The sequence below is a fragment of the Rhinoraja longicauda genome, chromosome 13, assembly GCF_053455715.1.
Source record: "Rhinoraja longicauda isolate Sanriku21f chromosome 13, sRhiLon1.1, whole genome shotgun sequence".
NCBI lineage: Eukaryota > Metazoa > Chordata > Chondrichthyes > Rajiformes > Arhynchobatidae > Rhinoraja > Rhinoraja longicauda.
The window spans coordinates 22,856,962-23,001,140 of record NC_135965.1 but is presented as its reverse complement, the minus strand read 5'-3'; the positions used below and the strand labels follow the sequence as shown (position 1 = coordinate 23,001,140).

The 144,179-nt window shown below is 49.7% G+C and overlaps 1 protein-coding gene across 4 annotated transcripts; it reads right to left on the bottom strand.

Annotated features, from left to right (window-relative positions):
* Positions 1–45,241: 45,241 nt before the first annotated feature.
* Positions 45,242–122,857, bottom strand: LOC144599543 (phospholipase D1-like). Of its 4 annotated transcripts, XM_078410557.1 has the most exons (28): positions 122,773–122,857; positions 121,834–122,034; positions 101,465–101,656; positions 100,593–100,726; positions 99,277–99,422; positions 94,162–94,270; positions 92,334–92,399; positions 91,532–91,590; positions 89,787–89,879; positions 89,268–89,420; positions 85,766–85,915; positions 84,867–84,950; positions 83,728–83,809; positions 82,218–82,328; positions 79,785–80,003; positions 78,427–78,610; positions 77,295–77,396; positions 66,335–66,463; positions 64,649–64,767; positions 63,403–63,516; positions 62,525–62,635; positions 61,111–61,199; positions 57,663–57,776; positions 56,479–56,528; positions 54,253–54,387; positions 51,910–52,063; positions 51,264–51,381; positions 45,242–49,875 (listed from the first exon to the last, which is right to left on the bottom strand). In XM_078410557.1, exons 3-28 carry the CDS (start codon positions 101,619–101,621, stop codon positions 49,651–49,653), a joined length of 3,207 nt encoding a protein of 1,068 aa, XP_078266683.1. In that variant the 5' UTR covers positions 101,622–101,656; positions 121,834–122,034; positions 122,773–122,857; the 3' UTR covers positions 45,242–49,650. The 4 variants fall into 4 exon arrangements, with proteins under 4 accessions (XP_078266683.1, XP_078266682.1, XP_078266684.1 ...); XM_078410556.1 differs by lacking the exons at positions 121,834–122,034; positions 122,773–122,857 and adding an exon at positions 118,966–119,144; XM_078410558.1 differs by lacking the exons at positions 121,834–122,034; positions 122,773–122,857 and adding an exon at positions 106,097–106,160.
* Positions 122,858–144,179: the final 21,322 nt, after the last annotated feature.

The following is a 144,179-nucleotide window of genomic DNA, read 5'->3' as shown; positions in this document are numbered from 1 at the left end:
TTAGAAACAGTCAACATGGATTTGTGCCTGGAAGGTCATGTTTGACTAATCTTCTTGAATTTTTTGAAGAGGTTACCAGGGAAATTGATAAGGGCAAGGCTGTGGATGTTGTCTATATGGACTTCAGTAAGGCATTTGACAAGGTTCCACATGGAAGGTTGATTAAGAAGGTTAAATCGTTGGGTATTAATAGTGAGGTTGCAAGATGGATTCAACAATGGCTGAATGGGAGATACCAGAGGGTAATGGTTGACAATTGTATGTCAGGTTGGAGGCCAGTGTCTAGTGGAGTACCCCAAGGATCTGTGTTGGGTCCACTGTTGTTTGTCATTTACATTAATGATCTGGATGATGGTGTGGCAAATTGGATTAGTAAATATGCAGATGATACTAAGATAAGTGGTGTAGTTAATAATGAAGTAGAGTTTCAAAGTCTACAGAGAGACTTGGGCCTTTTGGAAGGGTGGGCTGAAAGATGGCAGATCGAGTTTAATGCTGATAAGTGTGAGGTGCTGCATTTTGGTAGGACAAATCAAAATAGGACGTACAGGGTAAATGGTAGGGAATTGAGGAATGCAGTGGAACAGAGGGATCTGGGAATAACTGTGCATTGTTCCCTGAAGGTGGAATCTCATGTGGATAGAGTGGTGAAGAAGGCGTTTGGTATGCTTGCCTTTATAAATCAGAGCATCGAATATAGAAGTTGGGATGTAATGTTAAAATTGTACAGGGCATTGGTGAGGCCGAATCTGGAGTATGGTGTGCAGTTCTGGTCGCCAAATTATAGGAAGGATGTCGACAAAATGGAGAGGGTACAGAGGAGATTTACTAGAATGTTGCCTGGGTTTCAGCACTTAAGCTACAGAGAGAGGTTGAACAGGTTGGGTCTTTATTCTTTGGAGCGTAGAAGGTTGAGGGGGGACTTGATAGAGGTTTTTAAAATTTTAAGAGGGACGGACAGAGTTGACGTGGGTAGGCTTTTCCCTTTGAGAGTGGGGAAGATTCCAACAAGGGGACATAGCTTCAGAATTGAGGGACAAAAGTTTAGGGGTAACATGAGGGGTAACTTCTTTACTCAGAGGGTGGTGGCTGTATGGAATGGGCTTCCGGTGGAAGTGGTGGAGGCAGGCTCGATTTTATTATTTAAGAGTAAATTGGATAGGTATATGGATAAGAGGGGATTAGAGGGTTATGGTCTGAGAGCAGGTAGATGAGACTAGGTCAGAGAGAGTGGGTCGGCGTGGACTGGTAGGGCCCGAACGGGCCTGTTTCCGTGCTGTAGTTGTTATATGGTTCACATACGCACACACACACACATACACACAGACACATGCGCACAGTCACACACACAGTCACACGCGCACACTCTGAAACAGATGCATGCACATGAGCACAGATACAGATGCACACAGACATACCCACACACACACATGCATGCATACATGCGCACACACACCGACACACTCGTGCAACACAAACACACACAGACTCTCATCAGTTGCGGGGGAGCGAGCTGTTTAACTTTTCTTTTGTCTGTTTGAAGATCAAAACAAACAATTAGCGAGTTCGTTTTCCATGGAAGTAAGACTGCGATAAGCTGTTCCCAGCAACAAGCAGCCAACACCCGGGACAACAATGGTGTGCGCTGATTCAGAGACAGGGTTGGGTGGGAGATGCAGGTATTTTACATCAATAATCTGAAAGTCCAAGATCATTGCTTTCCCACCGCTCCCTCCCCTCACTTGCTTTTTAAAATCTTTTCCCTGTCTCCAACTATCTAAGTGAAAGGTCCCAACCCAAAACATCACCTAACCGTGTGTTCTCCAAAGATGCTGCCTGACCCGCTGAGTTACTCCAGCACTCTGTTTTTTTTTGTGGAAAACCAGCATCTGCAGTTCCACGTATCTACCTTCTCCACCTTTCACCCATCTGCCTCTGTCTCCCAGTTCCTCCACACCCCCACCTGGCTCCATCTGCCCATTATTTTTCACTCCTCCCTCTGTCCACTTCACACCCGCTGCCTGCTGTCTCTCCCCCCCCCCTCCCCCATTCCCTCTTTATACCAGTTGTCTTCCCTCTCCACTCTCAGCCAACATAATCAACGACTGCTCCCATTCTCTCCCCAGTCATTCCCTCTTCTCCCCCTCTCCCATCGGGCAGAAAGTAAGGAAGCTTGAACGCGTGCACCACCAGATTCAGGAATGGCTTCTTCCCCACTGTTATCAGACTACTGAAACGGTCCTCCCATAAGCTAGGGCGTAGTTCTGATCTTCCAACCTGATCATTGCAGACCTTGCGCTTTTTCTTTGTAACTGTGACACTATTACGCTGTAACTCTATACTCTGCACACTGGTATTTTTCTCTTCGCATTACTTGTTGCACTTTTGTATGGCTTCATTGTACTTATGATTTGGCAGTGTAGTACAGGGAGACAGAGAGAGACAGAGACAGAGACAGAGAGAGGGCAGAGACAGAGAGAGGCAGCGAGACACAGAGAGAGACACAGAGACAGAGAGAGACAGAGACAGAGACAGAGACGACAGAGAGAGAGAGAGAGAGAGAGAGAGAGAGAGAGAGAGAGGAGAGAGAGAGAGAGAGAGAGAGAGAGGAGAGAGAGAGAGAGAGAGAGAGAGAGAGAGAGAGATGAGAGAGAGAGAGAGAGAGAGAGCGAGAGACAGAGACAGAGGCAGAGGCAGAGGCAGAGACAGAGACAGAGACGAGACAGAGACAGAAACAGAGACAGAGAGAGACACAGAGAGAGACACAGAGAGAGACAGAGAGAGAGACAGAGAGAGAGACAGAGAGAGAGACAGAGAGAGAGACAGAGAGAGAGACAGAGAGAGAGACAGAGAGAGAGACAGGAGAGAGAGAGACAGAGAGAGAGACAGAGAGAGAGACAGAGAGAGAGACAGAGAGAGAGACAGAGAGAGAGACAGAGAGAGAGACAGAGAGAGAGACAGAGAGAGAGACAGAGAGAGAGACAGAGAGAGAGACAGAGAGAGAGACAGAGAGAGAGACAGAGGGAGAGACAGAGGGAGAGACAGAGAGAGAGACAGAAGAGAGAGACAGGAGAGAGAGAGACAGAGAGAGAGACAGAAGAGAGAGACAGAGAGAGAGACAGAGAGAGAGACAGAGAGAGAGACAGAGAGAGAGACAGAGAGACAGAGAGAGAGACAGAGAGAGACAGAGGCACAGAGGCACAGAGGCAGCCACACAGAGGCAGGCACAGGCATTAAACAGTGCTCTCACATCCACCATCATGTAGTACTTTGCGAGACTGGTGATGGCACATTAACACCAGCTTCCCAGCCATCCGCTGTAGTTTGTTCACCATTGCAACAGGTCCACGGTTAAGACTGTACATTTTTAACAAGTCTGAACTTGGAGGGTACAAGATGATGCCTGATACGTTGTGACCCTTGTGTGCTGCCCCTCAGTGACCCTTGCGTACTGTCTCGTCTACTATTCTTACACTGTTGTACTGTTGTACTGATTGTGCCTATGTTTACAATGACTTGGCTGAGATTTATGCAAAAGACAACATGTCACTGTGCCCAGATGCATGAGACCATAAAGTACCATTGAACCATCAACCTTCAGTGAGTCAAGCAGCATTTATGGTGCATCCAGATGCCATCTCTCTAGCCCTAAACTCATTAACCACCAAAACAACCCATGACTCCTACGTTAATGCCTATGTATCGACTACAGCTCTGCTTTCACAGTCCCATCCAAACTCCTCATCCTTGAATCAAGGCAAGCGCGTAAGGCTGATGCAGGAAACACATCAGACACACAAGGATAACTTTAGTTTAGCTTAGAGATACAGCACAGAAACAGGCCCTCAGCCTACCGCAGGTTCCTATTAACATAGAAACATGGAAACACAGAAAATAGGTGCAGGAGGAGGCCATTTGGCCCTTTGAGCCAGCACCGCCATTCAGTGTGATCATGGCTGATCATCCACCATCAGTAACCTGTGCCTGCCTTCTCCCGTTATCCCTTGATTCCACTAGCCCCTAGAGTTCTATCTAACTCTCTTATAAATTTATTAAATCTTCCCCCCACCCCCCCTCATCTTAAGGGGGGAGGGGGAGAATCATCCCCACCTCATCTCTATTGTCTCTTCAGAGTCCTTGGTTCTTTTGGATACTCTGCAAAGTCTTCACGTCCTCCCTGAAGCACATGCCCAGAACTAGGCTAACACACTGACTGTGGCAGATCAAAGGTTCACTAAGGTTCACCATAACTTCCGCTGTGCCTCTGTTTATAAAGCCTGCGTTCCCACATGACTTTTTAACCACTTCCTCAACGTGCACTGCAACCTTTACACTAAACGATGCACATTTCTCCCAAGATCGCTCTGTTTGCGCACTCTCTTTAGAATCATGCTCTCTAATTTATATTACCCCTCGGAGGTATAGTCACGGGAGAGAGACAGCATGGAAGCAGGCCCTTGGGCCCACCGAGTCCACACTGAACAGCAATCGCCCATTCACACTAATCCATACACAAGCCGAAACCAATTTTAGTCTTCGATTGATGGCCCCAGTTATACTGTTTTCTCTGGAGTGTCGTAGGTTCATAAATTTGTAAATTATAGGAGCAGAATTCTGCCCATTAATTCTATTTTGCCATTCAATCATGGCTGATCTATCTTTCTCTCTCAACCCCATTCTCCTGCCTTCTCCCCATAACCCCTGACTCCCATACTAATCAAAGATGAAGGGAGACCTGATGAGCATATACATAATTATGAGAGACATATACATGATTATGTAGACAGTCCAAACCTTTTTCCCCAGGGTGGAAATGTCACAGACTAGAGGGCATTGCCTTAAGGTGAGAGGGCAAAGTTTGAAGGAGATATGCAAGGCACTTTTCTTTTACACAGAGGGTGGTGGGTGCCTGGAAAGTACTGCCAGGGGTGGTGGTGGAGGGGGAAATAATTCGCTGGTCACGAGGCATTTGGATGGGCACATGATATGCACTCAGTCCTTAGTCTAAAGAAGGGTCTTGACCCAAAATGTCACCCATTCCTTCTCTCCAACGATGCTGCCTGTCCCACTGAGTTACTCCAACTTTTTGTGCCAGAGGAGGTAGATGAGGCAGCATTTAATGGCTAAGTATGGTACAAAGCAGGGTGGTAGTGTGAACTGTGAGGAAGATGCTATGAGGTTGCAGGGTGACTTGAACAGGTTGTGTGAGTGGGCGGATGCATGGCAGATGCAGTTTAATGTGGATAAGTGTGAGGTTATCCACTTTGGTGGTAAGAATAGGAAGGCAGATTACTATCTGAATGGTGTCAAGTTAGGAAATGGGGACGTACAACGTGCATCAGTCACTGAAAGGAAGCATGCAGGCACAGCAGGCAGTGAAGAAAGCCAATGGAATGTTGGCCTTCATAACAAGAGGAGTTGAGTATAGGAGCAAAGAGGTCCTTCTGCAGTTGTACAGGGCCGTAGTGAGACCGCACCTGGAGTACTGTGTGCAGTTTAGGTCTCCAAATTTGAGGAAGGATATTCTTGCTATTGAGGGCGTGCAGCGTAGGTTTACTAGGTTAATTCCCGAAATGGCGGGACTGTCGTATGTTGAAAGACTGGAGCGACTAGGCTTATATACACTGGAATTTAGAAGGATGAGAGGGGATCTTATCGAAACGTATAAGATTATTAAGGGGTTGGACACGTTAGAGGCAGGAAACATGTTCCCAATGTTGGGGGAGTCCAGAACTAGGGGCCACAGTTTAAGAATAGGGGGTAGGCCATTTAGAACGGAGATGAGGAAAAACTTTTTCAGTCAGAGAGTTGTGAATCTATGGAATTCTCTGCCTCAGTAGGCAGTGGCGGCCAATTCTCTGAATGCATTCAAGAGAGAGCTAGATAGAGCTCTTAAGGATAGCGGAGTCAGGGGGTATGGGGAGAAGGCAGGGACGGGGTACTGATTGAGAATGATCAGCCATGATCATATTGAATGGCGGTGCTGGCTCGAAGGGCCGAATGGCCTCCTCCTGCACCTATTGTCTATTGTCTAAGTGTTCAATGTCATACTGTATCTCACTAAAAGGTTGCTCCTTAGGTTTAATGGGCAATGGTACTTCATTGTTACATATACACATTTTTTTGATAGCATACTATGCAGTAAAATCTTACAATACACAAGCGCAACCATCCCCAAGTATTAGAGTGTGGGAATAGTACATTACACTGGGGGAGGGCACAAGAGTCACCACTTTTCCGGTGCCATCTTGTATCCTTCCAGTTTCAAAGGTCTTAAAAATGTAGCCTTAACTTGGCCTTAAAAGTAATTTATACAGGTACATAGACAATAGACAATAGGTGCAGGAATAGGCCATTCGGCCCTTCGAGCCAGCTAGAGAGAGCTAGATAGGGATGCATAGGGAAGGTTTAGAGGGATATGGGCCACACACAGTATAGGGAAGGTTTAGAGGGGTATGGGCCACACGCAGGCAAGTGAGCTTTTCTAGGCGGGGCATCTTGGTCGCTATGGGTAAGGTGGGCTGAAGGGCCTGTTTCCCTGGTATGACTCTGTGACTCTAATAATGTCAGTAATAGGGGGATTTGATGGAAAACCAGTGAATAGTCCAAAGAAGGGATTCAACCGGAAACGTCGCCTATCCATGTTCTCCAGAGATGCTGCCTGACCCGCTGAGTTACTCCCACACTTTGTGTCTTTCATTCAACAGACAATCACACTGCACAGACAGAGGAGCTGTACTGCACAGTTAAAGGTTGCCCATACACTATAATAGTTGGGATGCACAGATTATTGACTCTAGGAGCCTTGATAAAACAGGTCAATGGGCATTAAGGAACCCCTGGTAAAACAGATCAATGGGCATTAAGGAACCCCTGGTAAAACAGGTCAATGGGCATTAGGGAACCCCTGGTAAAACAGGTCAATGGGCATTAGGGAACCCCTGGTAAAACAGGTCAATGGGCATTAAGGAACCCCTGGTAAAACAGGTCAATGGGCATCAAAGAAGGTAAGCAAGTCAACGGCATCAATGGGTGTCAATACCCCAACAAAATAAATGCACTTGGACCCATGCCAACCTTCTGCTATTTGGAGCCAAGGGTTTGATTCCAATCAGGCAAGACAAGGGAGGCATTTACCTTGTACACCTGGCCATACGTGCCATTGCCAACTAGTTCCACCAGATCAAAAATACCAGCTGGATCCTGCAAGAGAAACACAAAAACGAGAGAGAATTACAACTCGTCGAGGAATGTAAGTTATTCAAACAAATGCCCGTCCGCCATCTCCCGGGGGCCTACACTCAGAGTGACAACCAAGGGCTGTGAGACATTGTCAGACCAGCACCCTGTTATCAGGCAACTGACCCATCCTCTCACCAACTACAGTGTGGTCCTGATCTCCCATCTATCACACTGTAGACCTTTGAACTGTGTTTAATCGGACTTTATCTTGCACAAAATATTGTACCCTCCATCCTCCATTTGTGCACTGTGGCATGCCTTGATCGTATCCATGTGCAGTCTATTCTTTGACTGGATAGCATGCTGGTCTAGTCTAGAGATGCAGTATGGAAATAGGCCCGTCGGCCCACGCCAACCAACAATCACCCTCACACTAGTTCTATGTTGTCACATTTATGCATCCTACACATTAGGGGTGATTTACAATTTGCAGGAGCCAATTAATCTACAAACCTGTAGGTCTTTCAGGCATGGGAAGAATCCGGAGCTCCCGGAGAAAACCCACGCTGTCACATGGAGAACGTACAAGCTCCGTACAGACAGCACCCGTAGTCAGGATCGAACCTGGGTCTCGGGTGCTGCAAGGCAGCAACTCTACCACCGCACCGCTATACCGGCTACCTAAACTGCAAAGAAGGGATGGCGAGAAAGTTGGCAAGGGCTCCAGAGAGAACCATCATTGTCTTCTCTTTCCACCCAATGTTTCAGATAGCTTGATCATTTTTATCAGATAATCTGGTAACTTTGGTGGGCCACGCAAAGTCAGCTGAAATTTCTCCAGCCAACTCAAGCAAGAAGAAGCTTTGGCCTAGACATCTGACCTTCCTTGGTATGCGTTTCACAAGGAACTACTGCTGTGCCACTGTGTCGCCCCAACAAACAAGACTTTTCACTGTACCTCGGTTCACGTGACAATAAACTAACCAAAACCCCAGGCATTAGATAAACCAGGGTTTCATATTAAGCTCTGCACACCATTTCATAGACTGTTACGCAATGGATGTGACCATTCAGTCCCTCGAGCCTCTTCCCTCAATGACGTCTGATCCAACTCTTCAGTTCAGTTAAGTTTATTGTCACGTGCACCGAGGGACAGTGAAAAGCATTTTGTTGCGTGCTAACCAGTCAGCTGAAAGACAATACATGATTACAATCGATCCATGTACAGTGTATAGATACATGATAAGGGAATAACATTTAGTGCAAGGTAAAGCCAGCACAGACTCGGTGGGCCGAAAGGCCTGTTGCCGCACGGTATTTCTCTAAAGTAATATGACCATTATAAACCAATAAAACCGGTCTTGGAAGACCCCTTATTCTTAAACTGTGATCTCTGATTCTGGACCTTCCCACCGGAATAAACCACCTCTGCACGCCCAACTACACTCCAATGTATCTTATCTCTTCAATCACATACTTCTAAAACTCATCTAAACTCCAATCAGTACAAGCCCTCATCTGCCCATCCCTTCCATTTAAAACCACCTGCTTGTTCCAAGTATCGATCCAGTGAAGCTTCACTGAACAACATCTGAACACTAACATCTGTTGTACTTCGTGGTCCGGTATCTGTTGTACCTTTGTTATGACTCTGGACGGACCACAAGTACACGTGTTTAAAAGGTTAGAATGCTGGAGCTTAAATCCAGGCTGTTTATTCCATGGCCACCTGGAACCAGAGTGACCACCAAATCACCTCGTTCTCTTATATACACGTTACTACACAGGCAAACAAAGTAGTCCTTGTGATACAACAAAGTAGTCCTTGCAATATCAAAAACAACATCCCCTCTTTAACAACAAGACCAGTGCAATGCACAATATTCCCCTAATGTCTCATATCACTGAAAGATAACCTCCCCACATTTGCCTTCAATTCCCCCAGCAATGGACAACATCATTCTGGAGACACAGGTATTGTAGGTACTGCTGGAAGAAGGGTTCTGACCTGAAATGATAACAACATTTAACAAAGACACTCAGACAGTGGTGCACCACTACTCCTCCTGCATGCTGGGGCATTGTGGGAGAGACAGCTTTGCAGCAGGCACTCCAGCTGCAAGTGTGAGGACATCCAGTGTACACGCACTCACTCTCACACCCGCCCACACTGCATCATGCACACATGCACACATATGCACACTGCATCAATCACACACACACCACCACACCACACACACACCACGCACGCACACACTGCATCATGCGCACACACACTGGTACACATACCATTAAATGTACACACTGCATCATGCACACACACACCATGCATACACCATGCATACACATGCTGCATCATGCGCACCCAGTATCTTGCGCACATTTCATCTTGCGCACTTACACGTGTACACCACGCATGCACACACTGCATCATGCGCGCACACACGCGTACACATACCATACATGTACACACTGCATCGTGCATACACATCTCAGGGACACATGCCACACATGCGCACTGCATCATGCACACACACACTGCGTACGAGTGCATGTAATGCACGTAAATGCACCATAAATACACATATACCATGCACACAAACACTGCATCAGGCGCCCACACACTTATTCACACCATATCATGCACACGCATGAGCACACACCACACACATATACCCATTCACTGCATCACACACACACGCACCACGTATGTCCACACACACAGCATGCATGCACGCACGCGCACACACACACATCTCAGGTGATTTCCTGATCCCAGCATCGAGATGGAATCACAAACAAAGCATGCCACGACCTCTGGTTTCCTAGCAGTTTAAAGAAATTTGTCATGTCACCAAATGTTCCCAATAAACCTCCACAGATGTACTGTGGAAAGTATTCTGGCTGGTTGTGTATGGGTGATTGGTGGTTGGTGTGGACTCGGTGGGCTGAAGGGCCTGTTTCCGTGCTGTATCTCTAAACTAAACTAAATCTTATGTTAGGGCAGCATTGAAAAAGGCAGACAGCTCAGTACGGACCTGTCTGTGCTCTACCTCCAAGGACTGAGGCTGATGTTGATGTTCACAAACCATAGGAGCAGAATGAGGCCATTTGGTCATTCAGGTCTACTCCGGCATTCTATCATGACCGACCTATCTTTCCCTTTTCAACCCCATTTTCCTGCCTTCTCCACTCTTGCGAGTCAGGTTTTCGAAACAACTGGTCTGTAGAGTTTGACAATATTTGCCCCCCCCCCCCGCCACCCCAGAGGTCAGGGAGCAGTGGGGATCGAATCAGACAAAGCTCAAACGCAGGGTTTATGAAACATTACCGGCCTGGAACCACAAGCGACAAGCCTCGCTCTGCAGAAACATCCGACCTACTTTTCACAATTTCAACATCTTCTGCTGGTTTTTTTCTCTTTGCGTCATGAAGTAAGCATTTTTCTTCTCACTGTTACTTTCTGAAAGGATGTGGCTTAGTTAGCAAGGCCAGAAATTATCACCCATTCTTAACTGTCCTTGAGACGAGGGGGGGGGGGGGGGGGGGAGGGGAGCTGCCTTCTTGAACCGTTGCAATGCCTTCAGTCCAGCTGTTCCTATGGTGCTGGTGGAAGGGCTCAGGCTTTTAGATCCAGTGACAGTGAAGGACTTTTATTCACTGAAAGATCCAGCATGGAAAGAGGCCCTTTCCATCACCTGTTCACTCTAGTTCTACGTTATCCCACTTTCTCATCCACTCCCTGCACACTAGGAGTAATTTACAGAGGCCAATTAACCTACACACCCGGCACACCGGTGGAGTTGCTGCCTCACAGCGCCAGGGACCCTGGTTCAATCTTGACTACGGGTACTGTCTGTATGACGTTTGCATGTTCTCCCTGTGACCGTGTGGGCTTCCTCTGGGTGGTCTGGTTTCCTCCCACAATCAGAGGTTGTCAGGTGTCAGAGGTTACTGGGAGAAGGCAGGAGAATGGGGTTAGGAGGGAGAGACAGATCAGCCATGATTGTATGTTAGAGTAGACTTGATGGGCCAAATGGCCTAATTCTACTCCTACCACTTATAATCTTTTGGCAATCCAAAGACGTGTGGATTTGTAGGTTAATTGGGCATCTGTAAATCGTCCCTAGTGTGTGGGATAGTACGAGTGTATGGATGATCATTGGTCGACTCGGACTCAGTGGGCCAAAGGACCTGTTTCCACTTTGTTTCCCTAAATTAAACTAAAGTAAAGGCTGAAAGATCCAACATGGACACAGGTCCTTCGGCCCACTGAGTCCAGGCTGACCCATTCACACCTGTTCTATGGTATCCCACTTTCTCATCCACTCCCTACACACATGGGGCAATTTACAGAGGGCAAATTAACCTACAAATCTGCACGTCTTTGGGAACAATAATGTATTTCCAAATCAGGGCAAAGTTTAGTTTACTTTTAGTTTATAGAGCCATAGAGCGTTGAATCATGCCTTTTGGCACAACATGCCCCATTGATACCGATTCCATCTGCCTGTGTTTGGCCCATATCCCTCTTAACCTGTCCATCCATTCATCTGTCTAAATGTTGATTTAATGTTGCAATGGTACTTGCCTCAACTACCTCTTGCACAGAATGTTGTCGGCCCACAACGTTTGCAGGTTTGGAGTGGATGGGTGCAGACTTGCTCTGGCACATGTCCCCGCTCTCCCATCATCATCACAACGAGCCTCAGCCAGGCAGAGGTGACTGAGGCTGGGACAGAAGCGATCATGGGAGCACAGGCCCTTCAGCCCTCCATGCCCACCGTGATGCCAGGTTAAACTACAGGTAGGCATAGAGTGCTGGAGTAACTCAGCGGGTCAGGCAGCATCTCTGGAGAAATGGAAAAGGCGACGTTTCGGGTTGGAACCCTTCTTCGGAACGAACCCCAAATACCTACACATGGTCTGTATCCCTCCGGTCCCTGCATGTTCATGCGCCTTTCTAAGTTGCTCTTAAATATTGTCATCGTATCAATTCAACCAGGGGTTGCACAGTGGCGCACAGTTAGAGCAGCTGCCTCACAGCGCCAGAGACCCGGGTTCAATCCTGATCCAGTATTAAAGCACCACAGGTTGAGAGGGTCCCTCTGCACAGATTTCTGGTTCAACGTAGAACACAACACACAAATTGAAGGAACAGCACTCTATATTTCACTCGGACAGCTTACAACCGAGGGGCACGAACGCTGATTTCTCTCATTTCAAGTAACCCCTACATGGCCTCTCTCACCCCCTCCCCTACCCTCCCCCAACCTCAGCGTCCGACCTGCTCCACTGATTGCATCCTTGTACCCTATTGTTATCACACCTTCCCCAGCCACCAATGGGCCATTATGGGCTTCACCTTTCCTGAGGTCATCTGTTGCCGGCCCTGATTTGTTCTGACCTTTTCTCACCTCCAGTTTCCTCCTCCCCTACCCCTATCTTTCAGTCTGAAGACAGGTTCCGACCCAAAACATCATCTATCCCTTTTCTTCAGAGAAGCTGCCTGACCTGCTGAGTCACTCCGACATTTTGTATCCGTCTATAGAACAGTACAGTGCAGGGACAGGCCCCCTCCGCCCACTATGTCCAGACCAAACATGATGCCAAGGTAAACAAACCTCCTCTGCCTGCGCCTGGTCTATATCCCTGCAATCCCTGCAGATCCATGTGTCAATCCAAAAGCCTCTTAAACACCACGATAATATCTGCCTTCACCACCACCCTTGGCATCCACCACCCTCTGTGTAAAAAAACAAACTTGCCCGGCCCATTGCTAAACTTTGCCCCTCTCATCTTAAAGCTTATGCCCTCTAATCTGTGACATTTGAACCCTGGGAAAAAGATTCTGAATGTCTATCCTATCTATGCCTCTCATCATTTTACATACTCCTATCAGGTCTTCCCTGCGACCTCTGGCATTCCAGAGGAAACAATCCAAGTCTGTCCAACCTCTCCCGGTAGCCCGAAACCCTCAAATACAGGCAGCATTCTGGTAAACCTCCTCTGCACCCTCTCCAAAGCCTCCTCATCCTTCCTGTAATGGGGCGACCAGAACTTTGGTCAAGTCTCCCCTCGGCCTCCAAGTCAAAGCTGCACAGCACGGAAACAGTCATGTGCATGATAGTCTACTGCAGGCTGCGACCCCATGCTTGATCTGCCACGCATTCCATGCAGAGACCAACATTTCTCAGCCAGCTGTACATGTTGGTGGCTGTGGAATGTCAGGGGGGGGGGGGGGGGGATGGGCAATGGAAGGACATGCAGAATCTGCATGTGTTCCCTGTCAACATCCAGTAGGAGAGAAGCACCAGGCAAGAAAGGCACACCCACACCTCAACTTCCTGAGGAAACTCTGGAAATTCAGCATGTCTCCAGTGACTCTTACAAGCTTGTCCAGATGCACCGTGGAAAGCATACTGTCGGGTTGCACCACAGCCTGGTTTGGGAACAGCTCTGCCCAGGACCACAAAAAAATAAATTAAATAAATCCAACAAAAAATAATCGTAGAGTTGCAAATGTAGCCCAGTCCATCACACAGTCCGGACTCCCCACCATTGACTCCATCTACACCTCACACTGCCTCAGATAAGCGGCCAACATGATCAAAGACTTGTCCCACCCAAGTCATTACTTCTGCTTCCCACTCCCATCAGGCAGAAAGTACAGAGGCTTAAAAGCTACCACCAGACTCAAGAACAGTTTCTTCTCCTCTGTCCTGATCGGTCCTTCCATAAGCCAGGGTACTGTCTGATTCACCTCTAGCCCAATGCAGACATTGGACTTTTTTCCATGGAACTAATGCGCTACGATGCTGAGAACTATATTCTGCACTCTGCATCTTCCCCTTTGCTCCATCTATTGTACTTGAGTTTGACAATTGTATTTATATACAAGTTTTATCTGATCTGCTTGGATAGCATGCAAATAAAAGCTTTTCACTGAACCTCGGTACACATAACAATAATAAACCTAAACCTAAACCTAAAACATTCTGGGCGGCATGGACGAGTTGGGCTGAAGGGCCTGAAGGGCTGTTTGACTCTACGACGCTGTGATTGTTTCAGCCCCGTCGCCAGCTTTCATGTGTGGGAAGGAACTGCAGATGCTGGTTTAAACCAAACAATGGCACAAAGTGCTGGAGTAACTCAGCGGGTCAGGCAGCATCCCTGGAGAAAAGGAATAGGTGACATTTCACCCTGAGACCTTCTAACCTAGCATTCTGGTAGACATCTTTCTGCACCCACTGCTAAGACGCCACATCCTCGTAGTAATGGTGGCGACCAGAACTACTACGATCAATACTCCAAATGCGACCTAACCCAAATCTTGTCGAGCTGCATCATGAATTCCTGATTAGTCGGTGAACTTCTACATGTGTACGGTAGAGAGCACACTGGCTGGTTGGATCAGGGCCAGGTTCGGTATCTTCAATACCCAGGAACTTTACTTTAGACTTTAGTTTAGAATTTAGACTTTAGAGATGCAGCAAGGTGACAGGCCCTTCGGCCCACCGAGTCTGTGCTGCCCAGCGATCACCAGCACTATCCTGCACATTAGGGACAATTTACAATTTTTACCGAAGCCAATTAACCTACAAACATGCAAGTCTTCAGAGTGTGGGAGAAAACCCGAGCACCTGGTGAAAACCCACATGGTCACATGGAGAATGTACAGACAGCATCTGTAGTCAGGATCGAACCAGGGTCTCTGGCGCTGCAAGGCAGCAACTCCACTGCTGCGCCACCGTGCCGACCCAAACGAAGATTACAGAGAGTGGTGGACACTGCCCGATCCATCACAGTGGTAAACTATTTAGAACGGAGATGAGGAAGAACTTTTTCAGTCAGAGAGTGGTGAAGGTGTGGAATTCTCTGCCTCAGAAGGCAGTGGAGGCCAGTTCGTTGGATGCTTTCAAGAGAGAGCTGGATAGAGCTCTTAAGGATAGCGGAGTGAGGGGGTATGGGGAGAAGGCAGGAACGGGGTACTGATTGAGAGTGATCAGCCATGATCGCATTGAATGGCGGTGCTGGCTCGAAGGGCTGAATGGCCTACTCCTGCACCTATTGTCTATTGTCTATTGTCTATGCCTGACCTCCCCGCCATTGTAGGGATCTAAAGGAGTCCCTGCCTCAAGAAAGGCAGCCAGTGTCATCAAAGAACCACACTACCCTGGCTATGCTCTAATCTCATCATTACCATTGGTCAGGTAGTTTAGAGAGATATCGGCCAAATGTGGGCAGGTGGGACTAATGTAGATGGGGCATCTTGGTTGGCATGGGCAAGTTAGCCTAAGGGCCTGTTTCCATGCTGTGTGCAACAATGGTACAGGTGTATACAAATTGTGACCTCCAGGTTCAAGAAAAGCTTCTTCCCAGCAAAACCATTAGGCTCTTACACCCTGCACAATAACCACTACCCTACCTCAGCACAGAACTACTATGCACTTCGTATAAGGTTGCACTACATACCGGTCCACCACCAATTTTTCACCAACTGATGATCCAGCACCTCCTTTAATCCGGACAAAATTACGAGAGCACACTTGAAATTCCCCCCGGAAGTCCCCCTGTAAATGTGTCACCTAGCCAGGCCGGGTGAGGAGGCCGATCTCGACCTCATCAGGACTTCTGCAGCCGACCGGCGGGTCGATGTGCCCCCTGCGCCCGGGGCTCTGGAACCCCAGCCTGGCCGGAGCCGGCAGACTCGTTCCCATAGCAGTGGCCGTCTTTGCGGCCCAGTATCTCTGCGGCCTAGGTGGACAAGTTCCACCTACGTGGACCGTTGGGACTCCTCTCGGAGGCCGTGACCTTTGTTTGTTTTATAGATTAGTTTAGAGATACAACGTGGAAACAGGCCCTTCCGCCCACCGAGTCCGCATCGACTAGTGATCACCTGGACTTGTTCTATCCTACACATTAGGGACAATTAAACTACAAACCTGCACGTCTTTGGAGTTTAGAGATACAGCGCAGAAACAGGCCCTTTCGGCCCACTGGGTCCGCACCAACCAACCGTATCCTGTTGATCATGGTATATTTACGTGCTGTGCTGCATGAATAGACTTGTAAAGCTGCCGCCGGAGTTTGAGTTCTTGCTGTAGATGACAATTAAACACTGAACTCTCTCGCACTGTCACCAGGACATAGAGGACTCTGTGTCCTCACTGCTCTCTACAGCTAAGGGAAGCCAACTCAGATCCCTTTTCTCAACACAAACTGTTCAGATGGGGTTGTGCAAACCTGTGGCAAGATGCCATCTCCTTGGGAGGACCACATGGTGTGGAATTTCAAGTGTACTCTCATAATTTTGTCCAGACTAAAGGAGGTGCTGGATCATCAGTTGATGTAAAAATTAGTGGTGGACCTGTGTGTGGTCTCGATGGTGGATCACAACCCCACCGGCCTTACCTCCAAAGTCCCTTCTCACCATCGCCACCATTCTTTAGAGATACAGATAGGGCATTGTTTAGAGATACAGCATGGAAATAGGCCCTTCAACCCACCGAGTCCATGCCGATCTTCAATCACCCATTCACCGGAGAGCCGATGGATGTGGTGTACCTCGACTTTCAGAAAGCCTTCGACAAGGTCCCACATAGGAGATTGGTGGGCAAAATTAGAGCTCATGGTATTGGAGGTAGGATACTGACATGGATAGAAAATTGGTTGACAGACAGAAAGCAAAGAGTGGGCATAAATGGGTCCCTTTCAGAATGTCAGGCAGTGACTGGTGGGGTACCGCAAGACTCGGTGCTGGGACCGCAGCTATTTACAATGTACATCAATCACTTGGATGAAGGGATTAAAAGTACCATTGGCAAATTTGCAGATGATACAAAACTGGGTGGCAGTGTGAACTGTGAGGAAAATGCTATAAGGTTGCAGGGTGACTTGGACAGGTTGTGTGAGTGGGCGGATGCATGGCAGATGCAGTTTAATGTGGATAAGTGTGAGGTTATCCACTTTGGTGGTAAGAATAGGAAGGCAGATTACTATCTGAATGTTGTCAAGTTAGGAAATGGGGACGTACAACGAGATCTGGGTGTCCGAGTGCATCAGTCACTGAAAGGAAGCATGCAGGTACAGCAGGCAGTGAAGAAAGCCAATGGAATGTTGGCCTTCATAACAAGAGGAGTTGAGTATAGGAGCAAAGAGGTCCTTCTGCAGTTGTACAGGGCCGTAGTGAGACCGCACCTGGAGTACTGTGTGCAGTTTAGGTCTCCAAATTTGAGGAAGGATATTCTTGCTATTGAGGGCGTGCAGCGTAGGTTTACTAGGTTAATTCCCGAAATGGCGGGACTGTCGTATGTTGAAAGACTGGAGCGACTAGGCTTATATACACTGGAATTTAGAAGGATGAGAGGGGATCTTATCGAAACGTATAAGATTATTAAGGGGTTGGACACGTTAGAGCCAGGAAACATGTTCCCAATGTTGGGGGAGTCCAGAACCAGGGGCCACAGTTTAAGAATAAGGGGTAGGCCATTTAGAACAGAGATGAGGAAAAACTTTTTCAGTCAGAGAGTTGTGAATCTGTGGAATTCTCTGCCTCAGAAGGCAGTGGAGGCCAATTCTCTGAATGCATTCAAGAGAGAGCTAGATAGAGCTCTTAAGGATAGCAGAGTCAGGGGGTATGGGGAGAAGGCAGGAATGGGGTACTGATTGAGAATGATCAGCCATGATCACATTGAATGGCGGTGCTGGCTCGAAGGGCCGAATGGCCTACTCCTGCACCTATTGTCTATTGTCTATTGTCCATTGTCAAACTACTTCTGTGTTATCTCAGTTATTCATCCATACGCTATGCGTGAGGAGCAATTTACAAAGGCCAATTAACCCATTTGTCGAAGGGCGTCAACCAGAAATGTCGCCAATTCCTTTTCTCCAGAGTTGCTGTCTGACCTGCTGAGTTACTCCAGTTTTTTGTATCTATCTTCAGTTTAAACCGGCATCTGCAGTTCCATCCTACACCAACTAATCTACGAGAATGTTGCCAGGACACAAGAGCCTAAGCTATTGGGAGATATCACAAAATGCTGGAGTAACTCAGCAGGTCAGGCAGCATCTAGGAGAGAGGGAATGGGTGACGTTTCAGGTCGAGACCCTTCTTCAGACTATTGGGAGAGGTCAGGCAGGCAAGGACTTTATTCCTTGGAGTGCAGGAGACTGAGGGGTGATCTTATAGAGGTGTATAAAATCATGAGGGGAATAGATAGGGAAAATTGACAGAGTCTTTTACCCAGAGTAGGGGAATAAAGAAATTGAGCCCATATGTTTAAGGTGAGTGGGGAAAGATTTAATTGGAACCTGAGAGTCAACTTTTTCACACGGAGGGTGGTGGGTGTATGGAACGAACTGCCAGTGGAGGTAGTTGAGGCAGGTGCTTCTACCAACATTTAAAAGACATATGGACAGGAAAGCTTTTAGAGGGATATGGGCCAAACACAGGCAGATGGGACTAGCATAGATGGGGGGCATCTTGGTCAGCATGGATGAGTTTGGCCTGTTTTTGTGCTGTGTGACTCTACTCCTTCTCTGAGCTGTTTCCAGTGTAGTCCTATCCTTCCTACAAGAAGCACACCAATACTGTGCACGGTTCTCCAGGTGTGGTCTCACCAATGCTCTACGTATCCGAATTAAAATCCCATTTTTGTTTTCAAATCCCTTCCAATGAACAGTGCCTGCTACCCACGTTCATAAGTTCTAGAAGCAAAATTAGGCCATTCGGCCCATCAATTCTACTCCGTCATTCAATCATGGCTGGTTTATCTTTCTTTCTCAACCCCCTTCTCCTGCCTTCTCCCCATAACCTCTGACACCCGTCCTAATTCTTTGCTCCACTAGTACGCCAGCTGTCTGTGAATCATGCACTCAGATCCCTAGACCTCTCTGCTGCCCAGTACAGTACTCTGTGAATCCCCAGATCTCTCTGCTGCCCAGTACAGTACTCTGTGAATCCCCAGATCTCTCTGCTGCCCTGTACAGTACTCTGTGATCTCGCACCAACCCGCTCCTCATTTTATTTTTCGTCTCAATGTGGACGAAGTCACGTTTTCCCACTCTGTACCGCAGCGGCTGAATCTTTGCCCACTCACTCATCCACCAAACCTCCCTTTCACAACTCACTCTCCAGCCTGCCTGGGTGTCCGCAACTCATTTTGAACATGGAACACAGAACAGTGTAGAGAGACACAAAATGCTGGAGTTACTCAACGGGTCAGGCGGCATCTCTGGAGAAAAGAAGTAGGCGACGTTTTGGTTCGAGGCACTTCTTCAGACCCAAAACGTCACCTTCTCCTTTTCTCCAGAGATGCTGGCTGACCCGCTGAGTTACTCCAGCACGTTGTGTCTATCTATCTTCGGTGTTAACCAGCGTGGGCAGTTCCATCCAACACGTAGATCTATGCAGCTCTGGAACAGGCCCTTCAACCCACAATGTCCGTGCTGAACTTGACAACGTTATACCGATCTCCTCTGCCTGCACATGATCCATATCCCTCCATATCCACATGCCTATCTAAGAGTCTCTTAAACACCACTATCGTATCTGCCACAACCACACCTGGCTTCCCAGGCACCCACTGCCCTCTGTGTGAAAAAACCTGCCTCACACTTCCCCATTAATCTTTTCCCCTTTGACCTTAAAGCCTCCAGTCATTAACATTTCCACCCTGGGAGAAAGGGTTCCGACTGTCTACCATATCTATGCCTCTCGCAACTTTATCTACTTCTGCTGTAGGAAGTATCCTGACTGGTTGCATCACGGCCTGGTTCAGCAATTCCAGCGCACAGGAAAGCAAGAGGCTGCAGAGAGTGGTGGACTCAGCCCGGTCCATCACGGGCACAGCCCTCCCCACCATCAAAAGCATTCACACCAGGCGCTGCCCCAAGAAGGCGGCACGGTGGCACAGCGGTAGAGTTGCTGCCTTACAGCGAATGCAGCGTCGGAGACACAGGTTCGATCCTGACTACAGGCGCCGTCTGTAAGGAGTTTGTACGTTCTCCCCGTGACCTGCGTGGGTTTTCTCCGAGATCTTCGGTTTCCTCCCACACTCCAAAGACGTGCAGGTTTGTAGGTTAATTGACTGGGTAATATGTAATAATTGTCCCTAGTGTGTATAGGATAGTGTTAATGTGCGGGGATCGCTGGGCGGCGTGGACTCGGTGGGCCGAAGGGCCTGTTTCCGCGCTGTATCTCTAAATCTAAAATCTATCATCAAGGATCCCCCACCACCTGGGCCGTGCCCATTTCTGAAGTCCCACCCTCACCACTTTATTGTATTTAGGCATGGTATATCTGACCAGTTTGTTACATGTTTTATTCCTTGGAGTGCAGGAGGCTGAGGGGTGATCACATTGAGGTGTACAAAATCATGAGGGTAATAGATAGGGCAAATGCAGAGTCTTTTACCCAGAGTAAGGGAATCAGGAATGTTTGCGAGGATGTTGCCAGTACGTGAGGAGCTGAGCTATAGGGAGAGGTTGGGCAGGCCTTTATTCCTTGGAGCGCTGGAGGCTGAGGGGTGATCATATATAGGCGATTCAAATCATGACGGGAATAGATAGGGTAAATGCACCCTTTTACCCAGGGTAGGGGAATCAACAACTAGAGGGACATAGGTTTAAGGTGAGAGTGGCAAGATTGACAAGAACCTGACGAGCACTTATCACACAGGGGGTGTGCATGTAACGAGCTGCCAGAGGAGAGAGTTGATACATGTACCGTAACAACATTTTTTTAAGACAGGTACGATAGGAAAGGTTTAGAGGGATACTAGACCAAGTGGACCCGTTGGGCCCAAACCTCTCCTGCATTGGTGCAGCACCCTGTCCCCCCCCCCTCCCTCCCTCCTCCCCTCTCTCCTCAACCCCCCCCTCCCCTCTCCCTTCTCCCCCCCTCCCCCCCCCCCTCCCCTTCTTTTAAACTTAAAAATGTGAATAACTTTAATAATATAACACCGATTTCAATAAAACTACTTGCATTATCACTAAAGTGACAATGGTGAGTAAGGTGGGCCTAAAATTGTCAGGCTATCATGTACCGTTTTTGCTGAAGTTAAGTCACAAACAAGATAACAAACGAGAGTTTTAGTATATAGATGGGCCAAACGTGGCCGGTGGGACTCGTGTAAATCGGGCATCTTGGTTGGCTTGGGCAAGTCAGGCCGAAAGGCCTGTTTCCATGCAGCTTGGCTCTGTGACATGGGCTCCACTCTGAAGCCTCCAGCTGCTCGCCTCATTATTGCTGACATCATACACCCACCAAAATTCTTTCTGGTCACACCATTCCTTTGCAATTTTACACGCTAGCTCAAATGTTAAATCATGCATTTTCCAAATTGTTAAGGCTGAATTTGCTCATCTAACAAGCCATACACAAACCCGTAAGCTCTGTAACATAGGTTTGTAGAACTATTACATCACAGTGTTCTTCAGCAACGTAATGTTACTGGCAATAATCTCTTTGGTTCCTGGTACAATCTGCAAAGATGCCCGACTTAAGTGATGCTAAAACCTATCATGGCACAGTGAGTGGTGCAGCTGGTAGAACTGCTGGCTCACAAAGCCAGAGACCCGAGTTCGATCCTGACCTCAGGTGCAGTCTCTCGGTGTGGACTTTGCACGTTCTCTCTGTGACTGCATGGGTTTCCTCCGGGTGCTCCAATTTCCACCCACACTCTAAGAATGTGCAGGTTTGTAGGTTAATCGGCTTCGGTAAAAGAAAATTGTAAGTTGTCCCTCGTGGGTAGGATAGTGCCAATAATGGGTGATCACAGGTGGGCATGGACTCAATGGGACAAGGGGCTTGTTTCTACGCTGTATCTCTGAAGTCTAAAGTAAAGATAAGTGGTGGAGTTGATGGGAATGTGGGAAAAACAACAAAAAGGATAGATTAGTAGGGGTAAGACACAAAATGCCGGAGTAACTCAGCGGGTCAGGCAGCATCTCTGAAGAAAATGGATAAATGACGTTTTGGGTCAAGACCCTTCAGACTGAGAGTAAGGGGAGAGGGACCCGAGAGATACGAAAAGGTACATAGATCAAACTAATGAAACATATGCAGAAAGGCAGATCAAAGCCAGCAACCATTGATCAAAGAAAGGCAGAGCCCACAATGGTCCACTGTTGGCTGTGGGGAAGGAGACAATGGGTAATACAAACAGTGAAACTCTGCAGGAAGACAGTGAAACTAATACAACGACTAGGGTGGAGGAGGGACGGAGAGAGAGGGGATCAAAGGGGTACTTGAAGTTAGAGAAATTAATATTCATACTGCCTGAGGAATGGGTTGACTCTGTGCGCCAGGCATAGAGTCAATGGCCCGAATAGCCTACTTCTAAACCATCTGTAAGTCTACGAGTTCTTGCCTGACACAGGAGGTCAGCTGCAGGGATGAATGTGTGACAGACTAGCTCTCAGAGCAGCCTTGAGGGGTACCATGGAGATACCATGGAGATACGAGGAACTGCAGATGCTGGAACCTCGAGCAAAACACAAAGTGCTGGAGGATCTCAGCGGACCAGGCAGCATCTGTGGAGGGATTGGACTGATGATGTTTCAAGTTGGGACACTTCCTCAGATTTCAATCTTCAGTCTGAAGAAGGGTCCCAACCCAAAACGTAGCCTATCCATGTCCTCCAGAGATGCTGCTTGGCCTGCTGAGTTACTCCAGCACTTTGCGCCGTCTCAGCAGGCTTGTTACGTGACACAAAGAACTGCAGTGGAGACAGAAGAAACCGCAGGTGTTGGAATCTCTAGCAAAACACAAAGTGCGGGAGGAACTCAGCAGGTCAGGCAGCATCTGTGGGGGGGAATGGACAGGCGACTGATGGTTGGAGGGAAGAAGCTGCTCCCGAACCAGAACATTATAGTTTTCAGACACCTGTACCCTCTCCTCCATGGCGGGAGTGAAATGAGAGCATGGCCAGGATGGTGTGCGTCTCTGATGATGGTGGATGCCTTTATGAGGCAGCGACTCCTGTGATGGTGGGGGAAATCAGTGGAGACAAAATACCTTGAATGAAAGATTTTCCTCGATATCACTGTTCATGTCCAAGAAGGGTTCAGACCCGAAACGTCATCTGACCATGTCCTCCACAGATGCTGCCTGACCAGCTGAGTTTCTCCAGCACTGTTATGCTGTGTTACAATCTCTTGCAATTTCATCCAAGCTTGAGACACCATTGCCTTTTGTCAAAGACCTTTCGACCTCTAATGTATCTGCTTTTGGTCTTACCTACCGCCTTCCACATTAACAGTTGCAAGACACAACTTGATGATCGTACACATGGGCCTTTGATTCTCCCTGCTTGCCTGAACCTGCCTCCCATCACATGCCACAGGATTGCTGAATGATACTGGGACTCACGCCACAACATCTTATCTTATCGGGGATCTTATCGAAAAATATAAGATTAGTAAGGGGTTGGACACATTAGAGGCAGGAAACCTGCTCCCAATGTTGGGGGAGTTGGCCACAGTTTAAAAATAAGGGGTAGGCCATTTAGAACGGAGATGAGGAAAAACCTTTTCAGTCAGAGAGTTGTAAATCTGTGGAATTCTCTGCCTCAGAAGTCAGTGGAGTCCAATTCTCTGAATGCATTCAAGAGAGAGCTAGATAGAGCTCTTAAGGATAGCGGAGTCAGGGGGTATGGGGAGAAGGCAGGAACGGGGTACTGATTGAGAATGATCAGCCATGATCACATTGAATGGTGGTGCTGGCTCGAAGGTCCGAATGGCCTACTACTGTACCTATTCTCTATTGTCTATTGTCTAACATCCAAAAATCACTGGCAGATTTTGGAGGAACAGCATCTCATATTTCGCTTGGGCAGCTTGCAGCCCAGTGGTATGAATATTGATTTTTTTTCACTTCAGGTAGCCCCGGCTTTCCCTCTCTCTCTCTCTCTCTCTCTCTCTCTCTCTCTCTCCCTTTGCCACCCAAGTCGCACCAGCTTCTCATTTTCACCCTACAATAAGCTAACAATGGCCTGTTTCCTTTATCATCATAACTTTTTTGCATAATTTTCGTTCGTTATTCTTTGTCTCTCCACATCACCGTCTAATTCTCTCGTTTCCCTTATCCCCAACCAGTCAAGTGTCTCAAGCCGAAGCTCTCCAGAGATGCTGCCTGTTCCGCTGAGTTACTCCAGCATTTTGTTTACATCATGATTTCATATCCGTTGTGCTGCTGCAAGTAAGAATTTCATTGTTTCATTTCGGGACCAATGACAATAAGATACCCCTGACACTTCGCAGGTCAACCAAATACCTGAGTCAGTGGGATTGCATGAACCACAGCAAGTCTATGGGATATAGTCCAAGGGAAAAGATATAGATAAGAACTAGGGGCAAGAATAGGTCACCGCATCACCGGGCTAATCAGCCATTTAATGTCATGGCTCATCGGACTGTAACCTCATTTCCATCTACCAGATAACCTGTCACCTCCCAAATTAGCCAAAAATTAGTCTAACTCGCCCCTGAATTGGTGAGGCCACATCGGGAGTATTGCGTTCGGTTTCAGTCTTCAATAAGTTGGAAAGAGTGCAGAGATGATTCACAAGGATATTGCCAGGACTCAAGGGCCTGAGCTATAGGGAGATGTTGGGCAGGCTTTGACTTATTATCTTGGAGCACAGGAGGCTGAAGGGTGATCATATAGAGGTTTATAAAACTATGAGGGGAATTGATAGGGTGAATGCAGAGTTTTTTTTAATGCAGGGTAGGGGAATCAAGGACATAGATTTAAGGCAAGAGGATAAAGGTTTAATAGGAACCTGAGGGGCAACTTTTTTTACTAAGAGGGTGGTGGGCATATGAACAAGCTGCCAGAGGAGGTAGCTGAGGCAGATAATTTAACAACATTTAAAAGACATTTGAATAGGTGCATAGATAGGAAATATTTAGCGGAATATGGGCCAAATGCAGGCTGATGGGACTTGTGAAGATGGGGCATCTTGGTCAGTATGGACGAGTTGGGCCAAAGGGCCTGTTATCGTGCTGCATGACTCTGCCTTTTAAAATACTCAAAACTTGCCATCCATTGCCCTTCAAGGAAGGCAAATCCTTGCTCTCTCAATGACAATAAATTCAACTTGATCCAATGTGAAGGCTTACAACCCAACAGTATGAATAACCAATTGTCCAATTTTAGCTAACTAACGAACAACCCTGGCTAACTTGTGCCCCACCAGGATGCGCACCTATTTCTCCCACTATCTCGCCCCCTTTTCCCCTTCCCCCGCCCCACCCCCTTCCATCTTTATCCTGCCTCTCGCTTCACAATTCACACGTCTTCTCTCCTTACCTCACAATCCTTTTGTCTTTTCACCTCTAGCCTTTGTCCCTTACTCCACCCATCTGCCACCCATCCCCCCTCCCCTCACCTGTATCCACATATCGCTTGCCTGACTCTCTTCCAGTTTTCTCTCACCCCAACTGCAATCAGTAGATCCCGACCTGAAATTTCACCTATCCATGTCCTCCAGAGATGCTACCTGGCCCACTGAGTTACTCCAGCACAGTTACATTTTTGTGGTTATTTAAACCCCTTCTATGTCTTCAATAACAACTGCTGATTTTTTAAAAAAACCAGTTTTGGCTTCTCTCTCAAAAGGAAACATCCTCTCCACATCCACATTGGATGAAGCCTCAGGATCTTGTACATTTCAATAAAGTCTTGCTCCCTCTCTTCCAAACTCCAATGGGTACAGGCACCAAAGTCCAACCTTTCCTTTTGTACAACCCTTTCATTCCTGGGTTCAGTCTGGTGAACCTTCTCTGAGCTGCTTCCAACACAGTACCACTCTTCCTTAAACAAGGCCACCAGCACAACCAAGGGTCAGTCTCACCCTGTTCACTCCCCCTTCTCCCTTCTCCCATCAGGCACAAGGTACAGAAATGTCAAACGCACACCTCCAGATTCAGGTATAGTTTCTTCCCAGCTGTCATCAGGCAACTGAACCATCCTCTCACCAACTAGAGAGTGGTCCTGACCTCCCATCTACCTAATTGAAGACCCTCAGACTATCTTTAATCAGACTTTATCTTGCACCAAACATTATGGCCACACATGGGTAATCCACAACACGCCTACTCTTTATTCAAATACTCCAGCAATTAACAATAACATTTGGTTAGCTGTCCTAATTTGGACAGGGACACGGACAGGAAAGGATTAGAGGGATATGGGCCAAACGTGGGTGGGTATGATTGGCATAGATGGGGCATTATGGTTAACCTAGACATGTTGGGTGGAAGAGCCTATTCCCGTGCTGTATGACTAATTCCTGCTGTACCTACATGCAAGTATTTTGTGAATACTTGGCATTGAAGAGGCTTTTAGACAGTTATATGCCTATGCAGAGAATGGGGGGATGTGGCATCATGCTGGACATGGACATTGTCAGCCCAAGAGCCTGTTCCTGTGCTGCACTGTTCTATGTTCTCACACTCCTCAGTCTCTCCCCGTCACATACTATGGTTTTAAAATTATTTTTCCTGTCAAACGGCCCAATTTCACATGTCCACATTATGCTCCATGTACACAACGCACAGTCACAAAAATAGCCTCTTCGCAGAGTCACACGGCACAGAAACAGACCATTCAGCCTATCGTATCCATGCTGACCATCAACCACCCATTTAGGGTAATCCTTTTCTAAACCCAATATTTTAATTCTCCCCATATTCACTCATCTCCCCCCCCCCCCCCCCCTGGATTCTACCACTCCCCACACACAGGGGGGGCATTTACAGAGGGCCAATTAACCTACAAACCTGCTCGTCTGGAGCTCCTGGAGAAAACCCACACAGGTCACAGGGAGAATGTGCATATTTCACAGCTGGACTGCCCACTCCCACAACCCCCCTGCTCACACTGGCAGCTGACAGTTTACCCAACATGACTCTGCTGGAGATACAAGGAACTGCAGGTGCTGGAATCTTGCACAAAACATAGACATTTGCAACATACACACACGGGTACATACCTCTGTGCGCTGATTAATGTATGTGCAGCCAACATCATGCAAGAGTGCAGACATGTGCCAACATACATTTGCATGTTTGCTGACATTTGTACACATGTAGATGTGTGTGCAGACATGCATTCTCATGTGCACTCTTGCATACACAAACATGCATGTACAGGCACATATTTGCACTAGTGCAGACACTTGCACATATATGTATATATTTGTGCAGGCATGTAAGCTCATGTGCACAGATCTTGTGTACACATGTTGGTACGTTCTGACACTGATGGTGCATGGACATTCATGTTCATGTACACAGATACTTGTAAACACACATGTAGACATCGGTTGATGTGCACACGTGCTCAGATACTTGTACACATATGTTGATATGTGTGTCTGGACATGCATGCTTGTGTGCAGGCACTTGCTCATACATGATGACATGTGCTGGCGTGTGTATACAAGTGTGCAGTCACTTGCACATGCACACAAATGTGCGAGGACATGCATGCACACCTACCGCTTTTGGGGAAGGACGTCACCCCCGTTCTATGCCACCCCCCTCCCCCATTGACACGCACATAGATCCCACACGCCACTGAGCTGAACTGTGGAGCAAATCGACTGAAATACTCTTTCCTACGCCCAACGTTCCCCAACAAGCCCAGTGTGGAATCCGGGGCCAGCCTGGCACTGTGCCAATGTGGCACAGACTCCCGGTGGCACCGGCACAGCCTAGTCACACGACAACTGGCAGCCCCTCTCCCCACCCACACTCTCCCACTACCCCTCACCTCCCCTTACACCCCTCACCCATGGTCTCCACTCCCATACTCTCCCCACCCACCCGCTCCCTCTCCCTCTCCCTCTCCCCCACCCTCATGCCCATTGTCCACACCAACTTCACAACCACAGGGGCCTGACACAAGTTATTGCAAACAATCGCCACCACCCCCAGGCTCCGCTGAAATCTCTGGGTGTTTTGAGCAATTATTTTGGGTCGTTGGTAACAATGATTTCATTTGTTGTTTTCCCCAATGTTACCTACTCGACAGTGTTACATTGAAGCACGGGCAGTGAGGGTTACAGGAGCTGTCAAAATACAGGAGGAAGGAAGGAGGGGGTGAGGGGACACACACAAACCTTTCATTTATAGGCTTTCCCCTCATCAATTGAAAGGAATTTTTTAGGACATTTCCCACTTCAGAAACCCCCTGCCCTCATTACTGTGCCCGTCCCTGCCTGTCCGTCCATCTCTCTCCCCATCCCCCCCACCCCCTCTTCAGCGCCAGCCTTGGCTCCATTGCTCCAACAGCTCTAGTAACAAAATCCCAGCTCAACCACAAAGCAGCAGTTTTCAGAACAGTCACCCCCTCCCGTCCCATCCCCTCCCATCCCATCCTTCCCCCTCCCATCCCATCCTTCCCCCTCCCATCCCATCCTTCCCCCTCCCATCCCATCCTTCCCCCCTCCCATCCCATCCTTCCCCCCTCCCATTGTACAGCGACCAGCAGAGAGGTTAATAAGGGAGAATTTACTGGGGTTCAAAATCATTCTCTTCCTCCCTCCCACAAATACACATACATAAACACACACATTCAAAGGCGTGCAAGGCCAAACCACATCTTCCCATTTCAGACAATCCACATTACACTTGTCAGGGCCACGGTGGGGAGGGAAACGGGACAAAGGGAGGAAAAAAATGAATGGGAAGGACAAACAAAATCAGATTAGAAAAAGAAAAATCGCACAAGGCCAATTTGCAGCCGTTGCCCCATTCATTCGGCGGGTTTTTGCAGGGGCTTTGACAGGCTGGGTTTCGGGCGGGCGGGCGGTGACACGCACAGACATGTATGTAGCTGTGTTTTAAGGGCAATGGTGTTGTGATGGCCCGAATAAACAGCGTGTGATGGACAGGGCTGGGCTGGGCTGGGCTGGGACACAGGCTCGCTGTTACACTGAGACACAGCCGCTACAGCACTTGCAATTCTGGGTGTCACATTGTGTCAGTGTAAGGATGCGAACAATGTAACACTGGCGGCGAGGAGGCACATCGTTCCGGCCGGGGCTGAGCGATTAGTACTCACCCGCAAAGCAGATAGATCTATCTCGTCCAGACTCCGAGCCGGCGAGTCACTGGCCATGTTGATCTCACAAGCTGCAGTCTCTCTCTCTCTCTCTCTCTCTCTCTCTCTCTCTCTGCTTCTGTCCTCTTCTGTCCTCCTTTCCCTCTGTGCTCCTCTCTCACCCTCTTTCCCTCTTATCTCTCTCTCTCTCCCTCCCTCCCTCTCTCTCTCTCTCTCCCTCCCTCCCTCTCTCTCCTTCCCTCCCTCTCTCTCCCCCCCCCCTCCCTCTCTCTCCTTCTCTCTCTCTCTCCTCCTCCCTCCCTCTCTCTCTCCCCCCCCCTCCCTCTCTGCTTCTCGCCTCTCTCACTCCTGGAGCGATTTAAAGCATATCCTTCCGCTTAAGTAACAATGAATCCGACCGACCCCGCGTAGACTTGAACGTGCGCTTTATCAACACAGGACCAAACACACAGCAGAAAGGGAGGACGCAGATATTCTAATCCGCTGCCGCAGCCCGGCCGAGCGTTGCCCGCTGCCACAGCCTCATCCATAAAGGTGGCTTTTGCAAGCCAAGTGCTCAGTGCATGGCGCCCACACATAAGGCACAAGAGTCCAGAGTGTTTTATTGTCATATGTCTCAGATAGAACAATGAAATTCTTACATGCTGCAGCTCAGCAGAATACGTGAACATAGCACACTGTAAACAATATGATAAACGAGAGAAAAAAAAGTTCACATACATACACATACTCACAAATACATACATATATATATATATATATATATATATATATGTATGTATTTGTGAGTATGTGTATGTATGTGAACTTTTTTTTATATATATATATATATATATATATATACATATACGCACACATACTGGACATACACACAAAAAAACGAACTATATTAGTGCAATAATAACCTAACAGTCTATTGTAGTTCAGAGCTTTATTTGAGATTGTAGTGCTTAGTAGCCTGATGGCTATAGGGAAGAAGCTGTTCCTGAACCAGGACCTTACAGTTTTCAGGCCCCTGTACCTTTTTCCCGATGACAGGGGTGAAATGTGTGTGGCCAGGATGGTGTGGGTCTCTGATGATGCTGGCTGCCTTTTTGAGGAAAAATCCCTTCGATGGTGGGGAGGTCAGAGCCAATGATGGATTGGGCAGTGTTCACAACTTTTTGCAGTCTTCTTCGGTCCTAGGCATTCAAGTTGCCAAACCAGGCCGTGATGCAACCAGTCAATATGCTCTCTACTGTACACCTGTAGAAGTTCAAGAGAATCCTCTCTGACATACCGAATCTCCGTAATCTTCTCAGGAAGTAGAGGCGTTGATGTGCTTTATCTATAATTGCATCAGTGTGCTGAGTCCAGGAAAGAACCTCGGAAATATGCACGCCCAGGAATTTGAAGTTTTTTACTCTCTCCACCATCGTCCCGTTGATATAACTAGGATTGTGGGTCCTCATCCTTCCCCTTCCAAAGTCCACAATCAGTTCATTGGTTTTACTGATATTGAGAGCCAGGTTGTTGTGCTGGCACCATTTGGTCAATCGGTCGATCTCACTTCTATACTCTGACTCACCACCACCTGTAATTAATTTATTCAACAACCATGGTGTCGTTGGTGAACCTGTTGGTGGAGTATACACACACACAGAGTATGCAAATACATACAGTACGCACACACATAATATATGTACATACAGACAGTACACACGTGCCATACACACTTGCACAAAGTGGACACACACACACAGAGTATGCACATACATATTGTACACACACACACATACAGTATGCTTATACACACACATACAGTATGCACACATACATTATACACACAGACAATGTAAACACACGTATGTACAAATATACAGAAAACACACAGTATACAGACATACAATATACACAGATACACATACATACACACATAAACACATCCATACAATATAAACACATGTATGTGCACAAATATACAGTATACGCAAATATAGTACACACTGTATACATACAGTGCACACACACACGGTTTCCAGCACCAAACTCAGATTTTCCTTGCAACCCATTGGCAGCTTTAGTGCAAATATTTGTTGCAGTTCCTCTAACGTTCAGGAATAGAAGATAGAACCGTGCAGCACAGGAACAGGCCCGTCGGCCCACAGTGATAAACATGATGCCATGTCAAACTAATCTCTGTCTGCACGTGATCCAAACCCCTCCATATTGATGCACCCATCTAAAATGCCACTACTGTATCTGTCTCCACCACCACCCTGGCAGCACGTTCCAGGCACCCACCACCCCTGGCAGTGCGTTCCAGGCACCCACCACCCCTGGCAGCACGTTCCAGGCACCCACCACCCCTGGCAGTGCGTTCCAGGCACCCACCACCCCTGGCAGCACGTTCCAGGCACCCACCACCCCTGGCAGTGCGTTCCAGGCACCCACCACCCCTGGCAGTGCGTTCCAGGCACCCACCACCCCTGGCAGTGCGTTCCAGGCACCCACCACCCCTGGCAGCACGTTCCAGGCACCCACCACCCTCTGAAAAGAACATGCCCTGCACTGTGTAGATATCTGCTAAGATTCTGCAAGAGTCAAGATCGTTTTATTGAGACATACGTCCCAAAACGGAACAATTAAATTCTTACTTGCAGCTGCACAACAGACATGTAAACAGAGTACTCTGTAAAACCCCTAATAAACAACAAAAAAGTTCAGTATCTATAAAAAAAATACAAAGAGACAAATAACCAGACAATAGTAGTACAAAGCCAAAGATAATGCCCCTGTCTATATAATTTGGAGTCAATTCGTGTTGAATAGCCAGATGGTTGTTGGGAAGAAGCTGTTCCTGAACCTGTATCTTACAGTTTACAGACTCCTTTACCTTCTTCCCGATGGCAGGAGTGAAATGAGAGTGTGGGTCTCTGATGATGCTGGCAGCCTTTTTGAGGCAGCAACCCCTGTAGATGCCTTCGCTGGTGGGGAGGTCGGTATCCTGATGGACCAGGCAGTGTTCGCCACTTTCTGCTTCCCCTTGTGTCGTTGGAAACAAAATGGCACGACTTTGCATTTTTAATTGTGTATCTTTTTTTTCACTGTCTTGTAGAATTTATGTATAATTTCTACCTTGTGTGTTGTCTGGGGTTTATGATGGATGGTTTTCATTCTTTCCATACCTCACTGTGCAGACAACAGTTTTGGGAGCAGAATTAGGCTATTTGGACCATCTTCTACTCCGCTATTCAATCATGGCTGATCTATCTTTCCCTCTCAACCCCATTCAGCCTTCTCCCCATAACCCCTGACACCATTACTAATCAAGAATGTCTGTCTCTGCCCTAAAATACCCAATGACTTGGCCTCCACAGCCGTCTGTGGCAAATAATTCCACAGATTCACAAGCATCTGGCTAAATAAATTCCCTCATCATCTTTTTAAATGTACGTCCTTTTATTCTGTGGCTATGGCCTCTGGTCCTAGATTCTCCCACTAGTGGAAACATCCTCTCCACAACCACTCTACCCAGGCCTTTCACTAATTGGTAAGTTTCACTGAGATCCCTGCTCATCCACCCAAGCCCCAGCGAGTACCTTAAACCTGTGTCCTCTGGTGCACGATTCCCCTGCTCCGGGCAAAAGACACTGTGCATTTACCCCATCTATTCCCCTCATGATTTTGTACACCTCTATAAGATCAGCCCTCATCCTACTACATTCCAAGGAATAAAGTCCTAGCCTGCTCAACCTCTCCCAGGAGCTCACCAAAGTTGGTGCACCAGAACCTGTTACCTTTCTAATAATAATAATAATTTTATTTGTCATATGTATGTTGGCACAGGGTCAACGATACAATGAAATGTATTTGACAAGACAACGGGTCACCTCAGCAGTAATATTCCAAGGATAAATAAAGATAAAAATGACATTAGTAAGGTAAAAAGACAATATTAAAATAATCAACATATATGATTTGAAATGTGTTTATGAGTTCAGAAGCCTGATGGCCTGAAGGTAGAAACTGTTCTTAAGTCTGGTGGTACGCGCAGCCATACTCCTGTATCGTCTGCCTGACGGTAACAAGGAGAACATCCTGCGTGCTGGGTGGCTGTGGTCCTTGATGATGCTGCGTGCCTTCCGCAGGCACCGCCGGTAGAAAATGTCCTGAATGGCCGGGAGACAGTTGCCAGTGATGTGCTGTGCCATCTTCACCACTCTCTGTAGTGATTTGTGGCTGTGGGCAGAACAGTTCCCGTACCAGACTGTAATGCAGCCCGTCAGCAGGCTCTCGATGGTGCATCTGTAGAAGTTTGTGAGGATGCTGGCGTTCATGCCAAACTTCCTCAGTCTTCTCAGGAAAAAGGGCCGCTGGCGGGCCTTCTTGTTATTGTGTCTGTGTGCAGTGTCCAGGAAAGGTCCTCAGTGATGTGCACCCCGAGGAACTTAAAGCTGCTGACCCTTTCAACCTCAGCATCACCGATGTGGATGGGGAGGTGTCCACTCCCCCGCTGTCTCCTGTAGTCCACCATCATCTCCTTAGTTTTGCTGACATTGAGAGAGAGGTTATTTTCCTGGCACCAGCTGTTTAGTGCCTTTACCTCCTCTCTGTAGGCCGTCTCATTGTTGCCTGTGATGAGGCCCAAGATGGTCGTGTCATCGGCAAACTTTAGGATGATGTTTGAGCTGTGCTTAGCAGTACAGTCGTGCGTGAACAGGGAGTACAGGAGAGGATTGAGCACACAGCCCTGTGGTGTGCCTGTGTTGAGGATCAGTGAGGAAGAGGTGTGGCTGCCAATTCTCAGTTAGATTCCACTTTGTTTCTGTAGTCTCTCTTGGCTTTCCTGATGAACTTCCGGAGGTCATATCTGGCTACCTTGTAGGCGTTGAGGTCGCCTGAGTTGAAGGCAGTAGTTCGTGCTTCAAGTTTCTGATTTGGGTAAGTGCAGATCGTGGCTTTTGGAACCACATCGTCGATGCACTTACTTATGTAGCCTAAGACAGTCTGTGTATTCGTTGATATTGCCTTCTGCTGCGTCTTCAAACATCTGCCAGCCAGTTGTGTCAAAGCAGTCCTGTAAGGCCTCATCAACCTCATTGTTCCATTTATATGTGACCCTGGAAACCGTTTTTTCCTGTTTTAGTTTCTGCCTGTATGCAGGCAGCAGTAGAATGGAACAGTGGTCTGCCTTACCAAAAGCAGGGCGAGGGAGGGGCTTATAACAGTCTCTGAATGGGGGAGGGGGGTAACAATGGTCCAGGGTCTGCTCTCCCCTAGTGGGAAAAGTGATGTGTTGGAAGTATTTTGGGAGAACCTTCTTCATATTGGCTCTGTTGAAGACTCCCAGAACAATAAACGCAGCCTCAGGATGGGAGTTCTCCAGCTCATTTACAATCCCATACAGTTCGTCCAGGGCTAGAGATTTATCAGCCTGTGTGGGGGTGTAAGCAGCAATAAGGAGGCACGAGAGTAGTCCAGACCAAATGGCGGCGCAGTGGCACAGCGGTAGAGTTGCTGCCTTACAGCACCAGTGACCCGGGTTCCATCCTGACTCCGGGTGTTGTCTGTGGGTGGAGTTTGTACGTTCTCCCCGCGACCATGTGGCTTTTCTCCAGGTGCTCCTGTTTGGGATGTAACCCCTTATGCCCTTGACCCCTACCCTTGTCTTCGTAACTCCCTGCACCCCTATCTCTAGCCCCGCATCCTATTGACGTACAGGTTTGTAGATCAATTGACTTCAATAACTTGTCCCTAGTGTGTCGGGCAGTGCTAGTGTACAAGGTGATCACTGGTCGGCACGGACTCGGTGGGCCGAAGGGCCTGTTTCCGCTCTGTATCTCCAAATGAAACTTCTCACTCTAACTGGTTAAATAGGTAAATAGATACGGCCATAAATAGACACAAAGAAGCTGGAGTAACTCAGCGGGAGAGGCAGCATCTCTGGAGAGAAGGAATGGGTGACGTTTCGGATCAAGATAAGGCCAGACGTCTAAAGCCCAGCCGACAATTCCAGGAAGGTTCAGTCCAATACCGGGTTAGTGCTGTGATGTAACTTGGTTGCTCCACACATGGGGAGGTGTATCGCAGCCTCACTGCTCAACACAAGATGAGTGAAACCTTGGAGAGGATCCAGCACTGACTGCCAGAGGCAAAGTCATGCAGATGAGTGTAAGTTGAACAGGCTGGTGCTTGTTTCAATGCTTGTAAAACTAAGGCACGGTGGTCAACATTGGGGAATTGAAGTGTGGGGGGATGCAACGGGCCAGGGCCCGAGACAAACCGAGACTCCAGGATCTCATTCCATCCCAGGGGCTGCAGGGTTTGGCACGGTGGGGTGTGGAACGCATCCTTAACAAGGATGGGGAAATAGTAACTGGAGAATATTTGCTTTACTGGTACTATCATGGTGGGTTTTACTTGAAGTCATTTAGTTTTGTACATATTATTGTAAATAATTGAATCAATTATTTTTGTTTTTTTTAAAAAGGGTCTGCAGGGTCAGGGAGTGGGCTGGGGGTGAGATGGTATTGGGGGAGGGTGATTAGGGAGGGGTGTGAAATACAGAGGCAGGGGGAGGTGTGGGGGTTATAGCAGGTTATAGAGAGGGAGGAGTATAGGGGGGTTACAAAAGCAGTGTGAGGTTTAGTTTAGTTTATTTTAGTTTGGAGATACAGGTGCTTCGGCCCACTGAGTCCGGGCCGACCAGCGAACACCCCGTACACTAACGCTTTTCTGCACTTTACAATTCATCATTTTGTTAACCGGACAATTAACCTACAAACTTGTACGTCTTTGGGATATGGGAGGAAACCGGAGCTCCCAGGGAAACCCCACATGGTCACAGGGAGAATGTACAAACTCCATACAGACAGCACCCGTGGTCAGGATCGAACCGGAGTCTCTGGCGCTGCAAGATTTTAGATTTAGATTTAGAGATACAGCGCAGAAACAGGCCCTTCGGCCCACCGGGTCCGCGCCGCCCAGCGATCCCCGCACATTAACACTATCCTACACCCACTAGGGACAATTTTTAAGTTTGCCCAGCCAATTAACCTACAAACCTGTACGTCTTTGGAGTGTGGGAGGAAACCGAAGATCTCGGAGAAAACCCACGCAGGTCACGGGGAGAACGTACAAACTCCGTACAGTACAGCGCCCGTAGTCAGGATCGAACCGGAGTCTCCAGCGCTGCATTCGCTGTAAGGCAGCAACTCTACCGCTGCGCCACCGTGCCGCCCTCTGGTGATCAGAGTCTGATCCTCCCTCTCTTCCGCATGAGTCTGTGTTTGACTCATATCCCCCTAAACCCTCACTGGCCAAATTCCCAAGCAAATTCCTGAGCAGATTCCGAGCAGCTGCGGTGAAATCTGGTCAGCTGGGCAACTGGTGCAAAGCATCAGGTAGTACATCACCCCACCTGCTCGTGTTGTTGTGAGATCAGTGCACTGTTTGTGAGCATCACCCCGTCTCAAATGAGGGGTAGACTGGATGGGACTAGACTGGAGGGGACAATAAGGGACAGGACGGGAGGGGCAAGAGGGGACGGGAGGATTCAGAGACTGGCATCGAGTGCTGCTGGAAGGTCAACAACTTGGTGAAAGATGCTCTCTGGTCTGCTCGAGCTTGGTTGACCTCCCAGTGGAGTGAGATATCCGTTGGGGAATGTTGCCGACTGGCCCACTGCAGACTGCAGGAGTACATGCTGAGGGACCACAGTCTAGGGTCCTTCCGCTGCTGGACATGGGGAGCAGGGTGGGGTGGAGACGCCCCTCCAAATAAGGGAAGGGATTCCACGCCAGTGAGCCACACGAGTGTCAAGGGTGGGGGGCAATTGGTGTATTGAATATCTGTATTGAATGTATGTATAGCCTCCGAGAATGTCGGGTGGAGTTTTGGAAGGAACATGTTTTGTATATATTTGTTTCTTGAATAAAGTTTTTTTTGATAATTTTTTAAAAATGGACAGGTTGGGAAGGGACAGGAGGGGACGAGATGGATTAGGATGGTGCATGATGGGAGGAGAGGAGAGGGGACAGGATGTGACAAGAGGGAAGGGGATCGAGGGGAGAGGAGAGGAGGGGAGGGGAGGGAAAGGAAAGGGAAGGGAAGGGAAGGGCAGAATGGGTCAGGAGGGAACGGGGGAGGGGAGGGGAGGGGAGGGGAGGGGAGGGGAGGGGAGGGGAGGGGAGGGGAGGTAAAGGAAAGGAAAGGAAAGGGAAGGACAGAATGGGTCAGGAGGGACGGGACAGGAGGGGATGGGGGAGGGGACGGGATGGGAGGGGAGGGGAGGGGAGGGGAGGGGAGGGGAGGGGAGGGGAGGGGAGGGGAGGGGAGGGAAAGGAAAGGAAAGGAAAGGAAAGGAAAGGAAAGGAAAGGAAAGGAAAGGAAAGGAAAGGAAAGGAAAGGAAAGGAAAGGAAAGGAAAGGGAAGGGCAGAATGGGTCAGGAGGGAACGGGACAGGAGGGGATGGGGGAGGGGACGGGATGGGAGGTGGGGGGAGGGGAGGGGAGGGGAGGGGAGGGGAGGGGAGGGGAGGGGAGGGGAGGGGAGGGGAGGGGAGGGGAGGGGAGGGGAGGGGAGGGGAGGGGAGGGGAGGGGAGGGGAGGGGAGGGGGAGGGGAGGGGAGGGGAGGGGAGGGGAGGGGAGGGGAGGGGACAACTGGGCCAGGCAGCGGAAGGAATTTGCCAGGGGATTGGAGAATGCCGAGATATCGGATTCCTGGACCCAGCGGCTGCAGTGAGATCAGTGACAGCTCTCGGAGAAATCACACTCCCAAAAATAAATCTGAGTTGAATTAGCTGTCGTCTGTGCCCGGGGACATTTATAACCATCTACCAGCTTCAGGGGGGAGGGTGGGGGGGAAATTGGTGAGTGGGGGGAGGAGAAATGTTTAGGAAGGAACTGCAGATGCCAGTTTACACCAAAGATAGACACAAAAGGCTGGAGTAACCCAGCAGGTCAGGCAGCATCTCTGGAGGATAGGTGATGTTTTGGGTTGAGATACAGGGGAGAGGGAAACTACAGAGCAGACCCCTTCACTTTTTCCACATTTTGCTACGTTACAGCCTTATTTTAAAATGGATTAAATTCATTATTTTTATCATCAATCTACACACAATACCCCATAATAAAAAAGCGAAAACAGGTGTTTAGAAATTTTTGCAAAGTAATTAAAAAGAAATAACTGAAATATCACATTTACATCAGTATTCAGACCCTTTACTCAGTACTTTGTTGAGGCACCTTTGGCAGTGATTACAACTTTAAGTCTTCTTGGGTAAGACGCTACAAGCTTGGCACACCTGTATTTGGGTAATTTCTCCCATTCTTCTGTGCAGATCCTCTCAAGCTCTGTCAGGTTGGATGGGGAGCGTCGATGCACAGCTATTTTCAGGTCCCTCCAGAGATGTTCGATCGGGTTCAAGTCTGGGCTCTGGCTGGGCCACTCAAGGACATTCACAGACTTGTCATGAAGCCACCCCTGCGTTGTCTTGGCTGTGTGCTTAGGGTCGTTGTCCTGTTGGAAGGTGAACCTCCGCCCCAGTCTGAGGTCCAGAATGCTCTGGAGCTGGTTTTCATCAAGGATCTCTCTGTACTTTGCTCCGTTTATCTTTCCCTCAATCCTGACTAGTCTCCCAGTTCGTGCCACTGAAAAACATCCCCACAGCATAATGCTGCCACCACCATGCTTCACCGTAGGTATGGTATTGGTCAGGTGATGAGTGGTGCCTGGTTTCCTCCAGACATGACGCTTGGCATTCAGGCCAAAGAGTTCAATCTTGGTTTCATCAGACCAGAGAATAGACAATAGGTGCAGGAGGAGGCCATTCGGCCTTTCGAGCCAGCACCGCCATTCAATGTGATCATGGCTGATCATTCTCAATCAGTACCCCGTTCCTGCCTTCTCCCCATACCCCCGGACTCTGCTATCCTTAAGAGCTCTATCCAGCTCTCTCTTGAATGCATGAGAATCTTGTTTCTCATGGTCTGAGAGTTCTTTAGGTGCTTTTTGGGAATCTCCAAGCGGGCTGTCATGTGCCTTTTACTGAGGAGTGGCTTCCGTCTGGCCACTCTACCATAAAGGCCTGATTGGTGATGTGCTGCAGATATAGTTGTCCTTCTGGAAGGTTCTCCCATCTTCACAGAGGAACTCTGGAGCTCTGTCAGAGTGACCATCGGGATCTTGGTCACCTCCCTGACCAAGGCCCTGCTCCCCCGATTGCTCAGTTTGGCCGGGAGCCCAGCTCTATGAAGAGGCCTGGTGGTTCCAAAGTTCTTCCATCTAAGAATGACGGAGGCCACTGTGCTCTTCGGGACCTGCAATGCTGCAGAAATTGTTTTATACCCTTCCCCAGATCCGTGTCTCAACACAATCCTGTCTCGGAGGTGTACGGCCAATTCCTTCGTCTTCATGGCTTGGTTTTTGCTCTGACATGCACTGTCAACTGTGGGACCGTATATAGACAGGTGCGTGCCTTTCCAAATCATGTCCAATCAATTTAATTTACCACTGGTGGACTCCAATCGAGTTGTAGAAACATCTCAAGGATAATCAATGGAAGCCAGATGAACATAAGCTCAATTTTGAGTGTCATAGCAAAGGGTCTGAATACTTAAGCAAATGTGATATTTCAGTTATCTCTTTTTAATTACTTTGCAAACATTTCTAAACACCTGTTTTCGCTTTTTTATTATGGGGTATTGTGTTTTTAAATTAAAAAATAAGGCTATCACGTAGGGAAATGTGGAAAAAGTGAAGGGGTGTAAATACTCTCTGAATGCACTGTAGATGGATGAAAAGGTACAGCACAAATCAGAGCCAGCACCGATGACCCAGGAAAAGTGGAGCCCACAATGGTCCATTGTTGGCCTTGGAAGAGGAGAGAGGAAGCGATACGAACAGTGAAACTGGCACAGAGTAAAGTGGGGGAGGGACGGAGAGAGAGGAATGCAAGGGTTAGTTGAAATGAGATAAATCATTATTCACACCGCTGGGTTGAAAGCTGCCCCTGCCAAGGCATTGTGCAACGTCACGTTGGTCTGGACTCCCCATGTGAAGGCTTCAGGAGCGTGGACTGGTGCTCGCCCGTTTTTATCTTGGTGGTTGGCACAATTTAAGGGGTAGATTCAGCCCCTTGTACCTGCTTGCCTTTCAGAGAAATATTTAAAAATAGGCTTAGGGCGGCACGGTGGTGCAGCGGTAGAGTTGCTGCCTCACAGCGCCAGAGACCCGGTTCGATCTTGACTACGGATGGTGTCTGTACGGAGTTTGCACCTTCTCCCTGTGTCCGTGTGGGTTTTCTGTGGTTTCCTCCCACACTCCAAAGACGTACAGGTTTGTAGGTTAATTTGCCTCGGTAAAGATTGTAAATGAGTCCCTGGTGTGCAGGATATTGTTAGTGTCGGGGGGGGGGGGAATCGCTGGTTGGCGCGGACTCAATGGACCAAAGGGTCTGTTTCCGCGCTGTATCTCTAAACTAAACTAAAAAAGCATCAGGAGAAGGAGGGAGTATGTACTTATTGTATTTATCTGATCTGTATGCATCAAACGAACTTCACTGTACACATGATCATAAAGGAACATTAATTGACCTATTTAGTCAACGGGCCCATTGAGCTGGTTCTATCACTTGACATGATTATGGTTAGTCTTTACACTTTAGATATACAGCACACAAACAGGCCCTTCGGCCCACCGAGACCGCGCCGACCAGCTTTACCCCATTCACTAGCACGATCCTACACAATGGGAACAATTTACATTTTTTTTTTATTGAAGCCAATTAACCAAGAAACCTGTACATCTTTAGAGTGTGAGAGGAAACCGGAGCACCCAGAGAAATCTCGTGCGGTCACAGTGAGAACGTACAAACTCTGTACAGACAGCACCCGTAATCAGGATCGAACCTGCGTTTCTAATGATGCAAGGCAGCAACTCTATTGCTGCACCACCGTGCCGCCCTCTACGTCAGCTGTCCATTCCTGCTCTCTCCCCATACCCCACTTATACAAGTTGTGTTTCTGTGTGTTGGCTGTGTCTCTGCCCGTGGGGCTGCTGCAAGCAAGGTTTTCATTGTGACTGTACCTCACCGTACACATGCATCCGACACTAAACTCCACCTGACACAATATGGAAATTTGATTGATTTGAGGGGTTGGACAATCTCCTCCAGCTTTTAGTTTAGTTTAGTTTGGAGATACAGCATGGAAGCAGGCCCTTCGTCCTACCGAGCCCACGCTGACAATCGTTCACCCGTACACACAGTTATAGGTGTATATAGGTTGTCCCACTTTCCCATCCACTCCCTACACACCAGGGGCAATTTACAGAGGGACAATTAACTTACAAACCCTCAAGTCCTATGGGGTGTGGGAGGAATCCGGAGCACCTGGAAGAAACCCACGTGGGCACCGGGAGTATGTGCAAACTCCATACACAAACTCCAGGATCTAACGTGGGTCACTGTGGGTGCTGTGATGCAGCGGCTCTACCCGCTGCGCCTCTGTGCTGCCCACTGTACAGCGCTGTACAAAGCACAAAGCTAAGGGAATGGACTGTGAAGCCAGGACATTGTGTCTCTGCTTTTAGTCCCTTGAGACAAGTGTGGGAGGCCACTGAAAGCTGCTGGGCTTTTGTGTTGAGATGTGGCTTCCACCGCCATCCTCTGGCAAGAGTAGAAATTGCAGCTCCTTGCTTGAAGTCGAAATGGTACTGAGCAAAAAGCAAAGTGCTGGAGGAACTTCAGCGGGCCAGGCAGCATCCGCGGAGGGATGGACAGACGTTTTGGGTTAGGACCCTTCTTCAGCCCCATTGGAGTTGGGGGGTGGGGGGAGAGAGCTGGAGAAGAGAGGTGTGGGCAGGACAAAGCACGGCAAGCAAAAGGAATCTGAAGAGAGGTCCCAACTCAACACGTCACCTACCCATGCTCTCTAGAGATGCTGCCTGACCCGTTGAGTTACTCCAGCACTTTGTGCCTTCCGTGGCAAGTGATAGGTGGATACAGGTGAGGGGGGTTAATTGGCAGATGGGTGGAATAAGTGACAAAAGCTGGAGGTGAAAAGGAAAGGGTGTCAGATAAGGAGAGAAGTGAACTGTGAAGCCGGAGGGAGGGGTATGGGTGGAAGCGGATGGGGAGGGGGGGGGGGGGGACAGGGTAGTCAGGGATGGAAGGTGAGCATACAGAGTGAGGATTGAAGGGAACTGGGGGCTCTGGGATGAGTGGTGGGGTTGAGCATGTGGGAGGAGGGGGAAGGCACAGTGTGATGGGCTTGGGGAGAATTGGAGAGTGGGAGGGTATCAGGAAGCAGCAAGATACAATGTTCATACCGTTGGGTTGGGGGCTACACAGGCAGAATACGAGGTGCCATTCCTCTGCCCAGTCGTGGTGTTGCATTGTTGCAGAGGTCCATTAGTTAACTGGTGGGCTGCATAGGTGATGTACTGCACTGGATGTGACGCCAGACTCAGTGGAGAAGGCCGCCATGATTGAATGGCAGGACAGGCTAGAGGGGCTGAGTGGCTCACCCCTGCTGCTGTCCTCTAGTGCTCCCTGGCACAGCCTGTATGTCCTGAGTTGGCCTGAGATTGACATTGCATTGGCCTGGTCTGGCTCAGAATCTGAGTCAACCTATTACCAGCGATCGAGCTGCTGCGTCACAGCGCCAGGGACCCGGGTTCGATCCTGACCTCGTGTGCTGTCTGCGCAGAGTTTGCACGTTCTCCATGTGACCGCGTTGGTTTCCACCGGGTGCTCCGGTTTCCGATGTGATTGATGGCCGGCGTTCTCTCAATGGCCAAAGGGCCTGTTTCCCTGCTGCATTATTAAACTAAACCGAGGCATAATCTGTCTGAAAGGCTCCCACCCAAAACATAGTCTGTTCATTCCCTCCACTAATGCTGCCTGACCCAGCAACATGTCCTGGACCATCCACATCGAGGCAATGGTCAAGAAATCACACCAACGCCTCTACATCCTTAGAAGGCTTAGGAAGTTCGGCTTTTCCCCCACAACTCTCACCAACTTCTGCAGATGCGCCATACAAAGAATTTTATCGGGGTGCATCACAGCATCATTTGGGAACAGATCCACCCAAGACCGCAAGCAACTGTAGAGAATTGTGGACGCAGCCCAGACCATCACACAAACCAACCACCCTTCCTTTGCTTCCATCTACACCTCACCCTGCCTTGGCAAGGCCAGCAGCATCATCAAGGAGGAGTCGCACCCTGGCCACTCCCTCATCTCCCCTCTCCCATCAGGCAAGAGGTACAGGACACAAGTATGAACACGAACACCTCCAGATTCAGGGACAGTTTCTTCCCAGCTGTTATCAGGCAATTGAACTATCCTACAAACAACTAGAGAGTGGTCTTTAGCTACCATCTACCGCACTGAAGACCCTCGCACTATCTTTATTTGGACTTTACTGGACTTTATCTTGCACTAAACGTTATTCCATTGATCATGTATCTGAACCCTGCGGATGGCTTGATTGTAATCATATATAGTCTTCCCACGGACTGGATAGCATGTAACAAAAAGCTTTTCATTGTTTGGGTCTGAGTTTAGTTTATTGTCACGTGTACCATGGGACAGTGAAAAGCTTTTGTTGTGTTCTACCTGTCAGCGGAAAGGCGATACATGATTACAATCTACTGCACAGAGCACTGTCCAGTGTACAGATACATGATAAAGGGAATAATGGGAATAACATTTAGTGTAAATTGTACCTTGATGCACCTAACATAAACTAAACAAAACTAAAGCCACTGAGTTCCTCCAGCACTTGGGGCTTTGCTCAAGGTTCCAAGCTCTGCAGTTCCTTGTGTTAGCTTGCACAGCTTGGAATATCTTTGAATAGCATGAGTTGTTCTGCATTCCCACACGTCCTCTGTCCGAGTTCCCTGGACAACTAACACCGACGTTGCCTTTACATCCACCCGACTTCAGATTAATTTATTGCCAAATACACCAGTGTGCAAAGCAGTCCAGCTGGTTGCTTGGAGATAACCACGAGCAGGTTGGAAATGTCTCTCCCCTTTGTCTCTCTCCCATGTCCACTGTCTCTGTAAACAATGTACAAGTGTCTGATCACCGAGCGAGAGCTTACTGTCGGTCCCGTTACTGGACCGGCGATCACTTGCATGAAGGGGCCTGACCCAAAAACATCGCCTCTCCAAGCTCTCCTGAGAAGCTGCCTGGCCCGCTGAGTCATTCCAGCACTTTTGTAACCAAGCATCTGCAGTTGTTTGCTTCTAGCAAGATGTAGCCCAGTCCATCACACAGACCTGACTCCCCACCATTGACTCGATCTGCACTTCACTCTGCCTCGGGAAAGCAGCCAACATAATCAAGGACATTACACCCTCGTCTGTCCGTCTTCTCCCCTCTCCCGTCGGGCAGAAGATACAGAAGCTTGAACACGTGCACCATGACTCAGGAACAGCTTCTTCCCCACTGTTATCAGACTACTGAACGGTCCTTTCATAAGCTTAAGACCGTAGAGATATAACGGGGAAACAGGCCTTTCGGCCCACTGAATCCGCGCCGACCAGCAATCTCCCCGTACGTTAGCGCTATCCTACACACGAGGGACAATTTTACAACTTACCAAAGCCACTTAACCTCCAATCCAGTACATCTTTGGAATGTAGGAAGAAACCAGAGCACCTGGAGAAAACCCACGCGGTCACAGAAAGAACGTACAAACTCCATACAGACAGCACCGATAGTCAGGATCGGACCCGGGTCTCTGGTGCTGTAAGACAGCGACTCTACCTCGGGTGTAGAGTGTCATTCAATCTTCCAGCCTACCTCACTGCTAATCATGCACTTTTAAAAATCTGCACTTTCTCTGCAACTGTAACACTATAACGCTGTCACACTATATTCGACACTCTGGTATTTTTCTCTTGCACTACCTGTTGAACTTGTGTGTGGCCTGATTGTATGGTATGACTGGACTGGTTAGCAATATGACAATGATACAGGACAATAATTAACCAATACCAATATTATTTATTTTATCTGGCACATTATGAATAATATTAAATGTCATTTGATGAATTCATGATATTTATGTGTTAGTAGCTGCTGCTCTCTGCTCGTTGCTTGTTGTAGAGCTGACCCTTGGTCCACAGGAGTAACGATCCTTTCTTCCTCTGCCGGGCATCTCATTGCCTTAGATCGAGGGGTAGATCGGGCAGCGGCTCACCAACGCACGTCTCACGGAGATGCCCGGCTGACGGGCCTTCCCCCGTCCGGGCCCTGCTCAATGCCCAGTCCTCATGCATGGGTGCTGTCACAGCTGGCCCACATCTGGGCTAGACTATGCACGGGTACCTCAGCTGCACCACTGCACAACTGGCGATCATCATTCCAGACGTGCACGATCACACCGGTACAGTATCTTACACCAGGAGTGCACGACTACACAGCTGGTGAACAATTGTACTCGTGCCACATCATTACAGCACTGGTGCACACTTATGCAGCTAATGAACAATTGCACCAGTATAGCATTAATACACCAGTGGTGCACGATTACACAGCTAGTGAACGTGTGCACTAATGCCGCATCATTACACTAGTGCTGCATGATTACATGGTTAGTTAACACGTGCACTAGTGTAGCAAAGTTACACCAGTGCACAATTACAGTGCCAGTGAACAATTGCACCAATGCAGTCATTACACCAGTGGTGCACAATCAGAGTTTGTGACCACCTGCACAAGTACCACTTCATTGTGACAGTTACATTGCTTGTGAGTTGCATGAGTACATCATCACTACACCAGTAGTCCACAATTACACGGCTCGTGAACAATTGCATAGGTGTCACTTCATTGCACCTGTAGTGCACGCATACACAGTGCACAGTACGTCAGTGCAGCATTGTGAAACCAGTCGTGCAATGAGATGGTGCACAATTACACCACTCGTGCATAACCAGCCCAGGTGATGCACCATTGCACCAGCTCTGCAGAATTACACAAGCACAGCACATTCATACCAGAACTGCACCATCACAGAGGTACTGATGAATTGAAAGTTACAGCTTGGAAACAGGCCCACCGAGCCCACCGAGCCCACGCCGACCATCCGTTCACACCAGTTCTAAGTTATCCCACTTTCTCACACATTCCCCACACACTAGGAGCAATTTACAGAGGGCCAATTAATCTCCAAACCTGCACATCTTGTGCATGTGGGAGGAAACCGGAGCATCCGGAAGAAACTCACGGGGTCACAGGGAGAACGTGCAAAGGGCAGGATTGAACCAGGATCTCTGGCGCTATGAGGGAGTGGCTCGACCAGTGTGCAATCACAGAGATGGTGCACTCGACATGTACAATGACACCAATAGTGCACAATCACAGTGCAGCACCACTACACAAATGAAGCAGAGTTATACCAGTGGTGCACTGTGACATGGACTGGGTACGCACTAGGGGAATAGATAGGGTGGCTGCACACAGTCTTTTACCCAGAGTTGGGGAATCAAGAACTAGAGAACATTGGTTTAAGGTGAGAGGGGCAAGATTGAATAGGAACCTGGCCCCATAGCAGAAGCGTTCACGTCGCGGGGCTGGAAACTGGAAGTGTGCTGAGCTAATTCTGCTACCGCCATCGTCTATTAAACAAGTGATGGCTCCCACTGATTGTCGCCGGAAGCTTGCGCCCTTTTCAGGACGGACGATGACAGCGATGTCAACATTTGAAACATGGATGGTGGACACGAAAGAAGAGGAAGAATAGGAACCTGAGGGGCAAAGTTTTCACTCAGAGTGGCGGTATATGGAACCAGCTCCCAGAGGAGGTAGTTAAGGCAGATACTATAACACGATTTAAGAGATTGGACAGGTACATGGATAGGACAGGTTTAGGAGAAGGGCCAGATGCAGGCAGGTAGGCCTAGTGTAGATGGGGCATCTTGGTTGGCATGGACGAGTTGGGCCGAAGGGCCTGTTTCCGTGCTGTATGACTCTTTGCTCGGGTGTCTTGTATTCCTTGCTATAGATGTGATCACACCTGATCGCTGTTTTTCCTGATATCTGCAACATTCATAATTCTTCTGTTATGAGCACGTGTTTTTTTGCAGCCGAATAAAATGGAGGGAATGGAGGGATGTGATCACGTGCAGGCACAGGACATTAGTTTATCTTGGCATCATGTTCGGTACTGCCATTGTGGGCTGAAGGGCCTGCTCCTGTGCTGTACGATGTTCTATTGTCCCAGTACAGGGTAATTCCACCAGTGTTGCGGCATTTGGCCAACAAAGTATAACTACATGTCGGAAGAAGGGTCCCATAGAAACATAGAAAATAGGGGCAGGAGGAGTCCATTTGGCCCTTCGAACCAGCACCGCCATTCATTGTGATCATGGCTGATCATCCACAATCAGGTCCCGACCCGAAACGTCACCCATCCATGTTCACCAGAGATACTGCGTGACCCGCCGAGTTACTCCAGCATTTTGTGTCTTTCCTTGGTAAACCAGCATCTGCAGTTCCTTGTTTCTACATTACATGAACAGTGTACGGTTACACTCAGATGGCACGGTGACGCGGCAGGTAGTGATGCTGCCTCACACCTCCAGGGATCCGGGTTCAATCACCCCCTTCAGCGCGAGAAATGGAGGTTGGAAATAGAGAGGATGTTTCCACCGGTGGGAGAGACTAGGACCAGAGGGCACAGCCACAGAATAAAAGGACAAACCTTTGGAAAGGAGGTGAGGAGGAATTTCTTCAGTCAGAGGGTGATGAATCTGTGGAATTAATTGCCACAGACGGCTGTGGAGGCCAAGTCATTGGGTATATTTAAGGCAGAGATTGACAGGTTTTTGATCAATAAGAGTGTCAGAGGTTACGTGGAGAAGGCAGGAGAATGGAGTTGGGAGGGAAAGATAGAGCAGCCATGATTGAATGGCAGAGTAGACTCAATGGATCGAATGGCCTAATTCTGCTCCTATAACCTATGAAGGTTTCACATCCACCATCCTGTTACGAGTCTCACGAGGACACGTTAATTCAGTAATCGAGGTAAAGATGAGGAGGTTATCGGGATTAGGGGGAGCTTCCACAGACAGATACACAGGGAGTTAGTGAGTTGTGTGGATACATGGGGAGCTCTGAACCTCCCTGTACCTCCTCCCCCTCCACGCCAACTTACGTTAGTATCTGCTCACCTCAGCCCCACCCACGGCCATCTATGTTATGGAAACAGGCCCTTCGGCCCACTGAGTCTATGCCAAACAACTAGCACCCATTCACACTAGTTCTGTTCTGCCAGTTTGGCATCTAACACATTGAACTGATGACATTTCAGCTCAGGAGCCTTACTTTAGTTTAGAGATGCAACATGGAAACAGGCCCTTCGGCCCATCGAGACCAGGCCAACCATCGATCGCCAGTTTACACTTTTTCTTCTTTTGTCCCGCCCCCCTGACATCAGTCTGAAGTAGGGTCTCGACCCGAAACGTCACCCATTCCCTCTCTCCTAGATGCTGCCTGACCCGCTGAGTTACTCCAGCATTTTGTGATACCTTCGACCAGTTCACACTAGTTCTATGTTATCCCACTTTCTCGTCCACTTCCCACACACCGGGCACAATTTACAAAGGGCCAATTAACCTACAAACCTGCACGTCTTTGGGATGTGGGAGGAAGCCGGGGGCACCTGGAGGAAACCCACGCGGTCACAGGGAGAACGTGCAAACTCCACACACAGGCAGCACCCGAAGTCAGGATTGAACCCTGGTCTTTGGCACTGTGTGACTGTGGCCTCTACCCACTACGCCACTCTGCAGCCCTAATATCGAGTGTAGTGTTCATTTTAAGTCTGAGATTAGTGGATGTGCAAAGTCCGCCGATCGGCTGCGATGTGACTGAGAGGAGGACGCACACCCCAGGGGCTGAACGAACTCCGTGGTTCAGGCTCAGGAGACTTGGACGTGTGGGCGTGGGGGTTTGGAGGGCAGGGCGGAGGCAGATCGACACGTTGAACGAAGAGGGTGCTGCATTAATAGAGTTTGCCCCCTTCTAAGCTCCATCACCTATGAACACACACTGCAATGGGAACAGCATCTACATTCAGAGACCCTTTGGTGGGATCCCAGTGGCCTGGAGGCTCTGTGGGTCACCTCCATCCGCCAGGAATACTCCTTGAGAACTCTCTCCAAGGTGATGGAGCCCATTGATCTCGCTCGGCCTGTCATTAATCCAGTTTAAGCATCTAGAGTTCTTTGTACGTTAGTTGATGGTGGAGCCACCAATCCACCTCTGGCCTTGTCTATTTAATGCCTGGTCTCCCACGGATACCTTGACCAGGGCTGTGATATGTAGCTGGTTCAGCCTCTTGTCTTCACTGGCAGTGTTGTGCTCGCTCTCCCTCTCCCTCTCTCTCCTTCATGTCCACACCTCCATCGGCACCATCCCCTCTTTTGTGTTCAGCGCTGGCAGCAGGTTCTCCTTGGACAGGAAATAGAAGGGGAACTGCACCAGGAAGCCTCGGATCTTCTTCAGTTCCTCCACAGCCTTGGCCGGGTCCTCGGTTTTCAGCCCCAACTTGGCGTTGAAGACATTCAGGTCCACGTAGTTCCTCACGTCATCCGAGGGAAGACATCTAAAGACCTAACACAAGGATGGAGGCTTTAGCTTCATTCAACAACAGAGGCTGCTCCCCACCTCCCACTCCAACGATTCCCATTCCTCAATCACTATTCATTCTTACCTTGTTACAAACGTCCCAGGGGACTTCAGAAGAGTACGATCGTTAGTAAACGTGACCGAGCCACCTCTAGTTTAGACAATAGACAATAGGCGCAGGAGTAGGCCATTCGGCCCTTCGAGCCAGCATCACCATTCAATGTGATCATGGCTGATCATTCTCAATCAGTACCCCGTTCCTGCCTTCTCCCCGTACCCCCTGACTCCGCTATCCTTAAGAGCTCTATCTAGCTCTCTCTTGAATGCAAGTTTACTTTGTCTATTAAGTTTACTTTGGTTTAGTTTAGAGATATGGAGTTGAAACGCCCTTCGGCCCATTGAGTCCATGTAGATCAGCGATCACCTCGTGTACCAGTTCTTTCCTGCACACTAGGTATAATTTACTGAAGCCAAATTACCGACAAACCTGTATTTCCTTGGGATGTCGGGGGAAATCAGAGCACCTGGAGAAAACCCACGCGGTCACACGTAGAACGTAGAAACTCCGTACAGACAGCACCCATGGTCAGGATTGAACCCAGATCTCTGGTGCTGTGAGGTGGCAGCTCTGCCATTGCGCCACCATGCCACCATGCTGCCCTACTGTGCCAGAGAAATGGAGAGATACACACCAGGACCTGTTCCCATTTTGTGTCTCTGAACTAAAGTAAGGATCCGGACCCAAAACGTCATCCGTCCATTCCCTCCACAGATGCTGCCCGACCCTTTGAGTTCCCCAGCAATTACCCACAACTCAATGTGATCACAGCCCCTCCACCTCCCCCACTCCCACATCCAACACTTCTCCCCCCCCCAACCCACCCCACCCCGGGTTTGATTCTCCTGACATTCAAACATCTATTAAGTTTACTTTGGTTTAGTTCAGCGATACAGCATGGAAACAGGTCCTCAGTTCACTGAGTCCACACTGACATACAATCACCCGTTCACACTAGTTCCATGTTATCCCAGTTTTGCCTCCTAGGGTGGGATCCTTACTTTACTTAAGAGATACAGGATAGAAACAGGCCCTTCGGCGCACCGAGTCTACTCTGACCATCAATCACCTGTTCATACTAATTCTACTAATTCTATGTTATCCCACTTTCTCATCCACTCCCCACACACTGGGGGTGATTGACAGAAGCCAATTAACCTACAAACACACACGTCTTTGGGATGCGGGTGGGAACCGGAGCACCCAGGATTGAACCCGGGTCCCTGGCGCTGTGAGGCAGCGGCTCTACCCACTGTGCCACTGTGCCGCCCCAACTCCGCACCAGAGCCGGAGATGACGTGTGGATCTCCCGTACCTTTTCGTATATGGTGGCATTCCTCGCGCTGGTCGGAATCCAAACCTCTTTGAAGAACTTCTCACTGATGGGGTCCTGCAGGTCGATCGACGGGTCAGTGAACCCGCCCAGGATCAGCCTGCGGGAGAGAACAGACTCGGTCAGTTACAGCACACGGCTCCACACCCCTCACCCAGCAGGCGGGCAGGAGGGTGGCAACGGACTAGTGATGCAGGGAGAGCGGTGGGTTATTGGACTAGTGATCTAGAGAGAGCGGTGGGTTATTGTAGTTATCTAGAGCATAGTTGGTTATTGGACAAGTGATCTAGAGAGCGCGGTTGGTTAATGGACGTGATCAAGAGACGTGTTGGTTATTGGACGTGCTCTAGAGGGAGGTTAGTTATTGGACTTGTAATCTAGAGAGGGATGGGTTATTGGACTAGTGATGCAAGGAGGGGTTTGGTTACTAGACTAGTGACCCAGGGATTACCAATAAGGCTATTGGTAATCAGGCTATTAAACATCACGAACACCAACTAAACTCCGAAATATGAATACCACCCCGACCTCACCCCGCCTTTTCCCACCCTTCACTTCACCAACCACCTCCCCTCCCGTCCACCCCCCCCCCCCCCCCCCCTCCGCCCCCCCCTGCCCATGGCCTCACCTGAAGCAGTATAGCCGGAGGTGGAGGGCAAACACCCCGGCCTGGTACTCCTCGCCGTCCATGAGTGAGGGCACGTGGCCCGTGTCCTCCACGATCACCGCCATCTCACTGTCCCTCTTACCCAGCATGCTGCGGTCATTGATGTTGGCCGAGCCTGGCGGTTAAATCAACGCAGTCACGTTAGCAGCTCACCCGGGGACAGGCAGCATCGCCAGGGCTCCCATAAACAACTGGCACAAACTTCCCTTTACTTTGTTTACTTTAGTTTTGTTCACTTTAGTTTATTTTAGGTTAGTTTATTTTAGTTTAGTTTAGTTTAGAGACCCAGCAGGGAATCAGGCCCTTCAGCCCACCGATTCCACGCCGAACATCAATCATCTGGACACTGGTTCTATCCTACAGCTTTCCAATCTGAAAGGCAGCAATGTTACCACCGTGCCACCGTGCATACATACACTCAAACAAATTCACACACACACACCCCTAATGCACAGACTCACACAAACTCTCACTCATACACACTCACATACACAATCACACACACACAGATTCTCACACACATACTGTACCAAAATGCATAGGCTCAGACTCTCACTCACTCACACACTTTCTCACACACACACAAATACTCATACGCACTCACAGATACTCAGACAAGATGCACACTCAAGACGCACACTCACACACATACAGTCACACACACACACTCACACACACACACACTCACACACACACACTCACACACACACACTCACACACAGAGCCAGACGCTGACAGCTCACACTCGCTGCCAGTTCCCACGGCAAAGCAAGAGCAGAGATTTATCTCCGGTGATAAATCCTGTTGGTGCCACAGGACCACCCGGCTCACGGGCCGGTTGCACAGCAACGGCGAGATCCTACGGAATCTGAGCTGCTGCCAGCTGCTGAATTCAGGACACAGTCACAGCTGGGAGGGGGGGGGGGGGTGGGGGAAGGGGAGGGGGGCACTCAGTCATTACTGGGGGGTTACTGACACTCTGTGGTTGTTTCAGACGGTGGTGGGTAAATGGAACGAGCTGCCAGAGGAGGTAGAGCTGCCAGAGACAACATTTAAAAGACACCTAGACAGGTACATGGATAAGAAAGGTTTAGCAGGATATGGGCCAAACGCGGGCGGCTGGGACTAGTTTAGATGGGGTATCTTGGTGGACATGGACAGGATGGGCCGAAGGGCCTGTTTCTGTACTGTATGACTCTATAAATTCCTCTTTAGTTTAGTTTGTTTAGAGATACAGTGCAGAAACAGACCCTTCGGCCCTCTGAGTCCGTGCCGACCAGCGATCCCTGCACATTAATTGTGCTACACACATTATGGAGAATTTACATTTATACCAAGCCAATTAACCTACAAACCTGCATGTCTTTGGAGTGTGGGAGGAAACCGAAGATCTCGGAGAAAACATTACATGTCATAAATGTATCAGATTGCATCTCCTCTGACAACCCTTTCTAGATATCAGCTGTGATAAACACAGCCTCAGATCCCTTTGAATACTGCTTCCTCTCACCTTAAACCTTAGACAGTTGCAAGAAAGTGGAATAAAAGACCACCATCAGCTTTGAGAATCCGAATTCAGTTAAAGACAAATACAATAGTGGCTCGAGTCACTGCCTCACAGCACCAGAGACCCTGGTTCGATCCTGACCTCGAATGCTGTCTGTGTGGAGTTTGCACGTTCTCCCTATTACTGTGTGCTTAATTTTTAGTTTTATCCCACTTTCTTAAGAATAAGGAGTAGGCCATTTAGGACTGAGATGAAGAAAAAAAAATTTCACCTAGAGAGTTGTGAATCTGTGGAATTCTCTGCCACAGAAGACAGTGGAGGCCAATTCACTGGATGTTTTCAAGAGAGAGTTAGATTTAGCTCTTAGGGCTAGTGGAATCAAGGGATATGGGGAAAAAGCAGAAAAGTGGGATGATCAGCCATGATCACATTGAATGGCTCGAAGGGCCGAATGGCCTCCTCCTGCACCTATTTTCCATGTTTCCGTTTCTCATCCACTTCCCACACATTTTGCAGAAGGCTAATTAACCTACAAACCCGCACGTCTTTGGGATGTGGGAGGAATTTGGAGCACTCAGAGGAAACCCACACGGTCACAGGGAGAACGTGCAAACTGCACACAGTCAACACCCGAGGTCGGGATCGAACCGGGGTCTTTGGTGCTGTGAGGCAGCAGCTCAACCTGCTGTGCCACTGTGCCTCCAGTTATTTCCCACATCCCAAAAATGTTAGGGGGTTGAAGGGCCTGTTTCCGTGCTGTCTCTGTCAAGACTCAGGGTGACGCCGGCCTCACTCACCGATGATGACTGTCCTGTCGTCAGCGATCAGCAGCTTGCTGTGAACGTAGATGAACTCCGACACCAGGTTCCCGTCCAGCTCTGCGTGAGTCCGCAGCCCACACACCGAGAAATAGTTCATCCACATGTCCTCCACTGCAGCCACAGGCAGTGGCCGTACATTGACACACGGCAGGGAGGAGAGAGCGACACGTCAGAACCACTGCTCCCCCCCCCCACAGTCACCACCCCTGCATCTGCTGGCAAGTAATCACCCCCTCCCCCTCCCCTCCCCCTCCCCCTCCCCCTCCCTCCACCGCTCACTACGTAGCTGCTCACCATCGCCCCAGTACCTCGGGCAAAACCCCCACCAAAACCCCCAACCTCAATCCTTCAGGAGCAGGGACCATCCTCACCACAGACCAGACCCCATCCACACTTCACACTGCTATGGGTCAGCAGCCAACATCATCAATGCGTTTCCCCAGTTTAATGCGGATAAGTGTGAGGTTATCCACTTTGGTGGTAAGAATAGGAAGGCGGATTATTATCTGAATGGTGTCAAGTTAGGAACAGGGGACGTACAATGCGATCTGGGTGTCCTAGTACATCAGTCACTGAAAGGAAGCATGCAGGTACAGCAGGCAGTGAAGAAAGCCAATGGAATGTTGGCCTTCATAATAAGAGGAGTTGACTATAGGAGCAAAGAGGCCCTTCTGCAGTTGTACAGGGCCCTAGTGAGACCGCACCTGGAGTACGGTGTGCAGTTTTGGTCTTCAAATTTGAGGAAGGATATTCTTGCTATTGAGGGCGTGAGCGTAGGTTTACTAGGTTAATTCCCAGAATGGCGGGACTGTCATATGTTGAAAGACTGGAGCGACTAGGCTTGTATACACTGGAATTTAGAAGGATGAGAGAGGATCTTATCGAAACATAAGATTATTAAGGGGTTGGACACGTTAGAGGCAGGAAACATGTTCCCAATGTTGGGGGAGTCCAGAACCAGGCGCCACAGTTTAAGAATAAGGGGTAGGCCATTTAGAACAGAGATGAGGAAAATCTTTTTCAGTCAGAGTTGTGAATCTGTGGAATTCTCTGCCTCAGAAGGCAGTGGAGGCCAATTCTCTAAATGCATTCAAAAGAGAGCTAGATAGAGCTCTTAAGGATAGTGGAGTCAGGGGGTATGGGGAGAAGGCAGGAATGGGGTACTGATTGAGAATGATCAGCCATGATCACATAGAATGGCGGTGCTGGCTCGAAGGGCCGAATGGCCTCCTCCTGCACCTATTGTCTATTGTTCTTTTCATACCTTTCATTTATTTGTTCTTTGTATATCCCCTAGTTTCCCTCTCCCCTGCCTCAGTCTGAAGAAGGGTCTCGCCTACTCCTTTTTTCCCAGAGATGCTGTCTGACCCTCTGAGTTGCCCCAGTATTTTGTGTCAATAATGAAATACTTCATTGTCACAGAAGGCTGTGGAGGCCAAGTCATCGCAGAGTAGTCTTGGCCAAGTCATTGCAGAGCAGAGGTTGACAGATTCTTGATTGGGAAGGGTGGCAAACATTATGGGGAGAAGGCAGGTGAATGGGGTTTAGAGGGAAAGATAGATCAGCCATGACTGAATGGCAGAGTAGACTCAATGGGCCGAATGGCCTGCCGCTGCTCCTATGACATGAACCCATGACTTGATCCAGCCCGGTCATTCCTTCTTCTTCCCGCTCTTGTAAGGCAGAAGGCACAGAAGCTTGAAAGTGCGCACCACCAGACTCGGGATCAGCTTCTTCCCCTCCGTTAGGAGAGGTGGGGGTGGGACAAAGCCAAATGATGGGTGAATACAGGTGAGGGGGGTGGGGAGGTAGTGACGAGGGCTAGATGTGAACTAGCTATCTGCTTGTCAGACCATGTCCCGCTCCCACTTTACCAGTAATTTCCCCTCAATTCCATCAGTCTGAAGAAGGGTCACCTGCTCATTCTCTCCACAGATGCTGTGATCCTCCAGCACTTTGTGCTTTGCTCCAGATTCCAGCAGCTTCAGTTCCTTGTGTTTTCAGCAGCTTGCAAACATTGAGTGCAAGCCCGTCTCTTGGCTGAGATGCGGTTTGGGTTCCCAGCTCCCCCACCGTACACTCCCTCTTGCTGCTGCCCCCCTGAGCTTCCCATCACCTGCCTTCCCCCCCAGCTACACCGTGTGTGGAGGTGCGGTCCCAGCCCTGACCCTGACCCTGGCCGACACCCGCCGATGTACTCACTCTCTTTCCGCAGGCGTTCGATGATGGAGTGCTCCCCTCTCATGATCGTTCTGTGGGGCAAAACACCCAGTTACTTCGACAAGTCAGGGCGGCACGGTGGCGCAGCAGGTGGAGCTGCTGCTTCAATGCACCAGAGAGCCAGGGTTGATCCTGACCTCCGGTGCTGTCTGCACGGAGTTTGCATGTTCTCCCGGGGACCGCGCGGGTTTACTCTGGGTACTCCAGTTTTTTTCCGCACTCCAAAGACATTCAGGTTTGTAGGTTTATTGGCTTCCACAAATGATCCCCGATGTGTAGGATGACTAGTGTGCGGGCGATCGGTGATCGGCACAGTGGGCCGAAGGAACCGTTTCCACGTTGGTTCTCCAAATTAAACTGTCACTTGTGCGTACCGCTGTTCCACTGTGCCGCCCGATCTGGGCACAAAAGGTGGTTAAAGAAATGGGGAGAGAGCAGGTACTGCCCATGATTGCAATGAGTATTTAAGCTTAGTTTGTTATTGTCACGTGTACCGAGGTACAGTGAAAATCTTCATGTTTGCGTGCTACCCAGTCAAGGAAGACTTTACAAGAACACACTCAAGCCGACCACAGAAAAAGGATAAAGGGTGCACCATTTAGTGCAAAGATATAACGTTAAAGATAAAGTCTGATTAGAGATAGTTCAATGAGGTAGATGGGAGGTCAGGACCGCATTCTAGATGGTGAGTGCTGATGGATATTTATCAGAAGGTATTTATTCACAAAATGCTGGGGTAACTCAGCAGGTCAGGCAGCATCTCAGGAGAGAAGGAATGGGCGACGTTTCGGGTCGAGACCCTTCTTCAGACTGAATAAGGGTCTCGACCCGAAACGAGATGCTGCCTGACCTGCTGAGTTACTCCAGCATTTTGTGAATAAATACCTTCGATTTGTACCAGCATCTGCAGTTATTTTCTTACAATATTTATCCGAAGATTGGACCGTTAGGTGAACTTTTGTAACTTTGTCAGCGGCAGAAATGTGCGACACTTGTGTACTGTCGAGGTGAGGTCCGCTGTGTGTTTTTACTGGGTTGTGCGTAAAACAAAGCATTTCACTGCACCCGGGGACATGTGACAATAAAGATTCATCATTGGCTCGGAGGGCGGGAGAGGCTGGACAGGCTGGGACTTTATTCCTTGGAGCGCAGGAGGCAGGATCTACCTGTAGTTGAAGTGCATCACAGTCTGAATCGCCGCCCCTCCTCCCGTCTTAATGTCACCTTCAAATCCCGGCATCAAGGGAGTGACCAGGTAGACCCGGTAACGCTGCTTCTCCCTGTGCAAAGAAAGAAAGGGACTTGGAAATAGCATTCTAGAAATGAACAGAGAGACCCTCACTGTTTCTTTCCTCCAATATCCCTTCCTCTGGCTTTACATTTCACTCCTCCTCTTCTCTCCTTATCTGACACCTTTTTTTGTCTCCTTTTCATCTCCAGTCTTTGTCACTTACTCCACCCATCTACCAATCACACCTACCCCCCGCGCCTGTGTCCACCTATCACTCGCCAGGCTTTGCCCTGCCCTCACCTCTCTTTCGCACTTCCTCCCCCCACTCCATCAATCTGAATGTAGAATCAAGGAACTGCAAACGCTGGCTTGCAAAAAAAGGGCACAAAGTGCTGGAGTAACTCAACGGGACTGAAGAAGGGTCCCTACCCGAAACGTCGCCTGTCAATGTTCTCCAGGGATGCTGCCTGACCCACTGAGTAACTTCAGCACTTTGTGTCTTGATTCCAACAGCCCGAATATGGGTCCCGACCTGAACCATCACCTATCCACAGACGCTGCCTGACTCGCTGTAAATTTCCCTCCACAGATGCTGCCTGACCTGCTGAGTTCCTCCAGCACTTTGTGTTTTGCTCAAGACTCCAGCTTCTTCAGTTCCTGGTGTCTCCTGTTAATTGCCAACACCGCTGCTATGACTCCCTGTACCTGCTGGGGGCAGTGGTGAACAGCACATCTGGGTCCTTGTCCACATCACATCAGCAGCCCCACTCCACTGTACAGAGCGATACCATCTCAGTGTGGGACGGTGCGGTCTGATTAAAGCCAGTGGCACAGGAAGATAAAGAATAACAGCCCAAAGGTCCAACTACAGCCTCCAACTCCTGGCTATGAAGTGCAACTCTGCTCTTAAAGCCAAACTGACAAGTTGCACCTTTAAAAAAATCATAGCATTCATTTTGAAGGGACTAGAATATAACAGCAAGTATGTAACGCTGAGAGTGGGGGAAGGAACTACAGATGCTGGTTCGTACCGAAAATAGACACAAAATGCTGGAGTAACTCAGTGGGTCAGGCAGATTCTCTGGAGAAAAGGAATACATGACATTTCGGGTCGAGACCCTTCTTCACACTTCAGAGCCTGAAGAATGGTTCCAACCCGAAGTGCCACCTATTCCTTTTCTCCAGAGATTCTGCTTGACCGCTAAGTTACTCCAGCATTCTGTGTCTATCTTATGTAATGCTGAGGCTTTATAAGGCACTGGTGAGGCCACATTTGAAATATTGTGAGCAGTTTTGGGCCCCGTTTCTGAGGAGGGGTGTGCTGGCGTTAGAGAGGGTCCAGAGGAAGTTTACAAGAATGATCCCCGGGGATGATTGAATTAACGTATGATGAGCTTTTGACAGCTCTGGGCCTGTACTCACTGGAGTTTAGGAGGACGAGGGGGGACCTCATTGAAACTTACCAAATAGTGAAAGGCCTGGATAGAGAGGATGTGGAGAGGATGTTTCCACTAGCGGGAGAGTCTAGGACCAGAGGGCACAGCCTCAGAATAAAAGGACGTACCTTTAGAATGGAGATGAGAAGGAATCTCTTTAGCCAGAGGGTGGTGAATCTGTGGACTTCATTGCCACAGACGGTGGGGGAGACCAAGTCATTGGGTATTTTTAAAGCAGAGATTGTCATGTTCTTGATTAGTACGGGTGCCAGGGGTTAAGGGGAGAAGGCAGGAGAATGGGGTTGAGAGGGGAAGATAGAGTAGCCATGATTGAATGGTACGGTACTCGATGGGCCAAATGGTCTAATTCTGCTCCAATGTCTTATGGTCTTGTACGCCAGAAGGATCAAAGAGAAATTGAACCCAAGACCCTGCAAAGTTTTAGGAGGGTTTTAGGAGGGGGTGATCTTGGGAGAGAGGTTTCCGTCAGCACAGAATCGAGAGAGGGGCCCACTGGGGGGGGTGGGGGGGAGGGGGGGGTGGTCACCCAACTAAGGCAGAGATGAGGTGAATATTTTTCCTCTGGGGGTCGATTCATTGGAACTCTGAGAACATAGAATATTACAGCTTACATTATCTATGCTCAACACGATGCCAAATTAAACTAATCTCCTTTACCTGTACACGATCCATATCCCTCCATTCCCTGCGTATCCGTGTGCCTATATATCCCCCCACCGCCACCCCCCGGCAGCGCGTCCCAGGCACCCACCACCCTCCGTGTAAAACATTCTCCGGGATGGGACAAAGCCTTGGAGTGATAGGTGGATACAAGTGAGGGGATGGGAGAGGGGGATGTTTGATTGGAAGATGGTTGGGCAAAGGCGAGAGGAAAAAAAGGTAAGAAGATAAGGGGAATGAAATAAAATGCCAGAGGGAATAGCTGTGAGGTGAGAGGGGCAAAGCTTAAAGGAGGTGTGTGGGACGTTTTCTACACAGAGAGTGGTGGGTACCAGGAACGCTCTGCGCAGGTGGTGGTGGAGGCAGGTACATTAGTGGCATTTAAAAGATTGGACATTTCCACACTGGTGTAAACGTTCTGACTGTCTACTTGTCTATGCCTCTCATTAGAGAGATAGACACAAAGCACTGTGAGTGAGTCAACGGGTCAGGCAGCATCTCTGAACAAAAAGGATGGGTGACGTTTCGGGTCAGGACCCTTCTTCTGACAGAAAATTGGGGTGGGGGTGGGGAGGGGGGGAGAGCGAAGAGTTGGAGGGGGGGAAAGACCAGGACAACTCGGGGCCGGCCACAAATGACCTCAGGCAGGGTGGTGCCTGATAGGTCCATTGTTGGCTTGGGAGGGTGTGATCTCAAGAGGGAAACATTGTGGAGAACTGCGGAACTGGTAAAATGACTAGAGTGCAGGAAGGGAGGAGGGGGGAGGGGAGGGGAGTGAGAGTAGAAGTTACCTAAAGTTCGAGGATTCAATGTTCATACAGCTGGGTTGTAAGCCACCCAAGCGAAAGATGATGTAAGAAAATAACTGCAGATGCTGGTACAAATCGAAGGTATTTATTTCACAAAATGCTGGAGTAACTCAACAGGTCAGGCAGCATCTCAGGAGAGAAGGAATGGGTGACGGTTTCGGGTCGAGACCCTTCTTCAGACTGATGTCAGGGGGGGTGGGACAAAGGAAGGATATAGGTGGAAGCAGGAAGATAGAGGGAGAACTTGGAAGGGGGAGGGGAAGAGAGGGATGGAGGAACTATCTAAAGTTAAGCGAAAGATGAGTTTTGCGTATGGCCTCACTCGGACAATGGAGGCACAGGACAGAAAAGTCAGTGGGAATGCGAAGGGGCGTTGCAATGGATGGCAACCGGGAGAACACACTCATGCCGTTGGGGTGTTAGCTACACAGTGTGAAGAAATGTCCTCAAACGTTACCTGTAGGCCTTCAGAATCCGGTTGACAATGGCGTCGCCAATCCCATTGAAGACATTCTTATTGTCCGCACAGCTGATAAAGAACTGGTTCTGGAGAGAACAAGGGACAGGTTTGATGAGCACACAGTCATTGTCAACCTCCCTTCATTGCCTCTGCCAGAGGCAGACTCTGGTGGCTCAGGCAGCACCTCTAGACACCATGGATAGGTGACGTTTTGGGTCAGGACCCATCTTCTTCACACTGCTATCCTTTATCTCCAGAGATGCTGCTTGACCCGTTGAGTTATCCAGCACTTTGTGTCTATCTTTGGATCTTTGGTATAAACCAGCATCCAAGAAGGGGTCTCGAGCCCAAACGTCACCCATTCCTTCGCTCCAGAGACGCTGCTTTTCCCGCTGAATTACTCCAGCTTTTTGTGTCTATCTACAGTCCTTGGTTTCTACACCACGCTGTCTATCATTGACTCGCACGCCCTCTGTACCAAATAACTCGGCCTGATATTCCTCATCCCACCTCCTCTCCCCAAATCCAGATATATTTATTGATTGAAGCCCATTAGGCCACAGGCAGAACATGCAAACTCCACAAAGACAGCAGCCAAGGTCAGGATTGAATCCAGGGTTCTGGTGCTACGAGGCAGCAGCTGTGGATATGGCCACTGTGTGCACATTGAATTTGTGGCGTATACACACTTTACACGAAGGTCAGTGTTAGAAGCAGAGAAGAGGCATTTCTGGCTGCAGAGACTGTGCAGGCAATGACACTGTCTCCACTGTAACAGTGCATGTGATACACCATTGGGTGCTAGCAGTGGATACGGAGTAGGGCGCTGTACTTTACATTAGTTTAAGTTCTTAGTTTTAGAGATACAGCGTTGAAACAAAGGCCTGTCGGCCCACCTAGTCCACGCCGACCAGCGTACACTAGTTTTATCCTACACACTAGGAACAATTTACAGAGGGTCAATTATTCTGCAAACCCGCATGTCCTTGGAATGTGGCCCTTCGGCCCACTGAGTCCGTGCTGATCAGCAACATCTGCACACTGGCATTATCCTACGTACTAGGCAATTTTACCAAAGGCAATCAACCTACAGACCAGCAGTTCTTTGGGATACGAGAGGAAACCGGAGCACCCGGAGAAAACCCATGCAGTCACAGGGAGAATGTACAAACTGTGTACAGACAACAGCGGAGTCTGGATTGAGCACGGGTCTCTGGAGCAGTGAGGCAGTGACCCCAACCACTGTGCCATTGTGCTGCCCATTGTGCACGATTCCTCCTGACCAAGAGGAGATCTTCAGTGAGCTGGACATCTAGCAGTGGCGAGGGGCGAGAGCGATGGTCCGGGCGGACAGGGGGTGGTTAGGTCGCAGTGACGGTAAACATGGACCCCAGGAAATTCTGCAACCCACCTCGATGTAGATGTAGTGCTGGCTGTTTTCAATCACGTGCATGTACGCCTGGTGAATGGATTCCTCGTGATACTTAATGCCACAGGACCAGTCTGCAGCCGACCTCAGCACCTGCAACACAGCGAGAGGAATGGAGCGTGTTAGGGCCAATAATGCAGAGCGTGCTCCACGGCTGCACAATGGGGGGAACAAATGCAACTCTACAGATGCACGGTATAATGCAGCTTGTTTTGGGAACAGCTCTGCCCAAGGCCGCAAGAAATCACTGAGGTTTGTGAATGCAGCCCAGTCCATCCCACAGACCAGACACCCCGCCATCGACTCCATCTACACCTCACGCTGCCCCGGGAAAGCAGCCAACATAACTAAAGACATGTCGCACCCCGGTCATTCCTCGTCCTCCCCACTCCCCTCAGACTGAAGGGACAACAGCTTGAAAGAGCGCATCACCTGACTGAGGAACAGCTTCTCTCCCTCTGTTATTGGACCTGTACCCCAGTGTTATACAGTGACTGACCCGTCCCCACTGGTACTGTACCCCAGTGTTATACAGTGACTGACCCGTCCCCACTGGTACTGTACCCCAGTGTTATACAGCGAGAGACACATCCCCACCAGTACTGTACCCCAGTGTTATACAGCGACAAACCCCAACCCAGCAGCACTATACCTCAGTGTTGTACAGCGACAGACCTACGTCTGTGAATACCTCTTCCCGGCAATGTCCCCCCAATCTTCCCTGAAGCTGGCACGCAAACCCTGCTGCAAATCGCAGCCCGGGACCCCGGGAAAGAGCGGTGAGCTGGTGAGGCAGTGAGCTGGTGAGGTGGTGAGAGCCGGTGAGAGGCGGTGAGCCGGTGAGTTCGGGGAGGACAGACCTGTACCCGCGCTGCCACGGATCCCGGCACCAGGTACGTCAGCTCGCTGGCAGTGGACATGCTCTTGGGCAGGAGGTACGGGTACGACACCGGCCGATACTTGGATTTGACAATCTGTAGACGGAAAAAGACAGGCGGGGACACATCACTTGGGCCGGCAAAACGGAAGCACATGGAGCTGCAGATGCTGGAATCTTCAGCAAACACAAAGTGCTGGAGGAACTTGGTGGGTCAAGCAGCAACTGTGGAGGGAAATGGTCAGACGACATTTGGGGTGAGAGTGGGGAAGGAGGGGAGGGATGGAGGTTGGGTGGGGGGGGGTGTGAGTTGGGAAGAAAGGGGAGGACTGTGGTTGGGAGGGAGGGAGGGTGGGGCGTAGAGCTGGAGAGCTGGAGAAGTTCCAGTGTGGGATAAAGTGCCACACTGCTTTACACTGGATAGGGAAAGGTGGGATGGGGGAGTGGAGGGGGGGGGGGGGGGGTGGTTGGGGGGGAGGGGAGAGTTGTGGCTGGGTGGGGGGGGGGGGGGCTAGGACCGTTGAACGGGGAGGGTCATCTTGGTGAAGTTCCAGCATTGGAAGTGCTGCACCAGGTTACAATAGACAATAAATAGACAATAGGTGCAGGAGGAGGCCATTCGGCACCGCCATTCAATGTGATAATGGCTGATCATTCTCAATCAGTACCCCGTTCCTGCCTTCTCCCCATACCCCCTGACTCTGGTGGGTAGGTAGGGAGGGAGGGGAGGGGGGAGTTGGGAGGGGGAGTTTGGGGGTGAGGGGTGGGGCTTGGGAGGGGGAGGTTGGGGATAAGCTGTGGTTGGGAGGGTGGGCTGCGGTTGGGAGGGGAGGGGTTTGGGAGGGGGAGATTGGGGGTGTGCGGAGGGGGAGGTTGGGGGTGTGCGGTGGGCTGCGGTTGAGGGGGGGGGGGTTACCTTGGTGAAGTTCCAGCGTTGGATGAAGTACCGTGCCAGGTTATGGTGGATGGGGAGGGAGGGGAGGGGTGGGCGACGGGTGGGGGTAGGGAGGGGGAGGGGGAGGTTGAGGGAGGGGTGGGCTGTGGTTGGGAGGGAAGGGTGTGGCTTGGAGGGGGGGTTACCTTTGTGAAGTTCCAGCATTGGATGAAGTGCGGTTACGGTGGATGGGCAGGGAGGGGAGGGGTGGGGATTGGGAGGGGAAGGTTGGGGGTGAGGGGTGGGCTGTGGTTGGGAGGGTGGGCTGTGGTTGTGTGGGGGGGGGGGGGGTTACCTTGGTGAAGTTCCAGCGTTGGATGAAGTGCCGTGCCAGGTTGCGGGCAGCCTTGCCGTGAACCACCGCCGCAATGTCGTGCCAGGGCATCCTGGGCATGGTGTAGCGGTCGATGAAATCTGTGGGAGCAGAGGAAGGTTAGACCCCTGGGACTGAGCACAAGCTGTGGCCCCATCACTCATCACAAACCCCCAGGGGTCAGGGAGACCACGGAGAGTCCATCACAGGTACGGACCTCCCCCACCCCACACTGCCCAGTCCATCACAGGTACGGACCTCCCCCACCCCACACTGCCCAGTCCATCACAGGTACGGACCTCCCCCACCCCACACTGCCCAGTCCATCACAGGTACGGACCTCCCCCACCCCACACTGCCCAGTCCATCACAGGTACGGACCTCCCCCAACACACTGCCCTCTGTGTGGAGGTTGCACGTTTGCCCTGTGAACCCATGGTGCTCCGATTTCCTCCCACATGCCCAAGACGTGTGGGTTTGTAAGTTAATTGGCTTCTGTATACTGTCCCTAGTGTGTGGGATAGAACTAGTCTAAAGGTGATCGGTGGGCCGAAGGGCCCGTTTCCTTGTTGCATCTCTAAACTAAACCTGGCAATCAGCAGACCTAGTTACCCAGTGGACCGATTAGGACTAGTAACCCTAATAACTAGTAACTAGTCTGAAGAAGGGTCTCGACCCGAAACGTCACCCATTCCTTCTCTCCTGAGATGCTGCCTGACCTGCTGAGTTATTCCAGCATTTTGTGAAATAAATACCTTCGATTCGTACCAGCATCTGCAGTTATTTTCTTACAGGACTAGTAACCCAGTGAGTTGAGAAATCTAGCTGGTCTCATAATAATAAGTTTACAGATCTGTAAACTCAATGATGGACGTAGCCCAGACCATCACACAAACCAACCTCCCTTCCATTGACTCCATCTACATCGCTTACTCGAGAGCAGCCCTGACCTACCAACTACTTAATTGTAGACTCTCTGACAATCAGACTTTACTGGATCACATCTTGCACTAAACGTTATCCCCTTTATCCTGTACCTGTCCACTGTGGACGGCTTGATTGTAATCATGTATAGTCTTTTCACTGATTCGATAGCATACAACAAAAATCGTTTCACTGTATCTCGGTAAACAGAGTCTTTTGGCCAGAGTAAGGGAATTGAGAACCATAGGGCATAGTTTAAGGTGAGGGGGGAAAGATTTAATAGGAACTTGAGGGGTAATTTTTTTTTTTTTTTTACAGAGGGTGGGAGCTATGTGGAACAGGCTGCCGGAGGAGGTAGTTGAGGCAAGTATGATCGCAACGTTTAAGAAGCATTTAGACAGGGACATGCATTGGATAGATTTAGAGGGAAATCAAACGTGGGCAGTTGGGACTAGTGTAGATGGGGCACATTGGTTGGTGTGGGCAACGTTGGGTAGAAGAGCCTGTTAACACACTGTGTGATTCTTTATTCCTTCTACCAAAGTGCACACAAAGCCATCAATTCCATCATCCAGATTGTTAACATGTAAACTAAACCAGAAAACTAAAACACGTGCAAAGTGTGCCATGGAGGCAAGTCGTAGGGTGAATGGGGAGTGGGCAGACAGGATGGGGCCATGTTAGGACACAGAGCAGTAAGCAGTGGTGGGAAGATTATTCGCCCTCTGCTGAGGTTTCACTCACCGTCGAAAGGCTTATCCAGTTGGACCCAGTCCTTGTAGACGAAGTTGCAGTAGTCCTTCCCGTGCCAGAACCTGGTCTGTCCCACCAGCTCTCCAATGTCGGGGCAGAGGCTTTGCACTGAGGCACTGTCTATCTCAGGAGAGTCAACAGAAAACAAAGCAGTCAGTATGTGCGCGATTCAGCTGAGACCACAGACCATGTTGAGCTTGGCTCCAAAGGCTTTGGCCAATCCTTGTGGTGGACTTTCAAACCAACATCAACAGTGCTTACAGCGTTCCGTTTAGCGATTCTGAAAGGACTGGGAATGGATGAAGAACAGATGTTTCATTGCAATCTTCAACCAAACGGGTAACAGAAGGAGACACAAAGTGCGGGAGTAACCAGTTCCACAGTTTGCAACAATGCATCCCTCTTGGGATCACACCATCCCTGGTCTACTATCAGCCCATCAGGGAACCTCCCTGTTTGAGGGAATCTCTTGCCGGCCCCGATTTCATAAGTTATAGGAGCAGAATTAAGCCATTCACCCCACCGTCTACTCCGCCATTCAATCATGGCTGGTCTATTGTTCCCTTTCAACCCCATTTTCCTGCCTTCTCCCCATAACCATTGAATCCCATACGAATCAAGAATCTGTCAATCTCCACCTTAAAAATATCCACTGTATTGGCCTCCACAGCCATCGGTCGCAATGAATTCCACAGATTCACCACCCTTCGACTAAAGAAATTCCTCCCCATATCCTTCCTAAAGGTACGTCCTTTTATTGATCCTTTGGCCTGTGGTGCTGGACTCACCCACTAGATTTAGATTTGTCTTTTTTTCCGTCCAGTACCACCCCCACCCCCATACCCCCCACAATCGGTCTGAAGGGCCCAACCCAAAATGTCACCTATCCATGTTCTCCAGAGATGCTGCCTGACCCGCTGAGATATTCCAGCACTTTGTGTCTAAAAGATAGAGACCTCTAGAAGGACAAGTTTAAGGATCGCCCTTCAGTCTAAAGAACAGAAAGAAAAGTGTGTGGCACAATCACATCTTCAGATGTGAAGATTAAGGCACAAAAGCAAGGCAATGGAGGCATAAACAGATAACAGAATGGCACGATGCAGCCACCAACAAGCCCAGCCCCTTGGGGCATGTCCCTGGTTAGACCAGTCCCACCACGCAGATCCTTGACTGCAATGTTGGGTCAGCTCTCACCATTTGACAGACCAGTCAGAGGGGCACCGCAAGCCAGCAGCAGGTAGAGTGGCAAGGGAGGCAAGGCGGCGCAGCGGTAGAGTTGCTGCCTCACAGCGCTAGAGACCCGGGTCCCATCCTGACTATAGGTGCTGTCTGCACAGAGTTTGCACCTTCTGAATTGTGAATGGCTCAATTGTAATCTTGTGTTGTCAATCCGCCGACTGGTTGGCACACAACAAAAGCTTTTCACTGTACATCAGTACACGTGACAATAATCTAAACTCAAACTCTATGTGATCGCATGGGCTTGCTCCGGTTTCCTCCCACATCCCAAGGACGTGCAGATTTTTGCATCTTCCCCTTTGCTCTACACCACACCTCCAGATTCAGGGACATTTTCGTTCCTGCTGTTATCAGGCAACTGAACCATCCTACCGCAACGAGAGAGCAGTCCTGAACTACTATCTACATCAATGGCGATAAATTGGACTATCTTTGATCGGGCTTTACTGGTTTTACCTTGCACTAAATGTTATTTCCTTATCATGTATCTGTACACTGTGAATAGCTTTATTGTAATCAATATTGTATTTCCGTTGACTGGTTAGCACACAACAAAAGCTTTTCACTGTACCTCGGTACACGGGACAATAAACTAAAACTGAAACTGCACTGAAACTTGGCTTGATTGTACATGTGTATGGTATATCTGATCTGTTTTAGATAGCCTGTAAATCATAGCTTTTCACTGTACCTTAGGTACCTAAGGTGAGAGGCAGAGGAGAGGCAGGCATGGTCCTTTGGGTGCTGTTAGCAAGTGACCAGGTTCAATATCGACAAATAGGTCAGAGAGGGATATCGATGTGAGATGCTGGAATGTCGGCAGGGTTACAGGGTGGCGGCACGGTGGCGCAGCGGTAGAGTTGCTGCTTTACAGCGAATGCAGCGCCGGAGACTCAGGTTCGATCCTGACTACGGGCGCTGTACTGTAAGGAGTTTGTACGTTCTCCCTGTGACCTGCGTGGGTTTTCTCCGAGATCTTCGGTTTCCTCCCACACTCCAAAGACATACAACAGGTATGTAGGTTAATTGACTGGGTAAATGTAAAAATTGTCCCTAGTGTGTGTAGGATAGTGTTAGTGTGCGGGGATCGCTGGGCGGCGCGGACTTGGTGGGCCGAAAAGGCCTGTTTCCGCGCTGTATCTGAAATATGAAATATGAAATAAAAATAAAACCAGGGCGGGACACTAGGGATTTGAGGGATAGCTTTGGGGTGATTGACCTTACGTGCAGCTGTTAGGAGGCAATTCCTGGTGGGTACAAGGCGCCGTGATACACAGGAAGCAAGTCACGCCAGTGGCTACAGCTGCTCACCGTGGCCCCATCCCACCTCTTCCCCTGTAAAAGCTGTCTTCGGACTCCCGAGGACAGGGAAAACAATCCAAGTCTGTCCCACTTCTCCCTGTAGCAAACACACTCTAATCCAGGCAACATTCTGGTAAACCTCCTTTGCACCAGCTCCACATCCTTCCAGTAATGGGATGTACAGAACTGCACACAATTCTCCAAATGTTTCCGAACCCAAGTTCTATAAAACGTCAATGTTGTGGTTGTACCTTCAGGAACCTGGCCTCTGAGCTTAGGAATTTCCTCTGAATCCCTCTCCTTTATTCAGCTGTTCCTAAATCCAGCCTCCAATCTCCTGTTCAGTCCCAGAAAAAAAGGCATTCATCGTTTTGTCCAACAAAGCAGTGAATTTATTGCCCCAGTCTGAGGAGTGGAAACAATTACTTGAAAAGACACAAAGTGCTGGAGTAATTCAGCGGGTTAGGCAGAACCTCTGGAGAACAGGGATAGGTGATGTTTCATGTTGGGACCCTTCTTCAGACTGATTGTAGGGAAGGGGAGTCGACCGCTGGAAGAGGGGCAGGCAGGTGTTAGGTTGATACTGGTGAGCGGAGGGTCTGATAGGGAGATGGATGGACGAAGAACAGAGATGAAAAGACAGAAAGTGTGAGACAGTGAAAAGAGAACAATCTGAAACTGGGTCCTGATCCAAAACGTCGCCTAACCACGTTCTCCAGAGATGCTGCCTGACTCACTGAGTTACTCCCCAACACTTTGTGTCTTTTTTTGTAAGCCAGCATCTGCAGTTTCTTATGTTAACGGTTACTTTTCAGCAGGGCCGTCTTAACGCATGGGCCTGATGGGCACTTGCCCGGGGGTCCACGAGCATAGGGGCCCCATGCTGATCTGTGTATGTTAAGTGACTTGCAATAAATAAATACTACTTTAAAAATGTAGGTTCAATAAGTGCTTTTTTCGCAACATTTTCGGTCACTAAGTGCTTCTCACAGCGATCTGTAAGTGCTTTTCGCAACAATGTAGCACCCTAAGTCCATCGCTAAGTGCTTTTCGGTAAGTGCTTTTCGCTGGCACGACAGGGGGGCTGGTAGGGAAAGGGGGGTGGGGGAGAGTAACGGTAGGGGCCCCAGTACACTGCTTTGCCCGGGGGCTCATAATGCTGTAAAAACGGCCCAGCTTTTCAGTGGGGCTCTACCTGTTCAGGAATAAAGATTTTTTTAAAAATATTTTTTTTTAGATTTAGAGATACAGCGCAGAAACAGGCCCTTCAGCCCACCGGGTCCGTGCTGCCCAGCGATCCCTGCACACTAACACTATCCTACACCCACTAGGGACAATTTTCTTTACATTTTCCCAGCCAATTAACCTACATACCTGTACGTCTTTGGAGTGTGGGAGGAAACCGAAGATCTCGGAGAAAACCCACGCAGGTCACGGGGAGAACGTACAAACTTCGTACAGACTGCGCCCGTAGTCAGGATCGAACCTGAGTCTCCGGCGCTGCATTCGCTGTAAGGCAGCAACTCTACCGCTGCGCCACCGTGCCGCTTTAAGAAGTTTTGTTGTTTAATTATCATTGTTTGTGTCCATTAAATTTCTCTATGCTACAGGTGACCACAAATATGTTGGAGTATCAGCGGCTGAGGGGAGTCCTGAAAGAAGTATATAAAAAATTATGAGGGTGCACATTGGGTGGACAATCAGAACCTTTTCTCTTAGGGTGGAGATGTCAAAATGTACAGGCGAGAGGGCAAAGTTTAAAGGAGGTGTGTGGGGCAAGATGTTTTACACAGAGGGTGGTGGGTGCCTGGAATGCAGATACGACAGTGGCAGATACGATAGTGGCGTTTAGGAGGCTTTTAGATAGGCACATGGATATGCAATGAATGGAGGGACGTGGATCATGTGCAGGCAGAGGAGATTAACTTAACGGCAGCATCTTTGGCACGGACATTTTGTGCCGAAGGGCCTGTTCCTGTGCTGTACTATGTATATCTGCCTTGCATTTGTGTAGCACCCATTAGCAAAGTTACAAGATGTGTTAACACCACCTCAAAGGAACCGTGCAACCAAATCGTTGGCCCTGGGCCCACGCAACCTAACCTGCTGGCACAGGTCAGACTCAGAATAAAGGTCCCTCTATTGCATGTAAGAAGGAACTACAGATGCTGGTTTAAACCGAAGATGGACACAAAAAGCTGGAGTAACTCAGCATCTCTGGAGAGAAGGAATGGGTGAGGTTTCGGGTCTGAAGAAGGGTCTCAACCCGAAACGTCACCCATTCCTTCTCTCCGGAGATGCTGCCTGTCCCGCTGAGTTACTCCGACTTTTTGTGTCCCTCTATATAACCTGCCACACATTCCCCAGGGTAGGGAGAGGGTCTGGTAACAGTGCCCTCACTGTGGAAAGGCAATGCAACCTCAGGCCAAAAACCTGTCAAGAGAATCTTTACAAAATATTTCCAGGTAAACCTGCTGCAATGACTTAATCAAAACGGAAAGTGCTGGAAATATGCAGCAAGTCAGGCCATAAAAATCAATAGACAATAGGTGCAGTAGTAGGCCATTCGGCCCTTTGAGCCAGCACCACCATTTAATGTGATCATGGCTGATCATTCTCAATCAGTACCCCGTTCCTGCCTTCTCCCCATACCCCCTGACTCCGCTATCATTAAGAGCTCTATCTAACTCTCTCTTGAAAGCATCCAGAGAATCGGCCTCCACTGCCTTCTGAGGCAGAGAATTCCACAGATTTACAACTCTTTGAGTGAAAACGTTTTTCCTTATCTCCGTTCTAAATGGCCTTCCCCTTATTCTTAAACTGTGACCCCCTGGTTCGGGCTGTGAACCAGAATTATTTTAGGTCAGTGAACCTTCACCTTGGAAGCTCAATGGACACAAACAGTGATAAAGCAGTCTAACATTCTGCACATGTTTGTGTGGCACAGTAGTGCAAGTATCGCCGTTCCTGCCGGCCTGAACCATGGAACTCCCTCCCCAACACAGGGCGGCACAGTGGCACAGCGGGTAGAGCTGCTGCCTCACAGCGCCAGAGACCCAGAGTTGGATCCTGACCTCAGGTGCGCTCTTTGCAGGTGGAGTTTGCACATTCTCCCTGTGACCGCGTGGGTTTCCTCCGGGTGACCCGGTTTCCACCCACATCCCAAAGACGTGCGGGTTTCCTCCCATATCCCAGATGTGCCCTCTGCAAATTGCCACTGGTGTGTAGGGAGTGGATGAGAAAGTGGGATAACATAGAATTTGTGTGAACGGGTGATCGATTAAACCCTTTTAAACCTCTACTTCAACAACAGCATTTCTTACTCTAACTAAATCTCCTCTCAGATCTGTTGCCTATTCCCTTTAGCCTACATCTGTAGACGGTGGACGGTTCGATTGCAATCATGTACAGTCTTTCCTGCTAACTGGTTAGCATGCAACAAAAAGCTTTTCACTGTACCTCGGAACAAGTGACAATAAGCTAAACATTAGTCACCCTACCTCAATATTGTGTGGAAAATCTCAAGTAATGCTTTCCACTTCCGTGACAGGTTTGATGAACTTACTGGATGGAGACCAGGGACTGTCACTTTTTTGGGATTTAATTCCAGGAATAAGTCATGGAAAAGTTACAAGAGTGAGCAGTGTTTGAGTTGTGTGAAGTGGGAATATCGGGAGGTGAATGAAGAAAGGCTTTGTAGAGAAGCATACTGGCTCCAGACATACACTAATGTCCAGGCCTTGGTTTATGGTCAATATGCTCCCCAAAATCTATCAACTCTGCAGGTGTACTAGTAATATTTTCCTTTGCATATCATACTTTTGAAATGGGTTTTAATAAACAATTTATATAAACCAAATCAGGTTAGATTAGTTTAAAAAGAGGACACAAAGTGCTGGAGTAACCCAGCAGGTCAGGCAATATCTCCGGAGAACATGGATAGGTGATATTTTGGATTGGGACCCTTCTTCAGACTCGAAATGCCATCTGTCCATGTTCTCCAGAGATGCTGAGCTATAGCAGCACTTTGTGTCTTCTTTTTGAAAACTAGCATGTGCAGTTCCTTGTGTTTCCCTCTTAGATCCTCCTCTACACCGCCCCGTCATGTAAGTCCGGGGCATGGGGTGGACACAGACCGAGAGGAAGGGTCCCCACCCAAAATATCATCTAGCCATTACCTCCACAAAAGCTGTGGGAAGGAACTGCAGATGCTGGTTTATACCGAAGGTATCACAAAATGCTGGAGTAACTCAGCAGGTCAGGCAGCATCTAGGAGAGAGGGAATGGGTGACATTTCGAGTCGAGACCCGTCTTCAGACCCGAAACTTCACCTATTCCCTCTCTCCTAGATGCTGCCTGACCTGCTGAGTTACTCCAGCATTTTGTGATATCTTCGTTTCAGCATTTTGCAGTTATTTTCCTACACAACTGGTTTATACCGAAAATAGACAAAAAATGCTGGGGTGACTGCGGGTCAGGCAGCATCTCTGGAGAAAAAGGATGGGTGATGTTTCCGGTCTGAACCCTTCTACAGACTGAGCCAGAGATGCTACCCGACCCACTAAGTAACTCCAGCACTGTGTGTCTACCCTCCACAGATGCTGCCTGACCCACTGAATTACTGCAGCACTTTGTGTCTACCTTCCACAGATGCTGCCTGACCCACTGAGTTACTCCAGCACTTTGTGTCTACCTTCCACAGATGCTGCCTGACCCACCGAGTTACTCCAGCACTTTGTGTCTACCTTCCACAGATGCTACCTGACTCGCTGAGTCCCTCCAGTTGCCTTCCTTTCTTTGCTGCAGATCCCAGAATCTGCAGTCTCTTGTGTCTACAAACTCTCATCAACTCTTTGTTATCTGAAATAAGTTCAAATGCTGCGTTTAAAAATATGGCTCAGGGAATCAGATACGGGTCTAAAAATGGACGCGCTGTAAGATTTACACTCTGCCTACTGCTCTTCTAACCTGTGGCTGGCTGTCTGCGATTCCTTTTGCAGCTCTGTGGGAGGCAATCAGTCACGGCACCAAGGACGTTGGGATTTTAGCCACTCTGAGGATGGGCAGCTGCCTGGGATATCGGGACATCCTCTCTGCGCCCCACACCAGGTGTTATGAAGAACCAGGGTCCACCTGCACTTGTGAAGGGGGCAGTCCGGATATGGGAGGCAGCAGTGTGGCGCGGTGACGCAGTGGTGGAGTTGCTGCCTTACAGCGCCAGAGAGCCGGGTTTGATCCTGACTACGGGTGCTGTCTATGCGGAGTTTGCATGTTCTCCCTGCGACTGCGTGGGTTTTCTCTGTGTGCTCCGGCTTCCTCCCACATCCCAAAGACGTGCAGGTTTGTAGGTTAATTGGCTTCGGTAAAATTGTAAATTGGCCCTAGTGTGTTTGATAGTGATGGCGTACGGGGTGAATGCTGGTCGGCACAGACTCGATGGACCCAAGACCCTGTTTCTGTGCTATCTCTAAAGTCTAAAGATCAGGCATCGAGTACAAGAACCAGAAAGTCATGTTGCAGGACTTTGATTAGGTTGTAGACACAAGGAATTGCCGATGCTGGAACCTTGCATTGTGATGTTATGTTACAGTTGTACAAGACGCTAGTGAGGCTGTTTTCAGTTTTGATCATCCTGTTGGAAAGATGATGTCAGTAAGATGGAAAAAGTGCAAAGATGATTTACAAGGATGTTGCCAGGACTCGAGGGCCTGAGATACAGGGAGAGGTTGGGCAGGGTAGGACTTTATTACTTGGATTGCAGGAGACCAAGGATCTTACAGAGGTGTATAAAATCATGAGGGGAATTAATAGGCTGAATGGAGAGGTTTTGTAAAAATCCAGGGCAGGGGAATCAAGATCCAGAGGACATCGGTTTAAGGTGAGAGGAGAAAGGCTTAATATGAACCTGAGGGGCAACTTTTTCCACACAGAGGGTGGTAAGGTGTCAATAGTCAATAGTCGTTTATTTGTCACATAACACATAAATGTGTAGTGAAATGAAAAATTACCCGCAGTTCAACAATAAGACCAATAAGAATAATCAATAAAAATGCAATAACACATACAATCATAAACTAACACCAAACAAAAGAAACATTCATCACAGTGCTGCCGGAGGTGGTAGTTGAGGCAGGTACTATAACAACATTTAACAGACATTTGGACAGGTGCATGGATAGGAAACTACAATCTACCTCATGGGTGACCTTTGGACTATCTTTGATCAGACTTTACTGGCTTTATCTTGCACTAGACATTATTTCCTTATCATGTGAATGGCTTGATGGAAATCAGATATTGTCTTTCCGCTGGCTGGTTAGCATGTAACAAAAGCTTTTCACTGTTCTTCGGCAGACATGATAATAAACTAAAACTGAACTGAAACTTGAGAGGGATATGGGCCAAACGCAGGTAAGGGGGACTAGCTTAGATAGGGCATTTTGGCCGGCACAATCGAGTTGGGACAAGGGCCCTATTTCGGTGCTGTATGGCTTTATGATTTTTACAGCAAAGTGCAGGATTAACACAGCGGAAAGCACTCACCACCAGGCTCAGAAACAGCTTCTTCCCCTCTGTTATTAGGCTTCTGAATGGTCCTTCCATAAGCTAGGATACTGACCGATTCGCCTCTACCCCATTGCGGACATTGGACTTTGTCTCTGGAACTGATGCGCTACAATGCTGAGAACTATATTCTGCACTCTGTATCTTCCCCTTGACTCTACCTATTGTCCTTGAGCTTGGCTTGATTGTATCAATGTATGGTATTATCTGATCAGTTTGGATAGCGTGCAAAACAAAGTTCTTCACTGCACCTCAGTTCACATGACAATAATAAACCTAAAGCTAAACTAAATCTTAAAAGGTAAGGTCTTTGAGACATGAGTGGGATTTTTGCTGAGAAATGGGTGAGAAATTGCTGAGAAATTATAATTCCAATATTATCCATTGGTTTGCAGCTGATGGAAGCCCGTGTTATCAGCTCCAGCCCAGGTGAGTGGTACACGCAGGTACCAGTGATTCATCAGTCATTACAAGGCTCCCGGTCAAACTCATTACAACAAAATCCTCCAAAGATTAACCTTCTTGCAGACACATAAATATTTATGGCCCAACAAGTGGTAGAGTTGATCTACTAGCATCCGACACAGGCGCTCTTGGAAATCTCTTTTCCACTTGTAAATCTTTCATTATTTCTAGCTGAATTATCTTTCCCTTTGCTCTACCTATTATACTTGTGTGTGGCTTGATTGTATTCATGTACAGTATTTGATTCGATTGAATAGCACGCCAAAAAAAGCTTTAATCTGTGCCTCGGCACATGTGACAATAACAAGTCATAGAGCAGAATTTGGCCATATTCGGCCCATCGGGTGAACATTTAATTATGGCTGATCTAGCTTTCCCTCTCAACCCTGTTCTCTTGCCTTCTCCCCATAACCCATGACAACCTTACCAGTCAGGAACCCGTCAATCTCCGCTTAAAAATACCCAATAACTTGGCCTCCACCACCATCTGTGGCAATGAATTCCACAGTTTCACCACCATCTGGCTAAAGAAATTCCTCCTCGTCTTCTATCTGAAGGTACATCCTTTTATTCTGAGGCTGTGCCCTCTGGTCCTGGACTCTCCCACTAGTGGGGACATCTTCTCCACATCCACTCTATCCAGGCCATTCACTATTCAGTAAGTTTCAATGAGGTTCCCCCCTCATCCTTCTAAACTCCAAAATGCAATAATTACCTCGCCAAAGCTGTGGAGAGTCTTGAACCCAAGACCATCTGGCTCAGAGACGAGTGTGCTAACCACCAGACCATGCGGGTAGTGATTGGAGTCGGAAGAGTAAGACGCTCTTTGGTCTGCCCGAGCTTTGTTGACCTCCCAGCTGAGCGAGCTGTCCGTCGGGGAATGTTGCCGACTGGCCCGCTGCAGACTGCAGGAGTACGTGCTGAGGGATGCACTGAAGCTTGGTGCAGCCAACGCTGGGGGAGGACCACAGTCTAGGGTCCTTCGGCTGCTGGACATGGGGGGGGGGGGGCAGGGTGTGGTGGAGACGCCCCTCCAAATAAGGGATTCTGTGTAAATTTGGAAATGAATATCTGCATTGAATGTGTAACCTCCGGGAATGTCGGATGGGGTTTTTGAAAAGAAGATGTTTTGTAAATATTTATTACTTGAAAAACGTATTTTTTGATATTAAATTTTTTTTTTTTTTTTTAATTTAAAATTTAAAAAATCCCTGCATCTTCTGACAAGCAGACGGACAGACACCAGCAACCCCAGCTACACCAAAGCTAAAGCAGCTAAGCACATCTTCCCACTCATGTGTGTGAGTGGGGAGAGTCTGCAGTAGCCCCGGCTTCCACTGCAAAGCTAACGGAGAGCTTGCTGCTCGAGGTTGTGACTCACCGTCTTCGGGTGGAAGGAGGTCGGAGTTGGCGGTCAGGTGGCGTAACTTCCTCAAGTTGGACAACCTATCTTTCAACAAGTTCTGCTTGCTGGTAAACCAATCTGCGGAGAGGTTAGAGTGCATCTGGTCTGGGACTGTGTACAAACAGCACACGGCCTCTTCCTCCCCAGACCCCTCCTGCCTGCATGGGAAGGCACCAGGCTCGCTGGCGCAGCGGGTAGAGCCGCTGCCTCACAGCGCCAAAGACTCCGGGCTCGATCCTAACCCCGGGTGCCGTCTGTGTGTGGAGTTTGCACGTTCTCCCTGTGAACGCGTGGGGTTCGTCCAGGTGTTCCGGTTTCCTCTCACATCCGAAAGACGTGCATGTTTGTAGGTTAATTTAGACTCTGATGCAGCACGGAAGCAGGCCCATCAGCCCACCAAGTCTGCACCGACCCGTAATCACCCCGTAAACTAGCACTGCCCTACACACTGGGGACAATTTATAATTTTACCAATTAACCTACAAAACTTACACATCTTTGGACATGAGCTCTAGTGTGTCCTCTATAAATTGTCCTCAGTATGTAGGGAGTGGGTGGGGAATTGATTCCATTCAGTATCTCAAAATAAACTAAAGCAGTTCCCCACCCTGGGAGGAGAGCCGTGGAATGGATCACAGGTAGGGTCCACTTCCACTGGCCAAGGACCGAGTGAAATCTTGTGCAGGATCGAGGATTGGGTTGGATCCAATGTCTCATCTTCAAAGGCCAAGGGACCTGGCACATCCCAATAACATCAACCACGGGGGACTTGCTGACTCTTGCCCCTTGATCGGGTTCGGTATTTCCCCAGTCTTCCAACCAACCTCATTACAGACCTTGCACTTATTTTACCTGCACTTTCTTTGGAACGTAACACTGTAACATATCTAAACTAAGTTTGAGAGGGCAGTTGAACACCACAGTTTTCCACTAGGATGGAGGAGGGAGATGAGAGGGAGGTCAGGGGCGGGTAGGTGAGAGAGGGGGGAGGTGCAGTGGTGGGGTCAGGGGTGGAGGGGGTCAGAGATGAGGGGCTGGAGGTCGGGGATGGGTGCTGAATGCTGGTGTTACGGTTGACGTTGGCACGGGCGGGCGGGCTGCAGCTTACCGTGGTCGCCGCTGCTGACACTGTCGTTGCGCTCCAGGTTCTGCCGTTGCAGCCGTTTGACCAGGTTTGACCAGGCTGCGCGTCGCGTCCGACTCCCCTCCTCCCCGCCGCTCCGCTCCTGCCTGAACCGTGCCGGGATCCTGCTCTCCTCCGTCTCAACCGATCTGTCCGGGACGCGCTCCACCTGCCGACACACGGTCACGTCAACACCATGCATGTACCCCAACATGGGACACGTGCCGGGCAGGCACTAAACATGCACCACACACACACATAAAGGCTGAAAGGCATGAATATACATGCACACACTCAGATACAAACACACTCATTCATTTACACACTCTGACACACTGCTCACACCCCCATACATCCACTACGCCCACACTCAGTTACACCCACACAGACCCATCTGCTCCTCTGCCACGGCCAGTGCAGGCCAGCTGCCCACCCATGGTGCCTCTCCCACAGCCTCCCCCAGACACACACAGCCCCCCCACACAGCAACCCCCCCACACACGGCAACCCTCCCCACACACACACACACACACACACACACACACACACACAGCAACCCTCCCCCCCCCACACACACACACACACACACACACACACACACACAGCAACCCCCCCACACACACAGCAACCCCCCCCACACACACAGCAACCCCCCCCCACACACACAGCAGCCCCCCCACACACACACAGCAACCCCCCCACACACGCAGCAACCCCCCCACACACGCAGCAAACCCCCACACACGCAGCAACCCCCCCACACGCAGCAACCCCCCCACACACGCAGCAACCCCCCACACACGCAGCAACCCCCCCACACACAGCAACCCCCCCCACACACAGCAACCCCCCCACACACACAGCAACCCCCCCCCACACACACACACACACACACACACACACACACACAGCCATCCCTCCCCCCCCACACACACAGCAACCCCCCCCCACACACACAGCAACCCCCTCCCCACACACACACACAGCAACCCCCCCCCCCACACACACAGCAACCCCCCCCCCCACACACACAGCAACCCCCTCCCCACACACACACACAGCAACCCCCCCCACACACACAGCAACCCCCTCCCCACACACACAGCAACCCCCCCCCCACACACACAGCAACCCCCCCCCACACACACAGCAACCCCCTCCCCCCACACACAGCAACCCCCTCCCCCCACACACAGCAACCCCCCACCCCCACACACACAGCAACCCCCTCCCCACACACACAACAACCCCCCCCCCCCCACACACACAGCAACCCCCCCCCCCCCAGACACACATAGCAACCCCCTCCCCACAGGGCTTCCCCCTCCCCAGGCGTTGCTCACCGGGACGTTGTTGTTGGTGGTGGGGGTGGCGGTGGGCGGGGAGTTGGCATTCCGCGTCACACTGCCCACGTCTGTGAGCCGGTGCTCCTGGTCATCCCAGCGACCGTACGCCAGGTCAATGCCGCCCACAAAGGCCACCGACTGGTCAATGACCACCAGCTTCTCATGGTGGCCCCACAGGTAGACCGTGGACGAGACGTGGTCAGGGTGGCGCATCACCTGGGGGGCAGAGGTCAAAGGGCAATGAGGTCAGTTGGCACACATCCCCCCCCCCCCCCCCCACAGCACTGTCCTTGGTCACCCGTCCCAGAGCACACAACATACAACACAGTCCCCCGTCACCCCTGTCCCACAACATACAACATGGTCCCCCGTCACCCATGCCCCACAACACAACATATAACACGGTCTCCCATCACCTGTCCCACAACATACAACACTCTCCTCATCACCCCTCTCCGCAACATACAACAGTCGCCCATCACGCCTGTCTCAAAACACACAATTTTCAACACTCTCCCTGCTCACCCCGTCCCACAACATACAACATACACAGTCCCCTGTCACCCCTGTTCACAACATACAGCAAAAAACAGGCCCTTCAACCCACTATGTCCGTGCCTGGCATAATGCCATTTGGGTCATAGTCATACAGAATGAAACAGGCTCTTTGGCAAACAACGTCTGTGCCAAACATGATCCCAAATAAAACTGATCTCATCAGTCTGCAGGTGATCCATATCCCTCCATATCCATGTGCCTATCTAAAAGCTACTATTGTATCTAAAACTTGTATTTCCATAGCACCTTGACCATCCACAAGCTTTGTCGAAAGTCTTGTTGCCTTGTGATACAGGAGGCCATTTGGCCATTGAGTCAAACAGCGTGGAAACAGACCCTTCAGTCAAATTCCACATGCCGACCAAAATGCCCCATCTACAGTAGACCCACCTGCCTGCGTTTGGCCCATATCCATCTAAACCCATCCTACCCATGTCCCTGTCGATGTTAAACTAATCTCCTCTGACTGCACATGGTCCGTATCCCTCCATTCCCTGCATATCCACGTGCCTGTCTAAAAGCCTCTTAAATGCCACTATCGTATCTGCTTCCACTGGCTTGTGCCTCCACTGGCTTGTGCTTCCACTGGCTTCTGCCTCCACTGGCTTGTGCAGCCCTGACAGCATATTCCAGGCCCCCACCCCCCACTACTCAATGTGATCTGAAATAAATCAAAATGCTGTTTAAAAATACGCCTCAGGGAACCAGATATGGATTTAAAAATGGGCAGTGCAGTAAATTTTTTAGCCCGCTGACATCTGTGGCTGGCTGTCTGCGATTCCTCTCTGAAAAAAGGTCCCAACCCGAAACGTCGCTTGTCCATGTTCTCCAGGGATGCTGCCTGAATGGCTGAGTTACTCCAATACTTTGTGCCCTATTTTGAAGGGTCTTGACCCAAAAAGTCTTCTATCCACGATCTCCAGAGATGCTGCCCGACCCGCTGAGTTTCTTCAGCACTCTGTGTTTTGGTCTAGACCTTGCTGGCTTGACCATCTTCCACCCCAGTTATAGGTCAGTGGGGTCTCTCCGGTTCCCGAAACAGTGTGGGCTTCAAGTCCTACCCATAGACCGATGGCTCTCTCACACAGAGGGATTGCGGCATAGTTAGAGGTTGTTCAGTGTAAGGTCCCAAAAGCAGAAGGGAGTTCTTATCAAGACACAAAAGTGCTGGAGTAACTCAGCGGGTCAGGCACCATTTCTAGAGAACGTGGACAAGTGACTTGGCCATTTTGGGTCGTGATCCTTCTTTTCCTGAAAAGTCAACTATCCTTAATTTAGTTTAGTTTAGTTGAGATACCGAGTCCGCACCGACCAGCGTTCACCACATTATCCCACACACACTGGGGACAATTCACATTTATACCAAGCCAATTAACCTACAAACCTGTACGTCTTTGGATTGTGGGAGGAAACCGAAGATCTCGGAGAAAACCCATGCAGGTCCCAGGGAGAACGTACAACCTCCGTACAGACAAGCAACCATAGTCTGGATCGAACCCGGGTCCCTGGTGCTGCAAGGCAGCAACTCTACTGCTGCGCCACCATGCTGCCCTCTGTTCTCTGGAGATGCTGCCTTACCTGCTGAGTTTCTCCAGCACTTTGAGCTTCACCCTAGACCTGGTTGGTTGTACCAGCTTCCACCCTAGTTATATAAGAAAATAACTGCAGATGCTGGTACAAATCGATTTATTCACAAAATGCTGGAGTAACTCAGCAGGTCAGGCAGCATCTCGGGAGAGAAGGAATGGGTGACGTTTCGGGTCGAGACCCTTCGAGACCCTAGTTATTGTTTGCTGAGTTCCCTCCTGTCACTCCAGCACTTTGTGTCTACTTTGAGGGCCAGCACCTGCAGTTCCTTGTGTGGCCACTCACCTTGACATTGGGGTGCAGCTTCATCAGTGTCCTCTTGCTGTAGCCACTGTTGATGCCCAGGGCAAGTTCCACCTCCTTGTAAAGCATCACAAAGATCTTCACGCCTTGGTGCTGCCGGTTCAGGGAGGAAGGGAAAGGAATCAGTGAACGTCAAAAGCAAACGCCCGCAAACACTGGGAAACTGAAACTTCTTCAACCAGAGGGTGGTGAATCTGTGGAATTCATTGCCACAGACGGCGGTGGAGGCCAAGTCATTGGGTATTTTAAAAGCGGTGATTGACAGATTCTTAATTCGTAAAGGGCATCATAGATTACGGGGAGAAGGCAGGAGAATGGGGTTGAGAGGGAAAGATAGATCAGCCGTGATCGAATGGAAGAGTAGTCTGGATGGGCCGAATGCCTTATTCTACTCCTAAGATGAACATGAAATAAAAGCAGAAAGTGCAGGAGACATTCAGCATATGTTAACGCTTCAGGTCATAGTCTCTTTTCCAGAAACTTAGATAGAGAGATAACAAGTCAGTTTTATGATTTTACAGCACAGAATCAGGAACTTCAGCCCAACTGGTCCATACCGACCAACATGCCCCATCTAAGCCAGTCCCACCTGCCTATGCTTGGCCTTATGCCTCTAAACCTATCCTATCCATGAACCTGTCCAAATGTCTTTTAAATGGTGTTATAGTACCTGCCTCAACTAACTCCTCTGGTAGCTTGTTCCAGATACCCTCTATGGGGAAAAAGTTGTCCTCAGTTTCCTATTCAATCTTTATCTCCCTCACCTTAAACCTATGTCATCTGGCTCCTGATTCTGTATCTTGTGCCAGACAGAAGGGAAAAGAAGGAATGAACAGGGTGGGACAAGTCTTTGATTAGGTTAACTGTTTTCCCGAGGCAGCTTGGTGTAGATATGAGTCAATGGCGGCCTGTATGATGGACTGGGCTACATCCAGAACTCTCTCCTCTTTCACAGTGAAAAGCTTTATTGTTGTGTGCTAACCAGTCAGAGGAAAGACTGTACATGTTTACAATCTAGCCGTCCACAGTGTACAGATACAATTAAAGATATTTGGAAGGTCTCCAATGGGGGTGACAGATCTGACAGGAGATTAAGAGTAGATTAGTGCAGGTGTCAGGGGCTATGGGGAGAAGGCAAGAGAATGGAGTTGAGAGGGAAAGACAGATCAGCCATGATTAAATGGCGGAGTAGACTAGATGAGCCAAATGGCTTATTTATGCCCTGAGAACTTATAAGAGCAGAGCGAGTGCAAGACAAGCTGCTTCTGGAGTAGAGGTTTAAGAGTGGAGAGATTGTACTGAATGACTGCAGATCCATTTCTGGGACTGTGTCGCCTGGCTTGTGCGCCATCTTGGATCCGTCGTTCGCGAGAGTCACGGGAGACATGGCTGACTTTCCTCAGTCTCCTGGGATGCACAGAAGGTGTGGAAAATAACCGCTGGCCTTACCAGTGACCACATGCTGTGGATGAGAGAGGAATCAGGAACTCACCGCTTTGCGTTTGAGAATGTAGTCCAGCCGCCAGTGATTCCCTTCCATCACCGGCCTCTTGAGGAAGATCTCTGGGCTCAACCTGCATCCCACCAAAGCAGAGAACACAGAGTCACTGCCAGACATTTAACCCCTTCAGCTTCGACTCACTGCTGCCAACACCACAACACCTTCTCATTCAGACAACATACAACAGTACAGCACAGGAACAGGCCCTTTGGCACACAATATCTGTGCTGAACATGATTTTGAGACTTACAGTAGACAGATGCAGTGTCAACCAGCAATCACCCCGTACACTAACGCTCTCCTACACATTAATAATAATAATAATAATAATTCATTTATTTTATATAGCGCCTTATCACATGCTCAAAGCGCTTTACAGAAACAATTAACATAGAAACAAACAGACAAACTATCCTGACGGAAAAGCGGCGAATACACAACGCCAGCATTAGGGACAATTTACAATTTTACCGAAGCCAATTAACTTACAAACCTGTACATCTTTGGAGTGTGGATGGAAACCGGAACTCCTGGAGAAAACCCACAAGATCACAGGTCTAAAGTCTAAATGGAGGAGCAGGCCCGATAGATAGTTATAAGGTCATAAGTGATAGGAGTAGAATTCGGCCTACCTCCTAACCCCATTCTCCTGCCTGCTCCCATAACCTTTGACACCTGTACTAATCAAGAATCTATCTATCTCTGCCTCAAAAATATCTACTGACTTGGTCACCACAGCCTTCTGTGGCAAAGAATTCCACAGATTCACCACCCTCTGACTAAAGAAATTTCTCTTCATCTCCTTCCTAAAAGAACGTCCTTTAATTCTAAGGTTAGGAGCTCTCGTCCTAGACTCTCCCACTAGTGGAAACATCCTCTCCACATCCACTCTCTCCGAGCCTTTACTATTTTATACTGTATGTTTCAATGAGGTCCCCCATCATTCTTCTAAACTCCAGCGAGTACAGGCCCAGTGCCGACAAACGCTCATCATAGGTTAACCTTCTTATTCCTGGGTTCATTCTAGTAAACCTCCTCTGAACAATCTCCAGAGCCAGCACATCCTTCCTCAGGTAATCGGCTGACTCCTGCTCCGGTCTGTCTCTGACTGACCCTTCAGCCGGACTTACCACCAGTCTGTGATGAATATTTCCTCCTGGGCATTCTCCATCGCATCTGCCACGTCCTCAAAATATCCTTTGGCATTCACATACCTGCAGGGAGAGCAAGGCAGGGTTAAACTAATGGCACTCACTGGAGGACAGGGGATGGCAGGAAGATGCAACCAGCATGAACAGGTTAATGGAGAAGTGTCGGGCATTTTTTTTTTTACACAGAGTGTTGAGTGCCTGGATCGTGCTGCCAGGGGTAGTAGTGGGAGCAGATATGATAGTGGCGTTTCAGAGATTTTTGGATAAGTACACGGATATGCAGGGAATGGAGGGATATAGATCTATGCAGGCAGAGGAGATCAGTTCAGCTAGGCATCATGTAAAAACAAAGAACTGCAGATACTGGTTTATACCAAAGATAGAAAGTGCTGGAGTAACTCAGCGGGACAGGCAGCATCTCTGGAGAAAAAGGATGGGTGATGTTTCAGATTGGGATGTCTGAAGAAAGGGTCCCGAACCGAAAGGTTATTTTTCTCCAGAGTTGCTGCCTGACCCGCTGAGTTAATCCAGCACTCAGTGTCCATCTTCAGTTAGGCATCATGTTCAGCACAGGCACCGTGGGCCGAAGGGCCTGTTTCGGTGCTGCACTATTTCACGTTCTATGAAAGAAAGATTTAAAAGAATGGAACAATCGTAATGGATAATAACAGATTCTCTTCTGGGTCCAGCACACAAAGAGTCGCCACACTCCAGCGCCAACATGGATGACACGCAACTTCATGACAGGTTCCACGTTTTTGGCGAAGGCAGGAGATGGGGTTGAGAGGGGAATAATAGATCGGCCAATGTTGAATAACGGAGCAGACTCGAGGGGCCAAATTTCCTAATTCAGCTCCTGTGACTTGTGGATCACTTACCATTTGGACAGAATGCCTTCGTCTACAGAAGCGAAAGATGTGAAGCGTTGGTCTTTCAGGTAGACAGCGGCGTTTTCGCAAATGAACTTCTCGATCTCCTGCCCCCACCATCGAGTGTGTCGATAACTGTTGCATTTGATGATCAGAGTCCTGGAACAAGTTGGCAAAATTATCAGTACAAGCCAGTGCTCCCTCAGTACTGCCCCTCCCACAGTGCAGCGCTCCCTCAGAACCGCCCCTCCCACAGTGCGGCACTCCCTCAGTACTGCCCCTCCCACAGTGCGGCGCTCCCTCAGTACCATCCCTCCCACAGTGCGGCACTCCCTCAGAACCGCCCCTCCCACAGTGCGGCACTCCCTCAGTACCGCCCCTCCCACAGTGCGGCGCTCCCTCTCCGCCCCTCCCACAGTGCAGCACTCCCTCACCGCCCCTCCCACAGTGCGGTGCTCCCCCACTGCCCCTCCCAGTGCGGTGCTCCCTCAGTACCGCCCCTCCCACAGTGCGGCGCTCCATCAGTACCGTCCCTCCCACAGTGCGGTGCTCCCTCACCGCCCCTCCCACAGTGCGGCGCTCCCCCACCGCCCCTCTCACAATACGGCGCTCCCTCAGTATCACACGTCCCACAATGCAACGCTCCCTCAGTACCACACGTCCCACAATGCAACGCTCCCTCAGTACCACACATCCCACAATGCAATGCTCCCTCAGTACCATACGTCCCACAGTGCTGCGCTCCCTTAGTACCACACACACGTCCCACAATGCAATGCTCCCACTCCCTCACCGCCCCTCCCACAGTGCGATGCTCCCTCAGTACCGCCCCTCCCACGATGCTACCCTCAGCATTGCAATGGGGTCCAAGGAAAGAGCGTTCACGTCGCGGCCCTGTTTCCACCAAACTTTCTACCACCACACACAAGAAGCGCAAGACGTCATTGTATGCAGATGCCGAGAAGTGTGTTCAGTTCTGGCTGAACAATTTCTAATCTTGTCATGTGGACTCGATAAGAAGCATTGCACTTTGGAACTCTGTCATAAGCCAATTATCCGCTTATTCAGTAACCCCTATCAATATTGTTTGACTGCTCCCATCTGTTTACCAATGATTTCCTGACAAATCATTATCTAAAACGAGACAGCCCGTTGATCTGATGACTTCCAGTTTCAATTACAATGGCGATTCTCTTCATAATTCTATCCTTAAAGATACCACAGTTAAATCTGCTATTGTCCAAATCCTTCACAAGTTAATAGAGGTGGGGAGAACCTTTGTGCCCTTCTTTATCCAGAGGTCGGGCATATTTGACATGCAGGAACAGAGGGCAGGCAGTGCCAGGATGCAAACATTGCCTCCCTGAGGTCGGTGGGTCGCCCGGGTCTTATTGTCAATGTCGTGAAGTTGGAAAGGATGGAGAAAAGATTTACCAGGATGTTGCCAGGACGTGGTCCTGGGGTACGGGGAGAGGATGGGCAGGCTGGGACTTTATTCCTTGGAGTGCAGGAGAACGAGGGGTGGTCTTATAGAGGTGTATCAAATCATGAAGGGAATATATAGATAAATGCAGTCTTTTACCCAGACTAGAGGTTCTTGGTTCTTGGTCCTCCAAAATATTCCAAATGGAATTTAAACTGGAATCGAGAACAAGAGGACATAGGTTTAAGGTGAGGGGAGAAAGATTTATTAGGAAATCTGAGGGGCATTCTTTTTTTTTAATAGAAAGGGAGGTGGAATGAGCTGCCAGAGGAGGTAGTTGAGGCAGGTAGTTTAAGAAGGTTTAAGACACATTTAGACAGGTACATGGATGGGATAGTTTTAGAGGGATATATAGGCCAAACACAGGCAGGTGGGACTAGTGTGGATAGGACATGTTGGTCGGCGTGGGTAAATTGGGTTGAAGGACCTGGTTTCACACTGTGTGACTCTATGACAACGTCAGCCTGGATCAGACACCACTGGTTAGCAAGGCCACCAGCAAAGCAAGCAAAACGCTAGGGTTAATTTCTATAGCAATAGCAACATGATAGGGAAGTAAGATTTGACCTGCATTGAAGTTTGGTTAGACCACACTTGAGAACTGCTCTGAGTCACCATAAACAGGTTGCCGAGGTGTGGGAAAGGGTGCAGAAAAAGTTTACAACGACGAGACCGGAAGCACAGGGGGAGAGAATGGACAGACTGAGACTCTCTTAGTTGAAGGATATCATCTGATAAAACTAAGGATAATCTGGTAGAAGTGTTGAAAGGTTTCCACAGAGGTGATGGGGAGAGGGTGTTTCCAGCAGTGGTGCAAGAGCAGAACTAGAGCCCGTCAGCATCAGTGGGGAACTGAGGGGATTCTCCTTCACACAGAGCGTGGTGAGAGTGTGGATCTCTCAGCCACCAGGAGGCTGGGTGTGGATCGCGATGGTGATCTTCAGTAGAGGCGGGACATCAGAGGAGGGAGGAGGGAAGAGCGGGCCACGCTGATTCAGCTAAAGGAGGAAAGATGAAGGAGGTCCACATGGAGCCTGAATGCTAGCACTGCGTGGGCCGAATGGCCTGCTTTGTGCTGTAAAAGACACAAAGTGCTGGAGTAACTCAGTGGGTCAGGCAGCATCTCTGGAGAACATGGATAGGTGACGTTTCAGATCGGGACCCTTCTTCAGCCATTTCAGGTCGAGACCCTACTGCGATGTATATTGATTGATTGATTGACAGATACAGCATGGAAGCACCAAGTCCACACTGACCAGCGATCACCCACTCACACTAGTTCTATGATATCCCACTTTCTCATCCACTGCTTCCACACTGGGGGCAACTTACAGAGGGCCAATCAACCTACGAACCCGCGGTCACAGGGCGAACGTGCAAACTCCACACAGGCAGCACCCGAGATCAGGATCGAACCTGGTTCTCTGGCGTTGTGAGGCAGCGGCTCTACCCGCTGCGCCACTGTGCCGCCCTTAATATTATCTGATCTGTTATAGCATGCATTGTACCTTGGTACACGTGACAATGATAAACCTGAACCATTGTTGTCTCCAACTTTCCTTGATCAGTGCTGGTTCTGATTTGTTCTTTTCGTACCATTCATTCATTTGTTCTGTACATTTTCATACCTCTAGTTTCCCTCTCCCCTGACCCTCAGCCTGAAGAAGTCTCAACCCGATACATCACCTATTCCTTTTCTCCACAGATGCTGCCTGACCCGCTGAGTTATTCCAGAGTTTTGTGTCTAACTTCGGTGTAAACCAGCATCTGCAGCTCCTTCCTATACCTCTTATCATTTCCTACAACACACAAGCAAGCCCTTCAGCCCACAATGTCCATGCTGACCATCAAGTAAGCATCAATACCAATCCATTTACTGCACTTCATCCTTAGCCTTGTGTACCCGAGGCCGGGATCGAACCGGGGTCTTGGGCACTGCGAGGCAGCAGCTCGACCTGCTGCGCCATTGTGTGTTCAAGTCTCTGGAATAGGATGGGACCGAGGTGGGGATGGGAAGGGTGGACCCACCTGGACAGGTTCTCGATCCTGATGCCGTACTTTGTCTCTGTGTCCTTGATGCCCAACTTGATGCTGAACTCTTTATCCACCAACAGGACGAAGGCCACCGCTCCCGAATCCGACTTCATGTACATGAGGAATGAGTCTTTCACCACCAACCACCTGGGGGCAAAGCACACGTCCATGAGTAAGGGCGAGACCCCTGTCCTCACCCTCCCCTGGCCCACCGCGACCCACACCCTTCATCTCCATGACTGCAACCTTCACACAAACCAACCTCCCTTCCATTGACTCCATCTACACCTCGCGCTGCCTCGGCCAGGCCAACAGCATAATCAAGGACCAGTCTTACCCCAGTTACTCCCTCTTCTCCCATCCCCCATCAGGCAAGAGATATAGGCTACAGGCAAGAAGAGCCTGTTTCAATGCTGCATGACCCTATGATTCCAGGACTATAACGTGATGACCTTGCTGGCATGATTATCAAGTCTGATCCCATGAAAGTCAACTGCCCTCGGGCTCACGTACCTCTTGGACCAGCGATAACAGACCTCGTTCGTCCCACAGCAGTTGAGCCCGGGAATTCGGTGACCTCCGGAACGTTTCATCACAAAACCTTCCCTGCAAAGGAGAGGGATTCTGATCAACCTCCGTCAAACCAATGCACAAGGGGAACCAAGGCAAAACACAAGATGCTCAGAAGGCTCAGGAAATTCGACATGTTCCCCCCCCCCCCCCCCAATGACTCCTACCAACTTCCACACATGCACCGAAGAAAGCATTTTATTGGGATGCATCACAGCATGGTTTGGGAACAGGTCTATCCACACGAAATTGAAGAAAATGGTGGATGCAACCCAGACCATCACGCAAACCAACCTCCCTTCCATTGACTCCATCTATACTTCATGCTGCCTCAAGAAGGCCACCAGCATAATCAATGAAAAGTCTCACCCTGGTCACCCCCTCTTCCATCAGGCACGAGGTACAGAAGTGTGAAAACACACACCTCCAGATTCAGAGACAGTTTCTTCCCAGCTGTGATCGGGCAACTGAACCATCCTATCACCAACTTGAGAGCAGTCCTGACCTCCCATCCACCTTATTGGAGACCCTCAGACTATCTTTAAACGGACTTTATCTTGCACTGAACGTTATTCCCTTTATCCTGTATCTGTCTGTACACTGTGGATGGCTTGATTGTAATCATGTGATCTTTCTGCTGACTGGTTAGTACGAAACGAACAAGCTTTTTACTGTACCTCGGTACACATGACAATAAACCAAACTAAACTGAACAACCTCTTCCTCAATGTCAACAAGACGAAGGAGTTGGTCACGGACTTCAGGAAGCGTGGTGGATTGACACCTAGTCTGTATCAAGACTTATTCCATCCTGGTCATTCCTTCTTCTCCCCGCTCCCATCCGGCAGAAGGTACAGAAGTTTGAAAGCGTGCACCACCAGACTCAGGAACAGCCTCTTCTCCTTTGTTATCAGGCTTCTGTATCTTACCCTTTGCTCTGCCTATCGCACGAGTTTAACTTGATTGTATTTATGTATGGTATATCTGATCTGTTTGGATAGCATGCAAATCAAAGCTTTTCACTGTACCTCGGTACACGTGACAATAAAAAACCTAAACCTGAAGTGGAGATGGTCGAATGCTTCAGATTTTCAGGTGTAAATATCACCAACAATAGGTGATGTTCTAACTACATTGACACGAAGGCCAGGAAATCACACCAACGTCTTTACTTCCTCAGAAGGCAAAGAAAATTCTTCAACGACTCTTACCAACTTCTACAGATGCACCACAGAAACCATCCTATCGGGATGCATCACAACTTGGTTTGGCAACAGCTATGCCCAAGACCACAAGAAATCGCAGAGAGTTGTGGATGCAGCCCAGTCCATCACACAGACCAGACTGCCCACCATCGACCCCAACTACACTTCATGCTGCCTCGAGAAAGCAGCCAACGTAATCAAGGACCAGTCATTCCTTCTTCTCCCCTCGCCCATCGGGCAAAAGATACAGAAGCTTGAGACCACGCACCACCACACTCAGGACCAACTTCTTCCCTTCGGTTATCAGACTACTGAACAGTTGTCCCATAAGTAAGGGCGTCGTCCCGATCTTCCAATCTACCGCGAATTAACCCCGCAAACTTTTTTTTATCTGCACTTTCTCTGCTGCCATGACATGGTACATTTTTCTCTGTATCTCGGCACATGTGATAATCATAAACCAATACCAATAGTGTCACTTACAGGCCCTTGGGTCCAAGGTGGTGAATGAAGGAAAGCTGACTGACTCCAATAAATTCCATCTGTGGGAACAAACAATGGGGTCACTTGGTCTTCTTCGGCACTACATTAGTGGTGAGGAAGTCATGCAGCAGCTTTATAAGACTTTGGCTAGGCCGCATATGGAGTCGTTTAATTTAGTTTAGTTTAGTGATACAGCGTGGAGACAGGCCCTTCGACCCTCCAAGTCCGTGCCAACCAACGACCACCCCTTCACATGAGCACTATCCTACACACTAGGAACACTTTACAATTTTACAAAGCCAATTAACCTACAATCCTGTACGCCTTTGGAGTGTGGCAGGAAACCAGAGCACCCGGAGAAGGCCCACGAGGTCATGCGGGGGGGACATACAAATTCCATACAGACAGCCCCCGTAGTCAAGTTGTGTAGGAAAATAACTGCAGATGCTGGTACAAATCGAAGGTATCACAAAATGGTGGAGTAACTCAGCGGGTCAGACAGCATCTCAGGAGAGAAACAATGGGTGACGTTTCGGGTCGAGACCCTACTTCAGACTGAAGAAGGGTCCCGACCCAAAACATTACCCATTCCTTCTCTCCTAAGATGCTGCCTGACGCGCTGAGCTACTCCAGCACTTTGCATCTATCTTCAGAGGTTGGACAAACTTGGATTGTTTTCTTTGGAACGTCAGAGGTTGAGGGGAGGCCTGATAGAAGTGGATGTGGCCTAACCCAAGTTTTGTGAAGCTGCATTGTGACTTCTCGGAGAGTGGAGGACGTCAGGCACTCTGGCACAGCTCACCATGGTGTGGTAGTTGCGGTACATGGCCATCTTCAGGAGGTTGGTCAGGTAATCCTCCAGCTGTTTCTGTGAATGCAAGAGAAAACCTTCACAAAGGATTGAGGCAAAGGGAACAAAAAATGCCGGAGATACTCCGCCTGACTCCCCCCCCCCCCCCCATGGACCCAGTTTTTCTCTCCAGAGATGCCGCCTGACCTCCAGAGCATTCCTCGCGTTTTTTTTAAATTAAAGAATGAGATTGAAATTATTTTTTCTCCTGGATTGGGACCAGGCATCAGATTGTCGAGAAACTCTGGAATGTGGAGCCATGCCTTGAAAGAATCCCCCAGCCAGCTCTCCGACTGTCTGCAATGGTCTGCTATCATTTGTCCAGAACCAGGGGCCACAGTCTAAGAATAAAGGGGAGGCCATTTAAAACTGAGGTGAGAAGGAACTTTTTCACCCAGAGAGTTGTGAATTTGTGGAATTCTCTGCCACAGAGGGCAGGGGAGGCCAAATCATTGGATGGATTTAAGAGAGAATTAGATCGAGCCCTAGGGGCTAGTGGAATCAAGGGATATGGGGAGAAGGCAGGCACAGGTTACTGATTGTGGACGATCAGCCATGATCACAATGAATGGTGGTGCTGGCTCGAAGGGCCGAATGGCCTCCTCCTGCACCTATTTTCTATGTTTCTATGTTTCTATGAGAAAATCCTTGGGCCAAGATCAGTCTTTTCAGAGACTTGGAAGTTTCGGAGACCTATTTTCTGTGTTTCTATTGTATGTTTCTATTTGACATACAGCATGGAAACAGGCCCTTCGGCCCACTGAGTCCACGCCGACCATCGATCGCTCGATCACACTAGTTCTATGTTATCCCACTTTTTCATCCACTCTCTACACACTAGGGGACAATTTACACAGGGCCAATTAACCTACAACCCGCACGTCTTTGGGATGTGGGAGCAGAACTGGACCACCTGGAGGAAACCCACGCAGTCACAGGGAGAACGTGCAAACTCCACACAGACAGCACCCAAGGTCAGGATGGAACACAGGTCTCTGCCACTGTAATGCAGCGACTCTCCCAGCTGCGCCACCATGGTCTGTAATGGTTTGTAGTAGTCTTGTTTCTGGTACCTCCCTCCCCGCACACGTTCTCCCACTCCCCTGGCCTCCTCCCCCTCCCTGTCACCCCCCTGTTCTCCCCTCCTCCTGTCTCCCCCAACCCCCACCATCTCCCCCCCCCCCCCCCCGCCTACCACAATCCCCTGGTCTCCCACCCCTCCATCTCCCAGCCTCCTCCTGCCCGCTGCCTCCGATCCCCCGGTCTCCTCACCTCCCCTCGTCCAGACTCACCTTGCCCTGGCTCCCCCTTCCCCTCCCCCACTGATCTCCCTCCGCCCCTCCCAGTCTACCCCCCACCCCTCCCCCCCACCTCCACCCCCTGCGGGGTGCTGCCCGTTGGCACGGCTCCCCCTTCCCCTCCCCCACTGATCTCCCCCCGCCCCTCCCAGTCTACCCCCCACCCTGGGTCTTCCCCCCCCCCCCACCTCCACCTCCACCCCCCTGCGGGGTGCTGCCCGTTGGCACGGCTCCCCCTTCCCCTCCCCCACTGATCTCCCTCCGCCCCTCCCAGTCTACCCCCCACCCTGGGTCTCCCCTCCACCTCCACCCCCTGCGGGGTGCTGCCCGTTGGCACGGCTCCCCCTTCCCCTCCCCCACTGATCTCCCCCCTTCCCCTCCCCCACTGATCTCCCTCCGCCCCTCCCAGTCTACCCCCCACCCTGGGTCTCCCCCCCCCCCACCTCCACCCCCTGCGGGGTGCTGCCCGTTGGCACGCATACCCGCCGGCTGGAGATCTGCCCCTCGCGCACGATGTGGTCTGAGCTCCGGGGGAGAGAGGGCATGGACCGCGGCTCCCCCTGCTTCACCGTCTGTCGCCGCACCGTGAACCTGGCGGGGAGAGGGGAGAGAACACCGTGAGTACCGACACCCACACTCCCACTCCCCACCCCATCCCACACTCCCTGGCACCCAACCTCCCCAGGGCCCATGGTTACTCTCCCACATCACCGACGCCACCTCCATCACCGACTCTCCCCAACACCGACAATCCCCAGTACTGCCGCACTCTATAACTCACGGACAATCCCCGTCAGTGAGAGAGAGAGAGACAGAGAGAGGGACAGAGAGAGGGACAGAGAGAGGGACAGAGAGAGGGACAGAGAGAGGGACAGAGAGAGGGACAGAGAGAGGGACAGAGAGAGGGACAGAGAGAGGGACAGAGAGAGGGACAGAGAGAGGGACAGAGAGACAGAGAGACAGAGAGAGAGAGACAGAGAGAGAGAGAGAGAGAGAGAGAGAGAGAGAGAGAGAGAGAGAGAGAGAGAGAGAGAGACAGAGAGAGAGACAGAGAGAGACAGAGAGAGACAGAGAGAGGGACAGAGAGAGGGACAGAGAGAGGGACAGAGAGAGGGACAGAGAGAGGGACAGAGAGAGGGACAGAGAGAGGGACAGAGAGAGGGACAGAGAGAGGGACAGAGAGAGGGACAGAGAGAGGGACAGAGAGAGGGACAGAGAGAGAGGACAGAGAGAGGGACAGAGAGAGGGACAGAGAGAGGGACAGAGAGAGGGACAGAGAGAGGGACAGAGAGAGGGACAGAGAGAGGGACAGAGAGAGGGACAGAGAGACAGAGAGACAGAGAGAGAGAGACAGAGAGAGAGAGAGAGAGAGAGAGAGAGAGAGAGAGAGAGAGAGAGAGAGAGAGAGAGAGAGAGAGAGAGAGAGAGAGACAGAGAGAGACAGAGAGAGACAGAGAGAGACAGAGAGAGACAGAGAGAGACAGAGAGAGACAGAGAGAGACAGAGAGAGACAGAGAGAGACAGAGAGAGACAGAGAGAGACAGAGAGAGACAGAGAGAGACAGAGAGAGACAGAGAGAGACAGAGAGAGACAGAGAGAGACAGAGAGAGACAGAGAGAGACAGAGAGAGACAGAGAGAGACAGAGAGAGACAGAGAGAGACAGAGAGAGACAGAGAGAGACAGAGAGAGACAGAGACAGAGAGAGAGGGACAGAGACAGAGACAGATGTGCTGGAAACTTCCATTTAGTTTATTATTGTCATGCGGAAAAACTGTAGACGATTCCAATTGAGCCATCCAGAGTGTAGAGAGAGTATAAGAAAATAACTGCAGATGCTGGTACAAATCGATTTATTCACAAAATGCTGGAGTAACTCAGCAGGTCAGGCAGCATCTCGGGAGAGAAGGAATGGGTGACAGACCCGAAACGTCACCCATTCCTTCTCTCCCGAGATGCTGCCTGACCTGCTGAGTTACTCCAGCATTTTGTGAATAAATCAGTGTAGAGATATGTGATAGAGCAAAATACTAAGCTCTGGAAGAACCAGCAACTGAATCAGAGAGGGGAGAACTCCTTCAATGGAGGCACTCTTTGAGATTTTGCAATGGAGCAGTAGAGGCACAAGGAAAGGTTGAGGCAGGACATTGCAAACCGGGCGATTTCTCAATAGTTGAGGGTGGTTATTTAGAATCAGGATAGGGTCGTCATTTCCTGAACAGCCTGCACTTTACACATAGAAAAGCAGACAGACGAGTTACTCCACTTCTACCGGGCGTGAACAGCTTCTGTGGGAAACATAACCACCCGAAACATCACCTACCCGTGTTCCCCAGAGATGCTGCCTGGCCACCCCCTGAGTTACTCCAGCACTTTGTGTCTTTTTTTGTAAACCAGCATCTGTAGTTCCTTGTTTCTACATAATTCCACGCTGCCTCGGCAAGGCTACCAGCATATTCAGGGACCAGACTCACCCCGGTCACTTCCTCTTCTGCCCATCAGGCAAGGAGTACAGATGTGTGAATATGCATATTCCAGATTCAGAGAGTTTCTTCCCAGCTGTTATCAGGCAACTGAACCATCCGATCACTGACCAGAGAGCGGCCCTGAGCGACCTCATTCGAGACCCTCAGGCTATTTTTAATCAGACTTGACTGGACTTCATCTTGCACTAAACGTTATTCCCTTTATCCTGTATCTGTTTGCTGTGGACAGCTTGATTGTAATCATATCATGTTTTCACTGACTGGATAGCACTCAAAAAAGTTATTTACTGTACTTCGGCAACCTTGACAATAAACTAAACTAGACATTGAATTCCCCAATTTTAAGTAATACCTCTCTCGTTCCCCTGCCCCACTCCAGTCAGCACCATCTCTCTCCCACCATCACCCTCCTCCGAACACTCATCCCCTGGCCCTGAGTCCCTCCCCCCCCCCAGCCCTGAGTCCCTCCCCCCATCCCCTTCCACCCATACCCTTCCCTCCAGTTTACATCTGCTCTGCGCTTCCTCAATTCACTTCTCCCCCTCTGACAGCCTTTGGTCTGCTTGTCACCCCCAGCCTTAGTCACTTCCTCCACCCATAGAAACATAGAAATTAGGTGCAGTAGTAGGCCATTCGGCCCTTCGAGCCTGCACCGCCATTCAATATGATCATGGCTGATCATCCAACTCAGTATCCCGTACCTGCCTTCTCTCCATACCCCCTGATCCCTTTAGCCACAAGGGCCACATCTAACTCCCTCTTAAATATAGCCAATAAAGTGGCCTCAACTACCTTCTGTGGCAGAGAATTCTACAGATTCACCACTCTCTGTGTGAAAAAAACTTTCTCATCACGGTCCTAAAAGACTTCCCCCTTATCCTTAAACTGTGACCCCTTGTTCTGGACTTCCCCAACATCGGGAACAATCTTCCTGCATCTAGCCTGTCCAACCCCTTAAGAATTTTGTAGGTTTCTATAAGATCCCCCCTCAATCTTCTAAATTCCAGCGAGTACAAGCCGAGTCTATCCAGTCTTTCTTCATATGAAAGTCCTGCCATCCCAGGAATCAATCTGGTTAACCTTCTCTGTACTCCCTCTATGGCAAGAATGGCTTTCCTCAGATTAGGAGACCAGAACTGTACACAATACTCCAGGTGTGGTCTCGCCAATGCCGTGTACAACTGCAGCAGAACCTCTCTGCTCCTATACTCAAATCCCCTCGCTATGAATGCCAACATACCATTCGCTTTTTTCACTGCCTGCTGCACCTGCATGCCTACTTTCAATGACTGATGTACCACGACACCCAGGTCTCGTTGCATCTCCCCTTCTCCTAATCGGCCACCATTCAGATAATAGTCTGCTTTCCTGTTCTTGCCACCAAAGTGGATAACCTCACATTTATCCACATTATACTGCATCTGCCATGCCTTTGCCCACTCACCTAACCTATCCAAGTCACGTTGCAGCCTCCTAGCATCCTCCTCACAGCTAACACTGCCCCCCAGCTTCGTGTCATCCGCAAACTTGGAGATGTTGCATTCAATTCCCTCGTCCAAATCATTAATATATATTGTAAATAGCTGGGGTCCCAGCACTGAGCCTTGCGGTACCCCACTAGTCACTGCCTGCCATTCTGAAAAGGACCCGTTTATTCCTACTCTTTGCTTCCTGTCTGCCAGCCAGTTCTCTATCCACATCAATACTGAACCCACAATACCGTGTGCTTTATGCTTGCATACTAATCTCTTATGTGGGACCTTGTCGAAAGCCTTCTGGAAGTCCAGATATAACACATCCACTGGTTCTCCCTTATCCACTCTACTAGTTACATCCTCGAAAAATTCTATCAGATTCGTCAGACATGATTTACCTTTCATAAATCCATGCTGACTTTGTCCAATGATTTCACCTCAATCTCCCCCCTCACCTGTGCCCACCTATCAATTCTCCCTCATTCTCCATCAGTCAGAAGGGTCCCGACCCGAAACTTTACCTGTTAATTCCCTCCATAGATGCTGCCTGACCCAGAGTTCCTCCAGCACTTTGTTTTGCTCAGGATTCCAGTGTCTGCAGTTTGTTGTGCCTTTGCCCAGTCTGACAACTCACTCCCCCTTCTTCACCACATCTTCCCTTTCCCCTCTCCTAGACTCCCACCTATTTCTCCCCTCGCCCCCCCCTCCCTACATTCCTTTCCTCTGACTTCACAATTTGCATCTCTTCATGCCGTCTGTCTTGCACCTTCTGCTTTTATCTCTGACCTTTGTTCCAACCACCTGCCTCTCAACCCCCCCTCACCTGCGTCCACCTATTACCTGCCACTTACCTGCCATTTTGTCCTGCCCCTCCTCTCCCAGCTTTAATTCTCCTCCCTCCCCCCAATCAGTCTGAAGAAAGGTTCCGACCCAAAACGTCATCTATCCATGTTCTCCAGAGATGCCACCTGACCAGTTTAGCGATTTTGAAGTTAGAGACACAAGGAACTGCAGATGCTGGTTTACAAAATAAGACACAAAGTGCTGGAGTAACTTCAGTCTGAAGAAATGTCCCGACCCAACGTCACCTATCCATGTTCTCCAGGGACACCAGCTAACCCACCGAGTTATTCCAGCACTTTCTGTCTACTTTTGTAAACAAACATCTGTAGTTTTTTTGTGCCTCTTACTTTAAAAGAAAATGCTTAAACGTAGAAACAAGGAACTGCAGGTGCTGGTTTACAAAAAAAGACACAAAGTGCTGGAGTTACTTCAGCCTGAAGAAGGGATCCGATGCGTAGCATCACCAACCCATGATCTCCAGAGGTGCTGCCTTCTCGCATGGTTACTCTGACACTTTGTGTCTTTTTTGTAAACCAGCATCTATAGTTCCTTGTTTCTAGACCCTGCTCCCCTGTTTAGTGCGTCCAAAATCTTCGTCCTGGCTAATTCCCACATCATCCACATTCACTCCAACTCACTCAGCTAGCAAGGAGCAGGGAATAATGGAAGAGGGGAGGTAGCGGGAGCAGGGGCCGCTGCTCAGATCTGATCCTACTGATCCTGCTCCGGCTTTTGCTTTTACCCCCTCCTGTTGGGAGAAGGGGACAGAGGCCGGCTCTCCGGGTTTTACTTTACCTTCGAGTCGGGATCGGAAAACGGAGCAGAGCTTTATAGCGTAGAAGTTCTCGGTGTAGTTCCTGAAAGTGTTTGAATTTCCTCTTGACCCTCCAGTTGAACTCTCCGTGTGTCAGTTCAATGGTGTAAACGTTGGGAGATGGCACCTAGACAGAAATGAGAGGAGTAGTTGCAAGGTCCAACTACCTTCCAAAACCCCCCAGGAATGGGGGATGGTCGAAGGAGGTGGGAGACCATGGCGCTCCATCAGTACCACCCCTCCCACAGTGCGGCACTCCCTCAGTACTGCCCCTCCCACAGTGCGGCACTCCCTCACCACCCCCCCACAGTGCGGCACTCCCTCACCACCCCCCCACAGTGCGGCACTCCCTCACCACCCCCCCACAGTGCGGCACTCCCTCACCACCCCCCCACAGTGCGGCACTCCCTCACCACCCCTCCCACAGTGCAGCACTCCCTCACTGCCACTCCCACAGTGCGGCACTCCCTCACCACCCCTCCCACAGTGCAGCACTCCCTCACTGCCACTCCCACAGTGCAGCGCTCCACCAGTACCACCCCTCCCACAGTGCGGCACTCCCTCACCACCCCTCCCACAGTGCAGCACTCCCTCATTGCCACTCCCACAGTGCAGCGCTCCATCAGTACCACCCCTCCCACAGTGCGGCACTCCCTCACCACCCCTCCCACAGTGCAGCACTCCCTCATCACCCCTCCCACAGTGCGGCACTCCCTCACCACCCCTCCCACAGTGCGGCACTCCCTCAGTACCGCCCCTCCCACAGTGCGGCACTCCCTCACCACCCCTCCCACAGTGCGGCACTCCCTCAGTACCGCCCCTCCCACAGTGCGGCGCTCCCTCAGTACTGCCCCTCTATAAGATCACACCTCAGCCTCCTGCGTTCCAAGGAAGAGTCCCAGCCTGCCCAACCTCTCCTTTTAGCTCAGGCCCTCGAATCCTGGCAACATTGTTGTAATTCATTGCACTCTTTCAGCTAGCTGATGGTATCTTTCCTGTAACAAGGTGACCAAATTAACACAATACTTCATGTGCGGCCTCACTAATGACTAGTCTGAAGGATGTGGACCCGAAACGTCACATATTCCTCCCCTCCAGAGATGCTGTCTTACCCGCTGAGTTACTCCAGCATTTTGTGTCTATCTTTGGTATACACCAGCATCTGCAGTTCCTTCCTACACATTGTTATTAACCAGTCTGAAGAAGGGTCTTGACCCGAAACGCCACCTATCCATGTTCTCCGGAGACGCTGCCGAACTTGCCGAGTTACTCCAGCACATTTAGCCCATTCCCGTACCTTCCTTGTGGACGTGAAGCGTTCGACATCCACCACATGTGCTTTGATGGGGGCACCGGTGATGTAGACCTGGATGTCCGCCTCCTTGAAGCCTTTGGTCATGTAGACAGCTGAGAACGGGATCTGGGCACCATCTGAAGCACAAGAAACAATGGCTTTAACACTACGCGGGCCGGTCCTCTCAGGCCAAGCTCACCTGTAGCCGACCTTCTGCTCAGGAATATAGAAGCAGGGAACTGCAGGTGGTGGTTTACAAAAGAAAACACAAAATGCTGGAGTAACTCAGCTGGCCAGGCAGAATATCTGGAGAACATGGATTGACGGCGTTCCGGGTCAGGACCCTTCTTCAAATCTCCTTCTCCGACCCCTCGGAAGGATCACGACCCAAAACATCACCTATCCATGTTCTCCAGACCCGCTGAGTTACTCCAGCTCTTTGCGTCTTGAAAGGATTCTGGAACAAGATCCAGTAGGAGCCTTCAGAAGGGAACTGGGGAAACTCACTAGGTCATTGAGCAAGAACTAGGAAGTAGGACCAATTATTGACCATGACAAAGGGCCAGTGTTAGAACTGATTGGAGATAAGTTTCAGAATAAAAGGACGCGCCTTTAGGAGGAATCTGTTTATTTAGCGGGTGGCGAGTCTGTGGAATTTCTTGGCACAGACGGCGGTCATTGGGTATTTTTAAAGCGGAGATTGACAAATTCAAGATCAGAAAGGGCGTCAATGGGTTATGGGGAGAAGACAGGAGAATGGGGTTGAGAGGGAAAGATAGATCAGCCGTGATTGAATGGCGGAGTAGATTCAATGAGTCTAATGGGGATGCTATGACTTATGAGCGATGCCTGTCTGAACATGGAAGGCTGCTCACCAGATGCCCTTGTCTCGATGGTGATGTCAAGGTCCGCCTCATCCCCCTCCAGATAGAGCTCGTTGGTATCCAACTTCTCCATCAGTTGGCTGATATCCTGGGCTACACCCTTCAGTGGTGATGACCGGTGGAAGGACTCCTGCTGTCGCTCGGACATGGCAAGCACTAGCACCTCGGCTCCCGCCTACCAGCCTGTGAATGAAGGGAGAATGGTCACTGTCTACCGCAACCAACACGACATGTCCCTGGTATCCCACATCAGAGAGGTCCCTAGTCTAGTATTTCATCCCAACCAAAAGCCTTCTGCAACCAACACAACAGGACCCTGGGACCACATGTATATGAGAGAGGTCCCCAGTCTCATATACCATCCAACCACAAACAGTATTTAGAAGACAGGTACATGGACGGGAAAAGTTTAGAGGGATCCGCTGAACACCTTCGCTCAGTCCGCCTTGGCCTAGGCGATCTCCCCGTTGCCAAACATTTTAACTCCCCTTCCCATTCGCATACTGACCTCTGGATCCTGGGCCTCCTCCACTTCGGCGTCAGAGCCACGGCAAACGCAAATTGGAGGGACAGCACCTCATGCATTTAGTTTCTAATTACTACCCCCCCCGCCCCCCCCCCCCGCCGTCAGAGAAAGCATGTGAGCAGCTCCCAAGCATGCTGTAATGCAAATAATGTGATAACATGCTTATAACATGCCACTCCCCGCTTTAAATGATGGTCACCGTTGGCAAGGTATAGCCCCAACGACATTTCCAACACCTGCCAGAACAAGGGGCCACAGTTTAAGAACAAGGGGTAGGCCATTTAGAACTGAGATGAGGTAAAACTTTTTCAGTCAGAGAGTTGTGAATCTGTGGAATTCTCTTCCTCAGAAGGCAGTGGAGGCCAATTCTCTGAAAGCATTCAAGAGAGAGCTGGATAGAGCTCTTAAGGATAGCGGAGTCAGGGGGTATGGGGAGAAGGCAGGAACGGGGTACTGATTGAGAATGATCAGCCATGATCACATTGAATGGCGGTGCTGGCTCGAAGGGCCGAATGGCCTCCTCCTGCACCTATTGTTTATTGCCCACCAAAGGTAAAACTTGCACGCTGGCACAGCAGTCGAGTTGTTGTCTTACAGCGCCAGAGACCCGGGTTCAATCCTGACGATGGGTGCTGTTCTGTGCAGAGTTTGCACATTCTACCCATGATCGCATGGATTTTTTCCAGGTGCTTCGGTTCCCCACCACACTCCAAAGATGTGTTGGTTTGTAGACTGGTTTGGTAAAATTGTAAATTGTCCCTAGTGTGTGGAGGATAGTGCTGGTGTACGGGGTGATTGCTTGTCAGTGCGGACCCGGTGGACCCAAGGGGTGTTTCCGCGCTGTATCTCAAAACTCAACGAAACTAAACTAAACTAAGATCGAGTAATTCCCTGTGTCCGGTAGTGCTGTCTAGGTTCTAGTTCCTGGTCTCCCTGTGTTGTTCTCACAGGTTTCTAGCATATGCAATATTTTGCTTTTCTTCGCTTACTGCCATCAACAGCATCTTTACTGACTGATTGAAAGATGCATAGAAACAGGCCCCTCGACCCCAGAGTCCGACACACAGAGGGGGGCTATTTACAGAAGCCAACCTACAAACCCGCACGTCTTTGGGGAAACCGGAGCACCCGGAGGAAACCCACGCAGTCACAGGGAGAATGTGCAAACTCCATACAGACAGGCACCTGAGGTCAGGATTGAACCCATGACTCCGGCGCTGTGAGGCAGAGGTTCCACCCGCTAGTTGGGCCATAAACATTTATGTGTCTGCAAGAAGGTTAATCTTTAGAGGAATTTGTTGCAATACGTCTGGCCAGGTGCCTTATAATGACTGATGAATCACTGGTGCCTGCGTGTACCATTCACCTGGGCTGGAGCTGATAACACAGGCTGCAAGCCAATGGATAATATTGGAATTATAATCACACATATTTCTCAGCAAAAAAAAAACCAATCATGTCTCAAAGAGCTTACTTTTTAGGTTTAGTTTAGCTCTAGATTTATTATTGTCATGTGTACAGTGAAAGAGTCAGAGTCATACAGCGTGGAAACAGGCCCTTAGGCCCAACTTGCCCACATCTACCAACATGTCCCATCTGCCTGTGTTTGGCCCATCTATAAACTAAAACTCTCGTTTGTTTGTTTGTTTGTTTGTTCCTGAACTACAGCCAAAACGGTACACGATAGCGTGACAATTTTGGGCCCACCTTACACAACGTCGTCCCTTTGGTGCTAATGGAAGAAGTTTCATTGAAATCGGTGTTATACTTTTAAAGTTATTCATATTTTAAAGTTTAAATCTATCTCCTAGGGAGGGGTGTGGAGGGAGGGAAAGAATGGAGGGAGGCGGGGATGGAGGGAGGGGGGATAGGGGAAGGGGAGGAGAAGGGGGGTTGAGCGAGGGGGGGTGGAGGGAGGGGGGAAGTGGGGGGAGAGGGGAAGGGGGGAGGAGAGGGTGCTGCACCAATGCAGAAAAGGTTTGGGCCCAACGGGTCCACTTGGTCTGGTATCCTCTAAAACTATCCTATCTATGTAGCTGTCTGAATGTTTCTTAGATGTTGCGATAGTACCTGCCTCAGCTACCTCCTCCGGCGGCTCATTCCATACACCCACTACCCTTTGTGTGAAACAGTTACCCCTCAGCGGTCCACTAACACCACTGTGCTGGTCAAGAAGGCACAGCAACGACTGTTCTAACTGAGAACACTGAAAAAGTCTGGTCTGCCCCAACAGCTGCTGACGACATTCTACCGCTGCACCATAGAGAGCATCCTAACACATGGCATCCCTGTGTGGTATCTCAGCTGCATGGAGGCAGAGAGGAAAACTCTTCAGCGGGTAGTCCATAGAGCTCAGAAGACTATCGGAACACAGCTACCAGCCTTGGAGGGCATCTACAACACACGATGCCTCAGGAAAGCCACCAGCATTCACAAAGACTCCTCACACCCCTGCAATAGTCTGTTCGAAATTCTACCATCGGGCAGACGCTACAAGGCCTTCTACGCCCGCACCTCCAGACTCAGGAACAGCTTCATCCCCAGGGCCATAGCTGCTATGAACCGGTCCTGCTGAGCCGGATGGTCACATCGCACAGTGAACTGGCACAGACCTACTTGAACTTTACACTTTTTAAAACTGTTTCTAATTTTGTTTCACTGGGTTGTATAAATTTATACTGATTAGCTAATTACTTTATTGCATCGTATGGGAGGCGCATTCCCAATCTCGTTGTACCCCTGTACAATGACAATAAAGATATATTGTATTGTATTGTATTAAGTCTTTCCCCCTTCACCTTAAACCAATGTCCTCTGGTTCTTGACCTTTGTTTCACATGCTATCCAATCAGATCAGATAAAGGTCCACCACCGATTTGTCAGCATCGTGGACCTCCTTTAATCCGGACAGATTTACGAGAACGCACAAAATCCACCCCCCCCCCCCCCCCCACCCGGTAGACCCCCTGAAAATGTGGTACCTAGGCCGGGTGGGGCAGCCGATAGCGGCCGATCGGCGGGAATTTGCCCCCTGCGGCCGGGGCTCTGGAACTCCAGGCCAGCCGGAGCCGGCAGATCCGTTCCCATAGCAGACCTCCGCGGCTGAATTTGCAGGCCGTTATTTCGGCCACTCGGCGGCCTAGGCCCACCGATCCGGTACTGTTAGAGACCATGACCTTTGGAGGCCATGACCTTTGGAGGCCATGACCTTTGTTGGTCCGCCAAAACGGGTAATCCAGAAAGGCTCTGGAACCACGGGTGGCGGAAAATCGGCGATGGACGTGTAATACTGTGCATAAATACTATCACGTCAAACTCAAGTATTGAGGTAGAGCAAGGGGAAATGTACAGAGTGCTGAATGTAGTTCTCAGCATGGTAGCGCACCAGTTCCACGGTCAGTCCAATGTCCACAATGGGGTAGAGGTGAATGGGACAGTACCCTTTCTTATGGAAGGACCGTTCAGACGCCATTCGGCCCTCCTCGCCCATGCAGACCAAGATGCTTAATGGAGGTATGGTTTAATGGATGCTTAAAGTAGGAAGGAACTGCAGACGCTGGTTTAAACCGTAGACTGACACAAAATGCTGGAGTAACTCAACGGGACAGTCAGCGTCTCTGGACAGAAGGAATGGGTGACGTTTCAGGTCGAGACCTTTCTTCAGACTGATGCTTAATGGAGCTAGCCTGACTTGCCCACACATGGTCAATCCACCTCTAAACCTCTCCTGTCCATGTACCTGTTATCACACTTGCCTCTACCACTTGCTCTGGCAGCTCGTCCCACACACACACAAAAAATTGTTCCTTCGGGAACCCTTTTGCACCTTTCCCCTCTCACCTTATCCAGGGGATAGAGTGGACGGGGAGAGAATGTTTCCACTAGAGGGAGAGTCTAGGACCAGAGACCATAGCCTCAGAATAAAAGGATGTACTTTTAGAAAGGCGAGGAGGAAATTCTTTGATTAGTAGTGGGTGTCAAAACCTATGGGAAGAAGGCCAGGGAATGGAGTTGAGAGGGAAAGGTAGGTCAGCCATGATTGAATGGTGGAGTAGATTTGATGGGTTGAATGGCCTAATTCTGCTCCTACAACTTACGGAATACACAGCAGTCGGCTGCCGCCAGCATACAAAACCCATTCGGTTTGCCTCGTATGTAATCTCAAGTGTAACAGCTGTCGTAGGTTCCTCCCTCCCGTGTATTTTCTCCTTTTGGGCTTGTATCCAGTCCTCTCCACCGTGCAGACAGATGCAAACTTTCACTGCCGTTTCCTTATTTCCTACTGCTAATTCCCCAGTATCAGCTCTCCGGGGCCTTTGTAACCTCTTCCTCTTTACATTCTTGCAGAAGCTTCTGCTAGCATGTGTCCCGTCTGTACCTTTCTCTGCACTCTATAACTTTTTAAATCTTCCTTTTACTCATCCTCCATTGGCCTTTAATCAGCTCTAAATAAGGACACCAAGTACCGGAGTAACTCGGAGGGTCAGGCAGCATCTCGGGCGGCCAGCCGGCGCAGCAGTAGAGTTGCTGCCTTACAGCGCCAGGGACCACGGTTCGATCCTGACTACGAGCTTGCACGTTCTCCCTGTGACTGCATGGGCTCTCTCCAGGTGCTCTGGTTTCCTCCCACACTCCAAAGGCTCACAGGTTTGAACGTTAATTAGCTTTGGTAAAATCGTAAAATTGTCCCTTGTGTGTCATTAGTCATAAGTGATAGGAGTAGAATTAGGCCATTTGGTCCATCAGATCTACTCTGCCATTCAATCGTGGCTGATCTATCTCTCCCTCCGAACCCCATTCTCCTGCCTTCTTCCCATAATCTCCGACACCTGTACTAATCAAGAATCTATCTGTCTCTGCCTTAAAAAATATTCACTGGCTTGGTCTCCACAGCCTTCTGTGGCAAAGAAATTCCACAGATTCACTACCCTCTGACCAAAGACATTTCTCCTCATCTCCTTCCTAAAAGAACATCCTTTTTGAGGCTGTGCCCTCTGGTCCTAGACTCTCCCACTAGTGGAAACATCCTCTCCACATCCACTCTCTCCAAGCCTTTCACTATTCTGTATGTTTCATAGAAAATAGGTGCAGGAGTAAGCCCCTCTCATTCTTCTAAACTCAGTCTGTGTGTAAGATAGTGCTAGTGTACGGGCTGATGGATGGTCGGCACGGACCTGGTGGTCTGAAGGGCCTGTTTCCGCCCTGTATCTCTAAACTAAACTAAATTAAAATCTCTGGAGAACATGGATGACGTTTGGGGTCGGGACCCTTCTCCAGACTCTGAGCTGCAGCTGTTCGTTAATAGTTATTTGACCGGCAGACACGCCTCAGCTGTGCGAGTGGGGGGGGGGGGGGGGGAGGGTATGAGCTCTGGAATTCCCTCCCTAAATCCTTCTCATTCTCCATCTGCACCTCTTGTCCTGATATTTCCAGCTGGATTAATTCCTGCTTATTCCATAAAACAGGGAAAATACAGCACAGAAGAAGAGCATCACCTATCCACGTTCTCCAGACCCGCTGAGTTACTCCACTTTATGTCTTTGTTTTTAGCAGGAGCCCGGTCTTTGGTCCACAATGTCAGTGCCGAATATGATGCCAAGCTAAACTAATCTCCTCTGCAAACACATGATCCATATCACTCCATTCCCTGCATATCTAAAACATTCTTAAATTTCCACTATCGTATCTGCTTCCATCTGCTTCCATCATCACCCCTGGCAGCGTGTTCCAGGCCCCCACAACTCTGTGTAAAAAAAACTTTCCCCAGTCATCTCCTTTAAACTTTGCCCCTCTCTTGTTAACGCTATGCCCGCTAGTCTTTGACTTTTCCACCCTGGCCAAAAGTCTGACTGTCTACCCTGTCGAAATTGCATATACTTCTTTCAGGTCTCCCTTCGACACTTCAGTGAAAACAATCCAAGTCCGTCCAACTTCTCCTTATAGCTAATACCCTCTAATCCAGGCAGTATCCTGCTAAACCTCGTCTGCACCCTCTCCAAAACCTCCACATCCTTCCTGTAAGGGGGGTGACCAGAATTACACACAATGCTCCAAGTGCGGCCTGTATAACTAATACAAATATACAAATGTGTGCTATGTTCTCTGTTCCAGCATCTACTGAATTTTGCTCTTGACATTATCTTTTACATTTTTTTTTCTTCTTTCTCCATTTACAATTTGTAGCAACGGAGGGATCTCCATAATACCCAGCAAGCCCCAAAATTGTTTCTGTGAACCAAAACTAAATAATTGCAGACGATGGATATCTGAAATAAGGACAGAAAGATCTGGCCACACTCCTCGTGTCAGGCAGCAGTCAGTCTAAAGAAAGGTCCCAACTGAAAATATCGCCTGTCCATTTACCTCCATAGATGCTGTCTGACCTGATGAGTTCCTCCAGCACTTTGTGTTTAGTTCAGCATGGAAACAGGCCCTGTAGCCCACCGATTCCCCACTGGCCATCGACCACCCGTTCACACTAGTTTTATGTTATCCCACTTTCTCATCTACTCCCTACATACCAGGGTGCAATTTACTATAGCCAACTAACCTACAAACCCGCAGGTCTTTGGGACGTGGGAGGAAACCGGAGCACCTGGAGGAAACCCACATGGTCACAGGGAGAACGTGCAAACTCCACACAGACTGCACCTAAGGTCAGTTTTTGCTGAAGATTCCAGCATCTGCAGTGGAACATGGATCGGTGATGGTTCAGGCCTGGACCCTTCTTCAGAATATATAATTTATATAATTTATTATGCCACAATATTTTAATAATTCAAACTAAATGATTTAATTTAATCTATACACTAAAACTCTCGTTTGTCATCTTGTTTGTGACTGAACTTCAGCCAAAACGGTACACGAAAGCTCAACAATTTTAGGCCCACCTTACTCACCTTTGTCACTTTAATGGTAAAAATGGTAGTTTTATTGAAATTGGTGTCATATTTTTTAAGTTATTCACATTTTAAAGGTTTTAAAAACCAGCACATGCGCAGTTCTGGCTGCCTGACGGAGGTGGGGGGGAGGAGGGAGGTGAGGGGGAGGGAGGTGGGGAAGGAGGAGGATGTATAAGGGGGGGTTGAGGGGGAAGGGGAAGTGGGGAGGAGTAGGCGAGGGTGCTGCACCAATGCAGGAGAGGTTTGGGCCCTACTTGGTCTAGTGTCATATATAATAATCATTTATAAATGAATAAATAATATTCATTTATGTCTTAAGAAGGGTCCCGACCCAAAATGTCACCTATCCATGTCCTCCAGAGATGCTGCCTGACTTGCTAAGTTACTCCAGCACTGTGTCTTTCTTTGGTAACCAGCACCTGCCATTTCTTATTATTATTATATACTATCGGACTTTATCTTGCACTAAACATTATTCCCTTTACCCTGTATCTGTATACTGTGGGCTGCTTGATTGTAATCATGTATATAGTCTTTCCGCTGACTGGTTGACATGCAACAAAAAAGTTTGTCACTGTGCCTCGGTGCAGGTGACCATAAACAAAACTAAACATTTCCTTGGAACAACTGTAAATAAAACTGACAGGACATAATTTCGCTTGGGGGTGATGTGGCACCTAGTGATGGGCTGTATTGGGTTCTGTGGAAGTACAAACCTTCCTGTGGTCAGAGCAGGTCGGAATTATCATTCAGAATCCAGATGCCTTATGCAACAAAAAACTGTACCTCGACACGCGTGACAATACACTACACTATACAAAACTAAACTAAACTGTCATTGTTAGATGCTGGAGTCTCGTTGCTCTGCAGGAGCAGGAAGTAATAACCTTGACAGAAGGAATGTTTCTTGGGATGTGAGTAACCAGATCCAAATCCTGTGTGGCTCCAGGGCTGCTTCCCAACCCTTGCTCCTGCTGCTTTACTATTTATAGAATAATTGGGCACTGATCACACCACACCTCTGACACATTATACAGCACTACACCCAGAACAGTTGATGTATTCAACAGGTCCAATTGTGCCACGTTTATTGGCAGCTTGCGGACGATCCTCACCAACTCATTCTTTAGTTTAGTTTGGAGATACGGTGGAAAGACCCACCGAGTCCGCGCCAACTAGCAAACATCCCGCACACTAACGCTATCTTACACACTCGGGACAATTTACAATTTACCGAAGCCAATTAACCTGCCTCGGCAAGGCCAGCGGCATAATCAAGGGTGGGCCGCATCCCTCTTCTCCCCTCTCCCATCGGGTAAAGGGTATAGAAGTGTGAAAACGCAACACCACCAGAATCAGGGGTAGTTTCTTCCTAGCTGTTATCAGGCAATCATCCTATCACAACCAGAGAGCGGTGCTGAATTACTACATATTTGTTGACCCTTGGGCTAGCCTTGATCGGATTTTGCCGGCTCTACCTTGCCCTAAACGTATTCCCTTATCATGTATCATGTATACACCGTAAATGGATCAACTGTAATCATGTATTGTCTTTCTGCTGACTAGTTGGCATGCACCAAAAGCTTTTCACTGTACCTCGGTACACGTGACAATAAACTAAACTACAAACCCACACGTCTTTGGTTGTGATAGGAACACGGAGCACCCGGAGAAAACCCACACTGATACCAGGGTCTCTGGCGTTGCGAGGCAGGGGCTCCACTGCTCCACCACTAAGCTGCCCTTTCTCCAAAGCGTTATCTCGGAGTTGGTCAGTAGATTTTGCATTTCATTTTGGAGATTCCTGAAGTTTAGTTTTGAGATACAACATGGAAACAGGCCCTTCAGCCCGCCGAGGCCGTGCCGACCATCACATTCAGCCCGTTCACACTAGTCTATGTTATCCCACTTTCTCATCCACTCCCTACAAAATAGGAGCAATTTACAGAGGGCCAATTAACCTAAAAACACACACGTCTTTGAGATGTGGGAGTAAACCAGAACACCCGGAGGAAACCCACGCAGTCACAGGGAGAACGTGCAAACTCCACGCATGGACAGCACACGAGGTCAGGATGGCATCTGGGTCTCTGGCACTGTGAGGCTGCAGCTCTACCACCTGCACCCTGCATCCCTCTGACTCCCTACTCTCTCTGACCCATGTTATGATATTGGGGTAGAGGTGCACAGTGAGACAGTCGGTCCATCATCCGAGCTCAGGAACCCTCCGATCAGCCCAGCGCACGATTCCATCACACTATCCCCCAAAAGCCAGCATCAGTTCAAAGAACATAGAACTGTACAGTACAGGAGCAGGTCTTTTGGCCCACAATGTCTGTGCCAAACATCATGCCAAGTGAAACTAATCTCCTCTGCCTGCACTTGACCTACGTCCCTCCACTCCCTGCACTTCCACGTGCCTGTCCAAAAGCCTCTAAGGACGGCGCAGTAGTACAGCTGCTGCCTCACATAGCCAGAGACCCGGGTTCGATCCTGACCTCGGGTGGTGTTTGTGCGGAGTTTGCACGTTCTCTCTGTGACCGTGCCGGTTTCCTCCCACAACCCAAAGTGATGCGGGTTTGTGGGATAATTGGGCCTCTGTAAATTATCCCGAGTGTGTAGGAAGTGGATGAGAAAATGGGATGATATAGAACTACCACGATCGTATCCGCCTCCACCACCACCCCTGGCATGGAAACTGCAGGTCCCCACCACCCTCTGTGCCCTGCACATCTCCTTTAAACTTTGCCCTTCTCACCTGAAAGCTATGCCCTTTAGTAGATGTCATTTGCACCCAGGGGAAAAAGGTTATAACTGTCCTTTTCATAAGTTTAGAAACTTCTATCAGGTCTCCCCAGAGCTTCTGACATTCCAGAGAAAACAATCCAGGTTTGTTCCCGTGGTGTTACGGAGAAAGGGGGCAGGGAATGGGACCGAGGGGGTTGCAGGGCCTGGAGCCAGCATGCACCCAATGGGCTGAATGGCCTCTTTTGGTGCAGTAGGTTATGATATCAAAAGGACACAAAGTGCTGGAGTAACTCGGCGGGTCAGGCAGCATCTGTGGAAAACATGGAGAGGTAACGTTTGGGGTCGGAACCCTTCTTCAGACCAATCGGTGGAGTGGGGGAAGAAAGCTGAGAGAGAGGAGGGGCAGGACAAAACGTGGCAGGTGGACACAGAAGAGGGGGGGGGGTAAGGAGGTGATAGGCAGATGGTCAGGAGAAAGGCCAGTGACAAAAGCAGGTGTGAGACAGAAGGATTGAAGTCCCTCCGCTGTGCCACGTTCTGCAGAGATGCTGCCTGACCCGCTGAATTACTCCAGCATTTATCTGTAATCTGGCGTCTCCAGTTCCTTGTTCCAGGAAAGAGAGTTTGTAGAGTGCCTTCGAGATGGATTCTTAGAACAGCTTGTACTGGAGCCTACCAGGGAGAAGGCAATTCTGGATTTAGTGTTGTGTAATGATCCTGATCTGATAAGGGGACTAGAGGTAAAAGAGCCATTAGGAGGCAGTGATCACAACATGATAAGTTTTACTCTGCAAATGGAAAGGCAGAAGGGAAAATCGGTAGTGTCGGTATTACAGTATAGCAAAGGGGATTACAGAGGCATGAGGCGGGAGCTGGCCAAAATTGACTGGAAGGAGGCCCTAGCAGGGAAGACGGTAGAACAGCAATGGCAGGTATTCCTGGGAATAATGCAGAGGTTGCAGGATCAATTTATTTCAAAGAGGTGGAAAGACTCAAAGGGGAGTAAGAGATACCTGTGGCTGACAAGGGAAGTCAGGGACAACATAAAAATTAAGGAGAGGAAGTATAACATAGCAAAGAAGAGTGGGAAGACAGAGGATTGGGACTCTTTTAAAGAGCAACAAAAGTTAACTAAAAAGGCAATACGGGGAGAAAAGATGAGGTACGAGGGTAAACTAGCCAATAATATAAAGGAGGATAGCAAAAGTTTTTTTAGGTACGTGAAGAGGAAAAAAATAGTCAAAGCAAATGTGGGTCCCTTGAAGACAGAAGCAGGGGAATTTATTATGGGGAACAAAGAAATGGCAGACGAGTTAAACCGTTACTTTGGATCTGTCTTCACTGAGGAAGATACACACAATCTCCCAAATGTTCTAGGGGCCGGAGAACCTAGGGTGATGGAGGAACTGAAGGAAATCCACATTAGGCAGGAAATGGTTTTGGGTAGACTGATGGGACTGAAGGCTGATAAATCCCCAGGGCCTGATGGTCTGCATCCCAGGGTACTTAAGGAGGTGGCTCTAGAAATAGTGGAAGCATTGGAGATCATTTTTCAATGTTCTATAGATTCAGGATCAGTTCCTGTGGATTGGAGGATAGCAAATGTTATCCCACTTTTTAAGAAAGGAGGGAGAGAGAAAACGGGTAATTATAGACCAGTTAGTCTGACATCAGTGGTGGGGAAGATGCTGGAGTCAATTATAAAAGACGAAATTGCTGAGCATTTGGATAGCAGTAACAGGATCATTCCGAGTCAGCATGGATTTACGAAGGGGAAATCATGCTTGACAAATCTACTGGAATTTTTTGAGGATGTAACTAGGAAAATTGACTGGGGAGAGTCAGTGGATGTGGTGTACCTCGACTTTCAGAAAGCCTTCGACAAGGTCCCACATAGGAGATTAGTGGGCAAAATTAGGGCACATGGTATTGGGGGTAGGGTACTGACATGGATAGAAAATTGGTTGACAGACAGAAAGCAAAGAGTGGGGATAAATGGGTCCCTTTCGGAATGGGAGGCAGTGACCAGTGGGGTACCGCAAGGTTCGGTGCTGGGACCCCAGCTATTTACGATATACATTAACGACTTAGACGAAGGGATTAAAAGTACCATTAGCAAATTTGCAGATGATACTAAGCTGGGGGGTAGTGTGAATTGTGAGGAAGATGCAATAAGGCTGCAGGGTGACTTGGACAGGTTGTGTGAGTGGGCGGATACATGGCAGATGCAGTTTAATGTAGATAAGTGTGAGGTTATTCACTTTGGAAGTAAGAATAGAAAGGCAGATTATTATCTGAATGGTGTCAAGTTAGGAGGAGGGGGAGTTCAACGAGATCTGGGTGTCCTAGTGCATCAGTCAATGAAAGGAAGCATGCAGGTACAGCAGGCAGTGAAGAAAGCCAATGGAATGTTGGCCTTCATACAAGAGGAGTTGAGTATAGGAGCAAAGAGGTCCTTCTACAGTTGTACCGGGCCCTGGTGAGACCGCACCTGGAGTACTGTGTGCAGTTTTGGTCTCCAAATTTGAGGAAGGATATTCTTGCTATAGAGGGCGTGCAGCGTAGGTTCACTAGGTTAATTCCCGGAATGGCGGGACTGTCGTATGTTGAAAGGCTGGAGCGATTGGGCTTGTATATACTGGAATTTAGAAGGATGAGGGGGGATCTTATTGAAACATATAAGACAATTAGGGGATTGGACACATTAGAGGCAGGAAACATGTTCCCAATGTTGGGGGAGTCCAGAACAAGGGGCCACAGTTTAAGAATAAGGGGTAGGCCATTTAGAACGGAGATGAGGAAGAACTTTTTCAGTCAGAGAGTGGTGAAGGTGTGGAATTCTCTGCCTCAGAAGGCAGTGGAGGCCAGTTCGTTGGATGCTTTCAAGAGAGAGCTGGATAGAGCTCTTAAGGATAGCGGAGTGAGGGGGTATGGGGAGAAGGCAGGAACGGGGTACTGATTGAGAGTGATCAGCCATGATCGCATTGAATGGCGGTGCTAGCTCGAAGGGCTGAATGGCCTACTCCTGCACCTATTGTCTATTGTCTATTGTTGCTATAAATTGTGAAATCAGTATTTATTCCATTAACTACCTCACTGCAATAAATCACCTGCTGTAATTTAGCTGCCATCTTTCGTAAGGTCGTTTCACTGATTGCAAACGGCTTAGGGATACAGGAGATTACGAAAGTCATTGTGAAAAGGGAGTTCTTGTTTTGTATTCTGCACTGGAACTCCCTCCGGCCTTCAAGGTTACACAGGCTGCCACGCTGCACTCAAACCCTGCAGTAGGGACCATCTTTAGACTTTAGAGATACAATGCGGAAACTGTCTGCGTGTGTGGAGTTTGCATGTTCCGCGTGGCCACGTGGGTTTCCTCCGGGTGCTCCGGTTTCCTCCCACGCTCCAAAGACGTGCAGGTTTGCAGGGAGGGGCTGACCCAGAAACCTCACTCTTTTTGTTTTCCTTCCAAGGACTTTATTCAATAATTGCATACCACAGTGTACCAGAAGGTACAAAAGCGTTCAATAGTCACATTGCGTCAGGCAATCATTCTAATATAATTGTGGCATCTTTATCTGCAATGCATTCGACCCCCCGCGGCGACCAGCGTTCATGGAAGACCTCTAGAGTCCCCGTGGACACCGCGTGTTCCCTCTCCAGAGACACGCGAGCACGGACATAAGCCCGGAAGAGGGGCAGGCAGCCGACTCTGGTGTGACCATCGACTACCCGCTGCCTGGACCGCGAATGGCCATCTTGGCCAGGCCTAGGAGCAGACCGACAGGGAGATCCCACCCTCCCGATCGACCCTCTCCACTCCCTGCCTTGTGCCCAAATGCCAATCGTGGGACTAAAATGCAACCAAAACATGAGGAGGAGCAGCCCCTTCAGATATCCGTACAGGGGCTGCAACCTCTCACAGTCCATATACACATGGAACACGGTCTCTTCCTCGCCGCAGAAATTACAGGCGGCTGGCGAGTCCGAGAACCGACTTAAATATCTGTTATACACCACGGCTCTGTGCAACACTCTCCACCCCAGGTCCCCGATGTAAAGGGGGAGGACTTCCTTATAGAGAGACCTCCACTGGGGACCGCCCCCGCCGTCAGGTGGTAACGCGGACTGCCAGGGCGTGTCCGGATGTAAGACGAGGGCGAGGAAGTGGAGAGTGTGCAGGAGCAGCCTGTACAGTACACGTCTCCGCGTCACGGAACGGCATGCTGGGCATCTCGGAAAGGCGGCTCATGTTGTGTAGGGCCGGCTCCCGGGAAAGATTCCGGAGCCTGGGCACGAGGAGCAATTCTGACAGAGCGGGGGTAAGCTCGGTCTGAATCACACCGAGCACACGCCTCTCCTCGACACCCACCATGACAGGGTGAGGACTAGCCCCCCCCTCGCAGTCACAACACCCCCCCCCCTCCCCCTGAGGAGCAACACACTGGCTGAAAGTGACCAGATTCCTCACTCTTAACACATCACAGTAGACTGATGCCCGCCACCAGGAGCCGCGAACCCCTCTCTAGGCAACGACCCTGGCGGAAAAAAATACGTGGCCAGAGCGTGCCATCTGGGAGGGTGCTCCACGTACACGTATCTCCGCAGAGTCCTGAGACGGAGAGCCGTCACCTGGGTACGCACGCACACCAAGGACTGGCCACCCTGCTCTAACGGGAGACTCAGGACCACTGCGGAAACCCAGTGCTTCTTGTCTCCCCAGAAGAAACACACTAACCTCTTCTGTATCGTGGTGGCAAAGGAAGAGGCCTGGACAAGAGTGGCCAGCCGCTACCATAACATGGAGGCCACCAGCTGGTTTATGACCAGCACTCCACCTTGAAGGGAGTGCACTCTGAGCAACCCTGACCAGCGCCCCAGCCGAGAGACGGCAGGAGGCTTCACTCTGTGTCTGATCCCGGGAGTGTGTGATGGGACGGTGCAGAGGGAGCTTCACTCTTAACCGGGTGCATGCAGTCTTGTGTTGGGAGTATATGACTAGTCGACAGTTTAAAGGGCGTTTCCCTCTGAGCTAACGCACGCTCTCCTGTCTGGGGGAGAGCTTTGCAAGACGGCACATTCCCGAGATGGAAAATTGTCAAAGCACCATTTTAACAATCGAGGAGGAATGTTAATAACTCTAGGAGGCACTGATTGGACAAGGGCAAGAGCAGCAACATAGAAACAAAAGCATAATAACTTGCAACAGGAATAGGCCATTCGGCCCATCTGCTCCTGCCTTCCCTCCAGAATCAGGACGATCTTATCGAGGTAAATAAAAACATGAGGGCAATAGATAGGGTGAATGCACAGAGTCTTCTATCCCCAGGGTTGGGGAAATCAAGAACCAGAGGACATAGGTTTAAGGTGAGAAGGGAAATATTTAATCGGAACCGGAGGATTACCTTTTTCGCACTGTGGGTGTGTGGATTGAGCTGCCAGAGGAGGTACTGCAGGCAGGTATGAGAACAACATTTAAAAGACACTTAGACAGGTAGGTGGATGGGAAAGGTTTAGGGGGCCAAACGTGGGCTAATGGGACTAGCTTGGATGGGGCATCATGCACGAGGTGGGCTGAAGGGCCTATCTCTGTGCTGTATATGACTCTATAACCCCCTTGTCCAGCTCCCTGCCCACAAATGTTCACAGTCAGAACTCCGAGCACCAAGATTCACTAGCTCGTACATTAGAACATAGAACAGTACAGGACCAGGCCCTTCAGCCCACAATGTCCGTGCCAACATAATGCCAAGATACCCTATCCTTCTGAAGAAGGGTCCCGATGCAAAGCGTCACCTATCCATTTTCTCCAGAGATGCTGCCTGACCCGTTGAGTTACTCCAGCACTTTGTGTCTGTCGTAAACGAATCTTCTCTGCCTGCACATGATCCATATCCCTCCAGTGCCTGCATGTCCATGTGCCTATCCAAAAGCCTCTTAAATGCCACTATCGCATCTGCCTCCACAACCACCCCTGGCAGCGCGTTCCAAGCCTCCACCACCCTCTGGGTAAAAAAAAATAACTCGCTCCCCACATTTCCTTTATACTTGCACCCTCTCACCGTTAACCGATGTCCTCTGGTCATTGGCATTTCCAACCTGGGGACAAAAAAAGTTCTGACTGTCCACCCTATTTATGCCTCTCATCATTTGATATACTTCTATCAGGTCTCCCCTCAACCTCTGACGCTCCAGAGAAAACAATCCAAGTCTGTCCAAACTCTCCCTGTGGCTGAAACCTTCTAATCCCAGGCATGAGTCAATCTCCCGTCTGCCCTATTCCAAAGACGCCACATTCTTCCTGGAACTTCCTGGGTAAATCTTAGCTAAAATACAATTTTATTTCGACAGACTCTTTCCTATTCCACCCTCCCAACATGAATAACGCCACATCTCCCCATGCATTGTTCTCTTGGTCTTGCAGCTTGCCTCTAAAAGAGAGAGAGAGGGGAGGGAGAGAAAGGGAGGGGGGGGGGGGGAGAGGGAGAATGGTGGGGAAGGGGGAGAGGGAGAATGGTGGGGAGGTGGAGCGAGAATGGTGGGGAGGTGGAGCGAGGGGGGAGTGGTGGGGAGAGGGAGAGAGAGAGAGAGAGGGGGAGAGTGGGAGGGAAAGGAGGGGTGAGAGGGGGGAAAGAGGGTGGGGGAGAGAGGGTGGGGGGAGAGAGGGTGGGGGAGAGAGGGTGGGGGAGAGAGGGTGGGGGGAGAGAGGGTGGGGGAGAGAGGGTGGGGGAGAGAGGGTGGGGGAGAGAGGGTGGGGGAGAGAGGGTGGGGGAGGAGAGGGTGGGGGAGAGAGGGGTGGGGGAGAGAGGGGTGGGGGGAGAGAGGGGTGGGGGAGAGAGGGAGGTGGGAGGAGAGGGGTGGGGGAAAGGGGAGGGGAAAGGGGAGAGGGAAAGGGGAGAGTGGGGGAAAGGGGAGAGGGAAAGGGGAGAGTGGGGGAAAGGGGGAGAGTGGGGGAAAAGGGGTGGAGGAGAGGAGTGGAGGAGAGGAGTGGAGGAGAGGAGTGGAGGAAGGAGGGAGAGATGAGATGGGGAAGGAGAGATAGGGGGAAAGGGAGAAGCTGGATAAGCGCTAACAGAGAGGGACAAGGAGAGGGAGGGAGATGGTCGCCCGCCCGCCCGAGTGACCGGTGACCACTCCGACCAGGAGGACCGGCACCTGAGTGAGGTCCCGGGACTGAAGCCACGTCTCCGGAGGCAGGTCTGCCTGTCTGGGACAGGGGGCAGAGAGTGAGTGTCCAGTCGTGGAGTTGGGGGGAAGAGAGTCACAAGAGAGAGAGAGAGAGAGAGAGAGAGGGAGAGGGGGAAGAGATGTCTAACCTGGCCGGGCGACAGAAGCCTCGGCTGCATCTTGATGGCCACAAACGACCTGGTCTCGGAATGCGGTTCCTACAAGTGAGCGGCGGGTAGCTGGATCCCAACACACATCCCAGTGTGTTCTGCTGCAGAGAGCGTTGCTTGTAACCTCGCCCACGAACACTCCCGGAGCACGGTCTGTCTGCAACCCCTCCCTCCCTCCCCTTGCCCTCCCCCTTTCACTCACTCCCTCCCTCCACTCCCCTTGCCCTCCTCTCCACCTCCCTCCCCTTGCCCTCCTCTCCACTCCCTCCCCTTGCCCTCCACTTCACCCCTCCCCTCCCTTTGCCCTCCCCTCAGCCCTCTCCTCCCCCCCTTCACCCAGCCCTCCCCCTCCCCTCCACTCCACCCTCCCCTTCCCTCTCCACCCCCAGCCCTCCTCTTGCCCTCCCCTCCCTCCCCTTGCCCTCCCCTCCCTCCCTCCCTCCCTCCCCTCCCTCCCCTTGCCCTCCCCTCCCTCCCCTTGCCCTCCCCTCCCTCCCCTTGCCCTCCCCTCCCTCCCCTTGCCCTCCCCTCCCTCCCCTTGCCTCCCCTCCCTCCCCTTGCCCTCCCCTTCCCCTCCCCTCCACCCAGCCCTCCCCTTGCCCTCCCCTCCCTCCCCTTCCCCCTCCACCCAGCCCTCCTCTTGCCCTCCACTCCCTACCCTTCCCCTCCCCTCCCTCCCCTTCCCCCTCCCCTCCCCCCTCCCCTCCCCTCCCCCTCCCCTCCCCTCCCTCCCCTTCCCCTCCCTCTCCCCTTCCCCTCCCCTCCCTCGCCTCCACTCCAGCGCTCACCCTTTCAGCCTAGTCTGTTCCCAGTGGGTCTTGGACTCTTGTTGTGCAACAGTTGCAAGCTTGGGAGGGGGGAGAGGCATCATCCCGACGAACGCCTTCCACGTTCCCACTGCACCCAGTTTTCCCCATTAAACTGGCGACTGTGGTTGCAAAAGAAAGTCGTGTGGCTGACAAAACAAAACAAAACTTACCGGCTGCAAGGAAAATAACATTGGCCAACTTTTTCCCCCGTGGGAAGGGATTGAGGAACACCGCCCTCCATTGGAAGGAGAAGGTGTGGCAGGTCATGGAGCCAGGGCAGCAAGTTGTTTAGGAATGCAGCAAGTATTGAATAGGTTGAAAAACGTGCAATCCCTCAGATTCTCAGTCTTGCGACACGAAACTGGCCCTTCTGCCTGACCTGTCCACGCCCACCACTATTCTCCATCTCAGCTGGTCTAATTCGGCCCATGTCCCTCTAAACCTTTTCCGATCCCTGTATTTCTCAAATGTTTGTTACAGTACCTGCGTCAACTACCTCCTCTGGCAGCACGTTCCATATATCCACCACCCTCTGTGTGGAGCGGTTGCCCCTCAGGTTCCTACTAAATAGACAATAGGTGCAGGAGGAGGCCATTTGGCCCTTCGAGCCAGCACCGCCATTCAATGTGATCATGGCTGATCATTCTCAATCAGTACCCTGTTCCTGCCTTCTCCCCATACCCCCTGACTCTGCTATCCTTAAGAGCTCTATCTAGCTCTCTCTTGAATGCATTCAGAGAATTGGCCTCCACTGCCTTTTGAGGCAGAGAATTCCACAGATTCACAACTCTCTGACTGAAAAAGTTTTTCCTCATCTCAGTTCTAAATGGCCTACCCCTTATTCATAAACTGTGGCCCCTTGTTCTAGACTCCCCCAACATTGGGAACATGTTTCCTGCCTCCAATGTGTCCAACCTCTTAATAATCTTATACGTTTCGATAAGATCTCCTCTCATCCTTCTATATTCCAGTGTATACAAGCCTAGATCTTGGTCCTCTCACCTTAAACCTCTATCGCCTGGTTCTTGAATCCCCCCCTACCTCGGTAAATTCACCCCATCAGTTCCTCTCATGATTTTGCACACCTCCATAAGATCACCCCTCAGCCTCCTGCGCCCCAAGGCATTAAGTTCTGGCCTGCCCAACCCCTCCCTCGAGTCCTAGTAACATCCTTGGAGATATTTGCATACTGTGCAGCCTGAAGGCATCTTCCCCATATCCGCATAATTGAAATTGAACACAACACTCAAAGTGCGGTGTCACCAACGTCTGGTACTGGTCCGCCACTGATTTTCCGGCACCCTTGGTTCCACGGCCCTTCTGGATTATCCATTTTGTCAGGCAGACAGAGGTCAAGGCTGGCGAGAGGAGTCCCACAGTAGCGGAATGGTGCACCCAGGCTGCGCAAGGCCCAAGATACCGGCCCGCACAGCCAGCCCGGGAGTCGGCTATGGGAATGGATCTGCTGCCTCTAGCTGGGCTGGAGTCCAACCGCCCCCGCCGCAGGGGGCAAATTCCATCCGCCAATCAGCACGGACGTCTCGATAAGGTCGTGATGGGCCACCTCACTCGGCCTAGGTGACATTTTTGGGAAGACTTCTGTGGGGGGGTGGGGGGGGGGGGGGGGTGGAGGGAGGAAATTTAAAGTGCACTCTCGTAATTTTGGCCGGATTAAAGGAGGTGCCGGCCACCGTTAAATCAGAGGTGGTCCTGTACAACAATAACAACATCCAAGAGACAGAGATTCCATCTGTGCCAATCCTCAACTCCAGCTGTACCTAAGATAGAAACAACTGGAGTAACTCAAAGGGTCAGGCAGCATCTCTGGATGGGTTTCGTTTTGTGTTGGGACCCTTCTTCAGACTCAATAGTGCTCCCCTTGATAGTACTCCAATAGCACCCTGCACCTTTGCTCCCAGTCCAGCAGTATCTTAACATAGAGTCACAGAAACAGCCTGTATAGCACGGACACAGGCCCTTCGGCCCATCTTGTCCATGTTGACCAAGTTGGCATGTTGGGCTAAAACCATTTGCCTACCTCTGTCAAGGTGCTCCTGCAATCCTCTCCCACCGATCAACCTCTTGGGGGGGGGGGGATGGGGGAATGTTGATCTTGATTCTGTTTAGTAATTCTCTTGCAGATCCCCTTGGTATTGGTAGTTGCTCGTGGAATTGTTGAGGCAGTGTTAACTCCCGGCGCCCACTGCAGGTTGGCAGCAGATAATCTAGTTCTGTGCAGCTGTAAAGATAACCAGGCACATAGATTAGTTCTATTACATTTTGCGGCCGATTTGCACTCCACTTCCACTTTCACTCGGTCTGAGAACTGTACAGCACAAGAGCCGGCCCTTCAGCCCACAATATGCTGAACATGATGCCAAGTTAAACTAATCTCCTCTGCCTGCACATGATCCACATCCCTGCATGTCCACGCGCCTATTTAAAAATCCTCTTAAACCCCACTATTGTTCCTGCCGTCACCAGCATAGTTCTGTTTGGTTTAATTTACTGAGTGGAAACAAGCCCTTCGGCCCACTGAGTCCACATTGACCATCGATCACCCGTTCACACGAGTTCTCTGTTATCCCACTCTCCTAACCCATGGCATCGCGTTCCAGATACTCACCACTCTCTGTGTCAAAACCTTGCCCCTCACATTTCCTTTAAACTTTGCCCTTCTCACCTTCAAAGCCATGCCCTCTAATCCTTGACATTTCCACCCTGGGTAACAAAGGTTGTGACTGTCGTCCCGATTTATGCCTTTCATAATTTTATACACTTCTGGCAGGTCTCCCCTCAACTCCGGCGCCCCAGAAAAAAATAATCCAAGTCTGTCCGACCTCTCCTTGCAGCTACCACCATCTACTCCAGGCAGCTTTCTGGTAAACCTGCGTCCCTGCATCCTTTCCAAAGCCTGTGCTTCTCATAATTTTATATCCTAGTATCAAGTCCCCCATCAAGTTCATCTCTGACTCACCCTCGTCTCTCTCTGGGTCTCTGTGTCGCTGCCCCACGGGGATATTTTGGCGACCGATGTCCACTCTATCTCACCGACTGGCACACTGTCTTCACTGTGCCTCCACCCTCCCTGCCTCCTGCAAGATCTGATAACATCCTGGTTTCTCCGCCCTCTGTCGCATCTGCGGTGTCGGCAACACTTTCTACACAAGCTGCTTCCTTTTTTCCTAGCTTGTGGTTTTCCCCTCCATTATGGTTGCCTGGACTTCTAACCTCTACCAGTTCTGCCAGATCTGTTCTCAGCCCCCTCTCCTGCCACCCGCACCTCTTATTTCCCACGAAACGCTTTGCCCCTTCGGTTTACTCACGTGGCCACCACCCTGCACCCACGGTCCCACTCGCCCACCCAACTTTGTCCCTTCAGCCAATCCCTCCACCGAACTGGTTCTCATTCACTCCCTCACACGCACCCTTCTGTTTGGTTTAGTTTAGAGATACAGCGTGGAAACTGGCCTTTCGGCCCACCAAGTCCGTGTCAACCATTGATCACCCATTCACACTAGTTCCATGGAATCCCACTTTTGCATCCACTCTCCACACACAGGGTGGCTCAGGGGTAGAGTTGCCTCCTCACAGCGCCAGAGACCCGGGTTCGATCTTGACTAGGGGTGCTGTCTGTATGGAGTTTGTACGTTCTCCCCGTGACCTGCGTGGATTTTCTCCAGGAGCTCTGGTTTCCTCCCACACTCCAAAGACGTACAGGTTCAAGGGTTAATCGGTTTGGTAAAATTGTACAATTGTCCCTAGTGTGTGTAGGATAGTGGTAGTGTGCGGGGATCGCTGGTCGGCGCGCCGAAGGGCCTGTTTCCGTGCTGTATCTCTAAAGTTTAAAGTCTAAAGAAAAGCTGCCCCAGCCTATTTGTCCTCTCCTTCGAACTCAAGGAGTCACTGGTGTGGGTCATGTGCCCACCCGTTAGGGCGGAGGGGCAGAGCTGGGAGAGAGAGGAGTCCTGTGGCAGTCAGCTGCAGTTCCGTGAGAACCCAGTGCCGCGACTTCTGTTGGCAACCATCCCGTGTGGCACGTAGCCCAGTGATTCCACCATTGACCAACTCCACAGGGTTTATGAAACTGACTTGGCTCTTGCTTCTTGGCAGCCAAGCCTTGGTAAGGGATTAGAGTCTGGGACACTTGGACCCACACATGGACCTCATCAGATGTCCTTTTGCAAAGTGCCGTGTTCCGAGTTTAAGGGGGTAATGTGGTAATCATTCCCTTCACCAGAACAACCACTAGAGCTGGTTCAGCCCAGCCAGCAACTCGCCACGTAATTGTGGGAGGGGCGGTACTGAGGGAGTGCCGCACTGTGGGAGGGGCGGTGGGGGAGCGCTGCACTGTGGGAGGGGCAGTGAGGGAGTGCTGCACTGTGGGAGGGGCAGTACTGAGGGAGCGCCGCACTGTGGGAGGGGCAGTGAGGGAGTGCCGCACTGTGGGAGGGGCAGTACTGAGGGAGCGCTGCATTGTGGGAGGGGCAGTGAGGGAGCGCCGCACTGTGGGAGGGGCAGTGAGTGAGAGCCGCACTGTGGGAGGGGCAGTGAGTGAGAGCCGCACTGTGGGAGGGGTGGTGAGGGAGTGCTGCACTGTGGGAGGGGCGGTACTGAGGGAGTGCTGCACTGTGGGAGGGGCGGTGAGGGAGCGCCACACTGTGGGAGGGGTGGTGAGGGAGTGCTGCACTGTGGGAGGGGCGGTGAGGGAGCGCCACACTGTAGGAGGGGCGGTGAGGGAGCGCCGCACTGTGGGAGGGGCGGTGAGGGAGCGCCGCACTGTGGGAGGGGCGGTGAGGGAGGGCCACACTGTGGGAGGGGCAGTACTGAGGGAGCGGAGCACTGTGGGAGGGGCAGTACTGAGGGAGCGGAGCACTGTGGGAGGGGCAGTACTGAGGGAGCGGAGCACTGTGGGAGGGGCAGTACTGAGGGAGCGGAGCACTGTGGGAGGGGCAGTACTGAGGGAGCGGAGCACTGTGGGAGGGGCAGTACTGAGGGAGCGGAGCACTGTGGGAGGGGCAGTACTGAGTGAGCGCCACACTGTGGGGGGTTTACAGTGACGGGGGAAAGATTTAAAAGGAACCTGAGCGGCAACTTTTTTACACAAATGGCGGTGGGTGTATGGAATGAACTGCCGGAGGAGGTAGTTGAGGCAGGTACAATCACAACATTTAAGAAACTTCCAGACAGGTACATGGATAAGACAGTTTTAGAGGGATATGGGCCAAATGCAGGCAGGTGGGACTCGTGTAAAAGGGGCCCGTTGGCCGGTGTGGGCAAGATGGACCAAGTTCTCCAGAGTTGCTGCCTGGCCCGCCAAGTTGATCCAGCACGTTGTGAGTTTATTTGTAAAGCGGCAACCTTTGTGCTTGTCCAAAGTGCTCTCTGGTTGAACTCCACATGATAGCAACCATTGTGAAATGTCTATAGACATTGGAACGATAAAAGATAGGGAGAATCCAACATCTGTCCACAAATCTGCGCTCACCATTAGTCTGGTGAATGAATGGGGAGGGAGGCTTGTAACTCCTTTCCTCTCTCCTCCAGCTAAGGGGATGGAGGCTTAACCTTTCCTCCCTTTCCTTTCCTTTCCAGCTGAGCATCCGAGTGCAGAGGGAGCTCTGTGGAGGTGACTTATCTACATTTTACACAGATTTACAAAAGATTTACCTGTGATAATGTTTAGTTCAGCTTAGTTTAGAAATACTGCGCAGAAGCAGGCCCTTCAGCCCACCAAGACCGCGCTGATCAGCGATCACCCCGTACACTGGCACTGTCTTACACACCAGGGACAACTTACAGAAGCCACTTAACCTAGAAACGTGCACGTCACTGGAGTGCGGGAGGAAACCGAAGCATCCGGGGAAATTCCACGCGGTCACAGGGAGAACGTACAAACTGCACACAGACAGCACCCGGGAGCGGTCCCCAGTGGAGGTCTCTCTATAAGGGGGTCCTCCCGCTTTACATCGGGGACCTGGGGTGGAGAGTGTTGCATAAGGCTATAGCCTGTAACAGGTACTTGAGCCGGTTCACGGTCTCGTCTGCCGCCTGTCGCTTCTGCGGTGAGGAGGAGACCGTGTACCATTTGTATACAGAGTGCGTGAGGTTACAGCCCCTGTTCCAGTATCTGAAGGGGCTGCTCCTCAAGTTCTGGCTCCATTTTAACCCTACGCTTTAAATTTTTGGGCACCCGGTACAGAGGGGGGAGGGTCAGGAGGGAGGAGGGGGTCTCCCTGTCGGTCTGCTCCTGGGCCTGGCCAAGATGGCCATCCGTGGGTCCAGGCAGCGGGCAGTCGACGGCCGCACAGAAGTCGGCTGCCTACCCCTGTTCCGGGCTTACGTCCGTGCCCGCGTGTCCCTGGAGAGGGCACACGCGGTGTCCACGGGGACACTGGAGGCCTTCCGGGAACGCTGGTCGCCGCGGGGGGTCGAGTGTATTGTTGACAGAGATGGCGGGATTTTAATGTGATAATTGTTTAATTTGTAAACTGCCGATACAGGCGGCTTTTGTTTGATCACATTTTGCTTAGTATGTTTGTATGTTTTTCTTTGGAATAAAACTTTTATATATTAAAAAATAAAAAAAATTAAAAAATGGTCAGGATTGAACCCGGGTCTCTGGCGCTTTGAGGCAGCAGTTCTACCGCTGCGCCACTGTACCACAGTGCAGCATAATAAACTGATGCACATGGTCAGAGAGAGAGTGGAGGGAGGGATTTAGCAGCAGAATTGATTCCCTATTGCCTTCGAACATAGAACACAGAACAGTGCAGCACAGGAATGGACCCTTCAGCTAACAATGTCTGTGCCGATCATGATGGCAAGATAAACTGATCTCCTTTGTCTGCATGTGATCCATATCCCTCTATTCCTGATGTATCCATGTGCCTATCTAAAAAGCCTCTTAAACGCCTCTATCGTATCTGCCTCCACCACCACCCCCGGCAGTACGTTCCAGGCACCCACCACCCTCTGTGTAAAAATAACGTGCCCAGCACATCTCCTTTAAACTTTGCCCCTCTCATCTTAAAGCTGTGCCCTCTAGTCTTAGACCTTACAGGTTCTGACTGTCTATCCTGTCTGTGCCTCTCGTAATTTTATACACTTTAATCAGCCTCCATCCATGTTTGTCCAAACTCTCCTTATAGTGAATACCCTCTAATCCCAGCAGCTTTCTCGTAAAACTCCTGCAGCCTCTCCAAAGCTGGAAGGGAATGTTGGCTGAATCTTGTCTCTCTCCACAATCTAAGAACATCCAAGGGCGGATGGATTTGCGGGCAGAACATATCCAGTGTTTACGAAGGACCTGAGATAAGATGTAGCACAATAAACATGCAAAAGGTCAGAGAGGGCGGTGGGAGGGATTTAGCAGCAGAATAGATTCCAAGTTGGCTTGCAGAAGGATATGTACGTGCACAAGTTACATTAGCAACATAGACTTTGGAATCAAAGGCATCAATTTTAACTTTGTGGATGGTGCCAAGCTGGGGCAATGGTCACTACCGAGGTGGACAGTGAGACAATGCAGGAGGAGAACCCTGCCGTAAGAAGGATGTCGTTCAGCTGGAAAGAGCGCTGAGAAGATTTACGAGGATGTTGCCAGGACTCAAGGGCGAGGTTGTGCAGGCTAGGACCTTATTCCTTGGAGCGCAGGTGGATGAGGGGGTGATCTAATAGAGGTGTGTAATATCATGAGGGGAATAGATAGGAGGATTTGCACACTTTTACCCAGGGTAGGGCGTAGAACCTGAGGACATAGAGGTAAGGTGAGAGGGGTATGATTTAAGAGGAACCTGAAGGGCAACTTCTTTATATAAAGAGTGGTGGCTGTATGGAACATATAACAAGCAGCCAGAGGAGGTAGTTGAGGCAGGTACAACCACAGCATTTACAAAAAAATTAGGCAGGTACATGGATAGGAAAGGTTTGGAGTGATATGGGCCAAATGCGGGCAAGTGGGACATGTAGATGGGGCATGTGCTTGGTCGGCATGTGCATGTTAGAGCGACGGGCCTGTTTCATGCTGTTTAACTCTATGGAATCAGAAAAACAAAACCAAAAAATCCTGGAAGATCTCAGCTGGTCAGGCAGCATCTGTGGAAAGGTAAGCCGTCAACATTTTGGGACTGTGACCCTTCTCTTGACCTTGCAGAAGGAAAGACATAACCTTGCAGGACGGACAAGTTATTGGTGAACGGTTCAATGCCAGTGGGCACAAGGAGTGCCGGGGAAAGCATCCTATCAGGTTGCTTCGCAGCTTGGTTTGGGAACAGCTCAGGACAGGACCCCAAGAAATCGCAGAGAGTTGTGGGTGTAGCCCAGTCCATCGCACAGACCAGACTCCCCACCATCGACTCCATCTCCACTTCACTCTGCCTCGGCAAAGCAGCCAACATAATTAAGTACGACCCACACCCACTCATTTCCTCTTCTCACCCTCTCCCGTCGGGCAGAAGATACAAAAGGAAAGTAAGCACTACCATACTCAAGAACAGCTTCTTCCCCTTTCTTAGACAAGTACTGAACAATCTTCTCATTCGCTAGGGTGTAGTTTTGTTACACATTAGTTTAGTTTATAATTGTCTTGTGCACCGAGATACAGTTAGAAGCTTGTTCTGCATGCTATCCCGTCAAATCAGCCAATACACAAGTACGATAGATGCTCTTCAGTAACAGCTCGTAGAGAGTAGCCATGTTCCAGCGCACCTTGCAACTTCCAAGTCTCTGAAAAGTCTGATCTTGGCCCAAGGATTTTCTCATAGAAACATAGAAAATAGGTGCAGGAGGAGGCCATTCGAGCCAGCACCACCGTTCATTGTGATCATGGCTGATCGTCCACAATCAGTAACCCTTGCCTGCCTTCTCCCCATATCCTTTGATTCCACCAGCCCCTAGAGCTCTATCTAACTCTCTCTTAAATCCATACAGTGATTTAGTCTCCACTGCCCTCTGTGGCAGAGAATTCCACAAATTCACAACTCTCTGGGTGAAAAAGTTCCTTCTCACCTCAGTTTTAAATGCCCCCCCCCTTTATTCTAAGATTGTGGCCCCTGGTTCTGGACTCGCCCAATATTGGGAACATTTTTCCTGCATCTAGCTTGTCCAGTCCTTTTTATAATTTTATATGTTTCTATCAGATCCCCTCTCATCCTTCTAAACTCCAGTGAATACAAGGCTAGTCTTTTCAATCTTTCCTCATATGACAGTCCCGCCATCCCAGGGATCAATCTCGTGAACCTATGCTGCACTGCCTCAATTACAAGGATGTCCTTCCTCAAATTAGGAGACCAAAACTATACACATTACTCCAGATGTGGCCCTATACAACTGCAGAAAAACCTCTTTACTCCTATACAGAAATCCTCTTGTTATGAAGGCCAACATCCCATTAGCTTTCTTCACTGCCTGTTGTACCTGCACGCCAACTTTCAGTGACTGTTGTACAAGGACACCCAGGTCTCGCTGCACTTCCCCCTTACCTAACCTAGCTCCATTGAGATAATAATCTGCCTCCTTGTTTTTGCCGCCAAAGTGGATAACCTCGCATTTATCTATATTACACTGCATCTGCCTCACATTTATCTATATTATACTGCATCTGCTCACTTTAAAGCCCAGTGTCCTAGTGGCACTGGATGGATGAAGTAGGGGTCGGCCTGGCCCAGCTCCATGCCGTCAGCTCCTTCCACTGCCGCTTCGTACAGCTGCCGCAGGCTGCGCTCGATCTGCTTGCTCTCACGGCCACCTCTGCCAACGACACCATCCACGGCCACTGCAAATGCTCCATCCGTCGCCTCCAGCAGGTGCCCCTCCGCTTCCGTGCACCGAGGTCGCCGTGCCCTGCTTCCTGAGCCGGTCACAGAACTTTAGGGCGCTTTCCGAGGGCGCGGGAGGTAGGTTTGTGGGCTGTTCGCAGAAGCCAACTTTACAGGGAAAGGCCTAACATGGCCAAATGGGATCAGCTTAGATGGGGCATCTTGGTCACCATGGACAAGTTGGGCTGAAGGGCCTGTTTCCAGCCTGTATGAATGTATGACTATCATCTCTTCCTTAACAAGGTAATATTCTGTTAGTGGCACAGTGGCGCAGTGGTAGAGTTGCTTCCTCACAGCGCCAGAGGCTCGGGTGTGATCCTTGTTGTGATAAACAGCCTGGAGTTGAGCTCCAGCAATGTAACCTTTTATACACGTGTACTTGTGGTCATTCCAGAGTCACTAAAGGTACAACAGGTACCGGACCACGAAGTACAACAATCCTGACTAAGGGTGTTGTCTGTAGGGGGTTTGCACCATGACTGCGACCTGTGACCATGTGGGTTTTCTTCCGGGTGCTTCGGTTTCCTCCCACCCTCCAAAGTGGTACAGGTTTGTAGGTTAATTGGCTTCTGTAAATTGTCCCTGGGTTGTAGGATAGAACTGGTGTACATGGTGGTCACTGGTCAGCCCGGACTCGGTGGCCGAAAGGCCTGTTTCCGCAGTGTATCTCTAAAGTAAGCTAAACTAAATTTTGCAAAACCAAACACCCTTGCCAGTGGAAACTTTGGAAAGCAGTAACAATAAAGAGAGAGAGCTGAACTCGAATATTTTATTTACATGGCATTGAGTCTCATCTATTGTCCATTAAAGGCTCTTTGAGAATTTACAAGTCATCTTGCTTTGCTGTGGGAAGTCGTAACGAGCCAAGTTTTTGTGATGTGATCTTCCGGTTGGCATGGCAACAGATCACACCATCGTGGGTGAAAACTCCGGGGCTTTCTGTTATTGAACACGGAGAGACTGGGGGGCTGCTGGAGTGTGAATGGGAGCTGGAGTTGGGAAGGAGTGGGAAGGCAGATGGTGAGTGGGTTCATTGTGGCAAGTGGAGTAGTGTGGGCCTGCGCTTGGATCTCAGATCTCAGCAGGAGAGCTGGCAATGTTCACCGAATCACAAGTGTTTCACAACATAGAACATAGAACAATACAACTCAAGAACAGGCCCTTCGGCCCGCAATGTCTGTGCCCAACATAATGACAAGATAAACTAATCGCACTGCCTGCACGTGATCCATGTCCCTCCAGGAATTTTAGCATTGTGAACATAGAGCACAGAACAGTGCAGCACAGGAACAGGCCCTTCGGCCCACAATGTCCATGCCAAACATGATGCCAAGATATTTGCAGTGGCGACGCTTTGCATACGTTGTGTTTGGTATGCAAGACAAAGAATTTCACTGAGGCATGTCACATGTGATAAGAGTTTCTATCAGTCAATCATAATCTCACTGCCTACATATGATCCATATCCCTCCAGGCATTTAGAACATAAACCTTAGAACAGTACAACACAAGAGCAGACCCTTTGTCCCACAATGTCTGTGCCGAGCATGATGCCAAGACCAACACTTATCTGCCTGCACATAATCCATATCCCTCCATTCCCTGCATATCCAAAAAAAACCCTCTTAAACGTCACTGTCATGTCCGCCTCCACCACCACCACTGTTAGCGTGTTCCAGGCACCCACCACCCTCCGTGTAAAACATCTTGCCCCGCACATCTTTCCTAAACTTCCCCACTCCTGCCTGCACGTGATCCATATCCCTCCATTCGCGGTGTGTCCATGTGCCCATCTGAAGAAGGTCCCAAACGGAAATGTCACCTATCCATTCTCACCACAGATGCTGCCTAACATGCTGAGCATTCTGTGTTCAGCCTATCCAAAAGCCACTTAAACGCCACAGTCATATCTGTCCACACCGTCAGCCCTGGCAGCTCGTTCCAGGCTCCCACCACCCTCTGTGTACAAACGTTTTATTTAAGCAAAAGGATTTAAGGGATTTTGTACAAAAAGCTCCAAAAAATGTGAGTACTGCTGCAGAGACATTCTCACTGTGGCCATCTGGGTCCCTCCCACACCACAAAGTCCAGGCTAATTGGCCGCTGTAAGTTGGCCTGTAGGTGGAGTGAGGATGGGCGAGGCAGGAGAGACAAGAGAAGCAGTAAAATGGAGATAGATACAAGGAACTGCAGATGCTCGATTCTTGGGCAAAACACAAAGTGCTGGAGGAACTCAGCGGGTCAAGCAGCATCTTAGTTTAGTTTAGTTTAGCTTAGCTTAGAGATACAGGGTGGAAACAGACCCTTGGGCCCACCGAGTCCACGCCGACCAGCGATCACCCGTTCACACTAGTTCTATGCTATTCCACTTTCTCATCCTCTACCTATGTACAAGGGGCATCTTACAGAGAGGTCAATTAACTTACGTCGTTTGGGATGTGGTAGGAAGCTGGAGCACCCGGAGGAACCCATGCAGTCATAGGAAGAACGTGCAAACTCCACACGGACAGCATCTGAGGTCAGGATCTAACCCGGGTGCTGTAAGACAGCAGCTCTACCGCTGCGCCACCATGCCGCTCCTTTGTTTAAATTGAGATAATCACAGGTCAGGTACACAATCAAAGTTGTGTGCTGAAATAAGATAGAATTGAACAGCACATCCAGAAATAAGCATTTGGAGAGGGTGCAGGAGAGGTTTATCAGGATGCTGCCTGGATTGGAGGATATTTGCTATAAGGAGGGGTTGGACAAATTTGGATTGTTTTCTCTGGAGCGCTGGAGGCTGAGGGGAGCCTTGACAGGCACATAAAATGATGAGAAGAATAGATAGGGTAGACAGTCAGAACATTTTTCGTAGGGTGGAAATGCCAGGGTCTAGAGGGCATAGCTTTAAGGTGAGAGGGAAGCAAAGTTCAAAGGAGATGTGCAAGTTTTTTTACACAGAGAATGGTGTGGACCTGGAACGTGCTGCCAGAGGTGGTGGTAGAACCAGATAAGATAGTGGTGTTTTAGAGGCTTTTAGATAGCCACATGGATATGCAAGACATGGAGGGATGTGCGTCACGTGCAGGCAGAGGAGATGGTTTTAACGGCGTCATGTTCAGCACAGACGATGTGGGCCGAAGGGCCTGTTCCTGTGCTGGACTGTTCTGTGTGATCGTCTAATGAGGGAGCCTGGAAATTTAAAATTTCCTCCTCTTTTTTTAAACCTTGCCCTCCAGCAGTTCTCACGGGGCCTGTGAATGATTCAGGTCCACAGATTAGCAAGGAGACCTGGAGGCACAGTGGGTTGAATGACACCAGGAATGGGTGGTTTTAAATAGCAGCACGTATTCAAACGTTTGTGACTCTCTCCACAAGACGCCGAGCTCTGCTGAGATTATGTTTTTCAGATAATTAGAAGGCTTTAACGGTGTAAGAGAGTAATTACAGGGTGTGAGCTCAGGAATTGGCAGAAATGTTATTGCCAACAACTTAAACATAGAACATAGAACAGTGCAGCACAGGAACGGGCCCTTTGGCCCACAATGTCCATGCCAAAAATAATGCTAAATTACACTAATCTCCCTTGCCTCCACATGATCTATATCCCTCCATTCCCTGCATATCCACGTGCCTATCTAATAGCCTAAAAAACCCCACTGTCATATCTGCCTCCACCACCACCCCAGGCAGCACGTTCCAGGCACCCACCACCCTCTGTGTAAGAAATTAGCCCCGCACTTCTCCTTTGAACTTTTCCCCACTCACCTTAAAACTATGCCCTCTGGTCTTTGACATTTCAACCCTGGGAAGAAGGTTCTGAATATCTACCCTCTCTATGCCTCTCAGAATTTTATATATTTCTATCAGGTCTCCCCTCAACCTTTAACTTTTCAGAGGAAATAATCATAGCTTGGCCAAGGAAAGACACTAAATGCTGGAGTAACTCAACGGGTCAGGCAGCATCTCTGGAGAAAAGGAATAGGTGACGTTTCAGGTCAGGACCTTTCTCCAGTCTGAGGAAGGATCCCAACCCAAAATGTTACTCCAGCATTTAGTGTCTTTGCTTGGTAAACCAGCATCTGCAGTTCCTTGTTTCTCCAAGTCTGGCCAACTTCTCCTCGTGGTGGTTTAGAATGAAACTGCAGATGCTGGGTTATATAGCAAAGGTGGACACAAAGTGCTGGAGTAACCTGCTGAGTTACTCCAGCACTTTGTGTCTACCTTCTCCTTATACTTAATACTCTCTGGTCTAGTAGGCAGCTTTCTGACGAACCTGTTCTCTACCCTGAAAGTCTCTTGAACTTCTGAATGAGGGCTAAATCGCACCGAAGATCCATTGAGATTCGAGGTGGGCTAAAGTTGGTCAGGAATGCTGGAAACATTAGCTGCAATTAAATCACCTGGTGCATCAGGAAACGTCCTCGGTTGCTGTGGGGAAATTTAGAAGGAGGGGCATAATCTTCCACATCTGTGTAGATTCAGGGGTGGTGCCTGTCAAGTGGATTAGTTTAGTTTAGTTTAATTCAGTTTAGTTTAGTTTAGTTTAATTCCGTTTAGTTTAGCTTAGTTTATTGTCATGTCTACCAAGGTGGTGTGAAAAGCTTTTGTTGCGTACTACCCAGTCAGCGGAAAGACTTTCCATGATTCCAATCAAGCCGTTCACTGTGCACTGATACAAGATAAAGGGAATAACGTTTAGTGCAAGGTAAAGTCCAGTAAAGTCCGATTACAGATAGTCCAAGGGTCTCCAATGAGGTAGGTGTGAGGTCAGGACTACTCTCTAGTTGATGATAGGATAGTTCAGTTGCCCGATAACAGCTGGGAAGAAACTGCAATAGTTGCATTCTTGTTTAAGCCAGGGTGTGTGGATACACACCATAATTACAGACAAGGCTGTTTAACCTCAGAGATGGGAACATTTTAGAAATACTAATTAAGAACAGAATTGGAAGACACATGGGCAAGTGTGGGTTGATCAGCCAGAGTTCAGCATAATCAGCAAATCTGCACTGTAATCCTACAACACTGCAACACTGTGTTCTGCACTCTGGTATTTTTCTGTAATGTTACAGCAACAAAGGAAGTGCAAATGAAAGAAAGTACACGGTCTGAAATGAGGTAGGTTGGAAGATCAGGACCACATCCTGGCTTATAGGAGGACCATTCAGTAGCCTAATAACAGCGGGGAAGAAGCTGTTCCTGAGTCTGATGGTGCGCGCTTTCATGCTTTTGTATCTTCTGCCCAACAGGAGTGGGAAGAGGGAATGACCGGGGTGGGACAAGTGTTTGATTATAGAACACAGTGCTGGCAGCATCTCCGGAGAACATGGATAGGTGATGTTTCTATTTGGGACTCTTCTTCAAAACTAGTATCTCCTAGTTCCTTTAGTTTAGTTTAGAGATACAGCACGAAACAGGCCCTTCGACCCACCGAGTCCATGCCTACCATTGATCACCCAGACACTGGTTCTATCCAATTTTCTAGGGACAATTGACGAAAGCCAATTAACCTATAAACCTACAAACTGGAGAAAACCCACGCCTTCTCAGGGGGGATTCTATACAGACCCTACAATGGGGTTGAGGGGGAAAATAGATCAGCCCTGATTGAATGGCGGAGCTGACAAGATGGGCCGAATGGCCTAATTCTGCTTGAAATGTGTCTAAAAATTCTGCCCCGACACTCGTCTCGGGTAGATAGTTCCAACGATTTGGGGACAAATGGCACAGCTAGCTGAGAAACTCCAACAATCCTAGGTTCGATCCTGACCTTGGGTGCTATCTGCGTGTGGAGTTTGCACGTCCTCCCTGTGAGCGCCTGAACTTTCTCCGGGTGCTCCAGTTTCCTCCCACATCCCAAAGACGTGTGGGCTTGTCGGTTAATTTGACCTCCGTAAATTGTCTCTGGTGTGTAGGAAGCGGATGAGAAAGTGGGACAACGTCGAGCTAGTGTGAACGGGTGATCAATGGTCCTCGTAGACGCAGGGTGGGCTGAAGGGCCTGTTTCCAATATGTATTTTAGGTTCATTGACCCTCTGTAAATTGCCCCTAGTATGTAAGTGAACGGCAGAATCAGAAGTTGATGAAAATGTGGTGACAACAAACAGGATTAGTGCCGGATCAGCGTAAATAGGTGCTTGACGGGTTGGCACGGACCCAATGGGCCAAAGGGCGTGTTTCCCTGCTGTATGACTGTGACTCAGTGAACTAACCCCTCCGTAACTACCTCGCCAAGCCAGCTATCAATCTGATCCGTTAACAGTGTGTGAACAGGCCCTTCGGCCCAAATTGTTGGATAGTGGTCAGTGAATCAACCAGCAGAAGCCTGAAGGCACAAATCAATATCACTCACATCGACAGTGGTAGACACAGTCCCTTCGACCAGTGAAGGGTTAATCTTGAGCCCGTGATTACCTGCCTTCCCCCTGAGTCACCAGCAATGCACAAAAGGCTCACAACCCAATAATCAAGTTGCAGATAGAGAGAGACGGGGAAACAATTCACCTCACACCTGCCGAAGGTTCACCTCTTGATCTCGCCTCTCCGAGGTAATTGTTCTGAGTTCCAGCAGCTTGGTGAAACTGGTTCCGTCTCGTGTGCTGACAGTCCCATCGATGACTCGCGTCCCACCTACTCCCAGCCTTCTCACTGCCCAACCCGCGAGCTCAAACACTTGGCAATCACTTTATGTTGCAAATGGAATTTGCATTTTCTTAATCCTCCCTCTTATCAACGCCCAGGGCAAAGATGCGGTTGCAGTTCCTGGTTTAAAGTTGGATCACAAGGACCAATTCGGAACATAGAAACATGGGCGGCACAGTGGCACAGCGGTGGACTTGCTGCCCCACAGCTTCAGGTTCGATCCTGACCTCAAATGCTGTCTGTACAGAATTTATACGTTCTTGTGACCGCTTGGGTTTCCTCTGGGTGCTCTGGTTTCCTCCCACATTCCAAAGGCGTGCAGGTTTGTAGGTTATTTGGCTTCTGTAAATTGTTCCTATTGTGCAGGATAGAACTAGTGTATGGGTGATCATTGGTCGGCACGGACTCGGTGGGCTGAAGGGCCTGTTTCCACTCTAAACTGACTTTACTGTGTTGGATAGTGCTAGTATGTGAGGGTGATCACTGGTTGGGGTAGACTCGGTGGGCTGAAGGGCCTTTTTCTGTGGTGTGACTCTAAACTATAACATTAAATATCAAAGGTTCGAGGGCATAGCTTCAAGGTGAGAGGAGCAAAGTTTAAAGGAGATGTTTTTAAGCGTACTGCCAGGAGTGGCAGTTGTACTGTTTAATTTAGTTTGGCGAGGATGCTGTCTGTGTGGTGTTTGTATATTGTCCATGTGACAATTTCACAATTTTTACCAAAACCAATTAGCTTACAAACCTGTATGTCTTTGGGATGTGGGAGGAAGCCGGAGCACCCGGAGAAAACACACACGGTCACAAGAAGAGCGTACAAACTCCGTATCGACAGCGTCCATAGTCAAGATCGAACCCGGGTCTCTGGCGTTGTAAGGCAGCAACTCTATCACTGCGCCACTGTTCTGCCCTAATTTCCAACCTGGGATAAAGGGTCTGACTATCCACCCTATCTACGCCTCTCGTAAATTTTATATACTTCTATAAGGTCTTCCTCTAGTCCCCGACACCCCAGAGAAAACAATCCAAGTTTGTCCAACCTCTCCTTGTAGTTAATACTCTCTAGCCCAGGCAGCATTGTAGTAAACCGCCTCTGCACCCTCTCCAAAGTCCCTGCATCCTCCCTGCAATGGGGCTACCAGAACTGCACGCAATCCTCCAAGTGCGGCCTGACTGGTGTGGAGGTGCTTGTTGGGATTTATGGAAGCTCTCTAAAGGTTCTTGGCTGGATCTGAAGCAACTCCAACCTCGCTCTGATCTGGTCTGCTGCAAGATAAAGAATCTTAATCAGAAAGTTCTGATCTAACTGCTCTATGACTGCCACGTTAAATCATCCAATTTCCCCCAGTCAGATAAATTCCCCTTGTTGCATCCATTTCCCTTCCCCACCCACTCTTCTACTAAACCAACTTCTCTCTCTTGTGTAGGAAGGAAATGCAGATGCTGCTTTAAACCAGACACAAATTGAAACACAAAGAGCTGGAGTAACTCAAGGGGTCAGGCAGCATCTCTGGAGATGGTACAATGTCCTTTTCTCGAGAGATGCTGCCTGAGTTGCTGGGTTACTCCAGCTTTCTGTTGATCTTCCCCCTCTTTCCTACTGCTAGGTGAAGGGTCTACGACTGGAACTCTTGAGTGCTTCTGGCATGTTCTGTGCCTCCCATAGCTCTGTGTGCTTCAATTAGATCACTGGGCAGTATGGTGTCACAGAGGTAGAGTTGCTGCCCTAGAGCGCCAGAGAGCCGGGCTCCCTGTTGTAAGAAGTGTAGATCGACTGCGGATACTCAGGGCTGCTGGTGACGTGTCGAAAGTCCCAATGATCCGCAAAGTCTCGGAAACGCTGGCTGCTAAACTGCCCAACATTGTCAGAGACAAGGGTGCAAGGTGTCCCATAGACAGAGAAATGGCGGCTGAGCTTTTTAATGACAGCCGTCGCGGAAGTGGAGTGAAGCACGTCGATCTCGAGCCACCCCGAGTAAGAGTCCACCAGGACGAGGTACCGGTGACTGTGCTTTTCGAAAAGGTCGGATGCCACTAGGGACCAGAACATGTCCTTGGCTGCCCGCACGGTGGCATCTGCACCGACCGAGATGCCCTCTATGCACGGCATCGTAGTACCCGCGCTGGAGTGAGGCAGGGATCACCGCCTTGCGACCCTTCCGGATGATCCCATCGTCAATAGTGAGCGCGTCTCTGATTGGAAAGTAGGGCTGAACGGCCGGTGGGAGTACGTGTTGTTTGCACGGTCATCCATGCCCGATGACAGAGGCGAGCGTCTGAAGAGTGGCGTCTTCAGCCGTGCAAGACACCAGGGCGTCCCGACAGGAGGGATGTATGTGGTCAATGGTCAACACCACCAGGGAGTCCCTCTCGGCAGCATGTTGTGCACAGGACTTCAAAGGGGCACAAGACAGTGTGTCCGCCAGGTACATGTGCTTGCCCCGTTTGTAAACCAAGGTAATGTCGTACTTCTGTAGCTGCAGCATCGTACGCTGCAGCCTCGCCGGAGCCGTGTGTATGGGCCTGTTGATAATCGTCACCAACGGCTGATGGTCTGTTTCAACAGTCACCGGCCGGCCGAAGATGTAGCCATTGAACTTGACACAAGCGAAAACCACCGCCAGCAGCTCCTTTTCGATCTGCACGTACCTCGTCTCTGTTTCCGTCAACGTTCTAGATGCATACGCAACAGGCCGCCCCGCTTGCAGGCATGCAGCGCCGAGACCGTACTGGGAAGCGTCGCAGGTGGGTGTGATGGGCTGGTCAAAGTCGAAATAAGCCAGTGTAGGAGGGCGCGACATTTGCACTTTGAGCGTGTCATCTACACCTGTGACCCTGTGGATTTTCTCTGGGTGCTCCCGTTTCCTCCCACATCGTGTTGAAGGTTAATTGAGTAAGTTGTAAAATTGCCCATAATATGTTTAGGTTAGTGTACGGGGTGATCGCTGGTCGGACTTGGTGGGCCAAAGGGCCTGTTTCCACACTGTATCTGTAAAGTGTAAAGTCTAAACTCCGAGACTGAGGGGAGACCTCATACGTATTAGTTATACGGACAGTTTGGGCAAAGTTGGATTGTTTTCACTGCAACATCAGAGTCTGAGGGAAAACCTGATAGAAGTATATAAAATTATGAGAGGCATAGATAGGGTAGACAGTCTGAACCTTTCTCCCAATGCGGAAATGTCAAAGACTATCAATGGTGCTTGATTAGTTCAATGGTGATTTTATTATCACGCCTGGTGCTAACACAGTGAAGTTCTTTATCTTACAAACTGTCCAGCAGAGTATTTCCATACCCCTGATTAGCAAGTATACAGAAATAGGTGCCTAAAACTTAGAGGGTAAGAGAGGGATAAAATTTAAAGGAGATGTGTGGGGCAAGATTTTTCTTTACACAGAGAATGGTGGATGCATGGGGTGGTAGTGGGGACTGGTATGATAGCAACTTTTAACAAGCATCTCACCGGTTACATGACCAGGGAAGGGCTGTGGAGACATAGATAAGATTAGAACAGAGGAAAGTACACCACAGCACAGATGGCTGTGGAGGCCAAGGCAATGGATATTGACAGATTCTTGATTACTAAGCGTGTCAGAGGTTACGTGGAGAAGGCAGGAGAGAAAGCTAGATCAGCCACGATTAAATGGCGGAGTAGATTGATGGGCCGAATGGCCTAAATCTATTCCTGGAACCTATGAATTTATTAGCAGGCCATTTGGCCCACAATTGGGTTGGCGTCAAGGTCAGCACAGATGTGTGCTCGCATGCTTTTCCACACTTCAGTCAGACGCAAGGCAAATTTTTCCACGCTGTGCACAGTCACAGTAACTACAAGCATTGAATGAAGAACCTAATCTTGCCGTACCTGCGCACTCTTGGCACTCCTGCAGGTCCTCGGATGTTCAGAGAAGGGTCCAGTTTTTCTTGGGCGCTCCTGGCAGTCCCCAGACATTGAGAGAAGGAGTTGGTACAGCTGTGCAGGGACGGGGAGGAGACAACAGCACCGAGCCAGGCAGCAAGGGGGGAGTGTGCTGTGACAACACTCTCTGCAGCGGGGGTTTGATTGTGTTGGAGATTAGAGTCGGGCGGGAGGAAGTAACACTGTCACAACTGAAGATGCGTTCGTGGAGGCCACCACCAATGACACAGCAGCATCTCCCCCTTCTCCGAGCCGGTACCTCCCTCACATCACCAAGCTGGGAGACGTGGAGCCAAGGCGGAGGAAAGAACTGCAGACGCTGGTTTACACCGAACATAGGCACAAAGTGCTGGAGTGACTCAGCCAAGCGGCAACTCCGGAGAAAAGGAATAGGTGATGTTTCAGATCGAGACCCTTCTCTTGGTCTGAAACGTCACCTATTCCTTTTCTCCAGAGACGCTGCCTGGCCGGCTGAGTTACTCCAGCACTTTGTGTCAATGTTAGACCTTCACTTTAAGATTCCAACATTCTGAACGAAGGGTGAAAGGTGGCACCAAAAATGTGGCGACTCTTCGTTTTTAAAGTTTAGTTTAGTTTTAGAGATGCAGCGTGGAAACAGGCCCTTCGGCCCACCAAATGCACGCCAACCAGCACTAATCCGTACACACTAGTTCTACCCTACACACTAGGGGCAATTTACAGAAGCCAATTAGCCAACAAACTCGCATGTCTTTGGGGTGTGGGAGGAAACCGGAGCACGCTGGGAAAACCCACACGGTCAGACGGAGAACATACAAACTCCATGCAGATGGCACCGAGGTCAGGATCAAACCCGGGTCTCTGGCCCAGTGATGCAGCAACTCTACCACCGTGCTACCTCCTGTACTGACTCAGTGTGGTTTGTTATTGCACTCAGTGTGAATGTATCTAATGTATAGTAGGACTGTCACTGAACTGTATGCAAATAAATAATTTCACCGTACTTAGGAAAATGCAAAACTAAAGTACCATCGAGGCATTGGGCTAACTCTTGTCCACTTCTGCAACAGTGCAGCTAAAGGCACAGATGCAGCTGCAAATGTGGCAAATTCGCATGTAGCTGAAGCTTCATCAAATGTGACTCGCAGCATCTGACTGACCCAGTAAGGTCCTAGCACCCTGTAATAATCGTAGGCCCACGCAGAGCAGGGGAAAGAGTGCACCACTCACCATCTCTAACCTACTCCATTAATCAGGAGTCAAGAGTGTTACTCCAGCACTTTGTGTCCTTTTGTGTGTTAACCTGCATTTGTAGTTCCTTGATAGACACAAAAAGCTGGAGTAACTCAGTAGGTCAGACAGCATCTCTGGGGAAAAAAGGAATAGGTGACTTTTGGGGTTGAGACCATTCTCCATACTCCTTGTTTCTACACAAGAATATTTAATAGTCTGCTATTTGGAAGGTTGGTGTAAGCTGAAAAGATTTATGAGGATCTTGCCAGGACTCCAGGGCGTGTTATCGGGAGAGGTTGAGCAGGTTCGGACATTATTCCTTGGATCGCAGGCTGAGGGGTGATCTTATGGAGGTATTTAAAGTCGTGAGGGGAATAGATAGGGTGAATGCCCAGATTTTTTTAACCCAGAGTAGGGGTTGAGAGGGATAGATAGATCAGCCATGATTGAATGTGGAGTAGACTTCATGGGCCGAATGGCCTAATTCTGCTTCTAGAACTTGTGAACTTATGAATCACGAATCAAAGGACATAGGTTCAAGGAGAGAAGGGAAAGATTTCATAGGAATCTGAGAGGCAATCTTTTTCACGCAGAGGGTGGTGGATATATGGAACGAGCTGCCAGAGGAGATAGTTGAAGCAGGTACTATAACAACATTTAATTTGGACAGATACATGAACAGGAAAAGTTTAGAGGGATATGGGCCAGATGCTCCTGGTGGGACTACCATCTTATCAAAGGTGGGACTACCACCTTAAAACTACTCAAAGTTCCTGCTTCCACCGTAAACTTTGCAGAAGAGTTGAGTTGAGTTAATAATAATAATAATAAACATTTATTTTATATAGCGCTTTTCTAAATGCTCAAAGACGCTTTACAAAAACAGTCAAGACATAAAAACAAACAAACGAACTGTCCAGACGGAGAAGCGGTGAACAAATAGCGCCAGCGTCCTCTCACGTCAGGGTCCGGCAGTAGACAATAAAGAACACAAGACACACAATTACAATTTTTAACACAAACAGCCATCACAGTGATTGCTCCAGGCACACCCTCACTGTGATGGAAGGCAAGGAAAAGTCTTATCTCCTCCTCATTCTTCTCCCGTGGTGCCACGAGGCGATCGAGGCTCCCAACTCTTGAAGCCCCGACCGGGCGATGGAAAATCCCAGGGCCGAGCCGAGCAGGCCGATGAAAGTCCTGAGCCCCCACCGGGCGATGGAAAGTGCCGCGGCCAGGCCACGCAGGGCGATGAAGGGCCTGCGAGCGGGTCGATCGTACCTCGCGCTCCGGGGCGGTCGAAGCTGCTAAGACTGGAGCTCCCGAAAGCCGGTCGCCAGCCAGGGACCTGCGAACTCCCGATGTTGCGGTCTGCAGGGCCCACGGCAGAAGCCTCCGAGATGGTAAGTCCAGGCCCTGCGACCGGAGTCTTCAAGGTCGGTCCCAGCTGGAGGCCGCCGACTCCACAGTGTTCGGCCGTAGCGCGAACGGAGACACAACACGGTAAAGGTCGCATCTCCGTTGAGGAGGAGATTGGAAAAAAGGTTTCCCCCACCCAATCCCCCCCCCCCACCACCCCCCACATATACAGAGTTAAAAATAAATCAAAAGATACATTTAAACGATAACAATAGACAAAAAACAACAAAAAAAGACAGAGAGACTGCCGGTGAGCGGCAGCTGCAGAACGCAGCCACGCCCCCATCATTGAGTTGAGCTGAGTGATACTGTGGGACCCTTCTTCATACCAACCTTGTTTCGTAGACAGTTCGGAGTTCGTAGCTTAGTTGGTGTTTGTGGTGTTCAAGACTCTAATGGTTGTTGGGAAGAAGCTGCTCCTGAACCCGCAGGACAAGGATTTCAGGCTCCTGTACCTTCTTCCTGACAGCAGGAGGGAAATGAAAGCTTGTCAGAAGTACTAACAGCAGCTAAGGTGGATGCAGAGGTGAGGTGCGTGGGGTGAACTGAGGGATGGGGAGAGTGTGCAGGAAAATGCCACGGAGGTAGAAGAACACCTTGGTCACATTGAGGGGAGGAGCAGGCTAGAAGGGCTGAATGGTTTCTTGCTGCTTCCGAATTGTTATGATGTAATGGCATGTGTGCATGTGTTTCATGTAGTTATTTTTACCACTATCTACCACAGACACTTCCAGGGGAAATCTACTGGTGCTTAGCTGGGTGACAGGAAACTAACTCACCGGATCTGACTGCATGCTTTTATTTAAAGAATATATACCTCATTCACCAGAAAAGACGCAAGATATTAAAACCAGTACTCAGCTTGCTTTATATTCACTCTGTAGCTTCATCCTGTCTGTGCATTGATTGTGCCATCACGCTGTCTGGGTAAGGCCACCAGCATAATCAAGGACCAGTCTCACCCCCGGTCACTCCCACCTCTCCCCTCTCCCACCGGGCAAGAGGTACAGAAGTGTGAAAACGCACACCTCCAGATTCAGGGACAGTTTCTTCCCAGCTGTTGTCAAGCAACTGAACCATCCTATCACCAACTAGAGAGCGATCTTGACCTCCCATCTACCGCTCCGAAGACCCTCGGACTATCTTTAATCGGACTGTAATTTATCTTACACCAAACGTTGTTCCCTTTATTCTGTGTCTGTACACTGTGGACGGCTTGATTATATTCATGCATAGTCTTTTCGCTGACTGGATAGCAAGCAACAAAAAAAGCTTTTCACTGTAACTAAGTACCTATGACAATAAACTAATCTAAACTAATCTAAACTAAACTAAACAAACTTAACTAAGCTAAACGGAACTAATTTAACCAAGTCAATGCGTTCTACATA

What these genes read in the sequence shown, in the direction of transcription:
- LOC144599543 (XM_078410557.1), bottom strand. Translation starts at nt 101,621, where the DNA reads ATGTCCGAGCGACAGCAGGAGTCCTTCCACCGGTCATCACCACTGAAG. An exon ending in CGGATTCTGAAGGCCTACAG is followed by an intron (nt 57,777 to 61,110) that starts GTAACGTTTGAG and finishes TTCTTTGCACAG; the next exon opens with GGAGAAGCAGCGTTACCGGG. An exon ending in CGACAGGACAGTCATCATCG is followed by an intron (nt 52,064 to 54,252) that starts GTGAGTGAGGCC and finishes TTTAACCGCCAG; the next exon opens with GCTCGGCCAACATCAATGAC.